We start from the raw sequence: 141898 nt of genomic DNA on the forward strand, positions 1-141898 counted from the left end.
ATAAAAAAAAATAAATAATAAAAAATAAAAAAACCCTCACTGCTGGTACATTTGTCTCGGAAGGCAGGGGCGATGTGACTATTTTCTTTATTTCAGATGTGATGAGTGCTGACTTGCTCTTCCTGGAAGACGGGCGGTGGATAAGGATGGATGGGCTTACAGATGGATGAACGTAGGAAGACAAATCCACCAAATGCAGTTCAAAAACAAATGTTGCGTCCTTCTCTGTTACGTTACCTTCACAATACACAATACGTCCGATTCATACTGAGAAATACAGTAAGTCTGTGCCGAGCAAATCAAGTCCTTTTCTTCAACTTGATAGAAATGCTGGATTCAGTCCTTCACATTGAAATAACGGTGCATGACTGTGTCAGTAAAAGTTAACCTAGAACGACAGAGCGATATGCTTGAAGCTCCGTATTACGCTTCCTCTGCATTGTCTAAAATATACAATCATCACTCCGTAGAAAGAGGTGGGATCTGTTACAGCCCTGCACTTCTGTCAGTCAGCCCACATTGAACTGTCGATTCGACATAGAGGTCATTTCAGCCACACATAGTGGTCAATAAGTGACAGAGACGAGGAAGCAGAGCCGCCTCCAGACAACTCCAGTCCCTTTCCCCCTGTCCCCTGCAGGACGAGTCTGACAGCGACATCTAGTGGAAGCAAAAAGCACGAAACAAATCATATCTACTGCTGAACACTTCCAATGGCACACGATACAGCTCCTCAAAGGGAGGTCGTAATATACTGTAAAATAATACCGTAATACCCGACTGCACTCAGGAAAAGAGCTTTGACTAGCGTGAGCGTGTGCATGTGTCTTATCAACATGGCACAATCAGACACTCTAGCCAGCCAAAGAGACGACACAATGACCCACGCTGACAAACCACCCCAGTTATCTCCATAGTTCTACTTGGTTTGAGTATCAGCCCACAAACAACACTGTTGACTAATAAAACAAATACAATTTTGTTTTGTTTACATCTAAAACAAGGTCATCCAACTGTTTTTATGTGTTCTCCAGAGAGAAAATCACACCTGTCCCTCCAAGTAAGAAGATAGCATGATAACTGTACTGGGGCCACCATTAAAGACCACACAAACACACACACACACACACACGCACACGCACACGCACGCGCACACACACACACATCTTCCCCCCGTACCTGTGACCGCTGGATGAAGTTACAGCGCTCTCCTAACTCCAAAGTGTCCCACTCTAATTGAAGGGAATCTCATTCTCACCTAGCATTTTGATGAGTGTCTCCCGTGGCATATAGTGCAGTCATAGCAGCGGAGGGGTTTAATGATAGTCAATGGAGGAAGGTGCCGTCTCCTCTTTCAGCCGCTATCAGCCTCCTATTTTGCCGCATGATGAATTAGGGGTATCTTGTGTGAAACGCTGCTTAGGTTAGGTCTTACGTTACAGCACGGGGACAAATGGTGGAGTCAATAGCTTTGATTTCAAGGGACGGGAGGCGTTGCTCCGAGCCTGAAGTGGTGCGGTGATTAAGTCATTTAGCCATCAAACTGGACACCTCCAGTCAAACAAGTCCCTGACGACTCCTGGATGTTTGTCACCTGCTTTTTGTTCAATGGCGTTGAGTATATTATGACTTGACAGTAGGTCTGAGCCTTATTATCCTTATTATTTATTGTCGTTTTCACCTTTTCTTTGTTCGTTTTGATTGGTAATTTGGTGGGTGCTGCTTAATCATTACACAAGTAATAGTAATATATATATGATAATATTGTATATATACTATATACCAGTATATACATGTTGCCAAACTATGACCACCCCCCAAAAAAGTGGTATCTACTTTTTCTGCCTATAATAAACAGTTTTAACATTTAACTTGAGCTGTTAAGAAGTGTCAAATATCATAACAAAAACTTTAATTAGTTGAGTAAATACACACACACACACACACACACACACACACACAGATATATATATATAATATAAATATATGTGATGACTTATATATGTTTTTGTCCACAAAATGTATTTAGATTAATATTCTAAAACTCAATCTAAAGATACAAATTTAGTTTCTTCTTCACCAAAAACACATTATATTTAGTGATTTTATATATATATATTTATATATATATATATACCGATCAGCCACAACATTCAAACTACCACCAAAATTGTCTAAGCCCCCCCATGGACTCCACAAGTCCTCTGAAGGTGTCCTGTGGTATCTGGCACCAAGATGTTAGCAGCAGATCTTTTAAGGCCTGTAAGTTGTGAGGTGGGGCCTCCATGGATCGGGCTTCTTATTCCAGCACATCCCACAGATGCTCCATCGGATCAGACCCTAAGCCCGGCCATCAACATGATGTAGAATCAAGCATGAGTCATCAGACCAGGCCACCTTCTTTCATTGCTCCATGGACCAGTTCTGACGCTCACTCATCACAGGCGCTTTTGGCGGTGGACAGGGGTCAGCATGGGCACTCTGACCGGTCTGTGGCTACGCAGCCCCATACGCATCAAGCTGTGATGCACTGTGTGTTCTGACACCTTTCTACCATAGCAGCATTAACTCGTTCAGCAATTTGTGCTACAGTAGCGGGATCGGTGTGGGATCGGAGCAGACGTGCTACACTTCACTCCCCACGCGTGCCGGTTCACCGGTTGTCCTTCCTTGGACCACTCTTGGTCGGTACTAACCACTGCATACCGGGGACACCCCATAAGACTTGTCGTTTTGGAGATGCTTGTCAAAGTCGCTCAGGAAGGAAGACTCGCCCATTTTTCCTGCTTCCAACACATCAACTTCAAGAACTGGAACAAGATAAGCAATGTTATTCACTTCACCTGTCAGTGGTTTTAATGTTGTGGCTGTGGCTGTATATAGTATTATATTAGGTAGTATATATTATAAATAAAATATATATAGCATATAAAATAATAATTTTGCTGTGGGCCCCCCTTCAAGAGGGGGTGGTTTTTGAACCCGTGCTATATATTTCTTATAGTATATACTTATACCTTTTTCCTACTGTTAAGTGATAATCAGCCTATACCCCATTATTGTTCTGAAGCTATTTACAAATGACTTCCGATTCCTCTTAAAAACACTAATGTTCAGGGTGAGGGGGGCCGTTGGCTATGTAGTTTGGGGACCTTGTCTCCACTTGTTCCGCTCCTATTAAAAAAGCTCTCAGCAGCAGTCATGCATTGCAGCCTGCGTGGCGCCGCTGCCTCTCTGCCACAACATTGGGTGTAGTGTTACTGTTTGTTGTGGCCGGGGCTCACTAACACCACGTTTCACAAATAAAACAGCAGCAGCGGTAAACCTGTTCAACATCACCTTGGAGCCAAAGATCACTGAACCCCGAGGACCCAGAACTGGTGAAGAGATGAAGATATCCAGAAGCCACAGCCTGCCAAGCTAAACCCCAACAGTAAACTGGAACGAATCACAGGCTCGAGATAATCATTTTTGACTTTGCAACTCCAAGACTGCCTTTTTTATATATTACAGAAATAGCCAGATCTTAGTTTGTAAAGAAGTTAGAAAATGTTCCTGTGTCGGCTGACCATGCAATGAGCTGGCTTTGAGTCTGGAGGCCAAACTGGGTGTTGGCCAATGGTTTGGAGAGCTTTTGGAGAGGGCTGGAACGAAGCCGGACAGGTTGAGGAACTGAGAGCCACTTGATCTTCTGATGGTGTCAGTCAAGCAGTGGAGGGGGAACTCTGGAGTCATCGCCTTCAAAACGTCATCGTCGCACTCAAATAGGATCGGCCTGTTTATCGCGGGACGAAAAAGGGGAATGAATTTCAGCGCGTGTACATCGACACCATTTTCGGTCGAGGATATTCTGAGGTTGGAACAGCACCATGCATTGGAGAACCAGGCCTTGACGGCCGACCGAACCGCTTCGATGGATCAGCAGCAATGTGAGCTTCAACATCCAGACTTGTACGGACATCAGCGAAAGCCGCGCGTCCTGGGGACTCGAGGCAAACACCCCGTCAACCTTCAGGAAAACCTCTTACCGTCAGGACAGAAAGCAGAGCAGGGTGAGTTTACTTAACCCCACTTGGGGCAGACGGTGGGCCTATGTGTTAATTAGGGTATAATGTGCCGCAGTTGGAGAAATACTGTGCTTATCGTCAAATAAATGTTGGAAGAAGCATTCAGACCTTTACACAAGATTACTTTAAGCAGTAAGCGTGTATAAGTACTTTCTCTGAAATGTTTTACAAATATGATATAACAGAGCCTACACCATCAGACCACAGAATGCGCTTGGTTCCTTTAGATTGGCTTGCTTTTGATATCTACATATTCTTATGAAATAAAAAACTAAAGTAGTGCGATTGTAAAAATGCAGAGAGCAAAAAGCATTTATATAAAGTTCAAAGTACAGATAGTCGCTTAAAGTGAAAAGTTTACAAAAGAGAATATACTTAAGTAGGTACGGATACAGAATTGAAAAACGTACTGTAAAAGTCCAGTCCGGTAACAAAGTACTTTGTTCCACCACTGCCAACTGAAAAAATCAACATGGGTTGGGTAATGACTATGAATGAATGATTAATAAAATAAGTTATGACAAAAATGGCAAAAGGGCTCTGTTGATTTTGGCCCTAGATATTAAAAGTAGGCCTTGGGTTTTGTTTGTCTGGTTTTTTTTCTCCCCCATTTTTAGAAAGCGAAGGTTCGCCTCCCCGCAAGGGACTGCACGACACCCCGGCGGATCCGACCAAGCCCGGGCCGCGGAGGAAGCCGCGCGTCCTCTTCTCCCAGACGCAGGTGGTGGAGCTGGAGCGGCGCTTCAAGCAGCAGTGCTACCTCTCGGCCCCGGACCGTGACCACCTGGCCCACATGCTCAGACTCACCCCCACCCAGGTCAAAATCTGGTTCCAGAACAGGAGGTACAAGTGCAAGCGGCAGCGGCAGGACAAGTCGTTGGAGCTGGTGGGGTTTCCACCTCCTCCACCTCTTCCTCCGCCCAGGAGAGTGTCGGTCCCTGTGCTGGTGAGGGACGGAAAGCTGTGCAGCCCGGCAGCTCCCTACAATGTGACCTTGGGACACTATAATTATAATTATAATAACACAGTATTTGGATTTGGATACAGCTATCACAACGTGTCAGAGAGCATGGCCTCTATGCCAACCGCTTACATTCCCAACAACCAGTTGGGCGACGTGGTAGATATAGATAGGCCTCATGCAGAGGACACATTTAGGCATGGACACTTTCCATCCTCTTTAGCTGCTGTAAGAGGCTGGTAGAAAAAAAAAAAGACAACATTCCTGCATTTGTTTTTTACTTGTTTTCCAATTTATTTTTTATAGAAACCCCTAAATGTATCACATGTAATAAAAATGAGGGTTCATTTTTCACCTCAAAGTTGTTATGTTGTATTATTATTTCATAATAATTACAATAACCCTAGACGAAAATGGGCCTCTGTGAAAAATGGGGGTAATTGATAATTACACTGATTCATTTTATTTCAGCTAAATTCTATTTACTAAATTTAAGGTACTTAATTTATAATTTCACCTAAACTTTATTTACTAAATTAAACGTACTTCATTTGTTTTTTTGTTTTATTTGTTTTTTATGCCCCATTTCTTTACAGTTCATCCATAGCCTATACATTGGGTGTATTTTAATGAGGTCCACATTTTAATTTCATATGATTAGTTGATTTTACACAAAGCTAAATAAATACACCTTGTGAGCCAGAGAAACCAAAACTCTGATGCAAATTTTAAAAATTCGAAATGAATAATAAGATTTGACATCGGAAACCTTTTGTTTTCCGAAACCCAGAGCCTACTCTATGAAAGCTTCCCATCAAATGCTAATGGCCCAGGTGACATCTGACCCGACAGTGTGATCTGAAAGCCTTATCAGACTCAGCTCATTATCTCCCAATCGACAAGCGGCTGAACAATGCCACTTGGATAAGCCCGAGGAGCCCGTCCCGTCCCGTCCCGGGGCTCTGCTGGGTAAACAGATTCTCAGACACTGTGGCTCTTCTCTCCTCAGCCATCAATCAAAACCAGGAATCACACTCCTCTCACTGATCACTAATAGACTGATAACTTCTCTGGCACTCGAGGGCTGTCGAGGAAACGGATAGACCTGGCAAGGTGAAAACTACTTATCATTCAAACACGCTTTAATGGTGTAGACTTTCACTTGAATATTACTAAGTATTGCCTGTCTCAATATATACCTCACTGAATTCATAATTTGCATAAAAATAAATCTTAATCCAGTGCTCCAAGTGGGCCGGTACTCACCGGTATGCAGTACCGGCACTTCTACGTTTTACTCTTTGGCGTACCGGGACTTTTTCTTGAGCACCGTCACTTTCTCACAAGCTGCCGGTGCTCTGTTCTGCCCTCTGAGGTGGACAAATCAAGTGGACATATTGTAAAATATGTCATTTTATTGAGTCGGAGCGCACTTTGTTTTTAATTATCAGAAGATTATTATTATTAGATAATATGCGTGTTGTGTGTGTGTGTGTGTGTGTGTGTGTGTGTGTGTGTGTGTGTGTGTGTGTGTGTGTGTGTGTGTGTGTGTGTGTGTGTGTGTGTGCGTGCGTGTGTGTGTGTGTGTGTGTGTGTTGGCCAAATGCATGTTAATGCAATCAGGAACTGCCTGCTTGACTGATCCTATCTTAATTAATTGACATCATTTGCAAGTATAGGTAGCATAACAATTAGATAAAAAAAAAAAAAAACAATAACCCAAAGCAGGTAAAATGGTCTAAGTGGGCATTTGTTTTTATATTCATCGCCATCCGTTTTTAATTCCTATATGTGTTCAAATATATCTTGATCAAAGGCTGTGAACGGGAAATGAGTTCAACCTTTAGTCCCAAGATATCTTTCAGAGCGTCCTGAGAAGGGTTTCACTGATAGCCTTATGTCGACTGGAGAAGGAAGCGCAGAAATAAAATAAATGAAAAGCAGATCTAATCTACAACCGTGTAATGTCACAGAATGTCGACCTGGTAGTGTGCTGGTTGTGACTGCTTAGACAGGAAGTCATAATGGGGAATATTCATAACCTCACAAGCTTCTTTTTTTTTTTTTTTTTACTTTAGTGTTGTTTTTTTTTGCTCTGTACTACCCTCTAGTGGAAAAAGTCTTTGTATTTCACCTTCAACCATTGAAATTACCTTTTTTCCCCAAAAAAATTAATCATTCATTAACATGCATTGCAGTTTGTTGCAGTTTGTTTGCATTATTACCTAAGGTAATAATATCAAATACTAATATCATATTAATACAAGATGAGTAAGTAAAGTTAGAAAGGATTGCTATAATGTGGATTCAACCAATATTTCTTTATTCGGTGTAACAGGCGTGACAGGCGTGACATGTCTTTTTTCCCCCTCACATTTTCTAAACAAAATTCACCAGAGAAAATAAATTCTCAGCGACTTGAATCAGTAGCCATATCAAATACCTGCGCTACTTTTGGACTACTTTTATAAAATTGTAGCTTACAGCTTGGCGTGAGCGGTAACAAGCTATTGTTATAAGGAATGAGCAAGGGGGCTTGTGCAGTTGTACAAAGTTACCCACAGAAAACAAATGTCCGTCAAATGGGAGAAAGAATAACAGTCCAGAAAAGGAGCAGAAGATTGATAGTTCAGCGCACAACACCTCCACGCGCCGCAAAGCAAAACAGCAGCACGTGTCGCGCAGTGCGGTCGACAAATGTCTTCAGGTTAAAGGGTCGGAGCCTCTTTAAAAAAAACACCTAAGGTGAAAAAGTTAAGAAATCAACACCGCTCAAAACATGCACGCCGTCGTGAATGCCTGTTTCGGGGTTAGGGATGCAGAGAGCCACAGTGACTGCCAGAGAATAAAAAGCAGAGGAGGAATAGTTGTAACAGTTAAGATAGAGATCGGATCCTCCTTTAATGCGGTCTAGACGTGATAATGGTGCCACTCATCACACGACTGATCCCTCTCTCCGCACGCTCCGCCGTCGCTGTCATCAATAAAGGAAATGCATTGTTTTGCACCGCAACGGAGAAGTGAGCACCTGGTGCGCTGTGTGTGAGAGCTAAATAAAGCCATCTAGAAGGAGTAAAAGGGATTATTTTTTCATTATTGCTCTCAGACACCCCAAAATGAACTGGACCACAATATCCATTTCCAGCGAAAATCCTTTTTTTTTTTTTTGTCGTTGTTATTTTCAAAAGCAAAAAACGTTTACAAATTCGATTTCCAGACGGAACGCGTCGTACGGAACCCCCGAGCAGACCCGACCATTCAAGGTGAAACGTATCACCCTCCAACATCTTAATACCATGTTGACAAGACAGCGGCTCATGCTTAGGAAGGACTAAGAGCCTTAACGTGCTTACAATGAGATGATGTTTATGGTGTGTCTGTGGTACCAGACATCTCTGAACCTTAATTGCTCCCGACCCCCAACCCCACTCTGTTAAGCTTTAATTGAAAGTACAGCACCCAACACGTTTGGGGAAGGACGAACTACGGCGACCGCCGGGGACGAGGTAAGACGCCGGTGTTGTTTCTCACAGCAGGGTGGCTGCGGGGAATCTGACGGAGTCAACGAGGGCGAAAAAGGGGCGGCAGACGGATCATGTTTGTCACTCCCGGCTCCATGTTTTTCCAAACAGGGTGGTGAATTCTCTCAGGGCTTCCAGCCATCGCTAAACTTCCCTTGACCGGTGGGGGGGGGGGGGGGGGAGGCATGGAAAATCACAAACAAACAACTACTGGACAGTCAACGTGTCAGTTTGGGAACGCACTGAGTGAATGTGTGGAATTCAACCCGACCCCCTGAAGGAGCAGGCATCCGGGACAATGCCTCGGGGGAACCGCGGGCCGTGAATTCGTGGCCACAATCAACACAATCTAATTTACAGTGGGTACAAAAAATGTTTTGACGATTTGATCCATGACAAAGGTAAAAAAAAAAAAAATTAAGATAAATATTGGCATTACTAATGTCCTTTGTGGCTTAGGCTACATTGAACACAGTTTCCTTACATCGTGGGGTCTCAAACTCTCTAAACTTCATGGGGTCACTGGCCCGGGCATTGGACATCGAGGAAAAAACTAACTGTACGCCCTGTATTGGAGTTGCCCCTAGAGGTAAAGGCATGACCGGCCCACGGTGGCTTTAGTTTAATACCAATATGACTGTCCTGCCCCGCCTCTTTGCCTGTCAGAGTAGGCCCTCCCCTGTGCTGGGTGGATAAATATTAGCTTGAGGCACTCTTGGAGGAGACACTTGGAGCAGACTTGGAAGCAAAAGCAGTGAGACACCAGCAGACACGGTTCCTGGTTTCGATCTGTTATATCTGGAATACCGGACAGAGATGTCGGAGAGAGTCAGGCCACTGACCTCGTTCCTCATCGAAGACATTCTTTCGGGCAAAGAAGGCTTAGACAGAAAAGGTTGTGCGCAGAAAACGGAGAGATGCTCGCAGTGGGACGGACGCGAGCTGTCCCAGCGGCTGGACTCGGAGCAGGGGTCTTCGTTTGCAGCGCGGAAAGGTAAGGGCGCCGTCTTCCGGGTTCTCTATTACAGTGACTCTCAGAACTTTTCATATCAAGAACCCTCGATCTGATATGCATCAGAGCCCGTGTCATCAGATTTCGTCTCTGGGATCCCAATCTGAAAATGTTATTGTTAGACATGAATTAGTCCAAACTTGCTTTCCTGTCTGTTATAGGGTTGAGGAGATAACAGTGAAACCGTGATCAAAACAGTCATAATTTGCACATCCTCTCACGTTGCTTACAGCTGGTCAATTAAATAAAGGTGGAGTTCACCATTGTTTTGTTGGGGACCCCCCCGGAACATCCTGAAGGACCTCTGGGGGGGTCCTCGGACCCCATGTTGAGAACCATTGCTCTGGCCTCAACAAAGGACTGTGCTGTCAGCCGATCCTCATCGCTGGGCATCGGCGACGCCATTTCAATGCAATATCTGGACGATCTAATCTAACCGCTTTTCTCTTCCAGAATCTCCGGGCCGCAACGAACCCACAGAGTCGGCCTCCGACGGGAAACAGAAGCGATCGCGGGCGGCGTTCACGCACCTGCAAGTGCTGGAGCTGGAGAAGAAGTTCAACCAGCAGAAGTACCTGTCGGCTCCGGAGCGGGCGCACCTGGCCGGCGCCCTCAGGCTGACCGAGACGCAGGTGAAGATCTGGTTTCAGAACAGGAGGTACAAGACGAAGAGGAAGCAGCAGAGCGCCGAGCTCTTCCATAAGGACGTCGACTACAAGTCGGACGGGCTGGGCCTGGGGGAGGACCTCCTGCGAGCGTCGCTGCTCGGCGCGCTCTGCCGGTCGTACCACTGCAGGCCTCAGCTCTGCGACCGCACGTACGCCTGGAGGCCAGCGCTATGGTGAACGGATTTTTTTATGTGGACCTCTTTACCGGTAGACACTTGAAGGCTTATAGTCTTTTCTGTAAAAGACGATTTAGAAATGAGACCATCACATCAGCTCATTGTCTATCCTGTAAAACACTTAAATTATTATATTAAGCTACGCTCAATTGGCTTGAAATGGTACTGCAGGGGAGATCCAGAAGTTCTAGAAATATTGAATTAAAAGTTGGTTTTGCGGTATACATTTTTTCCAGTTTGAAGAGGAAATCTGTAGTCTTCTTATCTAATCTATCAGATGTTGAATTGGACAACAAAATGTTTATTTTATTATTTTTTTAAATATTTGTATATTTTGCAGCTCTTACTTGTCAAATGCAATGTTGTTACTTTACTTCAAACTAAACGCAAAACGTTGTTAAGAAACCATGGAAATCAAACACAAAAGGTACATTTTTCAAATAAAATATTTAACATGCAAAAGATTTTGTTCAAAAACATAAATGCGTAATAACTGTTGTTTTGATCCAAGAGCACTACTTTTTTTGTCTGTTATACTACAAGTATCAAATCAAATGTGTTAAACAGAACACCCCACCCCTTTGTTTTTGGCATGGTAGATAAGTTAAATTGTACTAATATGCTGGTGGGTTTCATGGACATGAAAGTTGGAATCTGAAGATGAGAGCCGCCCAAGCCTCTGCAATGTCCTAATCCACTCATTTTAAAAGTTCATTCACTTATTCTATGTACAGTCACACTGGCAAACACCAATTACTTCTCACGCTGTCAAAGCTTTGAAATGACAATCTATTGATTGTGAAATTCAGTCTTCAGAGGTTCTGGAGAATAGAAGGGGATTAATAACAAGTGAGTTCATCTTCGCCAAACATTTTATCAGACATCTTCAAGAATGAGATACAGAGATGCCACAATTATCTGGGCATCAAACTCCCACTTGAGTGGAAAGCATCACTGTCATGTGACGATAAACAGGCGTCCTGAATGTGAGGGCGCATTCTTAATGGTAACCCTTTAAGAAATACAAAATAAGATCAATTGGTGCTAATTATTTGGGGATATACAGTAAATGTAAATGCCAGGGGGCCATCCAAGGGGCCAAATTATAACCGGGAGACAATTCACGATTACAATTCAAGATCCATTTATAGATGTTAAATATACTGTCAGTGCACAGAGTTGTTGAGTTGTGCCCAATAGTGTCCATTGATCATGGTGATTCATCGTCAATACCTTAGTAAGTTAAAAACCTCCTTGAGAATAGTCTGTCACACAACACGATGGGAAGATGTGTGTATTCACTGAAGAGTGTTACCCCCATCCACTCCAACCACATGATGTAGCGCCATCGAGATTACATCAACTCTAAACTGCTCTCGAACATTTGCAACAGTTATTGGACCTGATGCACAAAGGTCCTCTAGAGCCTCGTGATGATACAAACAAACAAACAAACAGAGCTTAATTTCCACAGAGCACAATTGTCCGTGATCTGGTTCGGGGGTTTTTTCCCCCGTACTCATCACGGCATGACGTAGGAGATATGACATCACTTTATGACATCACATCTGTTTCACTCCAGCTCAATGTGGTTTGATTACACTGATGTCATGTAGATCTCTTCGGAGATGAGTATACATGACAGTGTTTCTTTTTTAAAATCTCCCCTGATCTTCAGGATTGGAATACTAGGGTAACTGACAGTTATGTTTAGGAGGTTGATAATGAATGGCTGGCCAATATGAATAGAACACCAATGACATTGAGGGTTTGATCCTTTTTCCTCCCAGATATAAAACCATAAAACCAGGCTGTGCAGATTTGGCGCCGAACTTATTTAGGAGCGGCGCGCTCACAGCGACATTGCCGAGGTGTGAGCACCGGGACGAAGGAGCGCAGATAAAGGAGGGGACACATGACGGCTCCCACGCCGCGACCCTGTCCTAGTCTGTGACCTTGAGGAAATGAGTCACCAGCAACCCGTCATCTCATATATGGACAACTGTACAGTATAGAATGAGGGAAGAACAAGCAATGTTTCTATCTCCCAAAGAGCAAACCTGTTTCACAACTTGCCGGGGCAGTTCCGAATTTCTTATATGCGTCAGATTCTCGTATTTACCAACTTTGCATATTTTACTGGAGGAAGAATAAATATATGTTTTTTTACATTTAATAAGTTGAAACTGTACTGTAAACTGCACTGTCCATTCCAACAGCAAGAGGACAACAAATGACTACAAATAGCTACCTATGAAACCAAGTAACTCAAATGTGAATGACTTGTCCGGAAAAACACAGCAAAACAAAAAAATTATTAATATACAAGAATTAATTTTCTAAAAAAAAAACGCCAAACCCGAAGTGACCTGCTCGGAACAACGGCAGCGGCTAAATCAGTCGATCTGGGGCTTTTAAGAGTAAACAGATAATTAGACATGAGGAGCGCGGATAGCATCTGTTTTGACGGCGTCAGTATCTGTCGCCGCACAGAAACAGAAACATGGCCATCAGATAAAGACGCCAACCTGAGGTTAGAGCTATTGTTATCCTCCTTAGCATTGTAATACCTGCATTTCCACAATCTGAAAGGGACACGGTACATTGAATGACAAAACGAACGCCGATCACAAAATCACCCCAGCTCCTCCCGTCTGCTCCGCTCTCCTTCCTTCTTCTGGCTGAAGGGCGTCTCTCTCTCTCTCTCTCTCTCTCTCTCACTGAGAAGAACTGGCTTTTCCGAGGTGTAGCTTATGAAGGCTGTTCCGAGGAATTTCCTTGATGTCTGTCTGTCTGTCTGTCTGTCTGTCTGTCTGTCTGTCTGTCTGTCTGTCGGTGTGGTCGCGGGGCCTCATCATTACGCCGCGATTCAAGGTGCCCACCGACGCTTTTGGCAAAAAAAACAGATCCCCTGCGCAGATTGGGGACGTTAAAGCGAACTCCTCCACAAAGGCCGTCTTTGTCGACGCTCCAATGTGCCGTGACATGCTAACAAATTTGCCGCAGCCGATAAGACGGTTACAAAAAAAAACAAAACACACACACACACACACAAAGGCCCGGATCTCATGCCCATACCCATAAACTTCTCAGGTAGTGTAACTGGATCCCACATGTAGCCGGGAAAAGAGAGCAGTTCCTTTCTTACGCTAAGACGATAGAGCTACGGCATCAAAATTATCTGATGGTTGGGTTTGATTGCACTGTATGAGCAAGAGAAGAGAGAGAGAGAGAGAGAGAGAGAGAGAGAGAGAGAGAGAGACTGGTCTCCTGGTCTCCTGTGTAAAGTTGAGGTACAGTTTACTGCAGATGGAGCGATTAGAGGACGACAAGGATGCAGGACACGGGCAGAAAGGGGCTGATTATTGTCCTCTTCAGATAAACAACCTGGTGGCGGACCACGCCGCAGGACCAAACAGTCAGGGGGGGAAAAACAACGCAGCGTACGTGTCCTGAGTCACGTTGGCCGTCGTAGAATAAATCTGTGGCGCCTGAATTTCAAGCGAAGGGCAGAAAACCTTGACATCGATGATAGGACTAAAAACAACATTGTTTATAAGCCTAGTGTATGGTGCCCAGTGGGTTTTGATGTAAATAAAGATTTCTGGATATAATCGGAATTCATTCTTATAGTTTTGATCTTCGTAGAGATTTAGCCATGTCCACAAACATCTTAGGGACCTATCTCATCCATTTCATCAAAAGAAACTAAGAGGTGGACAAAATAGGCAAGATGGACGGTATTGAAGGTGACCTTTAACTCTGCAGCCTAATATTGATGTCAAGAAGTTTCCGAGCCTTTGTCTTCAGTTTCAGGGTTCTTCAACCCAACACCTTCTACTCACAGCTCTACAGTAGACTAGTAGCAGTAGACTCTGTAGACTTAGACTTTGTAGAAAAAGAAAACGCTGATACAGAAGCAGAATATCCCCTTTCCCTTTCTGTCATCGATAAAAAACAATATGCTGCCCAAAAGGAGGTGATCATACACTGCTTTTAAAACAAAACATTTATTATTTTTACACTTTAAAGCAGCACTATGGAACTTTTGGGATGTGGGATTTGGCGTCCCCGCAGTTTCTGAGTGCAATTGCAGGTTTACGCCACTGTAGTAAAACTCAGCCCGGTGTCCGAAAATAATCAATTTTACCAGAGAAATTTGATCCTTACCGGTCACGTTTCAATAACAGTCCAGGGTAACAGCGTTACAAACGCAGATATAATGTACACCTAGGTAACAGAGCGCCTTGCAGCTGGCCACTTCCTGGGGCCACGCGGAGAGAGGGTGCGGGGAGGGACAGGGCCCCCTGCTACCGGCGTAGGTACCAGATGTGCTCGGCCTGCCAGATCGGCTCGCACGCGCGAGTCAGAGGGTGAAACAAAAGTGAGGGGAGGTGGAGCGGCTACGTTTGGTGCGGGCATTATTATCAGAAATTTAGACCGGCAAGTTTATGATTTATCCGAGGTTTTTGTTTTTCAAGGAAGTGGTGTAGTGCTGTAAAGCCTAGCGCACTTTCCCCGTGGTTTTCGTACCCAAACACAGGAGTTACATGGTGAAGGAACAGGTGTTTGGGGGGGGTGAAGTCACTGTACCATGAAAACGATTTTGAAGCTGTTATTTTAAGGTTGCTTTAAGGCTTCATCCACAGAGCCTAAATGAGGATTTTCGTAGTTGTACAGTCGGTTTTGTTTGTCATGTTAATAATGTGTCGAGTATATTTCAGTTATTGAAGGGCAATATTATTGGCTAACTGCCATTACGCTAAGTGACTGATTATTTCTGATTGTTGCCTGGCTCCAGACTAGAACCTTGACTCTACAGGTTTGGTAAACTGAGTACAAAACAGTGAAGTGCCCTACCTTCAAACTTCCTCCTGGTTGTTAAAACGAGCAGGAAGCCAGCAGCAGGGCATGGCTGCCACCTATCGGAAGACCTTAGTATCATTTAAGTAGGTTCAGGCTTGAATTCACAGGGGAGATTCATTCGAAGGAAAGCCTCCACCCATGTTTAGTATTTACTTAAAATTCTCCCCTTGGTTTGTTTTCACACGCCCTTGGGAGATAACATCGACGGGGAACTGCAGCGCCCTCTGCTGGCAAGGGACGCGCATGTACAAACCTACACAACCACACACATTGTACATACCATGTACCATCTGAATCTGTAACCTCTGCTTCTGTTAGAGCATTCAACCGACTAAAACGTACAGTCTCGTAGCCTTAGTTCAAACTAAATTCAAGTGGAAAGAACGTCAGATTTGTCGGTCACAGATTGCACTGTCAATGTTATGGTTCCGCATGTGGTGTACAATATATAGTGCTTACATTGCAATGTTGAGTATTACCTTCCAATTTAATAATCATTTAAGCAGACTAAACATTATTCTGCAATATGCATTTTAGCTTGCTGTGAGAATGCCCAACGGCCTATTTAGTCCTAAATATAAACATGGAAAATAACTTCAGGTGAGCCACACATTCAAAGCACCACAACGAAACAGGACGTTGGAAAACAACTGTTGTAAAAGGGCAGAAAACACGGTGTTGATCACTTGCAATTTATTTCAGCTCCAGTGTTACATTCTGTAGCAGCATTGCCACATTTGTCTTTATTCCAAACATTCTTGCACTGTAGATGGCACTCTAGTCATGTATCCTTCCGCTCGTCGTTGGTCAATTGGTTGTGCGTATACAGCATAAAATATTTACACAATACTGCATCAGACATCCATTCTTCATCCTCCTTTAAAAATTTGAACACCCATTGCACTACTGGGCACACTTGTAACGCCATGTAAATGGACACAATCAAAATCAAATTGATAGGCAAAAACGTTTGTAATTAAATGTGTCATAAATTATGTATTCAATAAGCTTCCAAAAATAACTTGAGAGAAGAGGGTAGGGGAGTGCCAAACAGCAATGTGTTCCCATACAAGTTATTTTGTGATTAGCTTTGGTCTATTTTAAACCTGAAAAAACAGCTTCCGGTCCAGCCATGTCAAAATCCATGCTGCATGGTAACTAAAAGTAATTATAAATAATTATATTCTATAACCACTACTTTACAGTCTTTCCTTTTTGGGGAGAAGGGGCAAGTACTGACATTAATTATTTTGTCAATGAGACGGAAAACATTAAGTATTGAGAACTAAATAATGGAGTAACATTTAAGAGCGATATCAGCTGCTAAATGTGGATGGAATAAGCAGAGCTGAAAAGATAAAACACCAGAGAATACCTCTAACGACAGGTATTACGTGCATTTTTGGGATTTTCACAATCTAGATGAGTATATATTTGATGGGTTACATGATGTGACCATTAGGATTTGACCGTCTGCGGACGTCATCAGTCAAGCAAAAGAAAGAGTTTAATTGAAGCCAAACAAACAAGTCTCGCAGCATGGAAGATAAAATATTGGGAGGAATGCCTCGACCGCCCGAGTGGAAAATTCGGAGCTGGAGAGGGCCCCGGAAGTGTGCAACTGAAAATGGAAAAACAAAACTTCCAACGAGCCGATTTGGTCTGACTGTTCGGGTGTCGATTGCACCATAACCATGGTTGCCGCGAAATTAGGTAACATGTCAGTCTGCATTTCTGGAACACACTTGCTTCTGTGTTTAAGGTAGAGTTCTATAACTTATGCCAAAGCGTATGCTGCTCACAAGTTAAATAGTTTGCGCAAAGCGAGGCAGCGACACCGAGAAAAATTGCAATTAACAAGAAAAGATGAGGGCGTCGTTCAGGACGACCTCCTTTAAGGTTGGATCCACCTCCGGGACCTGCATAATGAAGTGCTTTCAAATGTATACCAACAAGCTGCCTTCCCTCTGCAAACATACTAGAAATTCTTATATTACACTATTCAGGATTCTGTGTGCATGACTCAGGATATTGTAGTACTTCACTTCAACAAGGCAAATAATGGGACCGCTGCGGTCTACACACCTTCACCAAGAGAGACTGAGCAGTTCTCTCAGAAGGAACAAATAAAAATCAACTGCACTTGATGAAAGCCCATACCTCACAATTGATGAATAAGAAGACAACGACGACAATAATAATAATAATAATAATAATAATAATAATAATAATAATAGATTCTATTGAGACAACTGGGCAACAATGACATTTTTATCATAAATTGTGCGGAGCCATTGACGGATTTAATTTCAATAACATAACTGGAAGTTCGCTTGATAAGAGGGGTCGGGATAAGAGTATGGATAAAATGATGTGCTCCGTCCATCTCTCTGAAGAAACCAGAAAGGAAAGAGGAACACAGTTGAAGTAGCCATTACCATTTAAAAAGGCACTTTGAAAGTCAGAGTTGTTCCGTTTACTGTGCAGCAAAACTAAGGAATGTGTCCAAGGAAATCTTTACAAATACACACAGGAATAATACAAGCAAAGAACTGCGTGTTTCTTCCGCATTGATAAAAATGTAAGCCTCAGAATGCTATTAAAATAAATAAAAAGTTCCCATATCAGAACTATAAACACATCTGTGAAGACAAACAATCAACGGCAATAAGTAGGAATGAGTTTGTGGAGTGATGCATAGAGATAATTGGCTTGAGGAAAAAGAAAATGGGGAAAAAAAAACAAAAACAAACAAAAAAAACAAAAAACCAAAAAACCTGTCTTGCCGAGATGGCAACTCATTTACTTTTAACTTGTTTGTGTAACAGCACTCCTCTGAAGTGAAAACATGCCAAGGCAGGGGATGGAAAATAAGGACTGTCACCGTGTAGCGTATCTTCATCACAGTGATTTCCCTTGGAGGCAATAAACTGGATTTACCGAACGTGGATCAGGGAAGGTGTGTGCGGACTGTGTGCGGACTGTGTGCGCTAGGCCACCGATTGGATGTCGTCGGGTTTCCCCCCCATTTCTTTTTTTGCATTGTTTCAGATACAGGCGTACACCATCGATTAAAGTGGTCGGGCTCGGGCCTCTTGCTCCAGCTGCTGCTTGGTCAGAAAGTATTTGAAGAACTCGTACACCGACCAGGCGATGGCGGTGGAGGGCATCTGGTATATGATCCGAGCTTGGACCCCTTTGAAGAAGGCCGCCGGGCCGCCGAGCCGGTACACCGTCCTGAAGGCGTTGGCCATCCCCGATAAATGGCCGCTGATGTGCACGGAGCTGAGCGCTACGTTCTCTTGCGTGTTGAGCAGCGTCTTGCAGACGTCCAGCGGAGTGGTTATGGCGGCGGAAACGGCCCCAGCCGCCGCCCCCGACATGATGTGGCTGCCGGGGTGGTACAGTCTGTGTGGGTTGAGCTGCTCCTGCATCAGCTCGTAGGTGATGAAGTGGACCGCCTGGAAGGGGATGTTCATGGTGAGCTGCGTGCTGTAGCTGCGGTAGAACGCCCCGACGCCCTCGGCGCGCGTCACCGTCCGGACGCAATCCCAGAGGCCCTTGTACGGAGAGTTGTACATCTGCATCCTCTGCTTCACCACTGAGTGGAGAACCGGAGCGGAAAATGTTGTTGGAACATGTTTGGACAGAAATGCAATTTGTAGAAAAGTCATGGAAACGCCAGAGCCAACAGGTTTTCAATTGGGAATGCTCATGCAGGGTTTACCTTCAGCTGGGTTCATGATAGCATCGTGGAGAACAGTAGCCACACTTCCTGCCAGACCTGTTGGAATGCAGAGAAGAATCGGTAAGATGAAACCGGGGGGAAAACCTGACTGGTTAAAGGGTGCATATCAATGTGGCTACCCGAACACGTTTTAAGTTTTGTTTTTTGTTCTCTACCATTGGCTAAATGGCTGTTTCCTCCATTCTGAATGACTTCGCTGAGGGAGCGTTTGACCCGTTCGTAGCAGGCAAAGTAGAGCGCGTGGGCAGGACCTGCACCCATCATGGTGATGTTGAGGCCTCGCAAGGGTCTGAAGAGACCCTCGGTCTGGATGATCCGTTTCAGAGCCTCATACACTCCCCTGTACTGGGCTTTGGGGTCTGGCTGCAGGCTCTGCATCCTCGTCTGTGGGGGGGGGAATAAAATTAATTAATTAAATAAATAAAAGTTATTGTGGCTCATTACTCACAATGCGGCCTTGTTTGGTAAGGTCTGAGAGAAGATGGAACAAATAATTAGGCCACCGCTGCCATCACAAGGAGCTTTAAGTGTGTGTGTGGGGGAGGACAAGACACCTGGAGTGGGGCAAACAAATATTGTCTTCAGGCGCTGCAGTCAGATTTTTCTGTCAGTAAGTGCACTTGGAAGTAACGGGGTCTTCATCGTGTGAGTTATGTCTCTCGCAGGCCTTGTGAGGGAGGCCCGACACGGCCCTTTGTTACACCACCATGCCAAGTTATCCGGACGCCACAAAGCAATGTTTTTATTTGAAAAGAGACGCTGGGCTATCTATCTTCCTCAGCACATTTCCACAGATTTCCTTCCTTCTCTACAATAAAATATCAATTTAATTTCCGTCTGATACAGATGTTGGGAGCCCTGAAGAGACATAACTTGGTTGTTTATAATAAAGGACTATTAATTGTGAAACTGAATGGTACACAGCAAGTAAGGAAGTGTAGTACTTGCAGTTCTCCGTTTCAAGTAATTGGGTTTTATCGCAGTAAGCTGAACTCAATGTTGACAGTTGAGTACAGTTCAATTGTAAAATTCCCTCTTCGACCAAATCTTCCTGATTCAATGTGTACATGGAAGTGAAACCTGGGGGTGTTTTCTGATGTGTGTCAAGGACTTCCATGCCGAAAATAGCTTCAAATAAAGACTGAGCAACAGAATGTAGGAACAGTGCGGGGCCGCAAGTCTGGAAGACAAAATTCTGTTTTTCCATGTCGTCCGACATTTTTGTCATTTAGTCGTGGCCGGGAGGCTCTTTGACGGTTTGCTAATCAGGGGAGGTAAATGTGTACACACACCCTTTTCTGTGATAACGTCATCTACAGTGTGTACAGTGTTGATAACCTCCCATGTAACATTAACACAAGACAACTCCCCTTGCTTCTTTACGCCTTGCTTTGTTTGGAGAAAAAAAACGAGGTAGACATATATAGTGTAGTTTTAATGTACTTAATGAACTTCATCTACTGGCAAACAATGAACCGGAGTTGAAAAGTACTGGTTCTGGGTCTGATATTGCATATGAGGATTTCTCTCTTCCTAAACTTGGTACATAAACAGGTGAACTTAACACCAGCAGTCATTAATCATATTTACTGAAAAATATTGACGTAACAGATCACCACATGCTACTTGACTCGGTTGACAAAGAGCAAAGTTGAGATAATATAATTTTAACAAGACTTGTTGAACCCATTTAATTGTGACTAAATGAGTATGATATGATTATCGGGTCTCTCTAAAACAAAGAAAAAACAAAAAAAACAAAAAACAACACTATAATTAAATACACTGTATAACTGCTGTATATAGGAGTAGGTGTTGCTTGTGAACCCTCAGAGGGGAAACTGTGACAACAGTTTGTGGAATGCTGTAGTGAATAGAAAAATGGGTTAATTTGGCAAGTGATCATGTTTTTGGCAGAATGTGGCACATAAAGGTTATTGTTAGAACGCCAGTGTTTCGAAACATTACATTGTTGGAAAACAATGGCTGAGCAAAAGAGAGGGGCTTGAAGGGGCAAAGTTCACAGTCAGACAAATAGTTAGCCATTTCTCATACACCTCCTTTTTGGCAAGCCCAAAGATAAGCAGCAAGCATATTGGATAATGAACACAACATCAAACATTGACTAAATACTTTATGGCCAAGATGGACATGTGTTTAGAAATAAGTCAAACTAGTCAGCTTGTTATGGGGTAATGTGGCGCCTTGCCACAGGTTCCTGTATGGATGGAAACTTCCTTGTGCCACATCAGTAGTATCCTTAAGAGAGCCGGTAGATAATACATTTTTGACATGAATCATATTCCTCCTAGAACAGTTACACAAGTAAGGTGCGCTAGAAACAACATTTTAAAACCTGATCCCTCACATCTAGCCACAGATCATACGCAACATTTATGAAACTAGATGGGGGTTTGAAACATGCTCACAAAATTTTGTAAAAAGAAAGACAAAACCTGTAATATTAACTAGACAATTAACAAAACGAATCCAAAAAAAAGATTGCGTACTAACTTCAAATACGATCAAATACAGATACGCCGTTTAAAATTACTTCACACAGCTATAATTAGATGATGCAGTTTATTGGCACCGTTCATAAAATTCAGTTTCACAATGCTATTAGTGTCATAATACTCTTTCGTTTTTATGCAATTACGGGAAGTGTTTAAAAAAAACCCACTTAGTTACCAAGTTAGGATGTGAGTAATGCATATTAAAAAAAAAGCATTTCCTGAGTCTAGTTTATTCTGTTTTTTTCCACCCACACACCCAACTTAAATTTATCACCTTTGCCTACATCATGGGTGAACACAAGGATTGAAACTCACAATTAAGGGGCGTATACAAAATTGTCACCACAAACACAACATACTATCTATTCAGTTAAACATTTATCAACAAAAACAGTTCCTTGTTCAGTGAGCTATATCGAGATTGACTGTATTGACATAGAAAGGTTGATATTATGACCAAGTAAGTAGAGGCATTAATTAAACCCAGAACAGCACATGTTCAGAAAGTTCTGAAAATTGTATATATTTGACCTTCGGGGCAACATTGAACTATCTATCTATCTATCTATCTATATATATATATATATGATAACCAAAATCCCATATCACCATAGCCAGTTGTCAATTTAGGATTTTTTCCTGTAACAGTCAACCAGAGTGACACAAATACATCACCAGCAAGAAAAACCACACTATTTAACATCAGTATGGGTGCACTACAAATGGAGCCATTGCAGGACAGGAAACCTGCCCCGGGCTGTTGTTTATCTAAATGAGTCATTAAAAATTAGGGAGGACTTCTGGTGATCAATGAATGAGTTTGAAGAGCCATCAAATTGTTGTGAATGGAATTCTCAAAGGAATCATTTAATTCTGTCAAACTACATAGTTGGGTGGGTTGGCCTTTTTTTTTGCGTTGAACTTAAATTTAGTCCTTGGCAATTATTTCCAATCTGTGAGTTGAAGATTAGCCCCACTCCTTTAACGGAGTGACCCCCGACTCCAGAGCCGCTTGGAAAATCTGTTCGGTATAAGCGAGTCGTTCGGGATTCTGAGAGAGGACCTATCGTGCTCCTTTTTACACAAATTTATATAGGTGTCTGGAGGTCCCCAAAACCTGCTTTGAGTTTTTTGCTGAAATGATCACTCATATTATGCATTCTATCCATTCTAACACTGAATAGAATAGAATAGAATGCAACCCATCCTGTTCCGAAACGGGCTGTTCCTGTGTGTGAAGCTTTAACTGTAAAGGAGCTGCCACGCCCCTAGTTCTGTCAGTCAATGGGGTTTGACCTTCACGTCTGAGTTCCGTCGTACTTACTCCGTAGCTTTCACTCATTTCGCCGTCATCAGTTTCTCAACAAAATTGAGGAATAATATAACTGAGAAATGAGCAAGCCGGTGGCTGAATCTTCTAGATCGGCGAGGCGTCATTTTTAAAAGTTTGTTCCGACTTTCGTTCGGGGACACTGCGCCGGGAATTTCCTGTTTCATGTAAACGTCAGAAAATAAAACGAATACACCGACAGTGAAAATACACAGTTTTTGTTTGTTTGGAGAAATGCAGAGCGGGTCATGCGGCACAACCTACAGTCTACGTACTGCATACTTTTTTTTTTTAGAAAGAAAGAAAGAAAGAAACACACAGCAGAAGTTTCTTGTGAGCACATTCGCATCGTCTGCAGTTTTGTCACAGACAGCTGCTATTAATTCATCTTTGTTTTAAAAGATTTGTGCTGGTCTCCGCAGCCACCAGAGCACGACCCAGGCGCTCCAGCCGTGGGCGGAGATACTCAGATGGAGGGCGGTGCTAATTCTACCGAAGCCCTGGATGAGGTACGAGGAGATCCGGGCCGCGGAGCTGGACGGCATGTTTTCTGGGATGTTTTCTGCAATAACGCGGCAAGAAGAGCGACTGGGTGGTCTTGGGCCACAGTTTGTGCGTTCGCAATGTAGCCCCAGACGTATGTGCACAAGCACTGAAAAAGTGCCCCCCCCCCCCCCATAAGAGACCCCCTTTAAAAATCACTAAACGAGACGAACAAGATGAGACAGAAATAGGAGGAAAGGTTTTTGATTAACACGGGCACGATTTACCACACGGTAATAAGCGATTTAAGATATTACAAATATTTTATGAAAACTTTTTTTTTTTCCCACCCCCACTGACAGATGGGCGGGGGGGGGGGGGGGTGGGGTCGCTCTAGCGCCCCCTATTGGCCGGTCGCCACTGGCTATCAGAGTTAAATGAGTAGACGCAACTAAATCGATGTGAACATCCACAAACAAGCATGATGTTGTACAACCGCCTCTGGCTTCGTAGGTAGATGTGTTTGATTAAATGGCGTGAGAGTGAGTGCAGGCAGCAGCTGAGTAACCGGGCTAGCACCGAATTAGCAACGTCAATGTTAAAAAAAAAAAAAAAAGCCCGGGGAGCTCCAAAGTGAAACACGAGCTAACGTTAGCCACGCGGCGGTGTGGCGGCGGCGGCGGCGGCGGCGGCGCCGTGTCCGGGGCGAGGGTGTACCTTGACGGAGTCCACGGGGTACATGACGGTGTGCTCCAGCACGCCCGCCACGGCGCCCGCTGTCATGTGCGTCCGCGTGGAGACGTGGGGCGGCAGGCTCTCGTAGTCGCCGCCGCCGTCGCCGTTGCTCTCGAGCTCCGCGTCCATGTCCGACGCCGCTCAACTCCATGCGCGGCGAGGGAGACGGACTACCGCAGCTCCGCGCCGCATGGAGAACACCCAGGCGGCGTGCACAACCACAACAACCGTTTCTCCGTCACCGACCGGAGTTCCAGCGCTGGGCGTGACGTCGGCGGTGTAAGTCGGCGCTCGGCGGCCGCCCGGGCCCAATCGGAGTGCGGGGCGGCCGAAAAGGAGGCGGGACCCCGGCCCGAGTTGACCAATCAAAAGTTTGTCTGGTGAATCGTCGTCCGCTACGCTGACAGTTCATTGGAACCTCTGTGCGCTGGACTTCTGCAACTTATTTTGTGAAATATATTTCCTATTTCTGGCCGTGACTTGTTGCCACAGGGGTTTGTTGCTCATAAAATACTGGCAGTTTTCCATTTTGTAATTGAAAAACCGATTGAACGGGAGAATAATCTAACAGTCTATCTATTTCCCTTCTTTATAGTCATGTTCACCCTCATCATTTTAATAGACAGGGGCATGTATAGAGGTATTCTCATTTGTAGTTAAACTCATATTCTGGATTGTGTACGGTGCAAAGTACGTCCGTTTGCCTTTCCCTCAATAAAAATCGAATGCACCTATCGCTTTGTATCTCTCCCATTTCATATCGTTCTCCCTCCTTTTGCTGCTTCCATATCTCCTCTCAGTGATGTTGCATCTAATCATTCTTGAATGGGATGGGCCTCATGCAAACACAGCACGTGCATGCCCTGAGGAGATAAGCAGGTCTGGTCAGCTTATCCTGACCAGTTCTACTGCCCAAAACAAACCCACCCTACGAGCAACAATTCGTAACACGCCCTTAGATTGGTATTTCATTTATTTAGATACTTAAAAGGGAGGGGGTTGAAGGGGCAACGTTTCGGGGTCAGACAAATAGCTTGCAATTTCTTATAGGCGTCCTTCATTTTGACACTATAAATGTAGAAATGACTGATGAGCCTTGATGTGTCCCCAACAACCTGTGAAAGATTTCTAACATTTTTTGTTGTCTCTCCTGTGCCTACTGTTGTCTTATGTCAGTTTGAGCCTTGTTTTCTGAAAATAGTTTCCCATTTGGAACCCACAACCTGCTCCCTTGACATTGTTTCCTCACGCCTCCTTGAAGAGGCTTTTCACAGTTCGGGCCCCGGCAATTATCGATAGCTGTCTTGGTACAGGTTATGTTCCATCCTATTTTAAACACACTGTGGTTCAGCCTCTCATCAAAAGTCAAATCTTGGCTCCACCGTTCTCAAAAAATTAAGACCGATTTCTAAATGACCTTTCCTTTCAAAGGTTCTTGAAAAGGTTGTCTTTGGCCCTCTACAATCCTTCCTTGCCCTTGATTCTGGGGATTGTGTTATTTAATTTTCTCATTTCACCACTCAAATATGGGGTTGGCCTTCAGGGAACAGCCTTAAATTGATTCACGTCGCACTGTACCTTCACCTGCGGGGTCCCCTAGGGGCTTCTACTGGGTCCCATTCTGTTTTCCTTGTGCATGCGCCCCCTGGGTTCCCTTATCCGGAAAAACTGTAATCTCTTTCCATCTTTACGCAGACGATCTCCGGCTGTACCTCCCACTAAAACCAAAAAGATAATGCTCCCTGAAACCCTTGTTCGACTTCCTCGAATACATTAAATCCTGGATATTCCAGAAACTTTCCTTTCTCTTTGTCCATGAGCGAGAAAAAGAAGTTCATGCTCTCCTTTCATCCCGGATGGATGACTGTAACTCAATGTACACAGGAGCCCCGCTCTCCTGCCTGCAGCTTGTCCAGAATGCTAGACCCCTGACTGGCACTCCTAAGCAGGACCAAATCACCCTCATACCGGCCTTCATTGGCTCCCAGTCAGATTTAGAAGTGATTTAAAAATGTTATTATTTGTTTTTTAAAGCCCTGAATGGACTGGCACCACCTTACATCTCTGACCTCCCGTGCTCCCATTCCACTGCTAGGTCCCCATGATCCTCTGACCGGATGGTTGCAAAAGGGTGATCATGCTTTTTCTGCTGCTGCCCCAAAGCTATGGAATAGCCTGCCCTTCTTTTTTTTTCTGGAGGAATAGCCTCCCCTTCTTAAAAAAATACCTCTTCTCTCTGGCCGTTGAATCCTCTTAAAATCTTTCTGCGTATCATGCACGTCCTTTTCTCTTCTGTCCTCTGTGTTACTGTCTACCTGTTATAGTGTATGCTGTTTTAACTCATGCTGTACAGCACTTAAGTCACCTTTGGTTGTTTTTTAATGTGCCTTATACTTAAAATTGACTTGACTTGACTTTTTGTCAAGCCCAAAGATATGCAGCAATGATATTGGATCATGAACACAACATCAAACATTGATTTAAAACTTTTTGGCCAAAACAAGTCAAACTAGTGTGATTGTTATGGGGTAATGTGGGGCCTTGCCACAGGTTCCTGTATAGTGGTGTAAAGTGGATCTAAACCTGATAATAATCAGAAAATGTTGAAAATGTCAGTACACCTGGAGGGTTAAATAGGACAGCAGTGGAGCTTCTTCTGGTCTGTTGGTGTCAAGAAGGATCAAATAATTAAATTCAGTAAATTGGATATCAGTGTAATGAGCATATAGTGTTAGATTGTTGTATTATATTATATGCATTCTAATTATAAAATGAGCCACTTGGGAAACATGGATTGGGTTCAAATCCCCAGGTCCATAAGGTACAAACCTTAAGAGGTTTCAATAACTGCCCACGTGGTAATGGTAGAAAAGGACACCGTGTAGTGCACATAGGAATTCTCAGCAAGTGTGTTTTTAACTCGTTGCTGACATCAACCAAGTCTCAAATATGTCGTTTCGGGTCTTAGAAATAATTTTGGAGATTCTAGGGCTGGAGCAACATTTCACCTCCTGACCGCGGTCCCTGTTTCACACTAGCACATTGTGTGAACAGTGGTCATATGACACGCCCAACACAAAATGTTCCCCCTCTGTTTCAGCTTTTTAGTGAGACCAATCAAAGGTCTTGCCATCATGTAAATTAAGAGCGATTCGGGGCTGCTGCCATATTCCACCAAGTACAGTAGTTGATTTTGAGTGGGGTCTTCTTGGCCGGTCACACACTTGGTGTGGTTGAATGATTTTGCACATCTTTCTCGTTGCGACTCTTATTCTCAATAATTAATGTGTTTTTTGGAAGTGTCACTCTGTACGTATCTCTTGTTGCAGGCCAGAAGTTTAGATTTCACCCTAAGATTGAATTACCTTGTGTGCCCATGAACCTAACCAAAGACGAACAAATAAGTTCGTAGTTCAGTGCATTTTTATCCATAAATTCCCAGCATGACCATTGATAGGATCTGATCAATATTTGACATGACATGTGCATGACATGGCATTTTAAATATGGGATCCCGTATGATGATTATTTCCACGTCGATAAAAAAGCAGCCTGGTGCCCAGCCCACAATGGCTTCTATTTGACTGAAATATTGGCTTGATTTCAGCATTCCAGCGGTCTCATCCCCTTGTAGCGTCACCGTTTGTGGGTGTGTCAACAGAGCACTCACATGTATAGATGACTCAGCACAATTCGTCTGATTAAGAGCCCCTTAGTCAGACGCAACGTTATTACAGTGCATGAGCCCCCACAGCGGCATGAATACTGCAAATATACTCATGTAGTTGATATACTTCAATATATAACATTGGGATGTACTGTATGAATCATGTAACATTCGCTTTATGTGTTTAGCCTAGATTCTATATTGACCTTATTTCTAACTAATTTAATTTCATATGTTGATTATAACCAATGCCGATGTGTTCGTAATCTAGAGCATGTTTAAATACCATTATTGTTATATATGGGTGTAGATTTGAATATTTTTCTTTATTATTCAACAACTGTAAGAACAACTGTAAAGAATAGTATGTGGGAAAGAATCAATGGCCTTTCGGACATACTTTATAGTCACTTCAGTTGATGACCTCAAACATGTTTTGACTGTAATAGTTGCTTAGTAGAGTCAACAGAATGGATCGAAACAGTAGGTAGCGCTTTCTTTTTAGATAATCATGACAAAAAGCATGGAATATCAAAACAGATCTCCTTCTTGGGAAATCAACGGAGAGGGGTACCACAAACCCTTCATTATTAAATGCAATGAGCAAACACCTTTTTTATTGATTTAATCAGTGTAAACTTTTTTTTTTCTCCACAGCTATATGTGCTTCAATATATGATCCTCTTATGGCACTAAATCACCAGCTGCTGATTATCAAGCTCAGGGTAGATACCCCCAGAATATTGTTTTGGGTGGTGGTGAACCCACTCGTCGACTTAAACTACATGATCACAGATGTCGATACTCTTGACAGTGATAAGACCAGGAAAAATATTGCACTATTGTAGCATTTTAAGGCTACCTGTCCGGCAACAGAAGTATTAGGCAGAACGATATCAGGGGAAAACAAAATGTATTAAATAAAAAAAATCCTGCATATGATACCGTACATTCCTTCTACCGATAATAGTAATTATATTGTTTTTGTGTGACATGGCCCATTTAATTCAAATTGAACAAAAAAAAAAAAAAAAAAAGGAAAAAAAAAAATCGAAACCCTTTGTAATCATGCAGGTGATAAGGCAAGTGTGCCTAATCAAACAAAAGTATGGCATGTGTCAAATATTTAATTTGATAGGTTACCAGGCCCTCGTGGTGCCAGGAGTCTTGAATATAATAGAGCAGTGAAATCGATCCAGTCACAGCGCATGTCAGACAAGACTGTACCGTTTGCTTGGGTAGGTGAATCACATTTGTGGCAGGAAAAAAAAAAAAAAAAAAAGAAAAAGGCATCCATTTAAATATCAAAACACAATAAATTAACAAATATATATCATCAGACTAAACCAAGCCTTAAAAAGAACCCATCAGAGGAAAAGTTGTCGAGAAGTTTGTCCGGTACCATTCCTCTAATCAGTGGATCGGATGAAGTCACTGAGCAGCGAGCAGCCTGGCATACTGAGTGGGGGCAGGCGTGTGTTTGGACAGACAGACAGACAGACAGACAGACATGCGTTCGTGGAGTTCAGAGGGTGATGGGGATTGTGGGCGAGCTGAGGCCCTCCTCCAGCCACGGGACGGAGGACGGCGTGCAGCGCTGGGTTGCGCGCCGCGAGATGCGGCGGAGGCGCAGCAGGTATAGCAGGATGGACAGCACCACCACCAGGAAGCAGGCGAGGAACAGATAGTGGTTGTTGACGAAGGAAAAGCTGTGTCGCCAGTGGGAGTGCACGGCCTTCAGGGTCTCCTGTTGTATGTCCCTGGATGGAGGCAAAACCAGAGCGGAGCGTTAGGCCAGGTTTCTGGTCTGGGACAGAGCGGAGAGAGCTGAGTGACGGGGACTCCATCTCACCTCAGAGGCAGAAAGCGCGTCCTGTAGAGAATGGCCCCCAGGGTCCACTGGACCTCCTTGTCATAGACCAGAAGGGCAGTCTTCAGACTTTTATAATCCGCAGGGAAAGAGAAGCCTGAGTGCAAGACCTCGTAGATCCACGCGGATTTGAAACACTGGTACCTGCAAACACGTGTGCACGATGATTTTCAGTGGCTTGGTGGTTAATTGTTTATGAAATAGTTAGCCTAGATCTGCAAAAGGGTTAACGCTTGAAATGCATTTTTGAGGCCATGATATAACAACATTTGTGTCATAGTTTGCGTTAGAGTTCTCTTCACTTGCACTGAAAGCAGCTGCCAGATAACATAAGTGTTTAGGTTCCGCTTTTGAAGTCGGACTCCTGCCCCCTTTTTTTTTTAGCTACTTGCGCCACTTACTTCAGTCTGTGAAGATCAGCATGCGATGCATATAAACCAGAGTCAAAACGGTCCTTCAGCGTTTTCCACTGGGTGGCACAGTAACTCTGTGGAAGTTGAAAACAACAGCTTTTCTACACTTATTACGACATATTACGTGTGGGCAACTCTAAAATGTTAAATCCAATGTGCTGCTTCTAAACACAAACAATCAGTGACTCAATTTGAGAAACACTAAAACCTGTCAAAATGATGCTTATATAGATTAAACTGAGCTCACAACATGTGAAGAATCAACAGATATAGGTCTATATTCTGAGAGCATCTTCCTCCTGTAACATGGATTACAGTTGCTACACGGTCTAGCTGAGTGACGGTTGAAGGAGGTCTGCTATTTCCATGTATACAGTACTTCTATCCAATTTTAATTTAATCTCACAGTTTACGGCAGATTGCTTTGACCATTCACAAAGGGCTATGTTTTTTGCCTTGTGGTGAAATTCCACTTTAATAGCGAGCGTCGACCTTCATTTGGGGTTTAGAATAATTCGGGTAAAAAGGGCAACTTGATAAGATGTCCAACATGTCTGAACAAGGTCTGCGGTGGTGACATCTTTTTATGAAGAATATGTAATAAACACATTACGTAAAATTGCATTCATGTGTCATGGTCTAAAATTTCAATTTGCAACGACAACATTATGGAATAGGTTGTTGCAAAAAAAATGTTTCCAGTAGCAGTCTTCCAAAATTACGAAACGTGGCCGTTGTTCCATAAGGCGTCATCACAACCCATGTCATGGCTTGTGCAACGGGTTTACCTTGGCCGCCTGGGCATATTTGGAGGAGTTATAGTCTCCACCCATGCGGAGCACATCCTCGGTGCAGTAGTAGAACTCGGAGAAGCCGTAGAACTGGCTGTTGTCGTAGTCGATGGCCGGCTGGTAGACGCCGTTGAGGGAGGTGTGGGTGTCATCGGTGCGGTTGAGGAACGGCTGCAGCAGCTGCCTGCACTGATCGAAGTCTCCGGTGCCGCCCAGGTGGAGCCGCTGTGCCGGCGGACCCACCTCGTCCCGCAGGTCGGGGGGCAGGCACGGGTCCAGCAGAGGGGCGTCGGCCGTCTCCCCGAGTCGCTGGCCGAGGAGCCTGGGAGGAACAGGGGCACACTCAGCCGGACCGTCGCAAACAAATCGACGGGTGAAAGTGTGCGGCTCTCGCAGCTCCTTTCTCACTTGTTTCGCGTGGCGGTGTTTCGGACGAGGCCGTCCTCGTATCTCCGGCGCGCCGCGTTTCCCCCGAAGCCGAGGAAGGTGGACACGTACACGCGGTAGACGTGCTCCGTGCGGTGCGCGTCGCACCCCAGGTTGAACTCCGCCAGCAGGTTCTTGGCCACCTCCTCCTGCGTGACAAGGTGCAGATCAGCGAGGGAACAGCGAGTGCTACCAAGTATATCCATGCAAAGACACCGCCTCGGGGCAGTCAATCATTTGCAGATAGCGCTCTATAACTTTATTTAATTTGACATTTACTTTTAAACCCATTGGAGTGTGCAGCATAAATGAAAACATGGAAACTATGCTGTTTAGAATTACCAGTACATGATCAATGGACTGGCTTTCAATAGTATACTTTCACACAATCCAGTAAATGCTGCGTTCGCTCGCATTGTATCTGGTCAACTATAAGTAACACACTTTATATCTTCAATTCCTATCATGGATCAGGGCAGCAGGCTTACAGGAGGCCTTCAATAGTGTTGGATGGAGACTTCAACTCCACAGGACAAGACAAAAGATGCAAATAGGTTTAACCGGGAAATGACATTTAGGGGGGTGGGGAGGGGGGAGGGGGGGGGGGGGGAGAAGAACAAAGGGTGAGTGGCAAAAATCAAAGACGGCAAAAAAAAGAAACTGAATTGGTTGTGGATAATAACCTGTTGTGGAGAAGCAAAGCTTACAGTTTTGGGCACTTCGTACGCAATCTGCGTGGACACGCCACCCATGTCCAGGACGCCGGCTGTTCTTTTTCTCACCAGCGCCTCCTGCTGGTCACCACCGGGGAACTGTACCTCCACTACTGCCTCCCCGTCTGGGGAAATGAGGGCGCAGCAAGCCTGAACTCTCCACACACCACTAGTATACATTTGTGTCTAATTTTATGCCTTTTGAGAATTGAGTCGTGAATATTCAACTTAAGAAGACCTACAAATTCAAATAGGAATAAAAATAAAATATGTACTGACCATTGTGCACATGGTTAAATCTTCCAAGGACAAAGTTTATTCCAATCCATGCGTACACACCTGAAATGATTAACCATAAAATGTTATTTCCTTTACAAGTTTTGTTTTTTTCCTGACAACTAATGCAAAAACGCAGCGTAAAAAGTAAATATGTCAAGAATAAAATTACTATATTTATCTACAGATTTTAGCGTGAACCTTGTTTACCTTCCTGCTTGCCAGAAATTACTTCCACGTGAGAATCAGAGAAGAGGAAGTTGAAATTAACAGGAATGTCCGTCCGCAAATCCTCAAGAAGTGCTTCTTGTTGACTGGAATTAACGGAAAAACAATATTTTTATTATTTATGTAACCCAAGCCTAAATTACAGTTGTAAGAAATACTGTAATAAATTTAGCAAACATGACTCAACTATGACCTTTGAGTCTGACCATTTCCTTCAATTTGGATCACAGAATCATGACCGATTAAAAATAAATAAATAAATATAAAACAAGCAAAACACACTATTTTCTCTAAAATTAATTGACAAAATGATTTGGTCTCCACAACTAATTTTCACTGTTAACAATGCAGAAACTCAACATACCCTTTTAAATCATAAAATAAATATTAATGAATCAATACTGTTTTAGGAATCATTTAGGAATTCTTTATAGAATAAGCGAAGATCCAGTATTTTTTAAGCTTTTTTTGTTCTGCTAAAAAAAAAAAAACAAACAGGGAAAAAGGGAAAAAGGGGAAATGAATATGTGGACACCAGAAGATATTTGAAAATGTCAACAATTCTCTGGAATAAATTGTGCATTATTTGAAAAATAAAAAAATAAAATTCAAGGGTGCCAATATTTTCAGTTTCAACTGTATCCAAGTGATGACCGTGTGTGAAGCGGCGTGGTTTACTGTACCTATCAGGCAGGATCCTCATTCCAGCTGTGCACAGAATGTACAGGGGTGTTTCTTGGTGCTTGTTTTTTGGGATGTGTTGGGCTGCGAAGCTCAGCAGTGGATAAATGTAATCACTGGCTTTCTCAGGTGTCACGGCCAATTCAGAGATTCCTACAAGGGACAAGGCAAAGGGATGAAATCTCAACCGCATGTCATACAACAACAAGCATAATGAAATAATGTCATTAGCAGAAGGGTTGAATTGCCTTTTTCTTTTTTTTTTTAAACCATTCTTGCGCTGGTGCATAGTCATATTTTATTGTGTACAGTAAAGTTGTATTGTATAGTGCTATATATTTCCATTTTCTTTTATATATTTTTATTCCACTGCTTTATTATTATTGCCTATTTTTTGATGTAATTCAATTGTTGCTGCCAATGCAATTTCCGGGGATGAATAAAGTATCTCTCTCTCTATCTACACATTACTGGGATTCGGAAACCATATTTAATCCATTGTAACAGTCGTTTATGACCTTTATAAATAATATTTGCATAATATCCCAGTGAAGCAGGAGAAACAACATGCATTTCTGGCAAAACATAAATGTATTTTATGACAAGAATTTGAAAGAAAAAGTATGGTCATGCAAAAACAATCACAAAGAAAAATAGTAAAAAATTAATAAAATAAAAAAAAGAGTCAGTGTAGTGGTTATGTATGGTACCATGGGATGAGGAGAGTTAACATAATAACAATTGTTAAGAATCCAAACCTAGCCTGTGAATATTACCTGGTTTGATCTTCATAACCACTGGCTTGCGGTGCTGATCTCTCATTTGCCTAATGTCCAGCAGTTCGTGAGGGTTACCGTTGTGGTGGGGCCAACAGTAAACAAACACCCTGGAGCCGCTGCTGCCGCAGTCCACCACAAGGCCATAGTTCAGGTTGGGATTGCTTGTGTCTGTCGCCTCCACATCCGTCACTCTCGCCAGGTGTCTTCAAACAACAACAAAACAGAGAAACGATTAGATTGTTCCGAACAAAACTCCACGGCCATGCTGAGTTGCCAGCGATTTACCTGTGGAAGTGGTTCTCCTTTTCGATCCAGCCGGCGTGGCCCTTCCCGGTAACGAACAGCAGGTAGAGCAGCCCCGCCACGCCCAGCACCAGGCCGATAAGCAGCAGCTGTCTGAGGGAAGGCAGCAAGAGCCGAGGGAGGACCTGCGACGACACACTGAAGTGCCAGGACGCCGGGAAAAGGCACGAAATGCTGATCCTGCCAAAAGAACGAGGGGTCAAGTTTTTAAGAACGGCAGCGCTGAACATGTTAAGGTTACGTGGGACGGTGTGCGGCCCGAACCCACCTTCCCATGATGCGGATTGGCCGCTCAGTCAGTATGTAGAAACGTGTGACCCCCCGGCTGACCGCGATAGGCGAGATGACTGTGTCCGGAGCGCCGTGTCCTTTCCTCCATCGCAACCCATAGTTCTAACCTGAAGACATAGACAACATCCAGGAAATCTTGCAGGGTTTCATAAGAGGCGTAGTAGGGGGGTAGGTATTAGGTAAACAAGGCCCGAGTTGATTTAGAGTTTCCAAACGAGTGGACTGGACTCGTACAAATTGGAAGTGAATTGAAAGTGAAAGGTAAAATTTAAAGTAAAGGGAAAATTTAAAGTGAAAGGTACAATTGAAAGTAAAGGGAAAGTGAACGGTAAAAATAGTGTTGTGATGCATACACAGTGTATCTGACAACTCAACGGGGGGGGGCACTTGGCATGTGTTACCAGCATTCTGTCAGCGACTAATAGTCAGCAACCAATGCGACGGCTGTGCGTGTTCATGAAACGAGGCCTCCGCTTTAAGTGTTAAAACCTCAAGCCCTGTCTCCCAGAACAGCGAGCTTACCTGGGTGGCTAGATGCTAGCCGCTGCCTCAGCGCTGCCATCTTTCCGTCGCAGGTCTCCAGAGAATGGGTCTCCACTGGATGACGTGGCGGTGGCGGCCGGGCGGGGTGCGTTCGATTTGGTCTCCAGGAGAGAGTCGACCACGTGGTTAACTTTGGACGTCGTGTAGTATCGTAATATTGATGTTTTACTTTATTATGCATCGTGTATGTGTGTGTGTGTGTGTGTGTGTGTGTATATATATATATATATATACACACACACACACATATATACACACTATCTGGTTCTCACGAGAAACTTTTGAACACCGAATTTTGAACGTATCAGGCTTTGTCTGTTGACATACTTTACTGTTATATAAACAAGAGCTAGAAGCGCAGTTCCACGGCTGGTGCGTTCAAGTGACCTGGGAAATAGGAAACGTCGCTTGCAGAGCGACTCCTACTGTTTTGGACTGATCAGAACTTGGCTGTACTAGGAACCATATAAATGTTTTAGATTTCACAGTAATATTGTATATTTTCACGTCCATTAAAAAAAAAAAAACCCGTTGGGGAAAAAAAAATGTACGCAGTGTTACTTTGTTTCACTATCCAGCCATTCGAGGTAAACACAAATTATAAACTTGGAATGACAACACAGCAAATTGAGTTGTTCAACAACGCACCACTGATTAAAATACATTTTATTTTGTGAAACATTTGGTTAAACACGCGTACACACGTGTCAGAAGGCCCACTGCACATTGAAAAAAAGGCATTCGTGTAATAATGGCTATAAAAATCGTTGGCATGTTGGTTATTTTTATATCTATATTTGGGAAGGCCACTGAAAACACATTTCAAAGGATTACTTATGACAGACATTTACCAACAGCGATAAACACAGTTTAGAAGACAGTTATTCAAATTATTCCGTCAAAATATTACCAAATGAAAAGCTTTCACTTTCGTGGCATCCCAGAAAAAAAAAAAAAAAAAAAAAAAGTTGATCTTTGACGCCCAAACCCCACCCCGCATCTCATCATTTAGGGATAAGAGTTTTGAAAACCAATGTCCAGAACAAACACACAAAAAACACAACAGCAAAAAACATGTTGATCCTCGAGACCCAAACCCACCCCAGCTCATCATTTGGGGATAAGTGTTTTGATAACGAATCTCAAAAGTGTGCTCACTATAAAAACAAATTCAAAAATATTTCCTCCAGGATGCCACCAAAGTAGCATCCGGGTTTCGTTTTCACTAACAGGAGAGAAAGTGCCATGCTGTTTGAACTTTAATTCAGGTACTCGACCGCCAATCACCTTCCCAACTGTTTATTCACTCTTTACTGTAAAATATTGTTATAATCAGCTTTTATTTTTAAGAAATAAAATGTTTGCTTAACAGTTGATTAAAAGCTATTTCCACTCTAAGGCCCAATGTATCGTGAATTTTTCTATTGGTGCCGTCACTGGGCAGGCTCGAACTTCTTAGTTGGGGGTGTTGTTTTCCTCTGTTCACCGTCTAAAGAGAGATGGAGAGGATTGTATGTTACTTCAGAGCTCTTGTGAAAATATCAGTGCACCATGAGGAGAGAGATTACGGTAGGATGGCCACCACACCCAAGTCTTCGAGGGTGAGGCGATTCAGCTCTTCCTCCAGTTGCTCATCAGTAACGTTGAGGAGGCCCTGCGGCACTGAGGGCAAATGGTTACCTGGCTCCGTGGCAGGGGACAGGGGGGTTGATGGAACTTCAGGTAAGGGACCTGAGATGTCAACCACACTATCTTCCGCCAACAAAGATTTAAGTTCCTCCTCTAATTCATCCATGTCTTCATCTGCAAAACATAATTGGAGGGTAAACTTCATTATCTCCGCAACATAAAATCTACAGAATGCATTTAAAGATACAATACACTATGTGGCTTACCTGCGCCGGACAAGCCAGCTAGGGTTTGATTTGCCTCATCCTGAATATCACAAAGCTAGTGAAAGAAAAGTAAACACACAAAAAATATATAATTGTGACTTAAAAAAAAAAAGGTAAATAGAAAGACTTAAATCAATTTCATTACTGAAAATATAGTGTTACCTCTTGGATTTGATCCACGAGTTTCTCTGCACATTCGACTGTCACATCTTTCAGAGACAGTCTCAGGGCTGCTATACCAGACTGATACGCTTGCAGGACCTAGAAGCATTCAATCACAGAGTCATCTGGACACCAGCGACATAAAGCTGAATCCAACAGTGAGCTGGAACATTGTTACTGATTTTTCCCTCTTACCATCTTATCAGTCTGGGACTGGGCAACTTTGTCCAAGATACTTCTAATGGTCTCAAGCTGGGCAAACAAGTTGTCCGCTCTCTTTTCAACCCTCCTGCGGCTCTTTAAACACCTCAGGGCCTGTGTAATAGGCACTGTTCATGAGCCCTGACAGGCTAGGGAGATTATCACATGAGTGTGTTTACAACTGAGTATAGTCAATGACACGAAACCTGAGATTTCCTCCCTTCCCGAAGCTGCGCCCTTGCTTCCTCTCTGCATCTAATTGTTGGCAGAACATAGCATTAGATGAGAGTACAACCAAGTGACCACCTGGTAAAAATGTCTAAATTCAAGTCATTCAACTGTTAACAGCACAACATTGATTTATTGATTGATTGATTAAATATATAATCTAGACATAGCACTACGGAACGATCCTGTCCTGAAAAAAAATTCACTTTAGGGTTGACATATTTAAACCCCCCCTAGCAAAGAGTTCCTGATATGGCACGACAAAGCACTGTTGAAGTTCATATTTTAAACGATGTACTTGTCTGCCTCGAGAAGCAGCGCCTCCATCCGTTTGTCCAGCAGTTTCTCACTGTGCTGAAGCTGGTAGATGCCAATGTCCACGTCACTGATTGGAGAGACAGGCTGGGAAAACTTAACAATCTGTCAAGAGGGGAAGATTAGACAATACACGATTCGTCAGTGGCGATACTACCGCAACAAATGTTCTCTTCTCAGCAGGCCTGCCCTGACACAAGATGAAGGACTAACAAACTTTACAACGGCTCGCCAGTTACACCTCACCTTCTCGCCCTCATGCAATGTGACGGTCACTCTCTTCTCCCTCTGCAGCTGCAGGAGGGCCATGCAGAGGGTGCTCTCATCGGCACAAAAGTCCGAGGAGAGGTCATAGAGCTCTTGGAAGGACAGGAGAGAACGCCTGCTGAACGCACTGCTTCGGTACGCATTGAGCAGTTCTGCTGCCTTTTTCTGCAAGAGAGACAAGATATTATGTGGAATCGGTCCGGTGCAGTGCGTCCAATACTGCAGACACTCTACCCATCAATGTGAAAATGACACACCCCCACTTATGACTACAACCCCAAGATACATCATATCCTCAGCCTGGGATCAGCTGCGCTCTCCCCCACTCCACTACGATGGAAACGATTTCAATCGGCATACCTTCACGAGCTCGAGAACCACGAAGGACTCCTCCAAAGGCACCTCGCTGCTTCCCAAAAGAGCGGAGAAGGTCCATTTCAGGGGCTTCACCAGCAACAGGCCCACGCCCCAGGAGAGCCAGCCCGAGTCCACGTTGGCAGCAAACTCTGACTCCCGTTGGATCTTCCCACATCTGGGAAAAAAAACCAGACAAGACACAATGAGGAGGGTCCACTTAGCTTGCCACCCCCCCCATCCAACACAGAACTATAAACAGCTGACCTGGCCATGTTGTGGACCACGACAGCCAGACCCAGCGGCAGCATCCCCTTCCTCCGGAACGCGTTGTTCAGCCCCTGCAAAGTGAAACACACGGCGTTCCGCGCCTCGCAGTTCTGTATAATAAGAGAAGACCAGAAGGCCATCTTGCTGTCCCAGTCCGCCGTGTTGACGTCTCGGTTCTCCTTGAACTGCGAGAACATGAAGTTCATCCGATTCGTGTCGTCCCACTCGGGCGGCAGAGCCCTCTTCTCCGCGTCAGACATTTGTTTTGATCAACACTTGAACGGTTCCCTAAAAGGTTTGTTGCGCTAGTCCGCGGACCGATGTGGAGCTGACACCCGCCAGGGGGTCCCAGAACCTCATCGACAAGCACAGACGCCAAAACCGGTTCTTTAAAGGTGACGAAGGCAAACCCCCCCCCCCCCCCGGGTGTCGACGCTTCGCAGCGCTGGCTAAACAACCGACACTAGCATGAAGCAAGGGGGAGCGTTAGCCTGGTGTGGCTAAGCGATCGACAGCTTCCTCCGCCAGTTAAATGGTGGTGCGCGAAGCCGCTCCGTGCGTGCACTGCGCCCCGCTGCAGCTCCCGAGCGCCTTTCTGTCCCACTCTAAACGGGGAACGGGGACGTCGTGCTGCGTGTTTGGAACTCGGAAATTCCGCCTCCGGGTCCCATTCCGGGTTCCGTTGCCTCCGTTCTGGGGGGGGGGGTAAAAAAACATGGGACGCCCCGCGGTAAATTTGTGTTTCTTTGGGAAACGTGCGAATTACACAGGCTTACCTAGACGTTGCCAGAATTTCGTAGAAACTAGACGTGTTTTACAAATAAAACGCCACCGAAAAGGGGACTTCGCTCGCCGTTAACGCTGTGTGCAGCCATGCGACTGTGACGTCCGATCCCTTATCTCTGAGAGCTCGGATCCTCGAGATAAGTTCCCAAAATCCCGATTTGGAATTTCGGCTCGGCCCTGCTCTGCTGCCGGTAGGGGTTCGGATTATTCGGAATTCTGACGGCAAAGGAGTGCATCGTAAACCCTATTGTGCAGTGTGGGAGTGATATGCAAACACCCTATTGTTATTCTACGTATTATAATAATAATTATTATTATTATGCCATTTTTCTCACCAGTCGTTTTTGGTTGTTTTTTTTTTTTACACAATTTAGCACGTTCAGAGAGATTGCTCTCAGTCGTCGAAAATCTAAAATTCGGGACCAATCGGACCGTGCGTTTTGCGCCGCCAACAGGGCAACGCTGCAATTCTCACCTGGCCACATCTCACACTCCGTTCATCCCACCGTTGCAAACCACCATGCGTCTCCTCGTGGTTACATTACATTACATTACATTGCATTTAGCAGACGCTTTTATCCAAAGCGACTTACAATTGTTCAATCACCGACGGACGCAGCCATCAGGAGCAATGAGGGGTTAAGTGTCTTGCTCAAGGACACTACAGCATGCTAGCAGGAGGAGCCTGGGATCCAACCAGCAACCTTTAGATCACTAGAAGACCAGCTCTACCTCCTGAGCTACCATCCCCATCCCCAATAGCGTGGTCTTGGTCTTGGTTGCGGTCAATTCCTTGTGCTCCCATTTTTTAAATTATAATTTTTTTAAACATCATCCACAGAGTTTTGAAATCCTTCTCAATATGGCAGCCACAGGTGCCAACGTATTTTGGACATCGCTGCGTAAACAGGAAGAAGGCACATCTGCTCAACACCTGGTCCAATTTTCCCAAAACTTGATTCCCGAGTCCAGTTTTCTCTACCGAATCTACTGCCACTTGTTGCATCCGGTTGACCTACAGGGAGCGCTATACCAGAAAATTCATGAAAATGGTTTCTACTCCTTGACAAGTTTGCCCGATTTTAACGCAACCATCCTTGGGCGGGCTTACATTTCTACATGGAAAGCCCAAGGAGTCAAGATGAACCAGAAATTTTTTTTACATTTCTGCCCACGGGGGCTGCTACCCTCGTTATGTGAAAAATGCAACACTGAATTGGCCAAATCTCCCATGCGGTGTGACCTACAGTCATGTGTGTGGTGTCTGATGATGCAGCTCATCATGGCAAATAGATTTGCTAGAGAAATTATTGACCTCCGGCTTGACCATTTCCGCCATTTATGAATTGTCTGAAAAACATACTTTTGAGACTTCCTCCTAGGCCATCGGTCCAATGTTCATGAAACTTGATCTGTTGTGGGTTGGTTTTTTTTTTAAATCATTTATTGTTCAACGTTATTAAAAGAGTTCCCTAATTCCAAACAATATGGCAGCCACCGACCTCAACGTTTTTGCAAAAACGCCGCATTAACAGGAAGTAGGAAGCTTGTAAACGCTGGGTCCAATGTGAACCAGACATGCTTTTTTAGACTACGCACTATTTATCATGAGATACATTCAGTTTGGGTCACGCGGGTTAATCCATGTGACGGCCGGAGGTCATAGAGTGTGCAAAAATTGATGCACCAATAGTGTTCTCATAGTGTTCTCATAGAACCCATGGTCACACTCTCAAACATGAGCATCATTTGCACGTTTTGCTCTCTGGTCCAATTTCTTCAGCGATGCATCACTGCTGCCTTGCTGCTGCCCCGCTGCCGCCTCGCTGCTGCCCCGCTGCTGCCTCGCTGCTGCCTCGCTGCTGCCTCGCTGCTGCCCCGCTGGAGGTCTGGTTTCAGGGTCGAGCTATATCACAGCTATATTTATTTATTATTATTATTATTATTATTATTATTATGATATCTATTCATTTATCTATCTTTCCATTTTCTAGTTTTGCTTTTCTCATCACCGTTAAGAAAAAATATATTTTGCAAATCCATGTACAAAAACCTTGGTGCTGAACAAAATATTTAGAGGATTTCTGATTTATTCGTTTCTCTGTATTGCATTGTCGAATATAAAGAGATGCTCATTTGAATGGAACAATTTCAATTTGTTACATATGATCGGGACATCATTGACGACCAGACAGATTTCAATGCAAAGTTGAAGTGATTTGATCCAATGTTTCTACTTACATTTGTTCTGCAGTTTGAGAGGATCTTGAGCACGGTTCAAGGGACATGCTTGTTGCTCTATTTGTTACCGATCCATGTTTACGAGATGCGACATGAGATGAGACAGAGGATATGGAAAATAAGAAAATAAGGATGCACGTCAATTAAAATGTAAGTAAAATAGCGTGAATCTTCACAGACGTACGTTGCTCATATTCAAATAACAACACAGTTGGAAAAAAAAAAATTACAAGAAGAACAAAGATCAGTATTGCTTCTTCGATATCAAGTTTAGTCTACCTTTGGAATATCGGTCCTAAAGCTGCATGCAGATTGCTACACTGGCAACCTATGTCATACCTATCCCGCAGTGTTTAAATCATTGGCCATACAATAATCCATTCAATGTGAATAGTTAAGTCAACACACATGCACACCATTTATACTTATATATACAATAGCCTACACGGCATAGGCGTTTCAAAAACAATTACATGAGCGTGTTTGGCAAAATATGTTGTTGCATGATGTTGCACAATGACCTAACATTTCAGGCATGTAACCGACACTAGTCTCTTCAATCATTAGTTGTCAAATGTTATGGAGCATTGCATAAGGAATATATACTGAAAAAAACCCACGTTGATCATTTCATTAATCGTCTCACTTCAAATATTGAGCGGGACAACAGGTTTTAGTCAGATGGCTTTAGGCAAGGTGCAGTCTCTTCTTGATATGGCACATGGTTATAAATGCTCTTAGTGACGCCTTTGCAAGGCGTTTGTTGTTAGATGTCTACTTGGCGCTGAGATCGACCACCAGGTGCTGGTAGGCCAGCGTGTTGCCTTTGAAGCTGGCGGCCAGAAGAATGTCCTTGTTGTCCACTGAGACCAAGCTGAAGGCGCGAGGGGCTCTCATGTTGAGCTCCTGGAAGGGCTGGAAGCGCTGTGTGAGGTCATCCCACAGGTAGACCCTGGAGAAGGAGAAGTCGCTGCCCAGCAGGAGGTACTGGCGGAGACCCACCGTGAAGGGGTACACCGCCATCGACCCGCGCGACGGGAGGGTCTGGATCTCCACGAAGCGCTGGCCTTCCCAGCGAAGGATCTTGGAGTCGCCGATGAAGCGAGTGAGGCAGAGGTACAGAGCCTTCCGTATTGTGAAGTGCTTGACCATTTGCACGTCGGCCAATTCCGTGATTTGGGAATAGAAGGTGAACTGCTTTTGGCTTCGGTTCCACTGGTAAACCATCGGCGGCTGAGAGGCGCTGGAGAGGATCAGGTGCTGCCGACCGCCAGCGTCTAGAAACTCCACGTGTGTGTCCCTGTGCCACTGGTGGAGGGACTGGTGGGAGTAGAAGCCGTTGCTGTTCCAGCGATAGATGCTGGTGGAGCCGGCCTTGGAGCTGTCTGCCACGACAAAGTACCACTCCTCATCCAGCTGGAAGGTCTCCACGAAGTTAGGCTTTCTAACCCGAGTGGTGTCGATATCCTGGATCTTCACAAAGCGCTGTGGGTCTTCTTCCCACCTATAACAAAATGTCAAGCACACCTTTAGCACGTATTACAAATAAATTATGACCAATATAAATAAGAATACACGTTTAAAAAAAGTTTTACTTGTAGATATGAGAGCCTCCAAAAAGTTGGGCCACGACCATGTAAAGTGTGTTGTTGATCACCACAGGCTTGCAGTACACGGCAGAACGGGCTAAGTAGAACACAGCATATTCAGCCTTAACAATAAAAATGTATATGGTATGTATGGCACTTTATGCTCAGTTATCAACTCACAGGTTATGTTGTGGAACCTCCTGAACATCATCTCCACATGATCCCACACATACAGGGTGCAGAAGCCGGAATCCGGCTGGGCAAAGGCCACAAACTGGTCGCTGTTGAACTCATAGGACTCCACAGACACAGAGTGGAAAGGGAAGGTTTCGTAAACGGCAAAATCTGAGGCAGAGGGACAGAGGATCACCAGACATTTGTGAGGATTTAACCCAACGTGACATTTCCCTCGACGTCACTTTTTCCTATTCAATGAAGGGCAAACCTGCGCTGATGCAATTAAAGTCCCGTGGGGTGAGATCGTGGATCCTGCGCCCTTGGAACTCAAAGGGGCTGGCGCAGTAGATGGCCGGCACGGTGGTGTTGGTCTTCTCCATCCAGTCCACCAGCCACTTGATTTTGCAATCGCAGCGGAAGGAGTTACCGCGCAGGTCTCTGAGTCACAGGTACACAAAGGGAGCTTGTTCGATCCAATAGTACTCACGCTAAAAACACAGTCATAAAATCCCTTTCTTTGCCGACAATGTGATTTGTCAGCATGTATGAGCCAGTGTATGAGCCAAATTATTTTTATAAAATATAGCGTCTATTGCAGATGACATTAGATTACAGTGATGGTCCCACCAAATGCTTGCGACACCACAACCCCAGTTCTGCACCGGCAGGTCAGCAGCAAAAATATCAATGCGGGAACACTCACAAATCTGTAAGGATGTCAAGGTGCTTGAAGAGATCTCTTGGCAGAAGCTGTAAGTTGTTATTGGACAGAGACCTGAGGGTTTCACCAAGAAAGAGCTGTGGTCAACGTTAGAAATGTATACACAAAATAAACACATGATACATAACATGTCAGCGTTAATGAATGCAAAACGACACAAATATCCTCTTACAAATACCAACCGACAACTGCTCAGTTTTATTAGAAGGGAGCGTACTCACAGATGAGTCAAGGATTTGAGTCCTCTGAAGGTATGTTTGGACAGAGCCTGGATGTCGTTATTCTCCACGAAGCTGAAGGAGAGAGTCGGCTTTCAGAGAATGGATCGGTCACACTTGACACACGGATGACGCGACCACTGCATAGGTTCCAAAAAGTAATCCCTTGGCCAACCAGATTTTTCTTTGTTTACCTGATAGTTTGAAGTGGTTTTTTTTTCGGTTATTACAGATGATCAATCATTTTGTTTCGCACTCATGGGTGAATTAATAAGGTTTGATGTTTTCTTAATGTTTCCTAACCGTTCTAATGTCGAGTTGGGAAACATCAGACTCAGCTAAGTGAAATGTCAGCGCCAGTGATGAAACATGACGAAAGTATTATAACAAATACATATTGCATACAGCATTGCATATTCGAGTGTTATTCCTCAGTCAGCATCATTTGATCCCACTGTGCCTTTACAAAACATAGCATGTGCTCTGTATGAAGATTCTCTGGAGGAGGCTACCGGTGAAAATATTCCTTTATTAGCATTCACACCGGGTAGCTGGTGCCAGCTGGTAATGCAGAGGCTGCTGCCAGAGCCGAATAAATCACTATATACTGTTGAGCCTGAGCGGCCTTTGGGACAAGCTGCAACCCAGAGCCACCAGCAAACTGGTAGTTTCTAAAGCCCATCGGCTCGCAGAACGCCATATTTCGCTCTGTTGATTTACTCTAAAAAACAACGCTTTGATGGGATGGTTGTGTTCACTTTTACTCGAAGGCGATTCTTTCCATGCTATGGATGCGAGCAGGTCTGCAGCTCTGGAAAGCCCGTGTGAAATGGCGTGGGGGTGGTGGGGATTTAGATTAGATTCCGTTTGAGTGGAGTCATTGTCGGTACGAGACGCTTACAGGTACTGGAGGTGAGAGAGACCGGCGAAGGCGTCGTCTGCAACCAGAGAGAACGTGTTGGAGTTCAGCAGACTGTGGTAAAAAAGGAAGACACGGACATCGAATCAAAATCGACCTGCGGTATATATTCAATCACTGCTAAAGAGAAACATTCACAGTAACACACAGCACACATTCTCTTGACTTCGCCTGTGGACACACGCAGACGTCGGCACGTGCTGGGCTACGTGCGCACACACTCGATGGCATCGGAGCAGACAAACGGCCTTTTGTCTGACTGAGCAGAATTGAAGGGAGTCAGTCATTGGCACGGACACTGATACAGTACAGAGCCACTTTACTCATTACTGCTATGTCACCACTGTTTTCAATAGCCATTCATTTTCTAGTGGCCGCAGTCCTTTCACTGCAAGTGGAAAAACGCGTCTGCATTTTTTATGTTTTTTTATAATCACGTACGTACGTAACAAGTGACACAAGTGATAAACTGTTCCATTAGAGGGTGAAGTGACGGACCAAATCAAACGCCGATTCCCAGTGTCTGTTTGAAACATGGAGGGATAGGTAGGTGAGACGGGGGGAGGCCATTTTGCCAGTTGCGAATACTCACAGGAACTGCAGTAAGTGTAAATGGGAGAAAGCTCCTTCTGGGATGGTGGTGAAGGCCGCGTTGACCATCGTCCTGTTTGGAAACATAGAAGAGTAGTCTTATTGATATCTGGAGGCAAGTGGTCCCGGCTCTGGATCTGCTTTGACGGACATGGGGATTAAGAAACGTATTAACCGTCCTCAGTTTGGATGGTTTTAATATAAGGCAGGGTCCAACTAGGACGCAGAGCTTCCTTATTCACTTGTTCACGTCTTCTCCACAGTGAAATGAGGCCACCCACACCTGGCTGTGGCCTCGCACTCCCACGACCGCTCACCCATCTGCCAGAGTTATAATCAATAGGGTCAATATTAAGCGTTTAAGGTTAAGTGTTTCCATCTCATCATGGGTGCTCCGAGCCACTCTCCTTAATAAATCTCTCCAAGGACATAAGGGTCCTCGCTGGAAAGATATGACATCTATTGTTAGTATCCCTCCTCCTTCTGGGAGGCTCCACGCAAATTCACCACTGTGCTCCCCTGCACGGTATCTGCTGCCAGGCTCCTGGCCACTGGGGGTATCTGACTCCTGTCCAGCGATGAAGACACGTGAGAAAAAAAAAAAAAAAGTGCTAATTTTGTCATCTGTGAAAGAGGAAAAGTGCTACGTGTCAATCCTTTACCCATCGCAATATGAATCATGGATGACTCTCCTAGCATCTTCTGCACTGTTATTACATTACACTGACCTGTACAGTGTATGCCCCCCTGCTTGATGGACACGGTCAAGTATATTAAAATAGCTATCAATGCAAACTGCTTCATTTTAAGTTTTGACAGACGGGGGGTGTTTACTCACAGAGAGATGATCCCGGGGGGGAAGCTCTTGGGGATGGCCTTGGTGTCCACGCAGAAGGCACTGTCTTTGGTGCAGGAGCAGGTCGCAGGGCAGCGTGGGATCTTGGGGGCTCTCCTGGCTTCCAGCGTCCCCGGCAGGCAGGAGAACACACACAGGCCGAGCAGACAGATCAGCCTCAGCCGTCCCAGAGCCCCTCTCCAGCCCACATCCAGCATCTTTTCTCCTCAGGTGATGTGTTGAAAGATGGTGAGAAGGTGCGTGGTACGGTGTTCTGGAAGTTTTCTGCTGGTAACAGTCAACCTGCCCGCAGCCCGAGCAGCAGTAGCAGCAGCAGCAGCAGCAGCAGGTTGGATGAAGCCGAGCGAGTGTTGAGGGAGAGACAGAGCATCAGAGAGAGAGGGAGGGAGGGGGGGGGGGGGGGGGGGGGGGAGAGAGAGAAAGAGAGAGAGTGAGAGAGAGAGAGAGAGAGAGAGAAGGGGGGGGGGGTAGCCTCTCTCTGCAGCTTCTCTGAGTCTGTGCCTGCTCTCTCTCTCCCTCTCTCCCCCTCTCTCTCCCTCCCTCCCTCTCTCTCTGATGCTGTGTGTGTGTGTGTGTGTGTGTGTGTGTGTGTGTGTGTGTGTGTGTGTGTGTGTGTGTGTGTGTGTGTGTGCTTGTGTGTGAGACTGCAGGGATGCAAAGCTGCTTTCTCTGCACCAGGAACTGTATGCAGTGCCGCTGACACTGAATTATTTACCGTTGCACACACGGTAACCTTAAAAACGACTGCAAGCACACAGGGATGGGAGTGAATCTCTCGATGGCCGCAAGTTTAAAGTCTTGGTTATACACCGGCCATGAACCCTTTTTTTTCCCAAGGGTAACACCTTGCCAACCAACAGGGGAACCAAGATCAGAGTGAGACAAGAGGGATATTATTTTGTGTGTGTGTGTGTGTGTGTGTGTGTGTGTGTGTGTGTGTGTGTGTGTGTGTGTGTGTGTGTGTGTGTGCACATAAAAGTGCACTTTCTCAGTCCAGACTGAACCATGCAACAGATGTTGATGTGAAGGGTTTTTGAAAAGCCCACACCCACAGACGCTGTAGAAGTGCATGCATGGACATGATCCGTTGATGAAGTCAACGCAGTTGTATGCGTTCATTTAGATCTCATTTACTGCAATAAAAAAAAAAAAAAAATGTAAAAAACTATGTTAATAAGGTAGCAGCGCCTAAATTAATCAACAATTAGGTGTAGTTTGACCTAGTAGGCACCAATATGTAACAAAAGGAGGAGCCTTGTCATGGGTTATCTTTGGCAGTCACTACTGCAGAGGCTGTGCGAAGCTAGTCGGAATAGGCCATTTTTGTTGAACTTGTGTCTCCTGCATAGTGAACAGCAAGCGCAGACACTCAGCTGCTCATGCAAACCAAAAAGGGAAACTTGGCGGAGGAACAGTTTCCTAGACCAAGCACATAATGAGCTCTATCCAGAAGCAGCGGTGTCCAACTGGAGAGGAACTTGGAAAAATGGATCAACTCAGTTCATCCCCGATACCAGCTCCTGACACAAGAGGACGCTGCTGAGCCTCACATGAAGTCCGCGGTGAGCAGAGGACTTGGCAGGGGACGCTCTAATGGCAGCTGACTGGGACAGAGCCTCAGTGCCAGGCACAACAAGCTCTCTGACAGAAACACTGTTCTCTCTTCTCCAGCAGAATATGTGTAACGGACACACAGACAGCGGAAGAGCCCTCGAAACGCTGCTGCTGTGAGGAAGACAACGAGAGCCTTGAAATGTACAAACAGGATGCAACAAGTTTTCATTTAATTTTCCACTTGAGTCATTTATTTCCTGACTTTCCCCAGGGTATTGATAAATCTATCCATCTATCTATCTATCTATCTATCTATCTATCTATCTATCTATCCATCTATCTATCTATCTATCTATCTATCTATCTATCTATCCATCTATCTATCTATCCATCTATCCATCTATCTATCTATCTATCTATCTATCTATCTATCTATCTATCTATCTATCTATCTATCTATCTATCTATCTATCTATCTATCTATCTATCTATCTATCTATCTATCTATCCATCCATCCATCCACCCACCTACCCATCCACCTCCCCATCTGTCTGTCTATCTATCTGTCTGTCTGTCTGTCTGTCTGTCTGTCTGTCTGTCTGTCTGTCTGTCTGCCTGGCCGCCTGTCTGCTTGCCTGTCCGTCTATCCATCTGTCTGTCGGTCTATCTATCCTATACTATCTCTCTCTATCTATCCATCTTATGGAAATTTGCGAAGAAAATGGAAAAAACAAAACAACAATTAAGAACTGAATGAAAACAAACAGAGCTTTTGGGTGTGTTTGGTCTGGGGCTCCCCTTTCCCAGAACATACACCTTATATAGCAGAACTGATAAATATATCATTTGAATCTCAGATCCAAACAGCACCACAACATCCCTTCCATTTTGCTGCAGTGTTGTTAAATGTGTGTGTGTGTGTGTGTGTGTGTGTGTGTCTGTGCGCGCGCATGTTTCATCTTACTTTTTTTTTTTTTTTTTCACGGTGACCTTCAATGGAATCATGTTACTTAAGCCTTGTAAATGGCAGCTTGCTTTGCTTTGGTTAATACTTGAGTTTACTCCTCGCCGAGCACCACCCAAATCCTAGCCTCCTGTGGGACCGGAGGCCCGTACTGCGAAGCAGGATTTTGGGGCGAGCGAGGTAAGTTCAGGTTTAACCCTGGGTTTTCAGTGCCACGACGGCGACCCCCCGCCAGTCTACCTCGCTTCATTTTGTTGTTCTTTTTCTTCTTCGCCGCAAGCAATTTCAAGGCCATTTGTATACCGATATCATCCCAAAACAGAGGCCTATTAAAGCGCTCAAGCCTTGTACTTGTTGACCTTATAGGATTTGCAAGTAAGTCCACTTACCGGTTTGAATTATGTTTTTATATTTCTTCTTTATTTGTTCCCAGGACCGTTACACACTGCCGGGGTTGCAGCTGAAAGAATGAGTTCAAGTTCAAGTTCAAGAGATTATTTGTCACATACATATACATACGTTCATACATATATGCAGTGAAATGTCATGACACCCGGTGATTACTCACAATAAGCTCTATAAATACTGGCTGGAATGATCTTAGACGCCATAAGAATACATCGAAGCAACACATCCATTGAATGCTATACGCAATTGTAATTATAGTGCGATCTAGTCGTGCCTCAGTGATGGGGCAGTGATATTGATAAGAAAGCTTTTTGCAAGCTTTCCTTCCAGCCTTTGGCAGCAGCCAACACCGGGGCCTTATACGTGAACGCGCTCAACACTAGATTTGGAAAACCCGGCTTGGCTAAACAAGTCGATCACCACCGGCGTGACACCGCTCGGTGCGGTTGTTAGGCTTGGTGGAGCCAGCTAACCGAAGGATATCCTGGGTGTGTCGAACGGGCCTCGTAGCTTAGGACCCTGGTACAAGGAAGATATTTCCAAAATATCCATCATACCCTTTTTTGGATGGGGAGGGGAAAAAAAGTCTCCTTCCTGCCAAACGTTATTCTTAAAATGGGGGGAAAAAATAATCAAGGGTCTTTTAATCAAGAATGTGAAATTAAAGCCTAATTTATTTATTAATTTATTTGTTTGCGTCTTTGTTTACAAATCATAAGCACATAACTAGGCAAACATGGATACTACTCACTGATATACAAATAGTATACAAATGGAGCATCAGTTGTACAATGGTATATACAATAATCAGCCGCAACATTCAAACCACTGACAAGTGAAGTGAATCACATAGCTCATCTTGTTCCAATGGCACCTGTAAAGGGCTGGGATGTATTTGGAAGCCAGTGAGCAGTCAGTTCTTGAAGTTGATGTGTTGTAAGCATGAAAAATGGTCAAGCGTAAGGATCTGAGCGACTTTGACAAGGCCAAATTTGTGCTGGCTAGACGACTGGGTCAGAGCATCTCCAAAACGGCAGGTCTTGTGGTGTGCTCCCGGTATGCAGTGGTTAATACCTACCAAAAGTGGTCCAAGGAAGGACAACCAGTGAACCGGCGACAGGGTCATGGGCCCCCAAGGCTTATTGATGCGTGTGGAGAGTGAAGTCCAGCCCGTCTGGTTCGATCCCACAGAAGAGCTACTGTAGCACAAATTGCTGAACGAGTTAATGCTGCTATGATAGAAAGGTGTCAGAACACACAGTGCATCACAGCTTGATGCGTATGGGGCTGTGTAGCCGCCGACCGGTCAGAGTGTCCATGCTGATCCTTGTCCACCGTCAAAAAGCGCCTACGATGAGCATGTGAGCCTCAGAACAGGACCATGGAGCAATGGAAGAAGGTCATCCTGGCCAGATGAATCACATTTTCTTCATGTGGATGGCCGGGGTTAGGGTCTGATCAAGCATCTGTGGAATGTGCTGGAACGACAAGCCCGATCCACGGAGGCCCCACCTCACAACTTACAGGACTTAAAGGATCTGATCTGCTACTAACGTCTTGGTGCCAGATACCACAGGACACCTTCAGAGGTCTTGTGGAGTCCATGCCTCCACGGGTCAGAGCTGTTTTGGCAGCATGAGGGGGGGCTACACAGTATTAGTAGTTATTAGTGATGGTTTAAATGTTGTGGCTGATCAGTGTAAATAGTACAATAGTATAGTAGTAATAGTATGTAAATAGTATAGCAGTATACAAACAATATATCAGTGTGTAATGAGCATCAAGATGACTATAGAGACCAACAGAGTGAAGTCTGTGCTCATTCCAGCATTAACATCTGCACCAATAACATGAGATTATTTTCAGATTCCAGGTAATAAAGGGCAAAAAAAAGGAAAGAAATCCACCACCACGTCAGCTAAACCTTACGAGGTAGCGAACGGCCTCTAAATGTTGAGTTGGCAAAAATTAGTCATCACACAAGAAAGAGCCTTATTTTCTTGGTACCAGAGCCCCCCCCCCCCCCGAGTCTGGCACATTTGCGTCTCTAAATCAGAGCCATTCACCTAACCCTTTGGACCGGGCCCACTGGCTTCCTCGCTTCCGCTTTGCCAGGGACCGACAGTGTTTGGTTAAATTTCGTGCCTACGTCACAACATCCAGCGGGTTGGCCGAGGCTTTAAACCAACATCCCATCCTGACCGAGGGCCAAGCGGCCAATCAAAAGATCTCTGTGTCCCCGCTTCCAACATCTGGGTGAGATTGTTTGTTTTCTTCGCGGCCGGGCATTACTTCTTCCACTATAATAACAGTGGAAAGTAATGCTACACTCAAAAGCATAGCACGGAAGTTCTTCTCCGACGAATTGCAAATGGTGCTTTTGTGTGGTAATTTGGATGTTCACACTCGGGGACGGAGACGCCAAGCCTCAGCATCCTCATCGACGCCTCCGGTGTGAGTCAGGGGGGAAATAATGCGTTCCACCCCCCCCAAAAAAAAAGACACATGGGCTGAGAAATTCAATAAGGCTAGTGTTGGTGGTTGAGCCCAAATCTGTCAGCTTCGACCAGTCCGCCCCCCAATGCTGCGTCGCCGGCATCGCTGTAACACCGCGCCATTATGTCGCAGCAGACGAGAGAGGTGAGTTCTCCTGACAGCAGCATGTTGCTGGTGAAAGCTGAAGGACCGAGGTGATGAGGATAACTTTGTTGTTTTGTGTTATTATTATCATTATTATTATTATTATTATTATTATTATTATTATTGTTGTCATTGTCATTGTTTTCATTGTGTATTTCAGGATACAACCAAACTCAAATGAATCTTCCTTTTTCAGGCCATTCCCTCTCACACGCTGGAATAGCACGTCAGGCAATCTCATCCCGAGCTCAATTCAATTAAAGAGAGTACGAAGACATACGGCTCGGGGGCAAGTGATATGATTAGATCCCCCACGCGCACAACAACCCCACTTTGATTCATACCCCCCCTCCCTCCATCCCCCTCCCTCCATCCCTTCTTATCTTATCTCCCCTCTTCACACCCGCAGCACATGGACCAGGAGTGAGAACCAAATCGGAGGCGATAACTACGTTTTTGGGGAACGCTCCCTCGGGGAGGGCGCAACACATCCTCTGGCGAGGGACGATGAAACGTCACCTACGGCAATCTGCCCCGCACAACACAACAGCTTTAGTTGAAAACAGATTAGGGAACAGCGAAGCAGGGGTTGATCCGTTTAGAATACACGGCCTTTACGTCGTTGTGATGGTCTTAGTTTTCAGCGGGGACAATGCAGAGGAGCTACTGTATACACCCCCTCCACCTCCACCTCCTCCCCTCCCCAAGGCAAAGTGCCATTAAAAAGACAGGTGATCCGTCCCCTGGGACTGGGATGTGTTGAAGGAATGCATGTACAGGTATCCTCCTGTCTGCAGCGGTGATGGGGTTGGAGGTGGAGGTGGAGGTGGAGGAGGTGGCGGTGGGCGGGGGCTCCCGGCGCACCAGTTGATCCTGTTTGATAAAGCTCTTGACAGGCTGGGATTATGTGTCTCCAGCCCGGAGGAGGAGGAGGAGGAGGAAGAGGAGGAGGAGGTGTCCGCCACCGTCTCCGCTCCTCCACTGAGGAAAGCCGATCTGGTGGGAAAGGGGCGTGGCGGGGGCCCCGAGGCGTCACTTTTTTGTGTGGACGCCAAGAGACACCTAGCCGAGCAGACGCACTCGCAGACAGACAGACAGACCGACCGACAGACAGACTTAAACACACACACACACACACACACACACACACACCTGTGTTTCTATACAGAAAACACACCATTCCCCATCTCATTTACCCGACCACACCCTTTCCTCTGGATTGTCGTAAATTCCACCTCTATCAGATTTACAGCAATGAAAGGAGTTAACTATAGATAGATAGATAGATAGATAGATAGATAGATAGATAGATAGATAGATAGATAGATAGATAGATAGATAGATAGATAGATAGATAGATAGATAGATAGATAGATGGATAGATAGATAGATAGATAGATAGATAGATAGATAGATAGATAGATAGATAGATAGATAGATACCAAAGCCACATTCCTCCGTGCACAACAGAAAACCAAAATCTTAAGTTATGATGCGCCGGGCGGGAGGGTGAGAAGTGGAGAGGGAGGAGGAAGAGGGCAGGAAGCGAAGGACAATAGCGAGAGGTGCGGTGAGTGGCGGGCCGTGCCCCGGGCCTCGCCCCCGTCTGTCAGCTCTGTCCCGGGGTGCACGAGGGGCTCCCCGGGCCCCGTCAGCGAGTGAGCGGCGGGGGGAGACGGAGGAGAGGGAGGAGACGTGAAGAGGAGAGGAGACCACGACAGCTACTGCACCAGGCAAGCTGAGACTTCACCTCCAAAATATTTACATCGTTAACAAGCATGACATATTTTTTGCTCCGTGGCAAGAATGTGATTTGAGGACTGAACTACGCCCAGAAAAACATGGCGACCACACTTGTATACAAAACACATGCTCATTGGCTTAACCCCTGTCGAGCGAGGGCGGGGAGCGCGGCTATTACAGTTTGCGAACAAATTTTTTTTTCCTCATCTCAACCCTTGCGGCAATCAACAGTGTTTTCGTCTGGAGGCACCTCGGTGGTAAGTATAGGCTTTGGGTTCTCTACCTCTCTCTCTCACACACACACACACATGCACACACGCACACGCACGCACACACACGCAGAATTCCCTCACTCATTGACCTCATCCAGGACACCCAAAATGGTCTTCTGTACTTTGCAGATGGACGCCGGCCAGATTGATATTCATTAAGGCCGATATCGTTCCGCTGTTTTTTGCGACCTCCACCCCCCCCTTCACCAATCCTTCCTGGAGCCTTGACAGCCCCCCCCCCCCCCCCCCCCCCCATACATATTCCGTTTATTTGCGAGGTGACGGAGGTACACAAAAACAGTCTGATGTCACCACTCCTCCATTTTCTCCGCGGCGAGTTGAAGGGCAGGTCGTCCGTCAGTCCTGACGGGCCGCAGAGCGAGGGGTCGTCGCTTATCTAGAAAAAACAGAAAGGATGAGGACAAACCTCGACAAATCAAATGAGCCTCCAGGTAAAGATAAAAAATAAAAAAATAAAAAGGGCAAGGGGGCAAAAAAATAAATCATCCATTTATTTAATTCTAGGCAGTCCACAATATGAATCGACCAAGAAGACGTGCCCCTGAAGTCTTTCAAATTCTGTGAAATATGAAGGTTACATGAAGTGAAGATCATTTTGATCAAGTTGACATTGAAATTGTAGTATATTATGAAACTATAACTCTGCGTGTGACTATGAACAACCACGGCTGTGTTAGTTACAGCAAAGGAGCCGCTGCCCCTCAGGTGACGATTAACATAGCTGACATTCGTTTAAAATATTTGCCCCTTAAAACAGCCAAACTCAGAGGGGTCAACCGCCGAAGCGGGGCTGTGAAACACTAATAACCTTTGTGAGATATTAAAAATGGTCCATTTTTCGAGCAACAGTCGAACGTGCGAACAAATTTGCATGAACCTTAAAAATGTTGCTTTTTTGCAATTATGGACACAAGGGTGAAAAACCTTTTTTTTTTTCCATGTCCAACCTGCAGATATTTGCAAAAGTCATCTTGAAGCGACTTTTCGGATACCATGACAGGAGTGGCAGAGGGATAACGAATGAAGATAATGGATCTTCAGTTTGTGAAATAGTCCACATAGAATGGTCGTAATGCGACAGAACATAAATAACTCATCTGATTAAAAGTTGGCAAGCTGAGCACTTTCACAAGTGTGAAAACAGCTTTAACCAAAAACAATGTCAGTTATTTAAGGTGGCGCCTTTCACTATGACCACGAATGTGATGGATTCTTTAGTGTTGTTTAAATGCCATGGAATTAGAAGCTGGCATGGAGGCTTAATTTAAGGCCATAGATCCATCTGGGACATTTAGCCAACCAGAGTTCAGCGAGGCTGCTTCCGTCGCCGACGGTACATCACGCTGATTAGGGACGGGCGATGCCAGGAACGCGGCAATTAAAGAGTTACAGGCGTTCCCAAATCAAATCTGCTTTGCAAAAAGTCTAAACTGTGGAGAAGAGAGCCCTCTACTTTGCTCTGGCCATTCCGGTGATTAGAAATCTCACGACCACACTTTCACATTCTCCACCCGTACCTGCGTACAAGCTACGTGTTTTGAAAGCTCATCGACTACATCTCCATCAAAACAAATACACGGCGTAGGTTTTTTGGGGGGGATTTTTTGTTGCTCGTCAACATAATTATACTAAGTTTGCGCCCCGGGTGTCAAAGTGTTATCTTATCTCGTCTGCACCTATTAGTGAAAGCAGTGTTGCCATACTGGACAATAACTGATGAACTTTGCTCCACCCAATTCTTCCTGCACCATCTGGCCGTAGTGATAACACCCTCCATCTAATTGCACCTGGGATTCATGCCTTGCATCATTACCTGGTTATAAAGTAAGGCTTCTTTAGCGCCCCTCTGTTCATACATAGAGCCCTTCATCGTCACCTCAAACACAGCACACACACGGAAGCCTTTATTACGACACGTTTCCAGGGATTGATGAAATTTCTCCCCAAAAAAGGTCTCCCTTCTCGTAACCTGGAAGCGTCGATCCACAGATGGCACAGAGATGGCCTTGTACCCTCGAAGGCCATCGGAAGAACTGCCGAGGGGGCGTACCATTACACACTGTCACATTTCTTATATGTTCCACACATACATCCTCTTGGATACGTGTAGAGAACATTTGTTAAATACACAAACAGAGCATTCTACTCCATTTAGAACAAAACTGTCTCTCTTAACGGGAGCAAGGAGGCTGCAGATACTAAAGGCTAACTGTGTTGACCCGGGTTGTAAAAAAGCTGTCTTTAAGGGAAAAGGGGTTGAGAGGCTGTATTGTTGTGCGGCAGCTTTTAGCCTGTTGCATGGAGACAGCAGTCCAGGTGATGCATCAACCAATGGCAGGAAGCCAGAAGCAGACACAGGCAGGCATCAAGGTTGGTGGGGCTGATGGATGGAAGTGCAGTGCCGGCACTAGCCGAGCCACTCACTCTGCCATAAATTACATGTTTACAGCAAGCTGTGGCTCTCTGCACAAGCGGACGTTTCATCTGAAGTCAGCGGCACATTATCATATTTAATCGTCCCCGGCAACCTGTGTTAAATTGCTTGGAGATTGAAGTGGCCATCGCTCCAATCTCTGTAAACATGATTTACTTCACAAGCAGGAAAATCATGATATTTATAGACCCGTTTATAAAGTTCAGTTGAACCGCTGAAAGCATTACGGCTTTGTTTTGTTTTTATTTCAATAGCATTTTATTTAATGTAATCCTTTTTTACGATGACATACGTGTTCTGCAATCCTTCATCAGAAGTTGTAAGGCAGCAATTGGAACTCCTGTTAAAGCATTTACAGTACAAGATTAGTTCATCACATGGAAGGCATGCACAGTGGAAGTGCACGGTGTTGACTGAAACAAACAAAAACAAAAAATAACGACACTCCGGTACTTTTTAACCTGCAGGTCGGACATCCAGGCATATTTACAGTTGTGACCATCCATAAACGAACAATCTTGAATTGGACAAAATAAATGAATTATAGCATTTCCTGCTAACCCTGCTGGCTTTCTATTTCTGACTTATATAAAGACACACACACACACACACACACACACACACACACACACACACACACACACACACACACACACACACACACACACACACACACACACACACACACACACACACACACAGGTACAGTATGGATTTTTACAAAGGACCATTAATAACTTTTATAGGACATGAACCCCGACCGCGGAGCTACATCGTCGAGCAGATTGTGTCTTGAAAACTGCATGTCCCTGGAAAAAAAACAAAAGCTGATGTATTTTTCCACTGATGAATATGCAGCAGACTTAGAGGGGAACAAAAGCTGTAAAGAATCGGGATAAAGCTAAAACTGGCCAAGACTTCCGCAATACAACCGAATGATAATCTCATGATAATACCATCTGCCCTACAGACTATACTTTATTTTTAAAAAATGGATCAAACAAATGCATCCTTGTACAAAAAGGAAAAAATAAATCAATTATGATAATAAAAATAAGAGTACAGTGTAAATATATATTCATATTTATAATTTTCTACCTGTATTTACAAGAAGATAGTTTGTTGATGCAATGGACCCCTGTGCTAACATGTAAAAGGTATGCATGTCCCCTGCTAATATATTCTCTGGATTTGGTCTGAAAAGCAGATTGCCTTTCTTCACTAGTGATAGAGAGACAATGGGGGGGAAAAAAAAAAAGAAACAAAAACCAAAAAACAAAAAAATCGGGCAACGCGCTACTGACATAATCAGTCAGTCCTTTTGATTCTTTTGACCCGTGGAATGCCCAAAGTAGTGGGAAAGAGGAAAGAGTGGTAGTCCGAGTGAATTCTTCCAGCACTGAGATAAACTAGCACTCCAGGTAGAGCAAAGTGCCTCATAACCAACGTAGCCACCTTACTACTGGTACACCAGGAAGCGGCCTCCACACTTAAGTCCTTGTGACAAGTTCTGGAAATTTCCTCCAAGCACCTCCCCTCGCACACAGAAGCACCAGTGTTCTAGCTTCATCTCTGGGAATGTAGGAAGTCTGGCACACCCCCCGCCCTCGCATGAGGCAGGGAGTGGAGGACAGGAGAAGGAGTGTAAGAGTCAAGGTTTGACTCGAGTAGAGGTGAGGTATCAGCGTTTCTTAATTGCTGCCCCGTTGGGGTGCGGAGGAAACTTTGGCAGGCAGGGCTCCTCGGCGCCGGCATCGTGGGAGAAGACCGAGTCCTCACCAGAGGAGCAGGTTGAGCTGCGGGTATCAGGGTAACTGGGGGAGTACTGGTCCAGAGGCACAGACAGCTCCAAATACTCCTAGATGGGGGGGGACGGGGTCATTAGACATTGGTTGCAATATCCCTGTCTAAATTCCTCTTCAGGAGAAGCCGAAAAAGCGCTGTCTCTATATGGTCTGATGGTGGAAGCCGTCAGATGACTCACCTGGTTGGATGTCATGGCCAGGCAGCGGTCCAGGTCCTCCACCAGCTGTTTGAACGTGGGCCTCTGAGACGGCACCGCATGCCAGCAGTCCCTCATCATCATGTACCTTCATGGAGAGCAACAGGGCAGACGCCAGGGTCATCTAACATTTTGAAATGTGTGAAACCGCCAGCCCAAAATAAAACGATGTAAAAGATGCCAGAACTTTCCGAAAATGAATGGTCAACATTTAGCGCACTTGAAGTGTCAACTACAAAACTAGAGTTAATGACGACAATTTTGTTTCAGATTTTTTTTTTTTTTTTTTTTTTTAAACAATTATTTGTTGGAATACACCTCTCTAGTAGTTCTCCATTGTGATTACCAAACTCACATCATGTCTTCTCCGTTACCTCCATCTTTCTAAATGAGCTTGGAATAATATAAAGAGTTAACAGATGGTGGCGATTATCGCCCCTGAAGATGTGCGGAAACCTACGTGCGTTCGCGCATGCATGCATGTGTGCGTGTGATATATCGAGGTCAATATTTGTATGACTTGAGTGCTGCGTCATCCTCACAGCTCGTGCGTGCAGGTGGAAGGCTTGTCCATGCGGTGTCCCTCCTTTAGCAGCTTGAACAGCTCCTCAACGGGAACCCCAGGGTACGGGGAGCCCCCGAGGGTGAAGATTTCCCATAGTAATACTCCAAAGGACCAGCTGCAGACGCACAAACACAGACAAAAAGATGTTGGATTAAATTGGACATCCCCTGATTGATGACACGGGGAATTGTGATTTTGAAGTAGCAAATATACAGGGTTATTATATGTACAACGAGTTGGAATATTTTATTTATATATATATATATATATATATATATATAAAACTCCTGCGGGTAATGTGGTCAATTGCTCATCCAGATTGGAAAGGAAAAAGCATGGTCAACACACAATACTTACACATCACTTTGGTGTGTGTATATCCGGTCGAAGAGAGCCTCAGGGGCCATCCACTTGACTGGTAAACGACCCTGTGTTGAAAAAAGCAAACAAATGTGTGTTAGGCCGTGTACAGAGCAGGCCTAGTTAAATGCACACTCGTACGAACGGCAGTGAGCGACTGAAGAGGGTTCCTCACGTTGGTGGTCTTCTTGTAGTAATCGATGTGGTGGATGTCTCTCGCCAGGCCAAAGTCTGCGATCTTCATGACGTTGTCCTCGGTAACCAAGACGTTGCGAGCGGCCAGATCTCTGTGGATGCACTGCAAAACAACACCGAGCGACTTAAACTACTATGCGTGGTGTATTATCTTATCTTGTTTTGAAATTCTCCGGCGATATCTCTGGTTTTACTCCTTTTTTATCCCTGTTTTTAGTTTCTGGAAAATTGCAGCAATTCCTGTCCCAGCGTTTTAGTTTGGTTGTTGATTTGACCTTGTCCCTGAAAAGTACTTTGTAACCTTAGTTTTCAAAAGTGATTTCTGAAGAAAGTTTATTAGGGCTCCACCGAACAAATTTGACCCGCATTATTCTGGTTAACTGACATGTCACACATGTCGTTTAGAAATTGAACGAGATGAGATTTACAGTAAGACGCTTTATGATGTCCTCGTATTATTTACTTTAAATGTACAAATTCTGATTGAGAATATCCAGTTGGACTGTGTCCACCGTGCGGTGTGGACATAGTCATTCTGTACTTGTTCGACATTACCAAACTATCGATTTTCGTGTACATTTATAGAGCTTCTTACTGGGCGGATGTCAGTAGATCTGTTGGATTGATATTTGAAATCCTTGGTCTACAATACTTTTCCGGATTAATCAAAAAAAAAAGAATAGAAAATAATCCTGAAAATGTCCCTTAATCCCTTAAAAAAAACGAATGTGGCGTTGGAAAAACAGCAGCCGTGCAACGCTAATAACCCACAGAAATATCACGTTGCGTATTTCATGGAAACTGAATTTACTGAAAGTATAATCCAACTAAAAACATAAACTCTAGATATACTTCAATGCAGCAAGGTAAGTTATAACAATTACAACATATAGTTTACAAAAAAATAAATACTTTATTATAAAAGTAATTTATAAACATTGTCCTATAACTACACTTAAACTATAATGAAAACCTAGAAAGTGTTTGTGATCTTGACTAATTATTCCATACTATTTCCTACTGTAAATTAATGTAAAAGTTACCTAAATGCTATCTGCATTACAACATTTTACAATTTTACATTTCTAACATAAAATCTACAATAAAGTAGTAATTACAAATAACATGCATTTATTGTTATGAAAAGTAATATTCTTCTTATTCTTACAGATGCCGAAAAATCAAAGACAATAAAGAAGCCATTGTCCAAAAATCCAGTCATCAAGGTCAGTCACGATATAAAAAAAAAAAAAAAAAAGAAATGAGTCGAGCAAGCAGGAGACGAGACTGGTGGGAGCCCAGGCTGCGTTCAAGTAAACTCGGAAACTCGTGCTGCGTTTCAGAGAACCGCAGGGAAACCATAAAACGCACCCAACCCAAATAAACTGGGCCCTGTGTATTGCTGCCTGCAGCTATAATTCCTATTATTATTATTATATAAGATATATAATAATAATACTGAATTACCTTCTTAGAGGCCAGATACTCCATCCCACGAGCCACCTGGTAGGCACAGGAGACCAGGTCTTTGATGGACATGTTCTCAACAGGCACCTGATCAGGGTTGTAGCAGTACTCCATGCCTGGTGGGCGCCGGGCACGCAAATACTCCCGGAGGTTGCCCTTGGATGCGAATTCCACAATCACATAGAGAGGACCTGGAAACAAGGAAACTAGGTGTCTAGGATGTAAGACCTAAGCAGTAGGACCTAAGAGGCAGTGTGTTGAGAAAGTTCAATTGCGAGTTAGGCTGAAAAGCTATAGGGCAAAGACCCCATAGCAATAAAAGAAAATGAATGCATGGATATAAACTGCCAATCCATAAGATCGTCGGTGTGGATTACTCTCTTAGTCCCAGAATTACATTTGAAACCACATCCGGGATAACCCTCGTCTAGACGTTGAAATTAAAGAAGACATTTTGCTTTCTTCTGATGGATTGTTTCTTTTTTGGTCACTTGAGGTGGTGGGGATATTTTTCATCCGAGAGTGCTGTTCTTTTTTTGTCAATGTTCATCCATATCGACAGCTTACTGACCATAAGGAGCCACTCTGCTTTGTGGCTGCCTTTCAGTTGTTCCATGTGCACGATGTTTGAATTCTTGGCAGGCACGGCGGACCCCACCAAACAACAATGGAAACCGCAAACAGAGGAGCAGACGAATAACGCAAATACATTTAATGGCAGCAATATATATATATATATATATATATATATTCTTTTTTTTAACAAAAGAATGTTACGTATTACCGTATGAGGAAAAAAAAAAAGCCTTTCACTGATAAAAAAACCAAAACCCTCAATTTGTAGATAGTTAATCAGTCTGCTGACTGCTCACTCTAGGTAAGACAAATTTCAATGTCAAAACAGTTGTGGCTTTAGATAACGCTACAAAAAAAGAACATGGTGGTTTATTTAACGTGGAAGTCGAGCGAACAGTAGGGCAACATGCACGGCGGGGTCATTAGAGGTCAGCCTCCGCTCACAGCAGAGGTCGGAGAACAGCGCCAGGCCTTGTCAGGGATGATTTGAGAGATATGGCAAACCCTGGCAGCAGCTGTGGTTCCTTCCCAGCAGAGCTCGGAAGCTGGTTGTCAGAACCGCTTATTCACGCTGCTCTAAACATGTGTTAGCGTAAGTGCCAGGGCAATGCTTCTTTTTTTTCACCCCCAGTTAATGTGTGGACAAAAAGTTCGGAGACTCTCTCTCTCATAATGGATGTGTGTGTGCGTGCGTGCGTGCATGCATGTCCATCTGTCAAGAGCATGTGAGTGGGGTGCCGGGAGGCTCGGAGTAAAGACTGATTGAAAAATGGACCCCCTGCTTGTTGGGCTCCTACCATCTTGTGTGCAGGCTCCCAGCAGATTGATGATGTTCTTGTGCTTCCCGATGATCTTCATCATCTCCATCTCAGAAATCAGGTCCGATAGGTCTTTCTCCGTGGCATCGGCTGAAGAGCAAGCAACATGAAAGAAACATTAAGGGAACTGGTCAATGAACTGGGAAAATGGGCCCTGAAATTAAACACCTTCACAAAGCACATCTATGCGATAGCTCCCTCAGTGATGGCGGTCTCAGATTGGCTGAACGCTAGCGGGAAGGGAGCACTCTCCCGGGAAAGGCACTTAAGAAGTAGCAGGCCAATAACTGCTACTTTCCCTCCATCCCTTCTCTGTGGAGTTTTATGAACACCGCCGTATATCTAATGTCAAGGGTTCTCATAAAAGATTTTTTTACACTGTCTCTCATTTGCACACTGGCATGGAGCCAGGGACCAATGTCCACTTTAATATCACATCTCTGGATTGAGAGAATTTATTCTCCCTGGGGAAAGGCGTTAAGGCTTCTGCGTGCTTGCAGAATGTGTTTAAAAGGATTCCGCTTTTACTACATTTTGTTTTGAAAAAGAAAATCCATCCATTCACACTGACAGCTCACTTACATTTCAGCATCTTGACGGCAACTTTGGTCACACGGTTTGGCTTCTCTTTATACAGACCAAGTGCCTCTCCCATTACAACTTGACCAAAGCAGCCTTCACCGAGCGGCTTTCCGAGGATCAGTCTGTGCAGGGTGGAGGGGAAATAGTCAATGTCAAACAGAGTGAAGGGAATTACAACAGTAGCTGCTGCACCAGTTAATAACACTCCCATTAAAACTTTTTTTTAACAACCAAGATCTCCCGCTCCTGCCACCTCTGTCGCAATAAATGTGTTGAGCGCACACCTGTCCCGGGGAAGCTCCCAGCGAGGGTCCTGTGGCAGCTCATACTCAGACACACCAGACAGCATGGGGGAACCACTGGAGGAGAGGCGGGAGGGGCGAACCAGCATCACCCCAGAGTGGATGGAGGAGCTGGAGTCCACAGACACCTGCAGGAAAGGAGCATGACATTACTTCCTGATAGTGGAAACAGAAAGGGTGACAGGGGCTAGTAAAAGGAAAAGGGATAGAAAACCAATTGAATTTTAAAGCAATACTTTTTTTATTATCATATTTCTAAAGTTGTTAAGCTCCGAGGATATAAGGGTAACTGTTGAATGTCTATACCTACCTGACAGACTGGATCTCAAGGATTCACAAAGAATCGGGAATCGCGACGAATGATGGCTTATTAAAACCATCGCCAAAAAAAATGAACACCATTTTGTACAGGCAAGTAAAATCTAATCAAATTAATGGAACAACACATGCTTTCTAAATATAATTTGAAAATAACTAGGGAATATGAAATGGAGTAAAGTTTCCAAACCCCCTATCTACTTTCTGTTACCTGTCTGCGCAGGGGAATGCTCTTGGCCAGCTTGTGGACAGCCAGCTGGCTGTTGAAGTCACTCTTCTTGGAGGACGTGCGCATCTTGAAGATGACCGCAGTGGCCACCATGACGGCAATGATGAAGAAGCCAACACAGTAGATGACCACCTCCAGGTAGGTGTGGCTGGTGGGATGGTACTGTGGAGCTGCTGCAGGAGGTAGGGGTGGGGTGATAAAAGGGTGGATGGAGTAGGGAGGGGTGAGCTACCGCGAATAAAAATCACACTGCTGAAAATTGTCTATTTCACAAGCACAACAAACAAGCCCATGCACTGAGGTCTCAACACGCACACGCACGCACACACACACACACACACACACAGTGTCTCAAGAGAAAACCAGAGCCTTTGACACCGACACACACGGTACATGAGGCCTAAGCACAAACTGCTATTGTTGCTCTATAATCACTTCTTTGAAGCATAGGGTTTCATTTAGCATTCTTTGCCAGTGTGAGAAGTGGCGCTAGTCCCTTGAATCAGAGCGTCCATGTTCTCTCCAGATGCAGGCTGGAACACGCCTCGCAGTTAGTAGCGTTTTGAGTCAGTGTTACATGTTAATGGCTATGTCGTTTGTGTGTCCTGCTGATAATCACTCTAAACCACTGACATTTCAATGCTAGGTGAAAATTATGAATTTGAATAAGTTTGGTGAAACATGCCGAATGCAAACTAAAAACATTGGTAGTGAGTCATCAAAAGCTTAGGTTTTCTGTGTAGAAATTTGACCACACACACAAGAACAAACACACAAAATAATGGTATTTTCTTTTTTTTTTTTTTTTGATAGACATTGTTCATCAAAGCCACTCCATCCAACATTCTCATTCAGTTCATAAATCTGACTGCAGACCTGAATAGCACAAATAACAGCTTATTTGTCCTAAACTCTGTTAGTGTGTGTGTATTGTCTGTTGGTGCTGGTAATGTTTACAATGGTACCACAAAATGTAGCTTAAAAACATCTATGTGGTTTAAACGTTGTGTGTCACCATCCAATTCAGATCATGTTTTTTTCCTCCCCTTAAGTGAAAACACCAACATTAACTTTAATCATCATCAGGGTGTAACAGATCACAAGATAGGAAATTCTTGAGTGTGCAGCTGAGTTTTTAGAATCATGGCTGGGCGAATTTCACTCAACCCATAATTGAACTACAAATTTCATGCATATCAGAATAAGACAGCGATTTTGCTGTTACATCAAAGTTTCGCCATGGCAGTGAATCCTGTTGAGAACAAAGCCTAATTCTCACTCAGAATGGAATGCAGTCTGGTGTTAAGCGCTGCCTGTAGCTGTGATCCACAATTAATAAAACTTTTCAGCTTGATTGACCTTTAAAAGTCCCATTGGAGAAAAAGTGGGACATACAAAGATACTGCTACAGTTTTGTATGACTATAAAATAAAAATAATAATAAATTAGTAACAGAAGTGGCTCACAAGTAAAGAACTGATCACTGCAATGTTTTAGTTATTATATGCTGAAATGCTCAAAACAAAGGGAGGTACAGAATAAGATTTTTTTTGTTTTGATGTGAACTGTTACACCCCTGAGCAACATCAGCAACACAAGTGATCTGCACTTGTATGAAGGAGCTGACTGACAAGCAGCTCGATAATTGGACAAATGCCCATTCCACAATATGGAATGAGGCACTTACACCACAGTGGGCCAATTATCGAAGCCGGGCGCTGCACTCACAGCAGGAAATGACATCAGAGATCCATGTCATTTGCAGCGCTTGTCAAAGACCGTCAGTGTTAAAACCCAATCAAACATAAACACCAATTAAAGAACAGAGTGGGAGACAGTTCAGAATGAAACCCCATCAGAGCTCAACAGCCCAAACAGCCCAGCCAAAAAAAAAAAAATGTCAACCTCCACCTGAGACAATCACGTATACGATCAATGTATATCTTCTGATTGAAACAGGTTTATTTGGAGGGACCTTTTTTTTTTTTTTTGGTAGACTCTAAAGCGAGTCCCTCATGGGCTGTTTGGTATTGTGTGTTTTAATTTAGTAAAAGAGCAGAACATGGCCCGTACTTTCCCATCCAGTAAACTGAATGGAGCAGAAGCCATGTTGAGCAGAGGGTTTAGTAATGGTAACATGCCCTGGCTTCCTGACACATATCACAGCAGAGCTGGGGTCAAACAAGACCCTGTTCTGATCGATGTGAGCACAGGAGAGCCAGGCTGGAGGAGAGGAAGGAAGGAGGGAGGGAGGGAAAGAAACCAGGAGAGCGACAGAACCACTGATACCTTCAAAAACGGTCAACCATGCAGAGTGGTGAGAGAACCCGATAGAATTGCCCGCCAAGCAGGTATACTCCCCAGCGTCATCATAAGACACATTTCTCAGTTGGAGGACTTCCATTTCCTTGTCCGTGGTGTTAAGGCCAGCGGTCTAGAACATAACGAGAGGAAGACAGACCCGACAAGAGGCCCAAAAAGAGGAAGAGAAAAGGGAGCCATGAGTTAAAAGATTCTGAAAAGGGGAAAAGGCTTTGTAGAAGTACGAAGGGAATGGGCGACGAAGGAGTCGTCCCGACTCCTCGCTCCAAGACAGGCTGCCCACAAGTATCACCCAGAGCCCCCTGCAAAGGAACTCGGCCGGGAAGAACGCCCCAGCTGTCGGTTAGTGGTGGAGCTGGTTAGGCAGAGGCTCTGTGGGCCCCTCATTTTCCATCACCAAACATTGAAATACCTCAGCCTCATCTCTACATGCAAGAGATGGGCAACATGGAAAACTCCACAGCAGAACAGTGCTAAAATCTACAACAGTAAGTCTCACACACACACACACAAACAGAGGGGGGGGGGGGTCAGAGAAAGATCATGAAGCCCTCATGGAAAATAACAAAGGCAGTAGAGAGAGAGAGAGAGAGAGAGAGGTGAGCAGAGGACTTTGAAGGGCAAGGGAGTGAAAGTAATGGAAGAGGATGGCAGGAGAGAGGCCCTTATTAGGAGGGCATGGCACAGGCATGGGGCAGGAATGAGAAAGGAGTCCAACATAAACCAGGGCCCAAACACTTTCAACTGTTCTGCTGGGAATTTTCCATAGCGTCATTTACAGTCAGGAGCACCGAGACAGAATGAGGGAGGGAGGGAGGGAGGGAGGAGAGAAACAGCCGGGGGTGAGTGGGTAGGCTGTCTCTAGCGTACAGCCCTATCTCTCCAGGTGTTCCTAGCAGCGAGGCGTCTGTGTGGTCCTACGTGCGCTGCTGTACAGCGGTGAGTCGGTTACCTGTGGGGTCATATCTGGTGACAGTCAGCCAGGCCGACTGATTGGCCTCCCCTATATAATTGGACACTTTACAGATATACTCCCCGCTCTCCTCCTCTGTCACATTGTAGAGGGTCAGCACCTGAGTGTCCGAGCTATTGACCCCAGAGTGCTGCAAGTAAAAACAGGTCACGTGTAACAAAACAATAATGAAATATAAGACAGCAGCAACAAAAGCAACAAATCCTCTCATGATGAACAATTTAGTTGTGATCGGGATATATATTGCTGGGATATATATCTGCATTCGAGTTGGCCAATATATTGCTATATGAGACTAGTTATTGTCTGGAACTTTGGTTAATTATTTCATGATATTGTTAAATATTGTCTTAGGCTGCATTGAAGTAATGTCATTTTCCAAACTTCATACTGTTCAAGCTGTCTCCATCCACTTGGTCGAAATATCCACACTTCCAATATTCTTTCCTAAAATATTTCTTGTGTGTAAATATCTTATGAAAGCACCAAAAGTCATTGCCAAAATATCATGACATTATCGATATTACAGTATTCGTCAAAGAGCTCCATCGCCCAGCCTATTTTGCAGGAATTAAAATTTTCCTTTTACATTTATTAACATTAAATTACATTAACCTAAATTAAGAAAACATCAAGGTTTCTTCTATAATAGAGAATCACCCTGGGCCTCATCACATTTATCTGTATGGCAATATAAAGTACATTAGGTCAAATAATGTAATAAGGAATTTAGGTTGACATGACCCTAACCCATGAAACTCTATTTCAGACTTAATTTTACTTCATTTTAATATAATTTAGTTAGCACCCACGTTGAAATACACCCAAAGAGGGTTTATTCATTGTAATGTAACTGTTTTGGCTTTTCAAACATTGGTACGTTGGTTCCTACCTTAAGGATGCGGACGTACGGCAGACCGTCGGGGCCCGCGTGGCTCCCATTGACCTCGATGTGTTTCAGCCACTGGATGTGAGGCTGGGGGTCGCTGAACACCTTGCACTCAAACTCCACGTCGCTTCCCACCACAGCCGTGCGATTGGCTGGCAGGCCGGCCTGCAGGATGGGCCTGTGCGGGGAGCGCTCTGAAAACAGGCGAACAAAACAGACGCTTTAAACACATTTTAAATAACATGAAAAGACGAGTGGCATGTGCCTTATCGAAAACAATAAAAAGTTGCTTTTAAAACACTAACTATTAAAAATGTGCTTTTCATTAAGGTCTCTCACTGTGGCAATGGAAGGCAGTGATTACAGACAAGGTCACAAGTTAAAATCAGATGGCTACGATTTCACAAGATGCAGACGGCAATTCCTGAGCCAGAAAATTACATTGACTGCATCCCCTGCTGTACTCTGCCTGTGTGATTACTGACATTAACCAAAATAGATGGATAGTTGAGTTAAGAGTCCTACGTCGAGCCAGCATAAAATTAAAATGTTCTTGGGGTCCCATTTAGTCAGCCGATAATCCTCCAGTGTAAACTAATGACCATAGCATCTGGCAAAGGAACAAATGTCTCAACGGTTTTGACCCAGACATCACTGTGGGACTGGGCTCAGCCTCCAGAGGAAACATTCCCCTCGCTGAAACGATCTGGCTGCCAGGGACAGCGGTGGGTTCCTGCCAAGCCCAGGGGACAACAGTGACTGAGGAAATAGGCCTGTGATTTATACAAGTGTTGGTGTGAGGAGAGGGATGCACGGGTCAGGTCCTACAGGGAATAATCATTTTAATTCTTCATGTAGCTCTGTCCTTCAGGCTACAAGTGAACAAGTTTAATTTTAGACGTGACTTCCTTAACAAACACTCGCTCCCTCAACCCAAACCATGCGATCGGGAAGCTTGATCCGGGCTGGCAGTTCAAAAGGCACAAAAACAAGGAACAAGAAAGAACACTCACCGACTACGTCAAGCTGGTAGGTGTGATTGATGCTGCCATATTGGTTTTCTACAACACAGGTGTAGTTCCCCTTGTCAGAGGGCACTACAGACTCCATGATGATCGTCCACACATGGTCTCGCACCTGAGCATGGGAGGAAAGAGAATGAATAGTATTAAAATAGCAGGACATTTATCCGTAGTGCTAGCTGGTGGATTGTTGTTTCCTTTTTTTAACTTAGAAAGAAACAATCAATAGTACTATTTACTTACACAAAAAAGGTAAAGTTTTATTTTTCTTTTATAAGTTCCCAAAAGAAAATGACCCAGTAGATTCTGAGTAAGAGCCCTGTCGAGAGTAATTTAAATAAATTTAAATTACTGAGAGCACAATTGGCACTATTTTCTAGGTAGTGAAATGGACCATCAGCAGTAAGCCAAAACAAACCAAAAAACAAAAATACAATGCAAACCAGCCAAAAAAAAAATAAAAACACCTTCCAGTTGCTCCTTTTCATATATCATAGCCTCAATGAGTTAAGCTCCTCACCAACGAGTAACAAAAGGGAAAAGGCGGAAGTGCATGTTTCATACATCTCTGCCCGAACCTGTCTTATTAGCCTCACTTGATGTCTCCAGTAGAGCTCGCCTCCCGGTTTTTCCAAGACAAGTTATAATTTGTTCTTCCATAAATCTGCCAAGACCGGCAGTGTGTGATTAAACCAACAAAACCTCTAAGGCCATGCCAACATCAAACATCCATACATGCAGGCGCAGCCATACAGTTTCCCTCATTTAGCTAAAATATGATGTGGAGGGAAAAGCGTGTTGGGGAGGAAGGGGGTCCAGCTGTCTGCGGCCAGATGTGTTGCGCTCGGCTTCATACATGTGTTGTGCATTACCTCCCTCCGTCCTGCCGTGGCTCCACACAGCCCTATAGGAACAATGGAGGCCTGGCCATAAAGGAACCAGTGTGTGTGTGTGTGTGTGTGTGTGTGTGTGTGTGTGTGTGTGTGTGTGTGTGTATGTGTGTGTGTGTGTGAGAGAGATTTGGGGGGCGGGCGGCCGCTGATACGGGCCTTTGCACCTTCACTGAAAAAAATAAGAAAAATTAAAAAGGGGCCAGATGTCGAAATACAGCTACATGAATGGGAGTTGTTGGGGGTGGGGCTTGGGGGGGAAGCCGAGAGGAAACTCCTAAATGCTTCCCAGCTGAGGGGGGTGGGACTGCGGGGGGATGTCTAAGCAGGAGGTAGGCTGCACGTACACCTTGATGAGAAGAGCAGATGCAGGTGAGGGAGGCTGGTCTGATGCACGGGTGGTGGTGGTGGGGGTGTGTGTGTGTGTGTGTGTTGGGGGGGGGGGGGGGGGGGGGGGGGGGGGGGGGGGTCATCTCCGTCCATGTGTTATCCCTGGGTTTCCTGGTGCCGCCGAGAATTGGACCCCTTCATCGATGGGAGTCCACCTAAGTAAAAACGACACCCCTGGTTCGCCAGTGATGCATCGCTTGAAATATTTGGAGACACGGTAATTAATAGAATTTCTACCCTGACCAACACCCAAATTCAATGGGAAGACGCAATCGGTCGAAAAGCTTTCGAAGTGTGTGTTCATGGCAACATTGGAGAGTGAGGGAGTGAAGTTAGGACAAAGTAATAACTTTCAACTTTACTGAGTTCAACAATGAAAGAAAGTAAATTTCCTGCTCGGCTCCCTCCCTCCCTTTTTTGCAGTGTGAATCAGTTTCCACGCGATTCATTGTAAACCTTATTTGCCGAAACCTAGAGACTAATCCCAAGCACTTTGAAAGCTTGAAAGTCAACCTTCATGGCAGGGCAACACACTGATACACAGAATGAGGACAGCCAGCCCTCCGACGGGTGGCTAGGATTGCCCACCTGGAGGTGTTGTTATTGTGGCACAGAGATGCCTTTGTGGAATAGGATTTCACCTCGCATTGTTTGCTGGCTCAGGTGTGAAACTTGCCTCTGCTTCCCGCTCACATAGAGACTTCCTTCTTCAAGGAGGCGGGCAAGTGATCTGATGTCATGATGAGATCACCAACACATCTGCACTCATGGTCAATGAGTTGTGTTTCAATAAGTCCATAGATTACCTGCAGCGCCCAAAGAGCTCGGAGCTGTGTTTTCAATAATGATTACATTTTCTTTTACCTTGAACCCTCCGATGCGTTGGTCCCTCTTGAACTCTTTGCCGTTCTTGAACCATTTCAGTGTGGGCAATGGGTTGCCACTCGCCTGACAGCGGAACTTGACAGTCTTGCTGGCAGGAACAGCATGAAGCTTTTTCTCCATCTTTTCTGGGTGAGCCCAATGGGGTGCCATTGCTAAGGAGCAGAAAGTGTATTAGATAACACAGCACAATAGAAATCCACAAATAAAAAATACGTGCGATTGCTTATATTACAAAAGAAACAAAATGCTTAAATCCTTATATTTTCGCATATTTTAGCTATAGCCTTAGTAAATCAGGTAACAAGAAAATAACGCCTGTCACATAAAAATATAATTGGTCATATTTGAGGTAATTATAGGTAATGTAAGGAAGCTTTAGGTGTCTGGCCAATTCCAGTGGATGCATAAAGTGTGTGGTTGTGAAATCCAATAGTGTCCTTCTCTCTAAAACTAGTGCTAGTTATTGAAGTTATGGAAGCTAGGTCTAGCTAAAGTACCTAAGCTAAGCTACTTAAGCTAAAGGACAAATTATACTTTCTGCGTAGCCAGCGAGGGTCTGTGTGATGTAAATTGCATCAGCTGTGCATGTCCGCAGACCTCCCAGATTTTGTGACCGTGCGGACTGTACATACTTACAAGCACGCCAACTGCACATACGCTAGCGATGGTCTTTGGCAAGTTTGTTAAACAGTATACAAACAACAGAACAGAATAAAAATACAATAAAAAAGTATATATTTAGCCAGAAAATAAGATGACAATCGTCAACATAAGGTTGGCAAGCAACTCACTTTGTTTGGTGGTCAGTATTTTACAATAGGTTCCATGGAACTCAGAAACCGGTTCATTCCAAGCAGGTATTCCCCGGTAAATTTGTGTTTTTTCCCCCCACCCATTCTGATTTCTAGTACGCATTTGTGGTAGGCGTCTGCAGACACCTAAATGTAGTATGTACAGAACTGTGTGTGCGTCTGCATCTGTGTAATTTTGAGCCTATAATCAAGCCTTAAGGTAGCCAAATATGGTTGAAAAATCAAGCAACTTTCAAGAAAATGTCAAGAGGTTAAATACACAAAAACAAAGCAAAAAAACAAAAAACAAAAAATGAATTTCTTTGAACTAAAACTACAACTTTGATCAGAAGGACCATACGTTTCCTTTAATTTCAAAATCCCTTTAATTTTCAAGGCTTTTATCGCAAGCTCCACAGTGATTATATCATGTTCTCTACTCCCATAAAGGATGGAAGGAGCCTAGGCACCAAGGTCGCAGTCGGCATGCCTGCCACGCTTGGCGGCTGCTGGTTTCCTTGTGGGCAGAGCAGGCAGCGGTAGCCAGCTGACCATGCCTGAGGGACTTAATTGCCCTGTCGACTCATACGCTAATCAGCAGACATCTAAGGTTAACCATAGTTGACTCGGGTATATTCCTTATGCAAGTGTAGTCACAAAGAGAGTGCGAGCGCTCTGATTCAGCCGAGCGAGGTCACTCAGCCAAATATGAGCCAGTAACATGCAACAGTCAGAAGGCTGTGGCGTATTTAACCATTTGTGGAACTAACATTCATCTTGTGTAAACTAGATGGAATGTCCAGCACACCATGAGCAGAGCACGGGCCCGAGACTTAAAACACTTACGCAGAAGCTTTTGGCTGCCCAACAGTTTTGCTTCCTCAGACGAAGACTCGTCCTCCTCATCTTCATCCTCAGATGAAGCCAAGGTATCAACTAGTTAGGAAGAGGTAGAGAGGGTACAATTACAGTGACGGTTTTGTACAACTCAACTTCAACCTTAAAAAAGGCAACAAACATTAAGTCAGAAATCTACTATGTAGTTTCCCAAAAAACAGTTTTTGTTTGTTTAAGGAAACTGGGACAAAGCCCTTTAGAGACTTCTGATAATTACTGTAAGAGAAAATATTTGGTAGAGACTTTCGAGAAAGAGACCCCCTCCACAAACTCACCTGTCACATTATAGATGGCGCTGTGGTTGCCAAAGGTGGTGCACGTGTACAGGCCCGAGTCTGCCACCTCCACCGTCTCAATCTCCAGCTTGCCTTTGCGGATCCGTGTATGTTCACTGCCCACGAGTGCGACATGGTCCTTGGTCCAGTTGACGGCCTGAAGGGGGTCTGGAGCTGTGCAGCCAAGTTCGAGGCGGTCTCCCGGGTAAAGAGTGAACAGCACTGCTTGGCTTTCTAAAGCGCCTAAGCGAGGGAAGGATTGAAGCTGTTCAGTGTGACTTCTTAGCAGAACAAGAAAGGAAAAAAAAAAAAAAAAAAGAAAAAACTCAAACACAGATGAGATGGTGCTACGCAACTATGGGCAGCTACTCTACCTTATAACAATAAAACCGTGGAATTTCTAAGTACACACACATTGACATACACATGAGGCCTTTAATATTGTCTGCAATCTTATTATTACTACTACTACTACTACTACTAATAATAATAATAATAATAGATCCTCTCAGCTACTTTTTAATCACAACAGTGTTGAAAAGACTGCAGAGAACAATCAATTTTTAGTCGCCCCATAAGTAAAACTGTGCACAATAACAGCTTGTTTATTTAATCTGAGAACTTGTTTGTGTTTACTGTGCTGAAAATCGAGCAACAGCCCATCTCAGCACAGCGCCTGCCCAGCCTCTTCCCCAAATTAAATTGCATCCCAAATTAGTCAAGGACCAATCGTCAGGCTGGCAGCGAGCGACTTGTGAGAGGAAGGTGAAATTCAATTAGAGGAATGGAGCGCGGGGGGGTGGGGGATTGAGGCTCACAGAGCCAGACACCTGAGCCCCCCCCCATTCTCAATGACTACATGGTACACAAGAGGGGTGGGGGGGGTAACCCAATTATTTAGGAACATTGTCCATCACAATGGTGTTGTTTGTCCCGTCGCAGAGGTACAGACTGTCAGAGGCAGAGCTGTTTGGGATTCTTGTTGTGATAGCACAAGCAATAAACTTTCAAACCAAAAATGCGTAGAAGGACTAGGGCTGAATGATTTGGGAACATAATCAAATTGCAATTTTTTAAGACCAATATTGCGATTGCGATTTATTGTGCGATTCCTTATTTACTGTATTATTCAGTAAACACACATAATAAATCATTCTATAGTATGACCAACACAAAAATGGATACAGTCAACATATAAACTGCTCTTTCTTGTGGGTCAGGTCTACGTGTTATGATGAAATTCGATTAATTGATGCATAAATGTATATGAAAAACATATCTTCGTTTAACCATTGAATTGTAAAAAGAAAAATCTTCAATCACAGTAGAATATTGACTCATTTTTTGTTTGATTTAACTTCAAGCCTTGTGTGCATAAATCTACAAACAGCGTTGCTCCGTGTGCTCAGGGACAGCTTTATGCTCACCAAATTAAAAAAAGGTAAAAAACAAAAACAAATAGACACATTATTCTGGAAGAGGCTCCGTCCAGACTATACAGGTCTTCCAAGCTCTGCCAGCAGCACACGCCGCACACAGCGCACCGTGGCCCGGGCCAGAGCACCGGGGGGCAGCACTGAGGGTTAAAACGATTGCTATAGGCGGGGTGGGAGGAGGCATGGATAAAGTGTCCCCATTATGCACGGTTTCGTTCCATACGCACTTTTTCCGTTCCATTAGAAGACGTAACATAAAAACAGTGTGACAGGTGTGCAAAATGTGCCCCGATCGTTCGCTCTTTGCGTCCGGGATCGATTAATCGTTCAGCCTTAAGAAGGACTATTATCTCTAAATAACCACAAATTAATAGCCCCATCGGGTAAAGGTATAGGACAACTCTAAAACGACAAATCTACCTTCTGCTTCTCCTTTACAAACGCAGGTTGCATCTTTTACCTAGAGAAATAGAAAACATCCTGCGAAAACTATAAAAATGCCTCCGCCGTGGTTTGCAAAACCTGAAGATGAGGAAGTCAGAACAAAGAAGGCGTTGTACTTGGAACTGTACTCGGGCTGCACGATATTGGAAAAAGCTGACACTGGTATATATCTTTTTCTGCAATATATATATTCGATAAGAAAAAATATAGGCATTTTCACCAGGTGGTTTGAATAGGTCAATTTGGAAAGAATTACTCATTCTATAATTATTGGGGTGATTTTGTAGGAGAGCGCATCTGCATAGAAAATTAAAATAATAATAACTTTATTCTTGGCCCATTTAGGCCATAATCAATTAACTGTATATATATATATATATATATATATATGTATTTTTTAAGTTATCTTGACGTGGGAGCGATGAAAACAAACATGGGGGAATGTGGCGCTTCGGGACATTACTCATTGGATGGATTATTCCAACATTTGCCCGTCTGCTACCACATTGTGACAACATAAGGTGAACGAGTCTGAGCGTGACTGAAACATGCAAAAGTTAGGAACCAATAAGTAGAATCAAAATGCACGTGTCTTGTCGAATCCATGGTTCTTGGAAAATTGGAAAAGAACCCTTAAATCTGAGTAAATTATGTTATATCAGACATAGTTCTCCTGTAGATAAATCATGGAAAATAAGAACCGTGCAAGTTTTCCTTTTGTATCAAGCAGTAAAAAAGTTGTAGCATGATGTGTTTGAGTTAATTAACCTTACATGACACCTCACATCGCGATGACGATGCTGAAGTGATATCAGCCCTAAACTGTACAGTACAACTTATGGGCCCCTGTGCATTTGAAAACTACAGCTTCTTCCTCCACACAGGTAGCACACCCATATAGCATAACCTCAGGACAACATCAGCAAACCTTATCATAGTAAACCCTCCCTCCATCATAACAAAGGCCTTCAAACAATAAAAACCAGGGGGGGTTTGAGCGAGAGCATGTGCACAGCAGAGAGCGAGAGAGGGCCTGCAGCGGCAGGTTCTAGTGCCAGTTGCTATGGTGACCCTAGTTGGGTCTAGTAAAGGTATTTCCTGGATCACATATGTCTGTCAGGCCCTTAATCCCAGCAGGAAAAGGGGCCAGGGGGCCGGGATCAACTTTCTCCTCAAAAACAACCAAAAGGAAAAAGGAGAAGAGACATGTGATGGGCGAGAGCTATCCAAACCTGGATGCAGACCTTAACGCCAAGCCTGCGTGTGTGTGTTTGTGTGTGTGTTTGGCCCCCACCCTTTAGATGTTAACGCTGCTGATAAGGCTGTGACAACATTCCAGCTGTTAATCTAGCTGCAGACATCATAAAAAGTCACTGAACACCATAAAAATGACATGCTGCTACATTGTACAAAAATGCTAGAATTAGTTTTTCTTCTGGAACAGTCTACTTCATTTGGAATGATACTTGAGCATTACATGAGCACATTAGATTTCCAACATCAGTAATTTGCATATTTCCCAAGTGACTAGATGTGCATCTTGTTTCATGAAAGCATTGAGTTTGTAAATATGGTAATGTGTTTTTTTCTGAGCAATTGGGGCCATAGAGAACAGCTTCAAGTCAATGTTAAAAGTAGTGGCAAAAAGTAGCTGAACACCCTACATAGATGGTCATTTGTGGAGCGAACATTGCGCTAAGTTACATTTAAAGGGGACCCATTATAAAAAAACTCACTTCTGCAGTGCTTGTGCACATACTGTATGTTTGGGTCTCTCATGGGCCTACTAACACACCAACTGTGAAATAAGACAAGTGAGTTTTTTGTGAGCTGTCAGTTCAGAAAACATGTCCTGCAACGAGCAAAGCTTTGCAGCCCTTAACTATGTCATTAAGCGCTTCAGTAGAATTAGAACCCCCCCCCCTGTATCTGAGTACCTCCACCCGTGGAGCACCCCCAGACCTGCTAGCATTGAAGCTAAGAGCTAAGCATAGGAACCTCTCTGTTGCTTGCTGCGGAGACCAGCACAAATCTTTTAAAAGAAGGAATTAATAACAACTGTCCTTGACAAAACTACAGATGAGGAAAATGTAAGTATTTCACACACACACACACACACACACACACACACACACACACACACACACACACTCAACCCCCCCCCCCCCGACGTCTCTGTAACAGAATGAAATTAAAAAATAAATAAATAAATAAATAAATAAAAATAAAAAGCCCCAAGCCCCGCCGTATCCCACGGTGCTCCAAGCTGTTCCGGACACAGCAGTGAAAGTTGGAACAAACTTTTAACTAGGCCTTGTAGATCTATAATGAGTGAAGATTCAGCAACTGGGTTGCTTATTTCATGCTTATCTATTCACAAACAGATTTTAGTGTACTGATAAGGTGAAATTGGCTCATAGAACCTGGAAATTGTGCTTAAACTCCATTGGCTCACATAACTAGGGGCCTGACCGCTCATTTACATATAAAGCGGCACATACTGAAACAGCCCGTTTTGGAACAGGATGGTACAGAGGCTTGTCAGAATAGCTCAAATGCATTGCTGGTATTTTCAGCAAAAAAACTTCATAGGCATGTTTTGGGGACCACAGATATCTATATTAACTTCTTGAAAAGGAGCAAAATAGGTCCCCTTAAATTTCTTCTTTCTAGTGTTTCCTCTTAGTTATCAGGATGTTTTGTCTGATTAATCCTCCTGACTCCATGATTGGATTAAAATGGATGAAGGACCATATTTTAGTGAGTAACCCAGCTGGAATAGTCTCATTTCATGTGTTCTTCCAACCATTTCGGAAAACTGATTGACATCCCTTAAAATCATCCTAATTACACTAAAGGATTTGGTTGAAGATGTGAGCATGAACCGCAGGATTTGGACAAGAAAAAAAAATTCTGTGAGTTCAAGACTTAGTAAAATGAGTGGCCTAAGAGAAGAAAAAAACCCAGTAGAGTTGGCGCCAGTCTATAAAACCTTCTCTAGGTCTGAGATAGGAAGCAATATGCCAAGTGAATGACTGTTGGGATTTCCTGCTCTCGCCACAGCATAGAGTGCAGCAAAATCAGAGGCACTAATTGTGTACAGCAAAAAGAAAACACTCTGGCTGGCCTCCCCCACTGGTTTGACCAAACCAGGGTTGGGTGGAGGGAGGTTAGTTACAATAGGCACAACTCTTAGGAAGCAAAAGAACAGCACAATGCCTATTTGCAATCCCAAAAGTTCAATGGGTAAGTGTCCTTTCCGAGGGAGCTCTGGTAAATGACCTTTTCACTACCAAATCAGCTATTGACATTCAGCATGCTGTAACCCTGGGTGCTACAAGGGCTAGCCTGCAGACCACAATTAGCCTTAAATTATTCCTATATCATTCAAATGTGACATACACCACCTTAAGGTCTACATAGAGTATTAGCTGAACAAAAGAGAAGGAAGACAGACGCCTACAGCACAGATGTCTCATACTTTCATCCCCACTCCGAAATTCAGCAGAGCTGTACTCCTGAGCCTCAGGGCGATGGCAACTCAAGATCTTACAGGCCCTCAATGGCAGGGTCAGTGTCTTTTTGTCCGCTTTGACAGCAGATCTTACAGGCCAAAAGAAAATCCACTGGGAGCTCCATATTTGTGTATGTCCTGACAGTTGAATGGCTTCTACCCCGTGGATGTTTGAATCTCACACGGGATGTTTCACTAGTAAGACAAATCCCAACAATGATATGATTTTAACGCAAACACGTTTCACTGAATCTCTAGATCTGATTAGCCCCATCAAGGGGAAATCAACAGAGGTGAAGGGAAGGGTTTTTTTTGTTTTTTTTTTTAATATATAAGAAATGGTAGTCTTTACGGGGTTGGGGAAATTTAAACTGAATTGATGGAGTAAATATTATTTTCTTATGTCAACAACACACACAAAAAGAGGGAAAACAAATAATAGGACACCCGTTAAAGACGTGCCCAACACATTTCCATATAACCATTTTGTTTCCTCGCCTGAGACAAAAAGAATGCAACCAAATGCTTCTTGTGTGATTGTTTGTCGACAGCTGAAGCCATCCGTCACACCACAGGGGAGTGCCGGGGGGTGCATTCCCAGTCAGAGTCGTTGGGGGAGCGGGGGGAGGCAGAGGGGCGCATAGATAGTACCTGGCCATTTGGTGATTGAGCACTGGGTGGAGGGCAAATGCATTACACCCCCACCCCAGAGGCAATTTAGTACCTAAGCTCATCTGAGACAGAAGAAAAAGCTAACATTCTCCTCTGAAACACAATCTTTTGGGATAGGGACGGGCTCAAAGTAGCATCTTCTTTCCCATTTTCCCCCTTTCAAGGGAAAAAAGAAAAAAAAAAAAGCTAATTTATAGTTTCCCTAGCAGTTAACTCCTTTCTCAGTGACAACAAATACCTTTTCATTACAAAGGAGGAGAGGAGCAGGGGCTGCTAGGTAGTGGAGCTGCCCTTGGGCTACAGATGGGAGTCATTTACTCCTCCCTGTCCCACTGTTGGCTTAAACACAGCCGTGCCAAGTTTATTTTATGGCTTACTGCCCAAGAGAGACCCTCTTACATAATTACTCTAATTATAATGCTAGGGTTTATCATATTCTTCTGCTGGGCTCCACTTCCGACTGCTGAGTGTAAACATTCAAACCCATCTACCCACAAGTCTAGGTAGCTATTACACCGCTGGACTGTATCCAAGAGACACATTTTTAAGGATTCGATTTCAATGTCTTCTTCCCCCCTCTTCAGAACTCAAACTTGTGCAACCATGGGGTCAGGCTGACTTATAACCCTATACCATTGTTCTGTTCACTTTCGGGAAAAAAAAGATTCTTTGTATTACCGGTGTGAATGAAGGAAGTGTATTAGAATCAATAGATGAATTATGTCTGGTTAAAAGTCCACAAACCCAATAGTTATAACCAGAGTTATAATATATCTGCTGCAGAAATAACATACTGAATATTTCAAAGACACCAATGTTGATTCAACGTTCTAAAACAATCAAGCTTTTTTTTTTTTTTTAAATTAACAGCATTCACAAGGAAATACATTTCAAAGTATTTCAATCAATCTATGAAAGCAAAGAAAACATTGGTAAATACATGGAAGCACAAAAAATGTATTTATAAATAAAGTTAGCAAAGCCATCTTACCTTCATCAGCATTAGCAGGCCGGGACTGGACTGGCAAAATATGGGCAAGCAAAGCCAGGTACAGTAGGATACTAGGCCCCACCAGCATCATGTCGTGGGAGCTACAACTGTTGGCTTCTTTGCGATTGGAACTCCATTCAGACTTTTGGGGCATCCGCCGTGGGGAATTAGCAGTGCAATGCTGAAAGGAGGAAAACAAAGAATGAAAAAAAAAAAAAAAAAAATGGAAGCAGTTTACAACCACTATGTGAAGATTAACTCACAATCTGAATGTGTTTGATCAGAACCCCACACTTGGTAGCACTCCTTTGACAAAGCCAAACCCATCAGCACACAATCTACTAAAATTGCTAGATTTAAAATCTTGACAACAAAAATCAAATTTTCTTATTTTACTTGCACTGGGAAATTTTTTAAATAAAAATAAGTTTTGCATGTTAAAAGGGGTCCAAAGTAAATACTGGAAAACTGGCCTTCTTGCACGAAAAGTCTTTGATAAGGAAATGTGGGGCATTAGGCTAGCTTTGATAATGCACAATGCAACTTGTCTACTTACTCAATGCCCATTTTACTAAAATGAAACATTTCTTTTTTAGAAAACCACATTTATCTTGTAGAATTAGCAACTGGAACTAAAAAACATTGTTGCTATTTAGACCATTGTTGGTCAGGGAGCCATACTGTTGCTGATAGCCCGTGGTTGGTGGTAGCCCATGGTTGGGCTGAGGACAGATACATTATCATGTGCAGTGCACGACCCTCATAGGCACATCTGCTCGCATCATCACCTCTGCAGCATCTGGCCATAGAGATTAACACTTGGCCCTAACCCCCATAATCCCCCTTGAGGAATTTGTTAAGGAGTAAAAAAACTAAGGCCTGTTATGCGACACCCCTGTGGAGAAGCCGCCAAGCTATCATTTCCACACTCACAGATCTATTGCTTGACAGTTGGTTTTGGTCCCAACCCCGACATGACCCTCCAACCACCATTTGCGCCCATGCTTATCAAGCTAGGAGAAACAAATGCTGTCCTCTTAACAAGTCAAGCGAGAAAAAAACAACTTTGGCCTCATCAATGACACACACACACACACACACACACACACACACACACACACACACACACCATGAAGAAGCTGTCCAGCAAACATCTACATTGTCAAAGGTTGGGTAAAGAAACTCAAATCTCATACTCTCACAGCATACAGTTTGAGAAAGCTTTGTTGTTTTTTTTGAGGCAATTGTTTCTGAAAGTGTCCATCGCTCAAACGTCTATTGTGTTCCCCTCAAACCCAATCCAATTTCACTTTCCAAGAATGGCGCAGTGTTCCGGCAGCTGAGTGGGCTCAGGCAGTGTCCAAAGGGGATAAAGAAGCTTGGTCACCCCGGCTCTGTGAGCAGTGAGTCAGTGTTTGGTACGGATCCAAGAAATCTACTTCTGCTGCCAGACACAAGGAAGTCCAAACAGCCAGCAGCGGACCATGTTCCCTGGGCTTTTATAAATATGAGACCAATAAGACAACAGTACATGCATATAGTATTTTTGTCTAATAGGGGAAGGGCATAAAAGTAAGTTGCTAAATATCAGAAGGCTCAGGTATGTTTCAGTCATAGCAAGCTGTGAATCCCATGTAAATGCCATTCCCATACGTTCCTTGGCCCTGCCATTAAGTCGAATTGATCCTATTTAGTGGAAGCAGGAGAAATGCCCACCCATATATAACAGTGGATCAGAGAATTGCTAATCCAAGCTCCTTTCTCCAAAACCAGAGGTAGCTGAGCAGGAGGAAAGTTGTGCGGATGAAAATTGAGCTTGAAAAAAAAAAAAAGTTAAATCAGAGACACTCACCACACCTTCTTAGTCATTCCTGAAAGTGACATGGTGTCAGTTTAGATTGAAATGACTTGAAAGAGTATTTCAAAGTGTGCTTATTTTGGGACATTTACAAATAATAATCAAAAAATGGGGTATGCTTAAATAAGATTATTTGCTTAAATATACTTGGGTGATACTGAAGAAAAAAGCAAGAAAATAGCCTACCCTGTCTATATTTTTTATTCACAGAGTAAGTGAGGCTTTGTTTTGCTTTTCCAGCAGCCACACTGACTGAGGACAGATTCTGTTTAACACCGATGGTGTGGGCAAATTGTCCCTGAGGGGTGGGGGTTACACACATTCCCATTACACACCTGGAAGCCCCCCTGCAGTAGTTTGGTTGTCTAACGACTCATAGCCACGGCAAAGCTCAGCTTGTACTCGAGGACAAGTTAGTGCTTAGCTAGAATGAATTGCAGATCATCTTAGAAAGTATATGAAAGTATATGGCTACATTTTCATCGCGAGAAAATAATGAAAGATATGCCATATATTGTTGGCAATATTTTTTCCCTTTTTAGCTCACCTCACACTAATATTTATATTACATCTCCATTGTGAGAACCTATCTTGATTTTATACTTTTAATATACAAAAGCTGGAGTATTGTTCTCAGGGGGAAAATTATGTTAGGTTATCGATATTTTGCTGCTATTGCATACAGAGCAGCAGAAAAAATGACTTCCAAAATCATTTCAAAAATTGCAAAAAAAAATAAAAAATAATAAAAACATTTGCCTGAACACTCAGTTAAACAGAGGGTTTGACAATAGTGATGGATGACTACATATAAGACGCGTGTAACTTCCACCACCATACAAAGACAAAAGCTATAGGCCTCGGCCTAAGCTGAAGCGTGGCTGCCCAGCACCATAATTACAGTTCACTGCCGCCCATGCATAAAATTCCTTAGCTCCCTGATTCTGCAGCTCGGCCCAGTCAACCCTATGGACAGGGACGGGACTGTCTGCTGTTGCAGTTCAGGGGAAGTTACTGCATCTGTCCATTCTGAAAGCTACACCATTTTCGGAAAAATAAAGAATTTCATACTTGTCTCACGGATTAATCAATTCTCCACTGGTGCACTACGGAATCTAATGTATCCTGGAATTTTCTACCAATGTAAAAAAAAAAAAAAAAACCCAACAAAAGAAAAGCAATGCCAGTTGACAGGCTGACATTAAGTATTGAATTTAGTTGACAGTTTATCCAAAGTCCCCTTCGGTGCTCAGAGTTATTATCATTCTTGGCAGGTGGTCCCACTGGGAATTGAATCACTGACTGGAAGCGTGAACACCATGCCCTTCTGGTTATTATGGCGACATTAAAAGATCTCTGAAGTTAAACTGGGTTCATAGCATAAATATGGTACAATATATAAGGGGTGAAATCGGACGCTAGAACCCCCCCTCCCCTCCCTATAATTGTTACTGGTATCAAAGTATTTCACTGGTTGGAAAAAAAAAAAAAAAACACACACAGCCCTAACCTAGCCTCCTAGGCAAACGTCCACACACACAGACAGCTTCCACGGAAAGCTTGACTTAGTCGTAGTAGATATGATTACACAGACCAGGTAACTTCATGCCAGTCAGCCAGCCCAGTAAATTAAAGGGCAGCCGTATTGTTCTCATCTACCGCTCTTCAGTTCAACACCGAAGAGTGCTGAACTGATACCTGTTGGGGTTTCCCCCCCCCCCTCAACACCGTTCATTTTCTCTCCCATTTTAAACGGTAACACCTAGAGCCCCGCGACCCCAAACTCCGTGATAGACGTAATGTGGTAGGCCTGCGCCGTGTTTGTCCTTAGTTAAATGCCGCAAAGGGAAACGCTGAACTCCGCCAATCTGAGTTTAAGTTTTTCATTATGTCATCGTAATCCAGAAAACAGACTTTTCTTCCGCCTGGTGACTCATTGGCGGTAGAAAGCACAAATATAAATTTGTAAATGTGGTTGATGGTGGATAAGATGACAGTGGCCTGGAAGAATTTTTAACAAACCACATACTCTTAAGCCAATACAAAATACAACTCCTGACCTATACAATGTGCTATAGACACTAAACTAGTCAAGTGCTTTAATTTAGAAGTTGATGACACTGGACAAAGTAGACAATTTCATGTTAATTTCCATTGAATATATATAGATTGGATTGAAACGGGCCTTAAACCAGAGCGGGGACTTCATTCTAGACATGAGTGTGTTTCCAATGCTTCATTTTAAGGGGGGGGGGGGGGGGGGGCCCGATTAATAATACCCATTTGCACAAGTTGGTTTCAAAATGGTGGTTAAAGCTCCCCTCTGGAAAGAGGCTGGAGACAAAAGTCTCAAAATCCTCAATTTAAACATCTTTTACGTAGAGGCGGATCATAGCGAAGAAAAACAACGGGCACCCAACATGTTCACACACACGCACACACACACATCCAACAAAGAAAAAAAAAACCCCAAAACAATTCAACTGGAACCACATCAGAGCGACACACATATCTGCACTCACCTTTTTGACTCCCGGGCCGAGGTTCAGGCGGTGGAAGCGTCCAGCGGGCGCATACGTCCAGATCGCCCTCGCGTCCCCGGTGTTACTTCGGCGAACCCACCCCGAATCCCGACGCGCTCGCCGGTGTGCTGCGCATGTTCGACCAACTTTACGCCGAGGCGGAGAGCGTCAAAAGAATGCGCGGTGCCCCCTCGCTCCGCGAAAGCGCCGAACGCTCGGCGGAGCGTAAAAACGACGAGGGAGGGAAAAAAAAAGAAAGAAAAACAACAAAAAGACAAACGAGAAATAAAGTTAAACCTCGCTGAAGCCAAGTGTGGTTTCGCGTACACGACTTAAAGAACAAACTTGTTTTTTTTCGGGGAGGCTCGGCGTCCCGAGGCTTTCACGACGTGGAAAACTAACCCCCCCCCCCAAAAAAAAACAAAAAAAAACACGGTTCGTGCCCGCCAGTCGGGCTCTGCGGGAGTTTCGCGGTCGCGGTTCCCCTCCGGTGGGGGGGGGAAGTCCCGAAGTGAACCAACTTTGCGCTCTCGCACGGCGCGGGAAGCGACGCGAAGATCACCGCGGCTGCGGCTGCGGCTCCAAAATCCAGAGGGTTCCGGGCGTCAATGCTGTACGGACCGGTGCATTCCTCCCCCTCCAATCTCAGAATGTGCGCATCCTTCTCCGGCTGGAAGAGACCTGGCTCCCCCTGCCACCCAACACCTCCACCCAGCAGGCTCGCCGCCGCGGTGCGTTATGGGGATTGAAGTTCCACGCCCATAGGCTTCGATTTTTTTCAATTTGTATTTATTTCTTTTTTTTTAAATCAAGATACAGTGTTTATTTTCCAGGGTTTTTTTTTTTTATGGATAAGAACCCCCTTCGGATGTATTTCGAACTTCTTTTCTGGTAAATGATAGGCTTTTTAGATTTTCTTTTTCTTTTTCCCCACCAAGAAAGATATTTTACTGACGTGAATAAAATGAATGATGGTCAGACATCACTTAGGTCAATGGAGTGTGTGAACTGGGTATAAATTGAGACTGGCCCACTGCATAAATCTTCATTTACATTTAGTCATTTAGCAGACGCTTTTATCCAAAGCGACTTACAAGGGAGAATAACGTTCAAGCTACATTGCGACAGAGACTTTATACACACTTTGAGAAATACACAACAAACACAATAAAACAGAGAATAGGAGAAGCTGGTTGTTTAATTGAATGTTTAGTATTTGTTCTTACTTTACAGTGAGTTTTTCGATTTTTGGAAACTGATAAAATTGTTCATTTTCTTCTTTAAGGTTTCACAATGTTGTTTCACCCTTTCACCCTTATCTGGTAGCAGGTTAAAAGTCTGGCCCCCACCAGAATATAGTTGACATGCCATGATTTAGGTGTTACATTTGAGCTCTCATTGCTAAAATCATTCACAATAAATTAAAAAATAAATAAATAAAAAAACATAGAAAAATGAGCCTCGGGTATTGTCTTGTGTTTATTAAAAAAGCCCATACCCCTAATCCAAGTTATTTTATGTGTATTGTGTACTGTATGCCTTATGACTCTTCCTCAAATAAACTAGATTTTACATATATTCAAGTTCAAGTTCAAGAGATTATTTGTCACATATACATACGGCCGTTCTTTCATGTCCATTTGCAAATTACACATAGCAAAAAAAACTACTGAAGCCGGGAAATGTAAATTGGATTAAAAACATTGCTTTGAAGCCTTGATTTGGATAAGCTCTTTGAAATGAAGCATTTGAATGCCTTACATTTGCAAATGTTAGGTGAAGTAGTCAAAATGTATAAATGACTTTAGGCTGTTATCCAACCCAATTATGTGTAATTTAGACCAGCATGAAGTTAGTAAATATAAACAGTAATATAACCTTATTTTTCGTCAAGCTTCCATGGGCTTACAGATAAGATGAATGAATGCCAATTACTCTAAAGGTAACGTAGGAAATAATGGTTTTAATCAGCTTCCTGTCCAGTGCAGCTATAGAATGCTTTTATTGTGGCCACATAAGGATCATATGCATTGGCAGCATTTCAAAGACCCTCAGAATTTCAAATGCATCTGGCAACTCAGCACAAGCATAAAAGCTCCCTCTGCCTGATCAAACACACATCGCATATATATCTGAAGACCTCATATGGTCTTTGATTTCAAGTCCCCATTTACAAATGATTGATAACTGATGCTGCAGAGACACACGAAGCCCAGCTCAGTATTTAGATGAAAGAAGGGGCTGAGGGATTAATGTTCCAACGTGTTTTACCTTTGCATTAACATGGCTGTGTTAGTATGTATATAGTGTGGATGTAAAGTCACCACTGGTCATAACATGTATGCAAGTTTCTGCTGAATAGTGACAAAGTAAATAGATTTCCTTTGGATTGCAGAACGCTGGAAAATGCATCTACAATTTTAGCTGGCTGATTTCATTTTCTCTAACGTCTCACTAACAATCTATTGTCATAGTTTTGGAATCCAGACCAAAGCTCTTGGGATTTGCTGCAGTCAAGTTGTCTCTACCATGATGTCATACTTCACTACGCCATGACCAAAACAGCCAACTTTGATTATAAATAACGTTAAAATGAGGACTTCACGTCTTGTGGGAGGTTGGTTTAGGTAACACTTCATGCATCAATACTAAATGAACCAAAATGACGATTTACAAGACATTAGCAGTTTTGGAATTTTGAATTTAGATGATCTTAGATTATCTTTCTTTTTTGTATTATGTGTTTACGGAATTCTTATATCCTGAGGTTATTTGCAGTGCTCAATATAATTCATTAATAATTATATACTGTTAATAAAGTGTTGGAATCAAAAAAACTCAACAAAGCTCTTAAACCAAAGATAAGTCATATGAAATTTATTTTTATGTCAGTCTGCATTTTGTCAGCGCGTTGCGTGTTTAAATGATGGATTCTCTCTTCCTGCAATGAATTGTTTTTAATTCCTGTAAATCTGCCTGAGCCACATTGTTAAATACACTTTGAACTGGAGTGGATGTGAAAGTTAAAAGAGAGCTGTTGCAATAAAGCAGATGAATGAAGGGCGAATGTATGGTCTGTATAAATTCCAGGGTGAAACCGAACCATATTTACTAGGGCAACTTACAGTGAGAGTTGAATGTACATGTGCGCAATTTGACCACATCTTACCATTTCACAGAACCAAAACTTGGCTCGGGTACACGCCTTAGATCTTTGATGTACCGGCACAGCAAACAGCGCACATTTTATAGACACTTTTGGTGTCATCACTTGTTTGGTTCAGATTTATAAGGCGATTCCTTGAACTGCGATTCACACCACTGACGACATAATACAATTAGTAAAATGCATAAACAACGTGGCAAAATTCGTAGCATATGCCGATGGCGACAGAAAATGCATTGCTGCATCTGCATCAGTCTTCCAGTGGGGAGGACATGGATTTCTTTACCCTACTGGTGTCTCGTGAAAGTGAAAAAGTGAGGCCTTGGGTGAAAGGGTGAAAAATAACCCCAAGGCCAGAATGTTCAATCAGGAGCTTTTTTTATATATATATATATATATATATATATATATATATATATATATATATATATATATATATATATATATATACACACACAAATAAGAATATCAATGAATCATTAACCTTTGACTGTGATATTGATGTGCCTGGGTCACTAAGAAAACATTAGCTCACATACAGTGAGGGTCATTGTTGAAGACAAAACTAGGGTTATAAAATGAAGATTCGGAACAATGAATCAATGCAATTTGCTCAATTTTATGAATTATTTAACAGCTTGATAGTTTTGAGGAATAGGACAAAAGAAGGGTTATAACTGCACTCTCAGCAGTGTTCATTTACAAGACATAATTTACTTTATTCATCTACATTATTTCCGATAAGCCGGCCTGGCACTGCCTGTCGGTTGAATCTGTAAGAGACAAAAGCTCAGCCTCGACACACAGGCTGTTTTTAAGACAAGGCGGGCCATTTCTGATCTTTCTTCTCTTCCTTTCAGTGTAAGGAAATGTGCCGGACACTATCAAAGCTGAGAAGACCTTATGCAAAAGCAAACTGAAGGGAAGCGAGCCCGCACATCAGCATGGGAACAAACAGCAGGTCATGCAACACTCAGACTAAACAATATCTGTCGCCGCGACGCTTTGCATGGCCGTTTCCCTAGCAGCTTCTTCACATCCAAAAGTGGTGTTTTATTGTCCTTCCTCCCCTTGTTTGCATTCCATTGTCACCCGGATCAAGTACAAATATCCTTCTTTACGCGGAGAAAACCTCAGTCAGTCCCTCTCCTACATTGACTGAACCCAGCCCTCATCCATCCATCAGCGGTGCCCCGATCCCGCGTAGGGCCCCCCAGCTCCAAACGCTACCCCTGCCCCGCTCTTTGACATCACGCTGTTGTGGCTTTCCGGGTCTTTATGCTGGCTGTTGTCTGAGGCAGATTGAAGACCCTTTGTGTGCGTCAGGCCCTGTACTGAGTGGCCCGGGAGGGACCTGCTGGGCTCCGAGTGGAGAGACAGGAATGCGCATATGAATAGGCCAGTGTGTGCTGGGCACCTGCTGACAGAGGGACGGTATGCTCCTGTGAGCCTTAGTTCATCAGCGTAATCATCTTGTTCAATTACACGTGCAAGCGTGGTGTTGCGTTCCCTTGTCATTTACACTGAATAAGAGCGCTGTCTCCCCCTTTGTGACTACGCTTCTGTTTAATGCGTTGATACAATTATTGATGAATGCGGCAGCGGTGATGAACTGACAGCTCCATTGTTTTAGCTGTGAATAATTATTCATTGTAGATGACACTATTTGGTGTGGTTGGCATTCGGACTCGGCTTGCGAAACAACAACATCCACCCAGCTTCCTGCCTACTTGCAACATACACCTATTGTATTTGCACCCCTTCTGTTAACATTTTTTATTCATTTTTAATAATGCGTCTTTCACCACCATCCACACTTTCATGACTATACACATATTTCCTTTCATTTTGTGTCTGTTTCAGTTGGCATATGACAGTTAGGATTTCCAGACTACCGGCTAGTACAATAAAAAGTGGGTGACACCCACATGAATAACTACGACAGCCAATAATGCTGGCTGACTCACTATGTGAATCAGTATGATCCTGCCCTTGCTGCTGAGACTTAAAATGAGACTCAAGTTTTGGCTTAGGGTTGTTTTGTAATTTCAGAGAATAGGGGTTTTTTTTGTGACTCAGCCGCCTCTTTATCAGATTTCCAGATGCATCTTTAAAACACAACAGTTTTATAACCTATAAACATAGTAAACAAGTCAAATGGGTGATTAAGGTCAGTGGAGTTGCTCAAATCTTGTGGATTTGGCCAGCGATTCAAGCTTAGCTGATTTACTGCTATACTTTTGCATGATGGGAACTTGATGTATAATACCGACAGATTGGTTAGTTCTCCCCGTGACTCATATGGCAGCGCTTATGTATGGTTTGTCTGACTGTGCTTTTGAAGAGATTGCATCTCCATAATCAATACGAAAGCACCCCAATCCGTCTATCCCAGAGTCTACTGAATGTTAACTTAACCATTCATTGAAAAATGAATGTTCCCCAGAACAAATACTCTCTGCACCGAATGCTTATCTGTTGGAATTAAAGAAAAAAAGAACAGATGGGTTCTGTACATAGCATGAAGTAGGAGAATCAGGTCTTTCAATATGTGATGCAGCAGAACATTGTAACTAGAGCATCTCTTGCCAAATAAATGTCCCACGTTCAAAAACTTCAACTTGCTTACACTGCAATGGAGTTAAAGAGATACCTCCACACCCTCGCACAAAAATGATTAATTCCAGGAATGTAGGGACTGGCTTAAGAATACAATATATCCCATAAATCCTGACAATGTGCTCAGTATGCAAGCCTGAGAGTCTTCTGGGTGAGGATCTTCTGGTCATCTGTATTTGGAATAGGAGTCAAACGAAATACAGGAGATGCCGTTTCTCTTGGTGATATATGCTGGCCAGGTCTTTGAAGACAATTCATCATAAGGTTTCTTATTTGTTCTTGGCTCAATGACAAGATAAGCCTGACATTTTTGACAGTAACGGTGCTGATTGCGAGGAAAGAGAGCAAAGAGAGGTGCTGCAGTCCGCCCAGAGCCATGGCTCTTGTCGCCTGCTGACCTGGAAAGTGTAACCGTAAGATCTCAAACATCACGTCAATCATAAGACAACATGCTGCTTTGAAGTGGGAGTGGACCCCAATTGGATTACGTAGGTTCTGAGAGGAGCAGCTCCTGTAGATTTGATTATGGTGACCCCCCCCCCCCCCCCCCCCAAACCCCCACACAAACACACACACCCCTTATAGACACAATCAGAGTGTGATTCAACCCTCTATCCCTCCCCCAAATGGAGATGAGATCATTTGGGGGGTGGCGCTCCAATGAACTTTAATGGCTTTCCCGTCTCCCAGTCCTATACCTGATCATATGCTGTGTGTCCTGGTGTTGCTCCACCAAAGCAACTGGGAGACCGAGGGAACCAGTCTTTAGCTTGCACTGGTCTTCCACAGGTGCATCGGGTCAACGGCTGCTTAATCGTTTAACCTGTTTATGACCTGTTTAACTACGTAAACATCATATCTCAACAGTACAACTGAAATCAAGGGAGCAAACGCGCAGCACAATGGTACACCGTTATGATAAAACCGAATGGATGAATGGATCAGATTGCACCTTATCCCTTTGGGAGAAATTGAAATGTTGCGACAAGCAGGAGATAGGCATCGAGATACAATTCAACAGTGAAGCGAAAATCACAGCGGTGCAAAGGAAAAATTAGGATATGTAACTAAATAGACAACAAGCCCCTGTGGGCTGATGGCTTGTGTGTCAGGTGTACTTGGTGCCAAAAACAGCCTTCAGACCTGAGCTGACACTGACAAGCTGAGGCTTGGGGTCATCCAGGCAACGACAGCGCATCACATGGAAAAAAAAGATATCAACTCAAAAAATAAAAAGCTGAACTGTATATAATAGTAATATATACGTGTATATATTTTTATATTATATTTATATAATCTTAATACACTGTTTATGGATAGAAGACAGGACATCTTCATGCACAAGAATTGTTAGAAAAACATCCGAGAACATGACCACACCAAACGCTCTGTTTAACATACCGATCTGGTGCTAACTTTGAATCTGCAACACTGGCGTGGCACTCAGACCACCTTCTATTTTTGAGGGAAATAACATCCAGTCCTGGTTTAACTTGGGCTCATTATGGTGGAAGTGGGTTCCAGGGCCAGGAAGTTTCATTGCTTTCCAAATAAATCTCACTAAACAGAGCTGTAATCCAAATTCCTCGTCTCGAGAAGTCTTTGCCCGACTCCCCACAATACAAGGTTTGAAAATCAAAATGTCGACTCTCGGGGGAAGAAAAGCGAGGGTTTGCCTAGAGATCATCCACGGTAACATTGGTATCAACAAAGCACGGAGTAGGTTTTGTTTTGAAGGCGGAAGAAAAGAAGTAAAGGGTGGTCTCGTTTTCTTCTTTTTTCTTTTTTTTTAAACAAAGCAGCTCATTTTCACGAGATGGTTTTGCAGCGTTTTTCATACAAAGGGGGCAAACAGCTCTTAAATTTAAACCAGCCTATGAAAACATATCAAAAAAAAGAATGAGGCCTTTGAACATTCCACTTCGACTTCACCCAGTGACACATAGGGTTTTCATTATCACGCTCACTACTAGCAAATCTAAGACATCAACTTTGATTATCTCACACAGAATTTGGCAGACTGCAGTGACTATTCTAGTCAGCTCGCTGGACCAAAACCGTCAACTAATAAGGGAATAATAATGATAATGCTGGTGGGCCATTTCAATTTTCAAAATGAACGTCAATAACTTCCAAACCAAAGTCCTCACACTGACCAAAGCAAAAAGGCCATAAACGTCACGTACATGGGGCATTCAAGTCAGGTGATTTACCCAACAGCTCCTTAGCTGTGTGGAGGGAGGTACTTGTCAATGAGTTTAAACAGCTTTAGTGTAAACACTTGGCCTGGTTTTCTAAACTGACATCCACTCACCGCCCCCCACACCCACCGACCCCACCCCCACCAACCCCACCCCATCTCCTTGTGCAGTGTGGCTCAGCTGCAATGAGCTCCAGATGTGGCCTGGCACCCCTCCAGTCACGGCACTGGATGTGGTTTGAAGGTTGCAATGGAAACACCACCCACCACTGGACCCAATGAAAGTCTCTGAGACGGCAGCGTGCGGTTGCCGTCGCGAGGCCATATTTACTCTGACTCCGTAGGGACGCAGCAGCAGAGACAAAATAAAAACACTGTCTGTGTGCGTGTGTGTGTGTATAATTCTGTGTGATTTGAACGAGACAGATCTGAATGTGAGACCGGGATAAAACTGTTCAACGTCAACCTAATTCATTTATATAAAATATGAATAAACGTGTTTTAACGTCAACGTTACTCACACAGATGAGTGTCTAGAAATAGCTTTAAAAAACGTTTCTGAGCAACAGTTTCCACAAAGGACCGCGTGCTTATAAATGTTGGCAGCCTGGATTAAGGTTTTATGTTTTTTGGGTTTTTTTTTTTTTTTTTGACGGGGGTTTTCCTTCCAAAAACTTTAAGACTACAATCAACCCTCACTCTTGGCAGTTAGAAAAAAAACAAAAAAAACGTTTGCGGTTTTTGTTGCCAAACCAGGTACAAAGACACTTTTGTCATTGCTAATTGGCTAATGGCGAGGACAAGCTGAAGTGGTCCAATGCATGACGGTTTCTAAGACTTGAGAGAATGAAAAGCAATTCAAAGCACACACACAAAAAAAAGAAGCCTGAACAATTTATTTCTTAATCCACAGCTATTAGCAAATGCTTTCTTTTAGCAAACATTCGGTAGCTTGTTACCGACCACTGGGATTCCCCAGTTGGGGAGTTTGATCTAATATGCAGTCTGGCCACAAAGGTCACCTCATACCTTATTACTTTATCATCAGCTGGTTGCACTATTTTAACAACTGCTCAGTACGTCACCGGAGGAGCGTGGTGAAGGAGGTCAGCCCTAGAAAGCTGAGAGCCGCAGGGCCGAGGTGCAGTTGTGGAGCGCCCTGTGAAGAAGGCAAAGTAACCGTTGAAGCGATGCTCCTTCTGCTGGTTGAACCGAAGTACTGCGCCCGGGGGAACAGGAACGCGCGACGGGTGGTGTACAGAATTCATCAAAAGGGCAAGACGCATACCAGACAGTGTATTTTGGGCTGTAACATTTATTTTCCTCGTTTGTATATAAATGGTGGTCATAGTCAAGCCGATCTAGTTTTGAGCAAACACGATTGCGCATTGGGCCGTGGAGCCGCCTCGGAGCAGACGACCAAATAACAGGAACCCAGGAGATCACCATCTTAATGCGGCAGTTTATAGTGCAAAACAGTTAGTAAGGCATTCAGCATTCTGTAAGATACTATTGAGTTCCATTTCTTCAGGCCAATGGATGCATATTAACAGTGAAATTGCTGATACATAAACTTAATCAGAAGCCCGTGGACTTGCTTTAGATCACTTTCGTGTCTGGGCAAATACAGAATAGCAGTACTGTCTGCGTATATGGGAGTGATTTCTCCAGTTAATGACTTTGGTCAAAAGAGCATCACAGGAATCTTCGCCTTTTGACCTCAATTAAAGTGGCAATGAATAGGCAGTCAACTTCCTGAACCAATGCCTCTACCTCCGCATTCTTCAAGAATGGGACTTTTAAAGTAGCTCAAAGCAACATATTAACTTAAAACCAAATAGAAGGGTTTGTTTTTCAATGTTTAGGCTCTTGGATTTAGACAGTGGTGGGATGGTTGAACTTGTCTTGATTCTTTTTTGTTCATTCTTTCAGTAAATGCATCTGTTCATGGACCACTATTGAGCTTTCAAGCTGAGGGTGAGTAAGATAAGATCAGATAAAATAAGAGAAGACTATTCATCCCCAGGGGGAAATGACGGATTACTTTCCAATTGAGAAAATTTGAGTTAAATTCTAACACCACACCATCTGATTAAAAGTACAAGCAAGAAAACATTAACATGTGGAGTCTAGTACCACCTAGTTTATTTTTTTTTCCCAGATCTCTGTGGTTGAGGTGTTTGGCACACTGTTAGTGTAATAAACTAAGCAAAAATCTGAAAATGGGGTGAGGCTATCATGGTAGAAACAAAATACTAATGTTGTACCCGCTCTTCTGTTTCATGGTTCATGAGAGTATATTTTGACATAAAAAAGGTAACCCATAGTATATACAAGTTGTATGAATAGTTGGCACGTTGGCACAAGTATTTTTTGGAACAGCGTTTTCTGCTTGCACATTGGGATTCAGGATCCTGACGAAGATCCATGTCAGACAGGAACATCTTGTCTTGAGTAAATGGTGAAAGGCAGACTAGCGTACACAGGTTTCCTTTCCATCGGAATAAATGCAGACGTGGCACACTGCAGATTCCATGTATCCCGTGTCATAGTGGAGGTCTCAAAAGGTCCTGTAGGCGACTGTCCGCTGCCAGCTGGTGAGGTAGCTGTAGCTTCTTGTTCGTGTTGCTCCGGAGGGTGGGGCAGTGCTGGAGAAGCAGCTCACAGACTTCTTCATGACCTTGTTCTGCAGCCTGCTCATCCGTTTCATAGGGAGGGGGGGGGGGGGGGGGGTGGCAGATGGAATGAATACCTAAGTTGTTATGCTCTACCAAAACAAATTAAACTTTGTTGGACACATTACGGCAGTAAGGTCTCTGCCCTGGTTGTGATTTTGAAATACCGCTGCTCATTTACAAATCTTTTAATGGCTTGGGGCCAAAACACATCGTTGAGGATGTATTTCTGGGATTGGTCTAATAACTGTATCTTCAGTTAAGACTCAACACAGTAGCAGCATTTGATTCCAATGCTACACCCAGATTATCTGAAATGGGTGCATCTGAGTAGGCCTCTTTTAAACTGCACTTTAACCTGTTATCTGTGTGATTTTATTACATTTTTATCTGTTTTTAGCTTTTTATTTATATGCTTTTATTGATCTTTTCTTTGATATATGTATTTTATGCCTGACGCAAAGTACACTTGCACAAGTGTATGAAATGTCATATACAAATAAATGTGTCTTGCCTACTGGCTGTCTTATATTATTGTAGCACAGTGGGACGTACCTTGTGTAAAGGGGAGGCACCGTCACCGTCACAGAGCAGTGGATCTGCCCGGTAGTGGAGGAGGAGCCTGACTACATCCAAATGACCACAGTATGCTGAACGGTGGAGTGGAGTGGCACCGCCCGGCGTCTGGGGAGATGGACAAGCACCGCTTCGAAGAAGGAAATCGCAAACATTGAGATGACCACTGCGACTGGCATAATGCTAAGAGGGAAATTACACAGAAATGTAGTATTCAGCACAAAGTAAAAAAAAAACCAAAACAGACATTTTTAAAAACAGTCTTTTCAGCACCCTCACCAAAGCGGTGTACTTGGATGCGTCTCTAAGGTTTGGGTCTATGCCCTTCTTTACCAAGGATTCAACCCTCTCAAATTCCCCATCCATTGCAGCAGACCAGATACCTGCATAAAGAAAACACAGTTCAGAATTGCAACTGAATATGTGTATCGTTTCCACAAACAAATAAAGCAGTGTTATAATTTCCCATTGCCAGGGAAGAGGTTCAGTCAATTGGATTTGAACTTATCATATAACTAATAAGAACTCATCCGCAGTAAGCTCAGTGGGTTTCACTCCTGAACACACAGGGTGCATGGAGACGGGAAGCTGGCAGCTGCTTGTCGAGCTTTCTTGACCGCTCACCTCTTTCAAAATCCATTTCATCTAATGTCTGGCAAACACTGGGCGAGCTGGACTGATGGGAGCAGCACGAACAACGCTCCTGACCAGACGCCATCATCTCAACGCGATAAGAGCAAAAAAAAGAAACAACTCTAAACCGACCGAAACAAACTCAACTGACTAAGCCAGATGGCTTTGTTTTGTTTTGCTTCCGGATTGTCTTCTTTTACGACTACTTAACCGGAGGCGGAAACTCCTCGCGCTTACCGCCACCAACTGGACTCGAGACTGAATAAACCATGAAAAAGAAGCGAATGAACAAAATGGACCGTTGTTTTTAAACTGAAATAAAAAAGAATAATATATAATAGGCTGGATAATTATATATTATAAATGGGCGGATAGAATAGAGAAATATGAGGACGTGAGAGTTCAACGGATTGGACGGTCACGTAAACCAACGAACACAAAAATCCACAGTGGCACGCGAAACTGGACACATGGACTTAAGAGTAAAATAACGAGATATATAATAATAAATTATAGAATAATAAACACTACATGCAAAAAAAACAAAAAAACATGTTCAAGAAAATACGAAGCGTGCGGACTACAAATTAAAACACCCGGCGGCGGTGCGTCCCGGCTCGTGAAACGAGCGCACCCTCCGTCGCAGTCGGTTCAGATTTTGTGACGTCAGGCCAGCGCTCCTGTCCTACTCGGCTGAGCAGCCTGCTCCAGGTGGCGGGGCTTTGAGGAGCAACTTCACCGTTTCGGTGCGATCGGGAGGAGCGACACACACACATACCGTAAAGAATGAGGAGAGTTACGTTATTTGTTAACGGGTCGTCCAGAAATGGCAAGGTGCGTCACTCGCTCAGTCGCGAATGGTGTCTTTGTCGGTTCCGCAGAATGACAGGCCTTTCAGTCCGCGACACGCACGCACGCACGCACGCACACACACACACGCACACACGCACTACAACTTTTCCAATATATTATCAAGGTGATGTTATAACCTTGACAACGTAGCGTAGACTTTAGGCATTGTAACAATTTAGTAATCACATTTTAATAAGAACAAGGCATTCATTGCTGTCCATGCGTTTTGTTGTTTACGCATGTATTGATCCCGTACCGATATATACGATATCCGATCTACATTTATATTCATACCCACGGCCAATACTAGCAACCATACTGCCACTTTGCGCCGCAATTAATTTGGTTAGGCATAGAAGACATTTTGTATATTCCGTATATTTATGTATGTTTTGTGTTCCTTTTGCTTTGGACTGCTAAGCTCACGCTCATGCGCCCGTGGTAAGGGTCGGTACCCTTAACACGACAGATAACTTGTATATGAAAACGTGCTTGGCAAAATAAACCGATTCTGATTCTCCTTACGAGACCTAAAGCAATTACAGGAGAAATGACGCTATATTCTTTGTATTGCTTTTCCTTTCAGGTAGTAGCAGTTTACGGGACCTTGGCCGACCTGTTATCTGTAGCAAGCAATAAGCTGGGAATCCAAGCTTCCAGTTTGTACAACGGCAAAGGGGGCCACGTCGATGATATTGCCCTGATCAGGTGAGCTATTCGTCAAATGATTACTGGCCACTGGCAAAACATAAGACGGTCACTTAGTGAGAACCTGTCTCTATTTGATTATAATGTGTTGTCTGTTCATCTCTTTCAACAGAGATGATGATGTACTTTATGTCTCAGAGGGAGATCCATTTATCGGTGAGCATTCCAAATGGCCTCTTCCTGGTCCCAGCCAAGATTGATAACCTCAGATTATTAATTGTCTTCATGTCCCAATTGCAGACCCACAGAATGAAGTCAAGATTCCGCCCGAGCCGCCGGGAACACACACCGATTGGTTGACCCTTAATATTGGCGGCCGTCTCTTCACCACCACCCGGTGAGGATTTGGAGATCTCTGGTGTCTCTGTGTCAGCTCCGATTGCATAGTCTTTGTTTGTTTTTGGTCAACCTGGACTTCTTCCTTTCGGTTCACAGGAGCACGCTGGTCAGTAAGGAGCCAGAGAGTATGCTGGCCCACATGTTTCGGGAGAAAGGTGAATTGATAATTCAGGGGTCATCATCTCGTCACTAGTCTTTATTTTAAAGTATTATGGTGACCCAACCTAGAAAACACATTGTTGTGTAAAAAAACCCCCTTATCTTTGACCCAGATGTGTGGGGAAACAAGCAAGACGAGCACGGGGCTTACCTTATTGACCGCAGCCCGGAATACTTCGAGCCTATCCTCAATTACTTACGACACGGTCAGCTCATTATCAATGAAGGAATCAATATACGAGGTGAGGCCGGCCTTAAACAAACCATCGAAACATACAAATTTTGAATTGATCTCATGATTTTATCGCGTTGACCCAGATGTGTTATGTTGCTGAGAATGGTCTGTACCGTTGCAGGTGTGCTGGAGGAGGCTCGTTTTTTTGGAATTGAGCAGCTCGCCGAGCAGTTGGAAGTAGCAATTAAGGTAACCTGAAGTGTAAAATGTAGATAAGTTTTGCATGTATTTTAAACAGTGTGTGGTCTACAGCCTTCCCCGGGAGATGTCGCTGGTGTCGATTTGACGTGAGCTACCAGGTGATACCTCGCTCGAAATGGCCGCTCACATCACTTTGACCACCAGTGAGTCTAGCGAAGAATGCTGTAGATCATAGACTGTAAAGGTGCTTCATTTTCTTTGTATGTATTAGAGAGCTGTATACACACACACACACACACACACACACACACACACACACACACACATACACACAATGTGTATACAGTATATGTATGTGTGATATGTACATGTGTAAATCATCTCGTTCCAATGGCATCTGTCCAGGGGTGGGATATATTAGGCAGCAAGTGAACAGTCAGTTCTTGAAGTTGATGTGTTGGAAGCAGGAAACAAGGGCAAGGGTAAAGATCAGAACGACTTTCACAAGGGCTTAATTGTGATGGCTGGACAACTGGGTCAGAGCATCTCCAAAACGGCAGGTCTTGTGGGGTGTTCCCAGTATGCATTGGTTAATTCCTACCAAAACTGGTCCATGGAAGGACAACCGGTGAACAGGCGACAGGGTCATGGGAGCCCATGGGCTCATTGATGCACGTGGGGAGCAAAGTCTAGTCCGTCTTGTCTGATCCCACAGAAGAGCTACTGTAGCACAAATTGCTGAAAAGTTCATGCTGCCATGATAGAAAGATGTCATAACACACAGTGCATCACAGCTTGATGCGTATGGGGCTGCATAGCCGCAGACCGGTCGAAGTGCCAATGCTGACCCTGTCCACTGCCGAAGGTGCCTACGATGGGCATGTGAGCAATGGAAGAAGGTGGCCTGGTCTGATGAATCATGTTTTCTTTTACATCATGTGGATGGCCCAGTGTCTGTGCATTGTTAATTGGGGAATAGATGGCACCAGGATGCACAATGGGAAGAAGGCAATCCAGCGGAGGCAGTGTGATGCTCGGGGCAATGTTCGGCTGGGAAGCCTTGGGTCCTGGCATTCATGTGGATGTAACTTTGACACGTACAACCAACCTAAACATTGTTGCAGACCAAGTACACCCCTTCATGGCAACGATATTCCCTGATGGCAGTGGCCTCCTCACTAATAACCACTAATATTGCTCTGACCCCTCGAGGCATGGACTCCACAAGACCTCTGAAGGTGTCCTGTGGTATCTGGCACCAAAACGTAAGCAGCAGATCCTTTAAGTCCTGTAAGGTGTGAAGTGGGACCCCTATGCATCAGGCTTGTTGTTCCAGCACATCCCACAGATGGTCGATCGAATCGGACCCTAACCCCGGCCATCCACACAATGTAAAATAAAACATGATGCATCAGGCCACCTTCTTCCATTGCTCCAAGGTCCAGTTCTGATGCTTACGTGCCCATTGTAGGTGCTTTTGGCGGTGGACAAGGGTCAGCATGGGCACCCGCCGCCCCATACACAGCAAGCTGCGATGCACTGTGTGTTCTGACACCTTTCTAGCATAGCCAGCATTGACTTTTTCAGCAATTTGTGCTCCAGTAGCTCTTCTGTGGGTTTGGACCAGACCGACTAGGCTCTGCCCCCCACGCACATCAGTGAGCCTTGGGCTCCCATGACCCTTCCTTGGACCACTTTTGGTAGGTACTAACCACTGCATACTAGGAACACCCCACAAGACTTGCCATTTTGGAGATGCTCTGACCCAGTCGTCCAGCCATCACAATTTGGCCATGGTCAAATTGCTCGGATCCTATCACTTGCCCAGTTTTCATACTTTCAACAATATATATATATATATATATATATATATATATATATATATATATATATATATATACACACCTCCTACTATTCCTTTTTTTTTACCAGAACTCGCAGCCTCCCGAGGACCACTCTCCCATTTCCCGCAAGGAGTTTGTCCGCTTCCTGCTGGCGACGCCCACCAAGTCAGAGCTCCGTTGTCAGGTACGCCGCACCAAGATCGCCTCTACACATTTTAATGCTGAAGGACCACACCGTTCATCTCGCCTCAATCATCTCACATACCCCGCTGTCGCCGTTTCAGGGCCTTAATTTCAGCGGGGCCGATCTCTCCCGGCTTGACCTGCGCTATATCAACTTCAAGATGGCGAACCTGAGCCGCTGCAATCTTACGCACGCCAACCTATGCTGCTCCAACCTGGAGCGAGCCGACCTTTCCGGGGCCAGTTTGGATGTAAGCTCTCCTACTGTTTTCTTATCCACACTCGTTTGTTTACTCTTCTGAACAAAGATAAATGAACCAATTTTTTTTTTTTATTATTTAAGGAGATAGGAATATTTACCACAGTTCTGATGTTTACAGGTCATATCACCCATCTCTCCAGTCAATACAGAATGGAGATATTGCATTTCAGTGTATATTGTGTTCAAGATTAAAAACAAAACAATCTTCCATATTGAATTTTTTCGTACTGGTCTGCCTCGGGGTGTTTTTATTATCAGCAAAACACAATGTTTTGTGCGTTGAAGGGAGCCAACCTGCAAGGGGTGAAGATGCTCTGCTCCAACGCCGAGGGAGCCTCCCTCCGAGGGTGTAATTTCGAGGATCCGTCAGGCCTCAAGGCGAACCTCGAGGGTAAATCCGTCAATTTATTTTACACCTCATGCGGAAAGCTCCTCTCGGAATGTGCTCAGAACACGCTCGTTATTTAATCTTAGGTGCCAATCTGAAAGGGGTGGACATGGAGGGGAGTCAGATGACGGGCATCAACCTGCGCGTGGCCACGCTGAAGAATGCCAAGCTGAAGAACTGCAACCTGCGGGGAGCTACTTTAGCAGGAACTGACCTGGAGGTAAGGTTACATCGAAGGGATTACGCTCTTAAATCCCCCGTTCACCAGTGAGGTCGACTCAGCCTGGAGAGACGCTGCCGGAAACCAAAAATAAGGAACAGTCTAGATCTGACGCAGTTTGATTGAAACTATATCTGCCCGGATAGTTGTCGATAACCTCACTGAAGGTTAGACAGAAACCAGTACTGGTACTGGACACAGTCCATTCATTATTGTGTTTGTTTTTTTAATTCCATTGTATTTGTATGAAAGTGTTTACCCACCAAGAGGATGTAACCGATGGTGGGCATAACAAAAAAATCCTCCAAAAATAACAAGTTATTTTTTAATGCTGACTTTGCTTTGTTACATGTTAATACCCAGTTACATTATACACTTTGCTTGTATGTCTCTTCATTTTACAACTTTGATAAACGGACAGAATTGTGAAGCTAAATAAAATAAAATTATCAGCAAAAGTGTTGTCATCAGCAGCCTAACCTCAAACTATTTAAAATAAAGCGAAATTTAAAAAGGGTGGGTGTGCAAAAGGATGATATTGAAGGATGATTTTTTTATAATGTCCACGGTAAAATATGACTTATGGCAATAAAAAAAAGTGCCCATTAAGGTTCTTCTCATACGGGCATAGTTTATTAGTTTTTTTAATAGAGCCTTTATTTGGTTATAAACTAACGCGTTATCCTTTGTCCGACAACAAATGTAAGCAAAGAGTATTTACAAGAGGCGGCGACATCTCAGGTGAGGGTTTAGAATTCTTGTAAATAAACACTACAGAAGCTTAATGCGAGCCATTTAGACACGTTCTGGTTTCATTTGTGTATTGAAAGGAATGAGATTTTTTTTTAAATGCCTTTTCCTCAATGCTTTGACTTTGGTGTCGCCCCGTCCCGCCAGAACTGCGACCTGTCCGGCTGTGACCTGCAGGAAGCCAATCTGAGAGGCTCCAACGTGAAGGGAGCCATATTCGAAGAGATGCTGACTCCTCTGCACATGTCACAAAGTGTCAGATAACTGCAGCAAACGCTCACCAGTCCCAGACAGGTCTTCCTCCCCTCCATCTTCCCTCCCTCGTCCCCTCCATCCTCCCTTTCTCCTCCCCTCCATCCTCCCACACTACCAGGCTTCCTCTATCTGTACTGAGTGCAGGTGGTCTTTATATGCATGCCCCGGGGCATTCCAAACTTTATTACCTTAGCTTTAAGTGTCTTGCACTAGCGTCTACCCAGGGGGTGTCTACACGTCAGAAAATAATATTTAAATGTTCTACTGCGTCTGTGCTCGAGGCCAAAGAACGAGATACGTCCAGCGGCAAACCAATCGATTTTTTTCATCTATGTACGTGATACGCTACCGTGAATCAAAAGAGAAGCCCAGCTCCTCTCCGTGTGCGGTGAAGTTGAGCACCAATAACTTTGCGATGTGACCGCAGCGCAGGCAAATAATTGCCAATACATTTAATAATAAGAGCGTAATGTGTTGCCGAACCCCGGCCAACGGCGCGCGACAGAACTGTGCCTCGAAACTAATCTCGGGCACAGATTTGGTGTGCAATACTGGTACAGGTGGGGCTTCGCTGTTCTTTTCTTTTTCGTTTATTTTGGGTTTTTTTTAAAGCCGTAGCCCACTTCTGTGTTTGACAGTCTCTAAAGCTACCTCTGACCCTCCTCTGACTTATCTGTAATTGCATGCGTCTCACTGTGGTTTCGTTCTCTCTTAAGTTATTATTCCCGATGTCCGAGCTGGAGAAAATACCAGATTTTTCTGCTTTTTAAAACATTTTGTCTGAAGGAAATGACATGTATCACATGAAAGATGTTCTTATTTTGTTGTTTTGTCTCGGTTGTTGTTCGACCCAATTGGGAGATGTGTATTTTTTTTTTTTTTTTGCTGTGAATGATACTCAATGTTAAGCTGCATATCATGTACCGTTTTGACTCCCGCTTTGCACAAATATTTCGGGGTTTTTTTTTCTGTCATTTTTCCGTTATCACCAAAGATGTACGGTGCTTGTAATCCATTGTGAGTCAAATCCAGTTCTTCCAAACAAAGACAAAAAAGGAAACATCCCAAAGTCAGAGTAGTGAAATGCAACAAGTGTGTGTATGTGTATATATATGTGTGTGTGTGTGTGTGTGTGTGTGTGTGTGTGTGTGTGTGTGTGTGTGTGTGTGTGTGTGTGTGTGTGTGTGTGTGTGTGTGTGTGTGTGTGTGTGTGTGTGTGTGTGTGTGTGTGTGTGTGTGTGGGAAAGCCGATCTCATTTGGGTTCCTGTCGCGAGGGCGTGTGTGCCCCGTGCGTTTGGAGCTACGCCATCCCCGTCTATACGCGTGTTTTTCGGTAAAGATTTCAGATGCAATATTATCCACTGGGTTTGACGGCAGGTAAACCCCCCGCCAGTTGGGGATGATTGATGAAGGCAATCACGCCCGTGGATTTAACCTTGAGTGTGAAAATCAGTGTTGGAGCTTGTGTTTATTTATTTTGATAGATCGTGAAAGACGGGGTGTGGCGGCGGCAGCCTCCCTGTCTGTAATTATTGCACTTGACTTAGGAAATCTGTTTCCAGGAATGACTGTTAAAGAAATAAATTGTCGATGAAGACGATCATCTTTCGCAATGTTGTTTCCCTCCCCCCCATTATTACCAGACACAAATAACCAAGCTTTTAATTATTGAACGTGAGCAAAACAAGTGACTGTTTTTCGCCGGCGAGGAGAAGCCTAAAACGCAAACTTGAGTATAATCTGTCTTTGAAAAGCTCAGTGGGTTGCCACTAGATACACTTTGAGAGGCGATAAACAGCACTTTGTGACCCCATGCAGAGAAGCCCTGGGCTGAGATGGAGGCGTGTACAGTATATAAAAAGCCTCTAAAAACCAAGCGCAGCCACATTCACACAGCAGCTCGGATGAGAGCAGATCTGAGAAGCCACGAAAGTAAGAATGTGTACGATTTTTATGATGAGCGTGGTCCTATTTGGCTCACTGACGCGCACACCGCTTTGGTTTTCAGAAGGGACAGGAACTGCTTTGTCGTGTGTCTGCTGCTTTTGGGGACTTTTGCGGCGCAGGTCTGTGGTCAGCACTGGTCCTACGGCCTGAGCCCCCGGGGGAAAGAGGCAGCTGGAGCTGGAGCCACTCTCCCAACCTCTGGACGATGTAAGAAGCCACTGGTCCTCCTCTTTATTTGATCCCTCACCCTCTACTAATACACACTTTTACCATATGAAGTTTATTCCAGCAGATAGTAAAGCAAGCCGGGAAAATAGAGACGCCCGGTCGTGTTCTGGGCTGCACCAAAGGCTCGCCTACGCCAAACATTACAAGATGAGGGTGCTACTGGTAATTATTATTATTATTATGGTAATTCTGTGTTAAGTTCACTGTGTGCTCAAATGTGATGGTTTTTCATTGTCATTCTTAAATTGTGCAGTTGCTCATTATTAACATTATTATGTATAATCATTTGGTACAATTGAAATTGTCTTATTTGAATTGTTAAATTCTCTTTTAGGGCAGCGTCATCGCCAGAGAAAAGGAACACAACGTATTAGGAAACGGTTGCTAAGTCCCCCAAAATAAAGTATTAATGAAGCACACGGATCATTCTAAGGATTTTTTGACACTCAAGCTGTGATTATTTTCCTCGATTTCTCCAACATCCTCTAACCACCTCATCATGTCACATACAACAGTTTATTATTATTATTATTTTTTTTTTTGGTACAATTGTACCCATTCAATTTTTTTGAATGGGTACAATGATTCTAACAAGAGACTTTTTCAGAAGATATTCTATGTTATATATATTATATATTTTAGGCTGCCGATACACACAACCAGCCTTACCCAGTATATTTCACCTGTCCATCGTTCAGGGCTTCCTAACTGAAACACCAGAGGGCGCTAGATAAGTTCGTTGAGTTTTCCAGTTTGAAAAATGTTAGATTAGGGAGTTCATTTCAAAGATGTTTTTATTTATTTATTTATTTATTTTTGTTAAACTGCCTCAACAACTAACTGGATCACATTTATATGAATATGAACTGATATGCACTTAACAGTATTTGTTATTCGAAGGGCCGCAGCATGTTTGCCCGCCCCTGGCTGTACAAACATTTTCAGATTGCAAAAGTGATTCTTTATGGCTGGATCAGCGATATTTAATTATTCAATTAAGTGGAACATGCGTATGTTTGCCGATTCAAACAAATCGAAGAAACGCAGCGAAATGAATTCATCACGGAAATGTGACAGTGAACTAACAATCTCCTGTTGACCGCTGAGCGCTCCCAACGTGTCCTTATCTCGAATGGAAAGTGTATTACGAAATATTTCAATCTGTCATTTGACTGGGCGGGTGCTTGGCAAACACCGGACGGATAATCACGTCCCCGTTGCCCCTCGTCTCGTCGAGACCACAGCCCCGTCCATTGAACATGCCCCGCGGGCCATATGGATGAGGTATTGTCCTTTATTGAAAACCGATTTGATAAGGATTAAATATGTGACACTCGACTGCACCGCAGGACATAAAATATTTGCACAAGTTAAACGCGGGCGTGAGCAATAAGTCTGATCCGCGGTGGCCTTTTGCCTTTTGATATCAAACCGAAGGGCCATAAAAACACGATAATTTACGATTGTCCTCCAAAGTGGGAACATCAAAGTGCCTCCATCTGCATCATTAAGGTGTATATTAAAGCCGAGGACGGTGTATCAGCCTGTCGGAGACGGGGACCCTGCTGGGCCCGACCACCAGCAGAAGCTGACGGGCCCACCAGGCCGCCTCTAATTGGTCTCGGCGAGACCGCTCTCCGAGCAGATGGATGAATAAAATATAAAAAAAAAAAAGTTGGGAAGAGAAGTCCCTCAGCCGCATTTAGACAGAAAGAACCGCAGCACGCTGGGACAGTCGAGGCAGCAAGTTGGGTTAAAGGCTGTCCAAGCAGGGGCTCTGTGAATTTACTTGGGGTCGGAATAAATATCTGATCCACGAGCTACATTTAGTTGTGTTTTTCTTCATATACTGTAAGTCCTATAATCAAGAGCGTTAGATCTTCTGTAATATGCTATAATTGATCTGATCGGTCTTCTCTGGCCCTTTAGATGAGATAAGATAACCCAAGTATCCATTTATGGATGTTTTTCTTGCATACTTTCACTTTTTCCATTTGCAATATACCCATTCCAAGCTGGGGCTAGAGTGCTTATTAAACACAGTCATGATAAAGGCTTGATGTACAAAGTATGCTTTTCTTTTGAGCCGGTGCAATTGGTTACGAATAACATCCCTGAACTTTCTTCTGGCGCTGCTCGTGGAACCGGGGCCGAGATCCCCGATTACCCAAACATACTCACGGACATGAAGAGTGTGTCGGCCGCGCTGCAGTCCTTCGGCTGGGACGCCGGCGCTCCGCCAGAGGGTTTGATAACGTGCCTTTAATCGCTGGTGCTCCTCATTCTCAAGGAAACCCATTGAAACCCCCCGAGGAAGCTGTAACCAGGCAACTAGGGGAGCGGGAAGCGGACAACCACTAACTGTGATCAGAGCAGATGGGAGGTCAGACACAGAGGCCATATCCCAAGTTGAACTGTAGGAGATTGAATCTGTCCGTCCGTCTGTCTGTCTTGTCTGTCTCTATTACTCTCCATGAAATTCATATAATGTCGCACCTTTAATTTGTACGTGTCAGGTCCCAGATTGCAATTTTTCTGTGGAGAGTGAATGTACGCATGCAAATGAAAGTGCAAGCTAAGTGCAAGCTAAGACAAATACGATCCTGAGGGAGCACCGGCTGACACCAATCAGGGGTTCTGCTATTCCCGGCTGCCATGTCTGCTCGTGTTACGCAAGGCAGAAAATGTGTGTGTCTGAATGTGTGTGTGTGTGTGTGTGCGTGCGCACGCATTTGAGTGCATGTGCAGTGGTAATCCTCCAGACGATGTATAGTAAAAATAAGATCACATTTCACAGCAATATGTACAGTATAGGTGATGGTGAAGATTCCGTTATAAAAGCACAAGCACAGGCAACACATAGGATTTCATTTTGGAATACCAAACACATTTTATGTTCTCTGTGAGGCCAAAACGGTTTAATGGAACCTGTGGGAGCTGACTATTTCGGTACCAGGCGTCTGATTTCAAGCACAATCACACGGGCAATTTGATCGAATCAAAGCAGGAACTCAGAAAAAGCAACGCCATATGTCTATGTGTCTGTCCGCAAGGTGAGTCACCTCCATGTTTCAATCCATTCTCATACATGTACGGGTGTGTAATGCCAGGATTAGAATTCCACAGGCGGTGGACCAACTGTCTCTGACCTTTTTTTATCTGTCCTCTGCCCCCTTTAGGAAAATTAAACAATATTGTTTTCTCTTCTCAAATCGCCAGCGATGCACAAATGCCAGCCCAATACGAAGTTTTTTTACGCCTGGCTTGAGGTCTCTACTGACCTGTTGAAATGGAAACATGATTTCAAACATGATACTATGTCGATGGGTAGGAGATATTATTATTAGAATCAATAGAATATCTCACACAAACAAATCTCTCTCCCAGCTGACAACCAAGATGCCTGTCATTGACATCGGCCAGGCTGCCTTTGGACAAAATATTGGCAGGTTTGCACAGGATATTAGTCACGAGGTGTTTGTTGAGATTAATAAAAAAATCTTAATAAAAAACTGTTTTTTTTTTCTCTGTTTCCTTTGGTGTTAAATGCCCAATCTACTGATCTCCACTCTGTTTTCTTTATACATGACATTTGTTTTCACATTGGATTTAACTGGCGGTGCAGACGTGTTCTCAGGTGATTCCCGGGAACGGACCAAGAACCATTGCACTGCACTAGACCTCTAGCCTTGCCAGAAATGGAATGACAGATTTTGAAATATTGTGTATATGAAAGGCGGCACACAACAGTGTTCCCATACTTGTATTACACCCGTAATATATTGAGGTCACTAATATATATATATATACCTCAGAGTCAGCTCATGTTTGGATGCGCTTTGATACGTGTACCTCTGATGAATGGGCACCAGGCATGAGGGGAACGTCACCTCTTGCTGGATGGATGAATTGACAGACCAACTGAAAGTGATGTGAGTATAAATAGTTCATGATGGGGTTGGTGGGAGGTGAATTTTGGTTGAATGACAATCATAATCCTAAAGTGTATCATCATATTATTCCAATTAGTAATTGCGATAATGCTGAAGCCTTAAGGCCGCTTCTCACCAAATGCATAATTGCATCCGAACAGTCGGATCCTCCCCCTAGTGGCTGTCGGCTGAATCACAATCACAACAGTACAACAGCGAGTAGTTTGATCTGCTGAACATTTACCATTTGACATGAATGAGAATTTACCCCCCCACACCCGCATAATGACATCCAAGGTTGTCGTTAGCATCATTATTTTATATTTGTGACTTATTTGCTTAGTTTTAAGCCCAGTTCCAACTACTATCTGAACTTGTCGCACAAGTTGAAAAATTTGAATGCACCCCAGAGGCAGAAATACCGCACCACAGGGCGTCACGTCTTTTTGCGTGCGGAGTCGGCCTCGTTAGTTGTATTCGGTGTGAAGCAAGCTATAGAATATTGCAGCCAAAGAAGAAGAACCTTCCTGGGTTTGCACCATTATCATCGAATGAAGCAATCATCTTTGAGATGTATGGACTGAGAAAAGAACTTGTACCAGAAAGTATCAAGAATGTGTCAATAATATCGACATGTTGTGGCAGCCACTCCAGGGTTAAATACTTTGTTTAATTTGATTCAAAACTGCAAGTTACTTACAATACATTTTAAAGACAACAATATATACCGGTAATGCTACATACATATAGTATTGCAATCGTGTGTTATGCATACACAAATAAGCAGTAGATTATACAGGGGAAGAGCCCTGAACTGACAACGATCTTTACTGCCTGTTGCATTTTGTTTTATGGCACTTGATATATGATTGTTTCATGGCACATTTTATTACAAATACATCCTGGCACACTGCAATATATCGGAGCGCACACCTTGCTGAACAGCGTGGAGAGAAGGTTTACAATCACATCCCGAGTCAAGGTTCTCAAAAACATCTCATGGGAGTATTTTTAAGAAACTTTAATAACATCACGAGGACTTTGAGGATGTATAAACATATTAAATGCCCAGAAGCAGCATTCAATGCTCTAATGCACTCGCCATCAGATTTGCAATTAGGTTCTGTCTACGGATAATCATTAACACATTATGGTTCACAATCCCTTAACAAATGCTTATGTTTTCACTGGTGCGATTAACATACAATAGTGAATTCTAGAGTTAACATAAGTTACATTTGCAGTGACTCCTTCATCTCAATACCATTTGTGTGGTACAGTAACATTACTAATAATAAACTGGTTAGGCCTAGGTCCTATGCTTTTGGTAAAAAACAAAACAAAACAAAAAAAAAACAGAGCACGTAACAAATGATGTATTAAATAGCATCCGATGTTGTGTTTACATTTATATGAGTCCATATCTTTTGAATTGAACTTCAGAGACCATACATTAGAAGTGCTTTTATGAATTGTCTTAATTTATCCTACAACACTGGCACTAAACAACCTTTGTACTGTCATTCAGCTACGTATCTACTTCCTCTTACAAGTCAAACCGTATTGAAAAGAGGGCATGGCGTCGTGCCAGTTAAGTGTTTTTAGTCTTCCGTCGGCTAAATCATTCCAGGTGTGTTACTTTGTGAAAGTCATCCTGTCGTTAGCGCGTGACGTCACACAATGGATGGCCAACGCTATGATGGCTTTCTCGCTGAAAGGCCATAATTTAGGAATTCACACTAATAGATCCTTTGCTCAATATTGACCCTTTGGTGACCTCTGTGCTCACCACGGAGAGCGGGAAGCTCTCGTACCTCTCCACTGTCCCCCAGCAGTGACAGCGCAGAAGAGTGGCCTTGAGCTGCTTCTGGAAGTTGTTGTTCAGGAAGCCGTATATGATGGGATTGACACACGTGGAGGCCATGGCTGTGAGGTGGCAGACGGAGAAGATGGCGTCGTGCTGGCAGGAGGGGATGACCTCGTGGTTCCAGTCGAACACGGTGTTGAAGACGTTGAGCGGGAGCCAGCAGAGGGCAAACACGGCCACGATGGAGCCCAACATGGCGTTGATCCTCTTTGAACCCTTGGTCTTGTTGTCTCTGGAGTCCCTCGCCCGGTCCACCATATCCCTCCTCCTCTGCAGGCGCAGGAAGATGCGCAGGTAGCAGACCAAGATGAGGACCAGCGGGAAGAAGTACTGAAAGACCAGCAGCGAGGTGGTGTAGGCCAGCCGGTTGCCATCAGACGGCCAGCGCTCCATGCAGACCAAGTGGTCGCTGAAGGGGAAAGGGACAGTCATGTTGTGGAAAGGCAGGTTAGTGAGGACGCTGAAGGAGAGGAAGGGCAGAGACATCAAGCAGGCCACCACCCAGGTGACACCCACCGCCAGGTAGGACTGGCTCACCATGGGCTTCCACCCCGTCGGGTGGATGATGAGCTGGTAGCGCTCCAATGCAATAAGGACCAGGGAGAAGATGGAGACGGTCACCGAAACACACTGCACAAAGGGGGTGATCTTACAGAGCGCTTCTCCCAAGATCCAGTGGTCCATCAAGGTGTAGATGATAGTGACGGGCAGACACACGATGCACATGAGGATGTCGGAGCAGGAGAGGTTGGCGATGAAGATGTTGGTGACGTTGCGCATCTCCTTCTGCCGCACAATGACGAACACAAGGGAGGCATTGCCAATGACCCCCACAGCGATCAATGCGCTGTAGGCGACGATGAGGAAGGTGGTGCCACTCACCGAGGGTTGGCACATCTCTGACGTGAAGTCCCATGTTAACTCCTCACTGTGGTTGATTTTGCGGTGGAACTCCATGATCCCTTTGCTGGGTATTATTTCATAGGCTGCGATCTCGATGTCCTGCACTTATTATTTCTTATGAACGTTGGCGTTCATCACAGGTTTTCATCATCTCTAATTGGGGCAGTTGTTATTGAAGTCTTCCATTTTTCTGCCTGAAAGAATGAAGTACAAGGGAATTCAGAAAATGTTGCTGTCATGCAAATGGATGCACATTTTTATGACATGTCTTTATGCATTAAACATTACCATTGAGGATTCATGAAACCTGCAGGAGGCATTTAATTGTCCCTTACATCAGGTCCAAATAATAGCAATAAAAAAAACAATTTTCCTCATTGCTTCCAAGAAGTGAATATACCACATCTTGATAACTCAGCAACTGTGTACCTCGATAAATTTCTAATTCATGCAGCACTTGTCCTGTATTCCGATATTATCGGTTTAATCTTGAGATATTTTCAGTGGCACTACAGCAGCTGTGCAAACACTGTCAGTGGAATCTGGCAAAAGAGGGAATAATGAAGATAATAATTAATCTTAGCAGGCATATACAGTATCATGAGGTCCTGAGAGCAAAAAAAAAAACATTCAAAATGTTTTGAATATGAGCTGAAGCAACAAATGATTCTGTGATGGCACATCATTAAGAAAACAGCACAGATCAAGACTTTGTGGAATCATTATAATAGCATGATGAAATAAATTTCCTCTCAGCATTGATGACTACTCATTTCAGATACAATCGCTCCTCTGGGTTTGTCCTCTCTCCTTATTAAATTTATTCATTTTCTTTCCTTCCTTCAACAAAAGATAGATTTAGGATATGGATTCTGGGGAAGATGTGGTCATAGAACCAAAAAAATGAGTGCGCTGGAAAGCGGAAACACTATTTATTTAAACTTAGCCTCTGGAAATCAGCAAAGTGTGTGTAGGTATGAAGACTGTGTGTTGTGTGTGTACGTGCTTGTGTGTATGCCATGCACCTGTGTATACAGGTATATATTCACATTAGTGTGTGTAGCAATAAAACCAGCACTTATCAAGCAGGATACTCTGCCCAGGGCTTAACAAACCAGAAATTAGATTTGTGTTCAGGGGATTGTGCTCCCAAAATGTAATTTGGGTTTGATTTATAACTTATGAATGCATAATTCTTAGTGGAAATGGTTGACATCAATTGCTTGGCAAAACACATTTAATGATTTGTTTATTCAAATATGAAGTGATTAAAAATTTCCTTTGGCCCGATATTGCGGTATTATAATCCTCTTTGGAGCATTTTTTCTAGATGTTAACCTATGGTATGTTATGTGACCTAAATGTAACATACCCACCAAGTCCACTTGATGCTGATAATTTGTCTTGTAGTTTGGGAGGTTGATGGAAAATATCTCCGAATGCAGCAGAATAATTGATCTATCAGATCTAGCTCATCTGATAAAATTGTCATGATATGTCCGAAAGATTTGCCCAAAAGCTCAAAAATCAAATAAGGACAAAACCATGAGAGGCTAATCTGCATTTTTTTAAACTTGGTAATATGTAACATATATGTACTTAATACTATGTAATATGTCCAAAATATGTCACAGGAAAGGCAATTTAGAGTCAGAATGGAAAACAAAGAATAAAATAAAATGGAAAAAATATATCAACAGAACCTCTTGGTGGGTATTCCATGTGAGGTATACATATGTAAAAAAAACAACAATAAATAACAAAAAAAAAAAAATCCACGATTTCGGGCTGTTATATATTAAAATAAATAATGATAAAAATGATGATGCTGATGATGGTGATGATGACGACGATGATAATAATAATAATAATGATGATGATGATGATGATGACGAAGACGACGACGACGATAATAATAATAATAATAATAATAATAATAATAATAATAATAATAATAATAATAATAATAATAATAACAACAACTATACATTTCCCACCCTTTAGGATAATTATATATATTCAAAGAAATAAGAAGAATTTCAACATACCTGAAAACCGGATTCAAAGTGTGAAAGTGCCCGATGCCTGGATCGGCGCGGTTGTCCGACACCCCAGCCCGGCGTGCACGCTGCTTCTGCAAGAGGTGAGGTTCCGCCGCCCGGACAGGTTGAGCGTGCGAGCCGCGCTCCCTACTCCGGCGTCTACTCAGACTGAGACTCGGACTCCGACTGGATCCACTCCGCTGTCCTCCGTGGAAAAAAAGGAAAAATCCATCACCTCTATTGCCACAGTGATAACAACACCTGTTTAATATCCTCTTCATAAAATAAGACACAGTTCATCTACAATGTGATCTCTATCTGGAGCATGCGGCGAAATAGGATAAATAATAATAAGGAACAGCAGGTGTCACAATACAAATTGTTTTCTCCTCCAGATAAAATGCATTTTTGTTGTCATGCACTTACCGACACATGCTCTTTCCCTAAACTTGGAACAATGGCTTGGTGTGTGTGAGTTTTTGAGCGAGCAGAGGGAGGAGGTGTCCACCCAGAGTCACCGAATCCACACATCTCTTAAAGCGACCTTATACCTGGAATATAAAAACCCAGGATGTGACTGGAAACGTGTTACATAATCCCATGAAGGCTGAGAGGCGCGAGTGCACGTGAATGCCCGAGTTGTCTTGGAAAAGCTTTGCAACGTTAGGTTGACTGAGGTGTGCAATTGTGCAAGTGCACAATTTTGGCATTTGAGATATAGTATTGTTTTATACTGTATATATAATATTATATAAATGGATAAATGGATCTGCCGCTGCAGTTCTACAAACTTGTATGGAGTAAAGTTTATGCTGTGAGTGCAAGATGAATGCAATTGTGTACACAATATAATTAGAAATAATTAAGGGAGTTTCAAGAAAGGGTTTCAATTGCAAATGGAAATGGAAAGGCATTGGGTTTTCACATTTGGACTAGTCCATTAGTTCCTGTATCAAGTGAAGAAGACGTCCAATATCCACACAAATGGTTTTTGAAAGGATGGCAATGAGTATCTCTCACTTAATGTGGTTTCACGTTAAAGTGGTAATCCGTATCCGTATCCGTAGTTATTGTTTGTTGAAAAATCTCATATTCAATACTTCTTTTTTTAGCTGACACTTTTTTATAAAAGAAGCCATTCATTGTATTTGTTATCTATGTACTCCTCTGTAAGCTGTTCCCATTGTCGGTGGCAGGGTCCGCCTTTCCCGACAAGAATAAAGAGATTAGGCACGGAGGAGGCGGCGCAGCCGTGTGAATTTGATAAGCCAGCGTAAGTAGCGTAGCTACAACAGCACCACACCGTTTTTACACATTTTTTTACACCATTTTTAGCACGTTTTATAAAACGAGTATGCCGTATCCATGCCCACACCCGCACATCTGGTGCTGCCGGTGTGCTCTGGTGCTTCGGCAGCCGGGAACGGAGACGCTCCTCCGGTTCGGAGACCTGCTTGGGGCAGTGCTGGAGTGGCTCGGATCCCAGCGTGGCGCGTGGGGGGTTCTCCACGGCCCCCAGGGTGCGGTCCCCACACTCAAAACATTTCATAGTCTCGCAGGCGTGAAAAAGAGTATATCTTCTGAATTCGATTTTGGATTCTAAATCGGATACGAGATGATCAAATGATACCCCTGTCTATTTATGCGCCAATGTCCAGAACTTCAACACGCGTCGCATCGTGTCAGTTTAGGGTCCAAAATCAGCGTGTCTACCTGTGACTACTGCAGAGTTATTCGTCCTGGGACTGAATGCCGGGTGTAACCTTTCCCCCTGAAGACAAAAGCAGCACTTTTGCGAGTGTTGGCAGGTTTTTTGTGCAAAATATCTTATATTATAGCACAAAAACAAAATAGATGATCACAAGAAGGATACTTTCGAGAAAAAAAAGTGTTGCGGTTTTGAATGGAATTCTGGGATTCGATGTGATGTGGTGTAATCCACCCAACACAAACACTTGTGAGACTACCACTTTAAGTTACCGTGGATCAACATAAAGTCACTCAACAAAGTAAACTACATATATGTTGTTCGCAGTTCCGTCAAAAGCAGATCCAGTTCACGTTCAATTGATCCCGTCATCATTGTCCGCGGTGCAATGCCCTCTGGGACTGCAGGGACACATCCAAGGTCGTGGCACTGCATTTGTCATTTTATTTCTGAAGCTATTTCTAACAGGACGACAGAAGGTTTATTTATGTGCTGGAAAATGTCTCACTCGCATATTCAAAACGAAACAGCGTCACGTGTAGAGGCACACCGCCACGTCCCACCGACGCTCACACGTTACAAACTATTTTAAATCAGGGTTTTTTTGCACCTTTCCAGCTCAGAGATGGTGGTGCGTCGCTCCGCTTCACGCTGTCCCCCGCACGCTTCTGTTGAGCTTCACGGCGAGTCTTCTTCAGTCTGAAAGGAAAGAGAAGCGAAACCACCTGAAGTGGCAACAACGCCGGCCCGCAGCCGTTCCACTCGCTGATGGTCCGATGTAGTTGAGCCGCGCACAGATTTGGGCCGGCGCCGGTGACGACGTGGTACAACCGCAGGGGCCTCAGAGCGTCCATTTAAGTCCCTCCGCGCACTCTCCATCACCTTGACGAATGGCGACCTCTCACTGTACTTACTCATTTGGCTGGTGAGGAAGGATGGCGAGGGAGGACGGTGACGGGAGGGAAGGAGCACATAACGTCTAAAATGTTTTGTTTTTTTGTGTGTCTGTCGGAGTTGTGCGATCGCGCCGTTCATAAGTTAAAAAGTCACTTTCGGACGGCTATATTCGACACACCAAATTTGGCCATGGAAAATTCGGAAAAACTGCAAAAGGGAAGAAAGGAAAAAGACCTTTCATGGAAGGCAGGAAGCGGGTACCATGTCGGTCTGAAAAAGCCGAAAACACATGCACACACACACCCTAAAGAAGACGGATTCAGCCAGTGGAACAGATGGCTTTTTTCTTTTGCATAGGCGATAAAGAGAAAACGAGAATGGATAACGCGTTCATAACATTTTCGGAAACACTATCTCACATTGTCACTTAAACCCTGTGAGAGGTCCTTGTACGGCTCCTTTTTATTTGGTCTAAGTCGTATCAGTTGTCCGTCCACCGTCCGATTATCTGCACAGACAGCGCGTACTCTACCTCCCTGCGAGACGAGATGACCGTATTTGGGATTTTTAGCGAGACTTCTCTTACATAAGCCCCTCGCCGTACATGTAGCTCTAAATGAAAATGGTAAATTGTTGTATGTGTCGCTGGCAGTCTGAATCAATAAAAGACCCAGCCCAATAAACACTAAATCGTTCCCTCGCCATGGCCCAAGATATCCCTACTTGAGGGAGAGGCTTCTCTTCCATATTGCAGAGTGTCGTCTGCTTTTGTGTGATTTATACGTCTTGACAATAACTCCCGTTTTGAAATACCTCTCGTGTCCCCTGGCGCCCGGTGGAGCTCCGGAGCGCTTGTTTGATTTACTTGTCGACTAAAATAATACCAGCCATCAAAACACGTAGAAGAGAAAGCGCTATTGCTCATCATAACTGTGTGAAAATGTAGTGGTCAAAACAGCGCAACCTCTCGCTATTAATGGTCTCGGCAGACGCCCCCCCAGAATGCAAAAGCGGAATTTCCGTTATTGTACGACCATGTTGGAAATGTACACAACATCCGCTGAAAGTCGGCTCGGTTTTGTCTTGAGGTCGATCCTGATTCCATCCCAACGTCCTTCTGGATGCTCATTTCACCCGGGCGCGAGCACCGGCTCCGACGTGAGCTAGCGAGTTAAGGTGATCCTTGACACCGCCGCTGCATCACGGCCCCTTAAATCCCCCGAGGCTACGAATAACCCCCACCGAGAACAAGGGCCCCGCCGCCTCTGGTACCCGGGCATGACAAACAGCCCGCTCAGTCACACAGATCACATCTGACACCGACCTCACCCTGATGCTCCTTCCGCTTAAATCGGGCTATTTGGAATGCAGGAGAGAGAGAGAGAGAGAGAGCGAGAGAGAGAGAGAGAGAGAGAGGGGAACTGATTTGTGAGGACGACATAGAGAGGATAAATTGTGAGCCGTGCAATCAAGCAGGCAAATTTGATTAACCTGAAAATAAAGGCTGCGCCCAAAAGTTGTCAGTCGGGACAATTCATTTTTGTTCTGTCTCTCCCTGGAGTGCCGCGGCGAAGCCTGGTGACGTCTCGGCATCCCCCTGGCTCCCTTGGTTATATTAGTGTCTAAATGACTAACAAATAGATAACTTCTACGTAGTGGCTCCGCACACGAAATAGATGATCTCAGCCGTAGTGCTTCTGGACAGAGCCGGTGTAAATGTTAGACACAGAAGGAGCGGGAGTATGTATTTATGTTCTGATGTCTGGGGCGCATCGATTTAAAAGCCAAAAAACAGGACGGGAAGGAAGTGAGTCCCGGGGAGAGCCAAAGGGGTGCATCGAATTTTAATTCGGTTTTCGATCCCCGCGAACATGAGACACGTTGACCGTCCTCCGGCCGAGCCACATAGAAGCCCCGCGTGCATCTGAGGCGGCGTTCAAGGCGCTCGAGCAGGCGGGCGCAGGTCGAGTCGCCCGCCGTCTGATTCCGAGCGAAGGGCGGCGGCTCGGCTTCTATTTCCGTCTCGCCCATTTTCCTCGGCGCTCCGTGGTGTCACAGCGCTGTCACGCTGAAGAGGGTGGGAGGTCGCACCTGAAAATAGGCGTCAATAAGCCAGAGGCGGGGGACGGGGGGACTAACTGTATTCAAAGCTGCAATAACCTGATAGAAGAATGAGGACAAGTTGATATTGATTTCCTAAAGCCACCTTTAATTTGCCGCCAGACTCTTCTGACACACGCTGGCTATGAGGTGCCTGGCAACACATACATCATGGACAAATTAAAAGCTTTTTCGGCAAGGTGCCCTAAGGACGTGTATTTTTTACTCGTGGGACCCAGCACATTTGAAAACATCTGACATGGTCGGTGGTGACCAGAGACACGTTTAAATGTATTTATTTATTTATTTATTTATTGTTATTGCAGAACTGTGAAAAATGTATAAAATACGGAATCGACAGAGAAACCCGGGCGAGTCGTGACGAGCAGGTGTGACCGAAGGCGTTTGCGAGAAGCGTAAGTGCGGTCGGCAGGGAGACCGGGGCGTAGGATATAAAACCCAAGACCTTGCGAACCCAAGAGCATTCCGATTGATTCTCTCATTTTATTATTCATAGCCTTGTAAAGCAATCACGCAGAATTCCCTCAAACGAAAAAAAAATAGAAATTTTATGCTGACCGTTAATTTTTTTTAACGCTGCTTTTCTCTTCAGCGGGAGGTCATAGAGCCCTTTTTATGGCCTTTAAATAAAACACTGATGCATGGTTACGAGAATGCTCTCCGTTTTTCAGCCACGTTCGAAACAAAAGCCCCGATGTGAGCGCGTTAACGTGTTAACCCTGTGTTCAAACTTCAATACCTTGGGTGATTGCAAACTTCCTGTTTGCGTTTCTTTTTCCACCCGTCACAGCCCTCGCGCCGCGCCGTGCTCTACGTGTACTCGGAAGGCTAAATGTTTGTCCTGTTAAACTCAATGACATTGATCTCGGCTCCTGCCGGCTCCTACCCTGCCCCGACTCCCCTGCGAGGAGGGGAAATGTCCTGGCCTTTTGCAGAGATGACTCAAGTGTACACCTTTGACCCCAGACAAAGACACGGCCAAGTAAAACTAAAAAGAAAAGGAAGCACCTTATTACTGGCAGGCTGCCATTAGGACTGTACATTTGAGGCGGTTATGAACGTACAATTTCCCATTTTAATCAGATTTCCTCATCCTTCTGATTCTCTGAAACTCCAACACAAACCAATTACAGTCCGTGATCTATATTTCAACCGAATAAATGTGCCCGCGTGCAAAAGCGTGGTTGTGATTCATGGCCGGAGCTGATGTACCCGGTTGATCCGTCAAAGATTCCAGACCGATCCGGCGGCGAAAATCTGCACGACATCCCCCATAATTTATCATTTGAAGAGCGAAGAATTATGCATCCACCCAGAGTCCTGCCATCTTACGGGCCAGGGCTAGTTTCCGTTACGGCGTGCAGTCCTGTGGGTTGTCATGTTATAGGATCTTTGGCGCAGGGGGGGAATTGATTGTGCACTTTGCAGTCGCCAAGCGGTGACAGCAGAACCATACCTGCCAGGGTCAAACCTCCGCCATTCATCCAGTTTACAAATCACACATGCGTTGAGATTGTAAAATATACCGGAGACGCTCCATTACCCTTCTTCCCGCGCCTCTCGCTACCCCGGTATCGGTTTGAATTAAAAACGTTCCCATCAAATCCGCATGCTGTGTGTGCAATGCATTTTAGTAAATAAACAGAAATGGAACCGCTGTTTTTCAGACTCGACTTTGGACGCCGATAATGCGCGAGCGCCGGCAGTAGAGCAGAGCCCTTGTCCTATCACAGCAAGCCAATCAACTCTCCAGTACCACATCGGAGTTGGCAGGTAGATTGGCATGGAAACCATCTTGGTGGGGACGTGGGCAGAATGAACGGCACCTCTGGAGCTCGGCAGTCCCAAACTAATCAGCTGTATTGTCCTCTGCTCCGCTAGTTCCTTCTCATATCAGATGCAGGCTCCAGAAGTCATGCTGCTGCCACGCCGGCTTTTTCCTGGAAGTCGGCGGCGCCGACATATTTCTGATGAAGTCCCTCTCAAGTGCAGGCTTATCCCCGCGCTCATTGTGTGGTTTTACCGCTCGTGATCTTGGTATTGAGCCTCGCATGTTAACTTCTACAAGACAATCAATAGCGTCACAGCAGCTTGTTTGTCATTTCTTCCTTCGGCTGTTTTACTGCATTTTTTTTTTTTGCCTGCGACGAGAGCGCGGGCCGAGCGCGATACTGATGTTCGGCAATGCTCAGCTCCAGGTAGCGGCGGTATCTTGGCCCTGCAGCCTTGAGGGAGGTCCAGCACGAAACAAACAACTTATCTTCACACACTTACATTGACTGGTCCTGACAAGGCCTGTGATGTTGCAACGGGTTATTCGAGCATCAGGTTATTCGTACGTCAGAGCTTTGACTGACGTACAAAGTATTGAAATTAGATGAAATTCCTTGATTTACAGCAAATGTTTTTTTCCTCTTTTTTATTGACAAAGGATGCTGAAATTTGAGAAAAAAAAAGAAACACGTTAGGGTGATGGGTGTATTGACTATAGGAAGGGGGATAATCCAATATTGTTTTGAAGCAATAAGCAATATTTTTTTCCATCTGAAAAAGGACCATTGCTGGCAATTTGAAGGGACAAAATCCACACATTGATCATTTTTTTGAATACGTCAGACCGCAATGACAAAATAGATTTTGTTTTGAAACATTAAAATCAGCAACTTTTAACTCGGACAACGAGATAATGAATCAGTGGAGTTATTTTTTCTTAGTTTTATTTATTTCGCTTTGAAATGTTTAAGGCTCTGTAATAATACTATAATCATATTATAGTAATAATATGATAACGCAAACATATGTTCCATTGGCCAGTGCAACTTTGTATTTGCGGATAATTTCCCTATTTCCAGACTGATGAATATGTGTTATATCCAAAACTTAAACGTGTGTCTGGGGAATAAATTAAATAATGGGTTATTTCTAAGCGGGTTTGACTTGTAAAAACTCTCTCTGTTGTGGCAGGATTTGATATATGTAAAGGGAATCCATGTCAGAAGATGAATGACCGAGGAACCAAAGCAAACCGTAAAAAAAAAAAAAAAAGTAACGCTGTGATGTGCTGCCTAAAGAAACCCGGGTTATGGCTCAACAAGTCAAAATCTGTGAACCGTTTTATTAGATACAAGACCAAATGTCAGAGGATAAAGCATAAACCACGTATACACTGCGTACAGATGTTAATGTTAATTAATTCTGTCTGGATTATATCAATTTGTAGATAGATATCAATAGATATCAAACGATATCAATAGATATCAATAGATGGATAGATAGACATATAGATAGATAGATAGATAGATAGATAGATAGATAGATAGATAGATAGATAGATAGATAGATAGATAGATAGATAGATAGATAGACAGACAGACAGACAGACAGACAGATAGACCGATAGACAGATAGATAGATAGATAGACAGATAGACAGATAGACAGATAGACAGACAGACAGACAGACAGACAGATAGATAGATAGATAGATAGATAGATAGATAGACAGATAGACAGATAGACAGATAGACAGATAGGCAGATAGACAGACAGATAGACAGATAGATAGATTTTTTTAGGGACGCTGTATGTGATAAAATAAAAATATCAATAATGGTCCAGCGCTTCCTCCCAGTAGATACACGGAGATCAGAGTCAACCCACAGTGCAAATTGCGTTGACCTTTATATAGAGGTTAAATACCGAAATAAAACAGCACCCTCTTGTGTCCAATGGAGAGGATTGCAGAAAGAAAGCGGTTTTGCTCATGCAACGCAACACCCAAAAATGATCACACACACGCGCACGCACACACACACACACACGCACACACACACACACACACACACACACACACACACACACACACACACACACACACACAATTCTATTATAGAGACGCCTTATTATCACAATGGTCAAACTTAAAGTCCACCCCAGCAGACGCATTACGGAAGTGGGCGGGGCATAGGAAAACAGATTGTCACGTGACCCCGCAGTCGGACAGCAGAAAGTAAACAGCGTTGTTTTGATTTGCAGCTCCTCGGGCTCTGCGCCCTGGCCTGGGCTGATCCGGAGGGATCTGCCAGACACACTGCCACAACAGCCTGTGTAAGTCGTGCACTCACCGTTGGGCGATGTGTTAAATGTATTTCGTCGAGATCTGAGATGTTTGCGTGTTTTCACTTTCTTTTTAGCCACTTCCTACTTTGGGCTAGTTGAGTTAGCTCACCCTCTAGGATAAGCAACGCTGACCTTCGCAGCTAAATATAAGGCAATGTATAATCCATTTGGTGTTTGATTTAGTTACAGCCACATCATATTGATGACCATCAAGATGGCGAGATTCAGTCAGACACAGAAACCTTAAAGCCACGACCCAGAAGGATTCACCATGGCCGGTCCCATGCTGGGACCTGCTGGCTCGTTGGACCGCCATAATGGCCGGACCTACCGGAGCTCTGGCCACTTCGGGAGCCTGATGAGCCGCCTGGACTCCCTGAGGCACGGTGGCATCCTGTTCGACGTGGTGCTGCTAGTGGACGGCCGTCCTCTCCGGGCTCATCGCATCCTCCTGGCAGCCTCCTGCGACTACTTCAGGTGAAGGCTCTCTTCTCACCTGACCCTCCTCGCTTTTGAACCCACGGCGGGGGCTTCGTTGACCTTCCTTTTCATTCAGTGCAACAGCGTTTCTGTTTCTTGTTGTAGGGGGATGTTTGCCGGAGGGCTTCGGGAGACCCAGCAGACAGAAATACCTGTGCACGGTGTGACCCACACGGCCATGACCAAACTGCTTGACTTCATCTACACGTCAGAGATCGAGTTAGATATTGACCACGTGCAGGAGGTCCTGGCTGCTGCCACTCTGTTGCAGGTAGGTCGCTCTCCCCCCTTCTTACACTTGCTTCAGGCAGGCTGCGCTCACATCACAGATAGACCGAACCCTTGCTTGTCCTTCACAGGTTGACGACGTTATCAGCTTCTGCTGTGACTTCCTCTTCTCCTGGATGGATGACAAAAACATTTTGGAGGTGCACAGGCTGGCTGACATGTTTGGGCTGCAGCAGCTGGAGGCCAATGTTCACTCCTACATCCTCAGAAACATCCAGACTCTGTCCAGGACCGACGTCTACCGCCAGCTCCCTCCGGACAGAGTCTTCCGTGTGCTGTGCAGCGACGAGCTCGAGGTGAACAGCGAGAACGAGGTGTACGAAGCCGCCCTCCACTACCACTACAGCCCTGAGCAGGTGGAGACGGACCAGGTGTGCTTGCAGGTAATACTCCCGACTCATGCTCCATTCACTTGGAAAGCAGGTGTCTGCTCATACCTCTCAGGGTAAAGGAGAGTCAATTTAGAAGAGATGTAATTGCGTCTGCTCGTAATAGAGCCCATTTGTATTTTGCCGTGAACAGACTCAGTCATTTTAGGGGAGCTGAGGTTTTGAAGGTATCTTTTTCCAGAGATATGCTTTTTCCTGTAATGCTGCAATTTTCAACTCCATTTAGACTCATCAAAGAACCAAAAAGCTGAATGCAGTACAAAAATACAAAGTGAAAGGGTGATGTCTGCTCTGTTATCATGGCACCAAGTCTAAAAATGACTGATTCGTTTTTTATCTCTCTCTCTCTCTCTCTCTCTCTCTCTCTCTCTCAGGATAACCTGAAGATGCTGAAAGCTGTGCGTTTCTGCCTGATGGAGAAGCATGTGCTGCAAAGGCTCTACGGGAGGCTGAACCAGTGCCCACTGAAGGAGTCCGTGGCTGCGGCGCTGCGCTACCATGAGCAGGAGATCTGGCAACCCGTCCTGCAGGGCCCGCTCACCCAGCCCCGTTCCAAGTGCCACTGCATCCTGGGCTTCGGAGGCATGTTCACCTCCGGCTCACACTCGGACAACGAGGATTCGTTCCAGGTGTTCCAGGTGTTCCACCCCAAATGGGGTGAGTGGAGGACCCTCAGTGCGGCCCAGTCACCCCACATGTCCAACCAGGGCATCGCCGTGCTCAATAACTTCATCTATCTGATCGGAGGTGACAAAAATGACAGCGGCTTTCGTGCAGAGACCCGCTGCTGGAGGTGAGATCCCACAACGTCAGTTGCCTTTCAGCTCAGTTTGAATAAAGCACCCCAAACCAAAATTTGGTGTGATCCCATTGTGTCACATTTACTGTTACATTAAGTCATTTAGCCTTTATCCAAAGTGACATCCACTGGCTGCATTTGTAAGTAGTAGTTGAAGTGACTGTACATGACAGTCATTGTCAGCAAAGCCTTAAATAACTTATAAGATATTGCCTTCCCCGGACACAATAGTAACCTGTGGGGGTCAAGACAGGTTTATTCATATAGGCCTTAAATAGGTCTTATATAACCAGCACAGTCTCAAATGGCTTCATAAGCTTCACATTTCACATGGGAGTCAACGGCATCCCCTGGTCCCTGATGGAAAAACGCTTTTGGGGAAGAACAGACCTTGGCCAGACTGCATTTTATGAGCATGATATGACATTATTAATAGTGTAAGATACTAACTCATATGCTACGTATTAGGACATATACTATACAATATGCATGTTATTGTTGAACAAATGCTATGCCCTAATAAATTAATTATGGCTGATTTTTTTCTTAATATAATAAACATTCAGTGGAGTATATTACATTTCTCATACAAAATGGTGTTTTGCAGCAATGAAAAGGTCTGAGGATAGAATTTTCTCTGACTCTGAACCAACACGATTGACATTTTATTGCAAAAAGGTGATCCTACCAGACCGCTTTGAACCTTAGAACGGTGTGCCCCTCACAGATATGACCCTCGACACAACAGCTGGTGCAGAATCAAGTCCCTGCAGCAGCAGCACGCCGACCACTGTGTGTGCGTGGTGGGCGGCCACATCTACGCCATCGGCGGGCGCGACTACAGCAACGAACTGGACTCGGTGGAGTGCTACGACCCGCACACCAACACCTGGGAGTACGTGGCTGCTCTCAAGAGAGAGGTGAGACTTTGGAAATGTGGACAGGCGTGGGGCAGGGTCGCCGGCCATACACAGCGAACTGTGAAGTCGATTGGATGAACTGTTGTTGAGATAATCAAAGGACAGACAGACAGTTTTCTAGAATAGATATATATATAAGTATACCATACATTTTTTAAATTCATAATTATTATTAATTAATTAAAATTAATTCATAATCCCATATTAAAAGATGCAATTGAGGTTCATCACATTGACCTCTATGGCATTGATACCTGACCAAAAGTAGAGTTTTATTTTTTTTTTGTTTTGGTTTTTTATATTAAATGATATATTTAGAATTTGATATTGGGAGAGATTTTAGGTAATATCTTCTTCTCAAGATAAGTTAAGATCAGATATGTTCAGACTACAAGATTGTATGTCCCAAAATTTATTATATAATCAGATAATTGCCCAGCCCTACCCCAGTGGAAAAACTAGCCTTATTTTTGGTAAAGGAAAGCAGTACTCCAAAGATTCACATGGGGGCCCTATAATCCCACTGAGGGGATGCGCTCCACCTCATCAGGTGCCATGCTCCTCTCTGCTAAACCTCTCACCCACGATTTCCCTGACCTAGTCTAGCCTCTCCCCTATAGGTGTACGCCCACGCCGGAGCGGTGGTGGACGGGAAGGTCTTCATCACGTGCGGTCGTCGAGGGTCGGTGTACCTGAAGGAAACCTACTGCTTTGACCCTGCCGCCAACCAGTGGGCGGCATGCGCAGAGGGCCCCGTGGCGCGGGCGTGGCACGGCATGGCCTCCGTGCACGGACGCGTCTACGTCATTGGCGGTAGCCACGGCGAGCAAGGGCATCGACACGACGTCCTTAAGGTATTCCTTACTGTACCTGCTGAGGATATTGATTCTGAGGAGCGTATGGTAAACACTGAGGTGATGCAGAGGTGGGGAGTTCCAGGCCCAGGGAGTTAAAGTGCCACCATTTTTCTTTTTTCCAGGTGGCGTGTTTGGACCCAGAGACTGACTCCTGGTCCCTGGTGAGCCCCCTCCCGGCTGGACACGGAGAGCCCGGCGTGGCGGTGCTGGACGATCGCATCTACATCCTGGGAGGGCGCTCGCACGACAAAGACAGCCGGATGAGGTACGTCCACATGTACGACGCCAAGGCGGACGACTGGCAGACGGCGGCGCCCTTCAGAGGCCGCATCTCGGGCCTGGCTGCCTGCGTGGTGCCCCTGCCCCCCTCTGTGGTCAGCCAGGCCAAGAGCTGGGAGCTGTACAACAAGGCCTCGTGGGAAGAGATGAACATGGAAAACTCGGAGTACTCCAGTGAGGACTGAAGACTGAAAGTGACGAGCACTTTGCTCTGTAGAATGTACAGGTGAACCTGACTTCGGGACCGTCCTCGGTTTTCTTGTTACACCGATCGTGGCCGACGTTGTTACCCGTTTGCATGTAGTCCTCTTTGACTTTTTTCAGGTTTGCCGTTTGAAAACATGGGTGGCGCGGTCAGCCAGCGCACAGCCATAGAATCCCATCAGCAAAAAAAACCATCCAAGGGTGGTCTGGGAAGTAGGTAACTATAGCGATTGTGTAAACGCATACGAGGTCCCGACCACTTATGACGGCTGCGTTCGTTGTCTGAGCACGTGTTTATTCATAGAAATGATATTTGAAAAAATACGAGGACACAACTCAACTCAATCAAAAATTGTTTAAACGTCTGGAGAAGAAAATCCTCAGATCTGTCAACTCTTGTCAAAATTTGCTTGAGTTCTGACTGCTAGGAAATGTTTGTTACATCAATTTCATTCATTCATTCTTTTCTTTTTCTTGAGAGTCGTATGCGCTCATTCCCACGGCTGCGTTGTAAAACAAATGGGCCAAATTGCCCTTCAGCCAAAAACTTTGTCTTTACCTGTGTCATCCTTAGGAATGGACTCGACATGTAAAGAGAACCAATGTCCTCTCTTAAAATTTAGAAAGAGCTCTTTGTGCACTGCTTGGATGGAGAATGCAGGCATAGCAGGCTTTTAAGTGCAAAACTGGAAAATGGCAAATTACTCAATAGTCGTTAATGTCAGTCTAGAACAAAGCTACAAATGGGAATTTCCCATTAAACAGGTGGCTGTATGCTATATGCTATATGCTGTATATGATACGGGAAATCAAATTCTGCACACAAAGTATTCATTTGAAACATGTTAATGTCAAGTGTGAATCCATCTGGATGTCGGGTCCCAACGGGGTCTTGAGTTTCTGTAAACCAGCGTGTCAAACAGGACACTCCTTTTGAAACTGGTGAACGTTGCGCTTTCGCAGACTTTTAATGGGTCTTTGCCACACTCACGTGAATTCTCTGACCTGGCAAACTACTGATGCTACAGAGAGACTTGAGTTGTCTTTTGAAATAGAGCAGTACTCAATGTCCGCAATGCAATATGGTGATAATATGAAGACTATTAATGGTACTGAATGTTCTGCTCAAATTGCAACGTTCAGTAACACATGAACAATCTTGTTTTACCGGATTTGTCGAACTCTGAGTTTAAAAGGTGAATCTTTTGCATTTTCTTTTCGCTTTTTTTTCTTTTTTTTTTTTTTTTTTCTTTTATATTGTTTATTTCCTATCTAAAATAAGCATGAGCCTGATGGATAGTAACCATACAGCATCATTCATGAAGCAGTTGCCAAATGATGAAACCCAAGGGCCCTGAGAACTCTCCAACTAACCAACACCTCAGAAGATTTCCTTCCCTCCTCGTTGAGCTGGTAATGGCTTTATGATTCTATTTTGTCAGGTTTCTCAAATGATAGACGTCAAAAAGTCCTTCCTTCAAGGTGTATTATCCTGCTCTTCCTCGGGGGGGCGTTTGAAGCGAGCAGCAGTAGGGACTGATTTAATGTTCCGTGTCGAATAGCCGCTGTGGGTCTCTCTGGATCTACAACTACTCGTGGGGGTGGTGCTAGACAGCAAAGAGCTGTGATTGGTCCGCTATTTCCCGCTGTGTGTTTCCGCTTGATTTCCCCCAACAGTGAAAAAACAAAATGGAACCCATCGAGGAGCGGCTGGCTGAGGCGGTCCGGGAATATGTCGATTGATACGACACGTCATCTTCCCATTAACTAACTAACTGCAAAGACCAACAAATGACGCTAAATTTGTGGTGTGAAATAGCCGCGAGCATTGGATGTGACACCCCGGAATGTATCCGTTTTTATTGCGTCCGAGCGAAAATGGACTTGACACTGCCATCTAGCGTTTCGGCGCTCTATGTGCAAAATCACTGACGCGGAACCATAAATACAAGCACCGGCGTAGACACCCACGGCGTACCTATTAGACGCAGAACTATAAATCAGCCTGAAGGTGGTGTTTTAGCCATGAGAGCAGCTGTGGTCAGGCTTCCAGTGCTCCCAACCTGGGAGTCATTGGGCACCCACTGGCTTGACGGAGCAACCATTAGAATCCAGTTCTTTTGTCACTCTTCACCCCACCTGTTTAAATGGAATAGGATCCAGGCGGTTCAGCAGCGCTTGGAGACCTGCAAGAAGCATCAGGTACTGCGGTGCCTTTCTTCAAATCCGTTGTGTCATACAGCTCTATATTATCAGCTGAGGTCAGAGCGACAGAGAGGCATGTTTCGGCCATTGAAGTGGGAGAACAAACACCCTGGGGGTTATCATCCCGTGTCTAGACAGAAACACCCGTCGAATCCTGTGCTTTGTCACTCTGGCTTCATTCTCGCTAGCTCTGAATGAAGATGTGTGAGCAGCACCAGGCGCTGAGTTTGCCTCGAGTGAAGCCCATTTCCATGAACTCAGCCACAACCAGAGAACCGAAACTTTCTCAAGGAGCTGAGTCTTGAGAGCTTCCTCCAGATCCTTCTGGTGGGCCTCTGATCTGCCGGAGACGGCCGACCCTCATCGCACACAGGCGCCTCTGGAGACCGAGCTCAACCAACCCCCTGTGTTGGACTGTGGTGCCTGGAGGTGAACAAGTTGGGTCATCACAAGCGTATTGGATGTTGGGTGTTGCCTGGAACACGGCCCAGAGAGGTGACAGGAGGTGGCGAAAGGAAGCGGGATGTCTTTGCTTGAACCTCCAGCTTGAGGTGACCGAACTAGCACTGTAGTGCCTCATGTGGCCTGGCCTCTTCCTCCATCCGGACCCCGGGGGCTCGCTGCTGCCCCGGGCGAGCACGGAGGATGTCGGTCACGTCCGCAGCAGTTGGCTCCCTGGCCTCCACTCCTTCAGCACCCATAACACCTTCAGTTGCTCCATCCGTAGCTCCATTGTCGATCGTCAGTGATTGGAAACCTGACATCCGTAGGTGGACACGCAAATGTTTGCCCCTTTTCCGGACGTTTGCGCGAAAATAGACAGGATTATCCGCGTATCATTCGATCATTTCATGTCCCATTTAGAATCCAAAATCAGAAGTTATATTGGAGAAGATTCCCTTTATTCATAACACGGCACACACACCACAAAACCTGCACTTTTGCGGGGACAGCGACCAACACAAACACACACACACACACATGCTTCAAATGGTCGCCAGTGAAAGGTACTCTCTGCTTTTAACTCATCCTGGCTTGTCCTTCCTCCGGGGGGCAGCCAGGAGCGGTGGGCAGCGTACAGCGACCTGCCCCGGGGACCAATTACAAGTGTCCGTCGCTGGTCAGATGACGATGTTCTGCATGTTTTTGATGGGGGTCCTTACTGATGTTTCATGGAGGAAACCCCAGGTGAACCCCAATGTGAGTAGACTTTTTCTTTTTTTTTTTTTTTTTTTTTTTTTTCTCCCCCCCCGCATGCTGGACCATGTTTTGAGTGTTGGGCGCGCATGGAGAGGAGAACCCCCATGCTCCTCACCGGGCTCCGAGCCCCACTCCAGCACACCACCAAGCCGGCCTCCGAACCAGAGTAGCGTCACCAATCCTTGTCGCCAAAGGACCAGGGAGCTGGCGGTGCGGGCACAGATACTCCGTGCCGCTCTCTACTGTTTTGTTTTTTTTCGAATCACACTGGCAACATGACACGCCCCTGTTACGGTGTGTTCGCGACGTCGAATGTGACACACCAGGAAAAAAAAAGAAAGTCGTGCTTGTCGACTGGCAATGGGAAAGGAGTCAATCGCCTAATTTTAGCAGGTTTACCCGCGTTTGGAAAATCCTGCATGTACAAACACATTTTGGTGACAGATTGTGGGGTTGTATCCAGTATGTAGGTAACCTGGCCAGGTTTACTTAGAAGTCCAAGTGAAATTAAGACACATTTTATGTAAAAAGAAAAAAAAAAAAAGATTGTAGTCTGTGTGTGACTACACACACACACACATTTCACTATACGAGTGAGACCATATACAGAGCATAGCTGAGACCATATACAGAGCATAGCTGAGACCATATACAGAGCGGGCACACACACATATATATCTATATATAAAATAATAAATGTAAAATTGTTCTTTTTGTAATGCCGATTTAGAACAAAATGACTACTTACTAACACAGCTGCGACCATATAGTGTGTGTGTGTGTGTGTGTGTGTGTGTGTGTGTGTGTGTGTGTGTGTTAAAAATTCTGTTGTGTGAGTACATACACATACACACACATATCTATATATATATATATATATATATATATAGATATATAAATAAAATAAATGTAAAGTTGTTCTTTTTGTAATGCAGATTTAGAACAAAATGACTACTTACACAGCTGAGACCATATACAGAGCATATATATACAATATGTGTGTGTGTGTATGTATGTATGTGTGTGTGTGTGTGTGTGTGTGTGTGTGTGTGTGTGTGTGTGTGTATTTTTATATATATAGATATATATATACAAAAAGAACAACTTTACATTTATTTTATATTTCTGAAATGACAGTGACACCTATATTGCTGTTTTCCAATAGGATTTTTGATGTATATTTATTTCTCAAATATGATCAAATTGTTATATTATTTGTTATTATGTCTCTGAAGAGTGAAAAGTACAGAAAAGGGTGGATAAATTTAAAAGATTACAAATAATGGAAACTGAATAAATTTATGTTTATTAATGTTTAATAAAATCAAGGTTTCACCCCTCCAATTCTAGACGACTTGGCCTAAATGGAATCAAATCTAATTGGGGGGTTTGTACTCCGTAATCGTTAAGTTGTTTATCATTTTCTAACCCGGATATTTCAACATCGTGCCTTGTCCTCTTGGCTACACTCAACTATTTTGTTTTTTGTTTTATTTTAATTGACAAATGGTGAATGTCAGTTTTGTGCCTCTGTTGTCATATTTTATTTCTAGTTATTAATCAACCAAAGTCTAAATGTAGTTATGTTAAAAATGTAAGGTATATGCACTATTGGGTTTTTAACGTCTTCCTGAACGAATTTGCCATAGCTGTAAGTTCCTGGTGAAAATTATTTCGGCCTTTTCTGAGAGAAAAAATAAATGTCAAAACCAGTATGATTTTGATTATTACTATCCACTGCTTTGTCGCTTTGAAGAAACTGTTCAGCGTTGCAATCCAAAGAAATATGCTAAATTTTCTACAAATAATCCTTGATTTTATTTTAACTATTTTATGAAGCCTTTACCACTATGCAGACTTTATTGTTGTATCAAGGAAAGATGAAGTAAATTCTGAACAGAATAAAAAAATAATCATGAAGTGTAAGTCAAATAAGAGATAAGATTAAGTCTTGTTTTCCTCAGCAATTCACTGTCATCCTTTGGATTTAAATAAAATTGCATTCTTCATGTTAATCATAAATTGCATTCTTTTGGCATGTGTGTGCGTGGGGTTTTACTTTTGAATGTTTCTGACGGTTTCAGGTTGTTTTTTTGCTGTCGTCGGTATAGTCTCACTATAACCCAATCCCATTTGAAAAGTCTTCCGGGTCGCTCGCTCTGTTTGAGCGCAAATGAAAGTGAGTTTATCCGGCCGGAGCTGCGGCTGCCTTTCATCCTGCCTCGGTCTCTCCCAGTTCCTCTCCATTTGGCCCTTCAGTTCACTGACTTTATGAAGTCTCACTGCTGCTTTCCCCTCTTGGGCTGTTTCACTTACATCTGTCACCCCTCCACCGCCCCCCACACTTCACACTGCCGCGTCAGACCCCACGGTGCTGTCTGCACAGTTCTGCTGACACCTGAGCTGAACTGGACATCCAGGCTGGAAAAAAAAATGTGTGGGGGGGGGGTGCGCGGTTCTGTCGATGCATTTATGGAGAGCGAGCTGTCCGTTCTGCAGCCATTGCCGCCGAGGGAATAACTGAGACATAATGCCACGCACCACTTAGCCTGCTCGCGGGCTTGGTGCACGTCAATCCGTTGCTCTTAGCTGATCCATTATTAGAGCAATTAAAAGACCTAAAAGGCTCTGTTGTGTTGGGCTGAGCGGTTTACGAGGGGTGCAGTTTTGGAGATGAGCGTCAAGGGAGGCGCACACTTATTTTTCGCCGTTTCACCTGCAGTGTATGTGCTGGAACAAGCCAGTTTGTGAGTGCACAACTTAAATTAAATGACGATGAACGAGCAAGATGCAAAAGTCCTGGGCCCTGGGCCCTATACTTGCCACACATCCTTGAACTACCAGTGGTCCCGACAAAGCTCGAAAAACCCTTCCAAAGGCAGTCGCTGAAGCCAGAACAACAGTCTCCAGCTTTAATCTCACCAAGTCCTGTCATTGCCAATACAGCTACTCATTTCTCATTTTCTGCCGTGGCCATTGGAGCACAGATTATTAATTGGTAATAACCAAGTGAATGATCACCCTACCGTGTTGGTGGATTTTGAGCGCCCCACATCAGCCGGGGGGGGGGGGATCTGGTGCCCAAGAGGAAGGGCCTGAAATGGGTGCTTAGTGGTTCAAGGAGCCTCCGAGCTAATGAAATGGGCTGAATAAAAGCCCCACATCACACTTTACATCCCTAACCCCACCGGCCTTTACAGCGGTCATTAACGGCTCATATCCACCCCGGGCGCGGGGGGGCGGGGTGGTGAGCACGGCCCGGTGCTTTTCAGCTGCAGAGTGGGAGCCGACGTCCCCGCCTTCTTTCATGCGGTTTAATGGTCATTGAGATGGAAAACGTAGGCCGTGCACGCACTTTATGGTTCTGGTGGGTAAACCTCAGCAGGTGAGGCCTTTCACTCTGCCCAGTGAGCTTCAGTCACCATTATACAGGGTCTGTAATGCATGCTGAGCCTCTGAATACTAGAGTGTGCTCCTCATTAGATCAACAAAGAGGAAATACAAACAAACACAGCGGCAGTCATTGCTGTGTATTGTTTTCAGGACCGGCCTAAGATATTTAAATAAGCACCGTATAATAAGCTTGCATCTTTAGAGGCTCATACCTGGAACCCCCCCACCCCACCCCACCCCACCATATATCGGCTGTCTCACTTCTGTAACCTGCTGTAGCTTAGGGCCACTTGCAGTCATTTTCTGATTTTGTGTAAACATATTTGAGAAGGGAATATCAAAACTCACGGAAACTTTTAAGCTTTTATTTTCACATCACAATTCCAAGACAAAAACTTAATTGCACACTGTTTTTATATTTTACTTTCTTTTCTACAAAAATAATATTTAAACTTAAGCCGAAGCCTAAATTCAAATACAAATAAATAGACTCATTCAACAATTACACAACAATTCACCATGGCACAATTTAGTTTGCAGTCAGCGCTGATAAGACTGAATCCTGCAGGACAGAGGTCTGTGCAGGCAACCCGGGTCTAAGTAGGAGTCACTGGTCTCTCTTCACCTTCGGCTTTTCCAGTTCTTGTTTTGTTATTTGTACACACGGGCACCCTGGCGCTCGGCACTTTTCTAGGCATGCATCGTCACAGCTGTGAAGCTTTGGTGTCGGACATTCTGATAAAACGGCACGGCAGCGTCTGGGAAGTTCCCTCCGGCTCAGTCGCGTCTCTCCCTGGCAAAGACCGTGGCCGCTCACCAGCAGGAGTATGAGAAGAGCGGGTACTGGCTCCACTCAGCCACGTTGCTGTGGTGATAGCCGTGGTGCACGGCCTGCGCGGTGTAGTCGGCGGTCAGGTGGTGAGGCGGGGGGTACTGCGCGGGGCCGGGGCCGCTCCACTGGCCCAGGGGCTGCTCGGTGCCGTAGGGGTTGTAGATGTGGTGGCCGATGACCCCCGCTGGCTTGCCGGCCTGGGCCACGGTCATGTTGAGCACCCCGGGGTAGTCCTGGGGGGCCGTTGCCAGGGGCGGCTGGGGGGCGCAGGGAGACACACCCATGTCGTGGCCGCGGGACTTTGAGGCGTCGTGGTCCGGCACGGTGGCCACGTCGGGGACCCTCGACTCGAAGCTGCTGCGTCCCGATCCGCCGTTGCTGCTGCAGATGCTGGACGATGGGGACGGAGACTTCCCGTATTCGTGGAACCTGGAGAAAAGCGCAACGGCAACAGGAGGGGTTTGTTATTGCCGTTTTTCAGAGGGCAGCGGTCACAACACAAGTCCCCCCGTGTCAGACAGGATGCGTATCGTTCCAGCTCTACTGACCTGTACGGTTGATATGAAGCCGGAGCAGGAACCAGCTGCTCGGCGTTGTATAGGTCTCTGGCCTCAGCCCCGACTGGAGAATCCGTCCTGGCGCCGTGCTCCCTCTCCGAAGTCCAGGGGGAGTAGCGCTCCTCCTTGACCACTTCGGCTTCTTTCCTCTTGGGGAGCTCCATTTCCTCACCCTCGTAGCCATCGTACGACGACCGGCAGAAGTCTATGGGGAAAAGGCAAGGGGTCATTAGTGCGACCGAAACATGATGGAGATCGGAGATCATGGAGGGAATGAGGGTGGAGTAAGTACCTGGAGGGCTTTCCTCCTCGGAATCTCTGCTCACAGCTGCCGCCTGCTTGGGTCTCTTCTCTGGACAGACCGGGAGTTTGTTTGAACGCCTGCAGAGAAAGATTGAGTGTCAACACAAGTGGGTCTACATGACGGATGTAATAACAATAATAATAATAATAATAATAATAATAATAATATAGGATAAAAGATGTGAGATAAAATAACATGAAAGGTATAATAGTTACCTTTTGGTACTGGTCCCCTCATCCCGGAAACCTTTTGCGAATGGATTGTGGTCGATCTTCAGCTTTGTCACCTGGGAAAAGGGTGCGGCAGAATAACAATCACAATTCCATTACTCCCCAGTAGAAAACTACAGACATTGTTTGAAAGAAAAGGGAATTGTGATTTTCTCCCACCGGTTAAAAAAAAAAAAAAAAGAAAAACGAGCCTGACCTTGGCGTTCTGGTAGGCGGTGACTGCGGTGAAGGAGGTCTCTGGGAAGGTGAAGGTCTGGAAGACGCTCCAGCGAACGCTGAACAGGTCGTCCGCCTGGATGATGTGGAAGCGTGGATGGTAGTGATGCATGGAATGCAGAATGATCTGGAGAGAGAAAATAATGGGTTTTATTCATCGTATTTGTTGCCTTGGTACTTTGTATGACACTTCTGTTCCATTATTAATGTACATTCAGGATATATAAATCCTGTATGTATAAACACAAACATCAGATAAACATATGGTGAATTATGCGGTTTCTAAAGTTTTTATTTTTAGTCACCCACTAAACTTTCAAACTATATTGCTGAGCAAAAAGTGCCCCCCTCGACATACATGTCCGTGTTGGTCCAGGGTGTTGTTGGTGAGCTTGAGCTTGAGGAAGGAGACGGACTGCTTCATCCAGTGGCACCCCGGGGCTGGAGAGTCTGGGTGGAGGTAGGTCCTGCAGGGTGGCTGGGGCTCCGCTTTTCCCGCCACCTCCCATTTCTCTTTATTCCACTGGAAGGAGACAAAAAGATAGCCGGCGTGCCATTAGCCCTCGTCTGTCGCGCAAGGGTGATTTACAGGAGTACCGTCTTCCCTTCCCACCGTGCTAAGAGAGTGGCGTGATGCTTCGGCCGGCGACCACCCGCTGGGGCGCCGCCCGAGTACAGTGGGGCCCCAGCAGGGGATAGAAAAACAGGAAGAGATAACAGCCTTTGATGTGCGATGTCAGGGGAGGGAAGGAGGGAGGGGTGGAGGGGTGGGTGGGTGGGTGTGTGTGTGTGTGTGTGTGTGTGTGTGTGGTGTGGGTGGGGGTGTAAACAGGGGTAGGGGATGCATCGTGTCTGGGGATATCTGGCACCAAGGCCATGGTCATTTGATAGAAGTGAGAACACAAACCAAGTCTGCGGTTTGGACTCGACACAGTGCCACGGGCCGGATTGATTTTGATAAATAGAAGGATAAATGGTTCTAATTCTCACCTTATACCTGAAGCCATCCTCAGGGACCATGTCCACCAACAATATGTACTTGGCGCAGGGAATCAGGCCCGAGAGGTTGATCTTGCAGTGTGGAAACATTCGCCTGAAAAATACAGACCCCCAAAAAAATAAATAAATAAATAAAAGCCCCAATATCAACCTAAATGACCATCATTCACAAGTTACTTGGAAAAGTCTCAAGAGCGTTTGTGCGTTTTGCCTGCGCTGGAGAAACATCTCATCTTCCACCTCCGTTCGACTGACCTGCCCGGCTTGGTGATGATCATCTCCGTTCCTATTTCGTGAAATGACTTCCAGAGGTCGGGATCCTCCAGCGTCATCCTGATGCTGCCCTGCAGGTAGGCATCGGGGCCGCCCGCCATGGAGGACGGAGGGGCAGCGCTGAAGTTGGGCTTCAAGTCTAGCAGCACAGGACACGAGTAGGAGACAAATTTGATCGAACGATCGATTGTAAAAAAGAAGCGGGTAGACTTCCACAAAAGATCAAGACATTAAAAGTTCTGCAGAAGGTCCCACTGGGGATTACGTACCTCTGATGGACTGCATTCTTCAGATTCGGAAAGATCTTACTAATGAAAAAAGGAGGCTGGAAAATGTTAGAACCAAGAGAGGGGACTTCATGCACGGACAGCCTCCCACCGAGCCCAACTCTCAGAGATATCCGAAGGTCTGCTCTCCCTATCCAGTCATCTGCTCTTCTGTGGGGGAGTAAAATCCAGCAGCTCGTGGAGGGAGTGGGGAAAGCGGCCAGTCGCTCTTGTGGCACCGGCTGTTGTTGGGGATATCTGCAGACCTGCGATCTGGGGATGTCCCTGACTTTTAAGGGGAGCCCGGGAGTGGGTGGGGTCAAGAGGGCCATTCCCAGGCTTTGAAGTGTCACAAAGATGAGCCAATGTCCCGCTGTGATTGGAGGCTGCGGGAAATCAAAGAGACTTAACAGAGCCTTGATACCCTCCCCACAGGAAGGGGGACGGAGGAAATGCATCTTTATTAACTGCTAAAAGAGTTTTAAACAAATATGGACATCGCTTTCGGCGGCACCAAAAACCCAGTGGAAATATCATTCACAGACACCACCACACACAAAAACACCCATTTAGTGTGCTCATGCAATGTGGCAAAATATCCATTACAATAAATTTACCAAAAACAGATAAAAAAATATATACAGTTAGGTTACATTCACAAGTCAGATTATTAAATGTAATACACATGCTGCAAAGATTTATAATAAGACAAAAATTCCACAAAAATAAGTATTTTATAGATCCCCCCCCCCCATCCAAAATTATTATTCTTACATCTACCATTGTACAAATGTGGTTGGTCGTAATCTAAAATTGCATAAAATGAACAGTTCAAAATGTAATATAGAGCCCCCCCCCCCCCCCCTTTTTTATTTTTTTTTTTATTTTTTTAATATACACACTTCATGTCTTTGCTTTGGCCTGTTCTTCAGTCATAGAAATTGAGGTGTGTGTGTGCGTGTGTGTGTGTGTGTGTGTGTGTGTGGGGGGGGGGGGTGCGTGTGTGTGTGAAAACCAATTATGGTGTAATGATAACCCGCGTTCCAGGTGGGCTTCACCTGGGGGCACGTCCAGGCAGCGGGATGGCAGGGCGGCTGCCAGCAGGGGGCTGTGTATTGGGGTGTCTAGACAGACCCAGGCCCTGATAGATAATCTCATTAGGCTGGTTTCTCCCTCAAGGCTGTAGTTTCTGCATGGGGAGAAAGCCACTATATGGGATAGCAATTAACAGCCAGTTAGCACCACAAGCCCAAGTCAGCTTTGAATGGGCCAGGGGGGAAGCGGAATAAAGACTCCGACCGTCCTCCTACCGCCCCCCAATTTCGGGGCAGCTCTACTAGCGCTTATCATGGGCTGTCTCCGCTGGCATCATACCCCATTACCGCGTGCAGAACACAGGACACGCGGCCCAAAACAACTGAACCGCCACCCCCTCTTCCTCCACGGTCAGGACTGAAGTTACTGTGGAAATTTGAATTGAATTGCGTGAATTCCCCACAGCACTCCACGCAGCCTCACTGTGCCCGCCCCCCCCACTTCTAATTATATTTGCTATTGAAATCTCATGTCTGTGTATTGCATACAATACCTTCTGTAGTCCCATTTTTCTTTTTACATGCATCGACAATGGCAACTACTGTTTGCGCCTAAGCAATACTGTATGGAGAACTCAGTCACAAAAACTATGATGTTGACGTTGTGAAAAGCGCATTAGGGTTCTCGGTCAACAGTATTCCAATAACTATGAGAAGAAATGAGAAGAGGAGATGCTTTTGAAGCGGAGCAAAGTGGTTAAGTGTGAAGAAATAGATATCCGCTATCCCTCCGTGTGAAAACATTGATTCACTTGTTTTAAAAGGGTTCCTACGTTGGGTCGATGCCGAATGAGAGGATAATGGCATCAGGACAATAACGCAAGCTACCGCACGTAAGGATGCAGCGCTCCCTTTTCAATACCAGAAGTGTTTTGGTTTTGTTTTTTGCACAAAGGGTTTATAAACCCTGATGCAGCGCTGACCCCATAATCCTTGACCGTCTGGTAAACCTTTGGCCTTGAAGGAGTGTTTTTCTCCCTTTATCCTTCTTATGTGAAACCAATTGTTGGAGGAGTTATTAATCGCGGGTTTGGTGTTGCTCTCCTCACCTTCACTATTTCTAAAGGGCAAAGTCTTATTCCCAGGGACATCTTAGCTGCTCTTCCCTTACCAGCTGATGGGAGGGGGGGGGGGGGTCATCTAAAATACTAGAGCGAGCAAATGAGCCGATCTTGAATCGAGAAATGGAGACTGGTACAAAAAAAAAAAAAACCCCACAACAACCGTTTTTCATGAGAAAAACCCCTCTCCATATTGGGTTCCATGCTTCTGAACTCTAAATGCTAATGTGTCGTATCGGATAGATAGGTGTACGTTTCAACAGCAGCAGTGTCGAGCCCGTTACACACCGGGCCTGGAGGTGACGGCTTCTACGTGGCGGCTGCAGGCGCACGGACAGCTCACTTCAACGCATTTGGACTTGGGACGACACACTGGGAAGACATGCAGCAGCCTGGAAAAGACCGACAGCGACATGTACAAACGTCGTCACCAGCTTGAGCCATAGGGCCAAGAACTACAATACCTCGGAAGAATAACAGATACATGCATATTACTGATCGGGTGTTAGCACGGTTCAAGATCTCCCGCGTGAGGACCGTCAAGGTTCTGAGAGAGGACAGATCAGAGAAGTTCCAAGTTCAGTGAATATCTGCATTCAGCCTCTTGGTTTTTTTTTGTTTGTTTGTTTTAATACAAATATGCTCTAAGGTTGCCTCTGCTCAACAACCTCCATGGGCCCTGATGTTCTGCCTCCCAGGTGTCCGTCTCTGGCCATTTGCTTTAACTGCACAGATCCTCTCGTGCTCACTAGTTAACAGCTGCCAATACACAGCCCGGTCCCAAGGATCAGACGGCTCTCTAGCAGCCCAATAAAGAGCCCCCGGAGTGGGCTGACGAGAAATCTCACACCTTTCGCTCACATTAGCCATGCAGCATGCCCTTTTGATGCGTAATTGGCCACTTTGAGGGGTCTGCGGCGGAGCAGCCACAGGCTGAAAAAAAAACAACAACCCGATGTCACACATCGCAAGGAGAATCGGCTTTACCTGACCACAGGTCGATCGGGTCTCGGTTCCCAGTTTTTTGTTTTGGGTTTTTCTCGCGACTGGGAAGGATTTCATAAGCCTGGGCCTAAAGTTCTAAGAGGGGTTTCTTAAGGTGTGAAATAAAATAAATAAATAAAATAAAACATGACATTTTTAAAAAGAAAGACATTTTAGAGCTAGAGGTCTGTTAATGTTTTTTTTTTGTTTTTTTTTAAGATCTACTTAGCCAAGTGGACATATAAAAGCTTATTATTTATTTTTTTAATAAAGGGAGGTGTTAAACGTGTTTACATTTCCTCTCCAAATTCCCTTCCCCAAACTAGGAAGGACTGAGGATTGAGCGAGCACACATTTGGCCGCCCACATAAGAAAACAAACCCTCACATCGAGCCTGGCAAAGGGGGCAAATGACGATTTCACAGCACTTCATAAGAAACTCCTGGAAGTTGCTAATGAAGACTAATGACTTCCCTCGTGTCGGAGACTTCACACCAGAGTGGACAAGCCCTTTGCCCACACCACCATGGGCAACAGGGTGGTCTGTCAGCTCCACAAATTAGCGGGGAGAAGTCAAAACAGAACTGCTACAATGGAGACTAAATAAATAAAGAAATTGGATCCATCCCCAGGATTTACATTTGATATTAAAATGAACGACAATAATGAGAACTAAGTACAGTGCAGTGATTAAACAACTGATATTGCAGCCATTATATAATATTCTGGGGTAATATTTTTTAGTTAAACACAAGGTTAATCTATCAGAGTACAAAAATAGATTTAAATATCTCTTTATTTCTAATCAACAGGACTTGATATCGAAAAAAAATAAAATATTGAGCCCGTTTGCTGTTGTATGTGTATATGGCCGCAGTGATAAAAACTACATTCATGACGGTGACATTGAAACCAGCTCATTCCTGTAAAACGGAAGCTTTTGTTTTTTCCCCCTCTCGACACAAGGGGGGTTGGGGGCACCAAAAGTGGCCCAAGACTGCACTTGGCACATTGGATGTGGGT

General features: G+C 44.4%; 11 protein-coding genes across 15 annotated transcripts; 3 read left to right on the plus strand and 8 right to left on the minus strand.

The window, feature by feature from the left end:
* Window positions 1–9365: 9365 nt before the first annotated feature.
* nkx3-1 (NK3 homeobox 1) lies at window positions 9366–10406 on the plus strand (the record flags this gene model as incomplete). The annotated part of the gene is made up of 2 exons (XM_080004273.1): window positions 9366–9543; window positions 10015–10406. The coding sequence occupies 2 exons, from the start codon at window positions 9366–9368 to the stop codon at window positions 10404–10406; spliced, it is 570 nt and encodes a 189-aa protein (XP_079860399.1).
* Window positions 10407–17731: 7325 nt separating this feature from the next.
* slc25a37 (solute carrier family 25 member 37) lies at window positions 17732–24171 on the minus strand. Its single transcript, XM_080003621.1, has 4 exons — window positions 24066–24171; window positions 19175–19403; window positions 18999–19055; window positions 17732–18872 (listed from the first exon to the last, which is right to left on the minus strand). Exons 1-4 carry the CDS (start codon window positions 24129–24131, stop codon window positions 18343–18345), a joined length of 882 nt encoding a protein of 293 aa, XP_079859747.1. The 5' UTR covers window positions 24132–24171; the 3' UTR covers window positions 17732–18342.
* Window positions 24172–28310: 4139 nt separating this feature from the next.
* entpd4 (ectonucleoside triphosphate diphosphohydrolase 4) lies at window positions 28311–35095 on the minus strand. Of its 2 annotated transcripts, none has more exons than XM_080003421.1 (13): window positions 35044–35095; window positions 34499–34628; window positions 34213–34410; window positions 33925–34130; window positions 33151–33301; window positions 32450–32553; window positions 32243–32302; window positions 31958–32088; window positions 31233–31399; window positions 30822–31146; window positions 30022–30107; window positions 29603–29764; window positions 28311–29510 (listed from the first exon to the last, which is right to left on the minus strand). In XM_080003421.1, exons 2-13 carry the CDS (start codon window positions 34504–34506, stop codon window positions 29276–29278), a joined length of 1833 nt encoding a protein of 610 aa, XP_079859547.1. In that variant the 5' UTR covers window positions 34507–34628; window positions 35044–35095; the 3' UTR covers window positions 28311–29275. The 2 variants fall into 2 exon arrangements, with proteins under 2 accessions (XP_079859547.1, XP_079859546.1); XM_080003420.1 differs by having other exon boundaries at window positions 31934–32088.
* Window positions 35096–35714: 619 nt separating this feature from the next.
* chmp7 (charged multivesicular body protein 7) lies at window positions 35715–39419 on the minus strand. Of its 2 annotated transcripts, none has more exons than XM_080004658.1 (10): window positions 38754–39419; window positions 38493–38664; window positions 38112–38297; window positions 37849–37970; window positions 37529–37577; window positions 37317–37436; window positions 37122–37220; window positions 36960–37014; window positions 36745–36867; window positions 35715–36553 (listed from the first exon to the last, which is right to left on the minus strand). In XM_080004658.1, exons 1-10 carry the CDS (start codon window positions 39014–39016, stop codon window positions 36498–36500), a joined length of 1245 nt encoding a protein of 414 aa, XP_079860784.1. In that variant the 5' UTR covers window positions 39017–39419; the 3' UTR covers window positions 35715–36497. The 2 variants fall into 2 exon arrangements, with proteins under 2 accessions (XP_079860784.1, XP_079860783.1); XM_080004657.1 differs by having other exon boundaries at window positions 36652–36867.
* Window positions 39420–41626: 2207 nt separating this feature from the next.
* On the minus strand, window positions 41627–47051 carry lgi3 (leucine-rich repeat LGI family, member 3; the record flags this gene model as incomplete). Its single annotated transcript, XM_080004274.1, has 9 exons — window positions 41627–43287; window positions 43379–43469; window positions 43553–43717; window positions 43818–43987; window positions 44253–44324; window positions 44492–44563; window positions 45390–45461; window positions 46000–46071; window positions 46837–47051. 9 exons carry the CDS (start codon window positions 47049–47051, stop codon window positions 42558–42560), a joined length of 1659 nt encoding a protein of 552 aa, XP_079860400.1. The 3' UTR covers window positions 41627–42557.
* A 10424-nt stretch (window positions 47052–57475) lies between these two features.
* Window positions 57476–85712, minus strand: fgfr1a (fibroblast growth factor receptor 1a). Of its 3 annotated transcripts, none has more exons than XM_080003922.1 (18): window positions 85077–85712; window positions 80697–80877; window positions 73640–73882; window positions 73314–73403; window positions 71656–71828; window positions 69503–69626; window positions 68493–68683; window positions 66595–66739; window positions 64288–64475; window positions 63741–63886; window positions 63457–63578; window positions 62854–62964; window positions 61481–61671; window positions 59994–60116; window positions 59816–59886; window positions 59436–59573; window positions 58876–58981; window positions 57476–58749 (listed from the first exon to the last, which is right to left on the minus strand). In XM_080003922.1, exons 2-18 carry the CDS (start codon window positions 80848–80850, stop codon window positions 58573–58575), a joined length of 2493 nt encoding a protein of 830 aa, XP_079860048.1. In that variant the 5' UTR covers window positions 80851–80877; window positions 85077–85712; the 3' UTR covers window positions 57476–58572. The 3 variants fall into 3 exon arrangements, with proteins under 3 accessions (XP_079860048.1, XP_079860047.1, XP_079860046.1); XM_080003921.1 differs by having other exon boundaries at window positions 64288–64478; XM_080003920.1 differs by lacking the exon at window positions 66595–66739 and adding an exon at window positions 67580–67730 and having other exon boundaries at window positions 64288–64478.
* Window positions 85713–94360: 8648 nt separating this feature from the next.
* ankrd39 (ankyrin repeat domain 39) lies at window positions 94361–97109 on the minus strand. Its single transcript, XM_080004106.1, has 4 exons — window positions 96937–97109; window positions 96592–96695; window positions 96292–96495; window positions 94361–95754 (listed from the first exon to the last, which is right to left on the minus strand). The coding sequence occupies exons 1-4, from the start codon at window positions 97031–97033 to the stop codon at window positions 95608–95610; spliced, it is 552 nt and encodes a 183-aa protein (XP_079860232.1). The 5' UTR covers window positions 97034–97109; the 3' UTR covers window positions 94361–95607.
* A 550-nt stretch (window positions 97110–97659) lies between these two features.
* Window positions 97660–104947, plus strand: kctd9a (potassium channel tetramerization domain containing 9a). The gene is made up of 12 exons (XM_080003356.1): window positions 97660–97779; window positions 98384–98505; window positions 98618–98661; window positions 98746–98842; window positions 98941–98999; window positions 99117–99245; window positions 99360–99427; window positions 101312–101407; window positions 101508–101657; window positions 101954–102059; window positions 102143–102276; window positions 103174–104947. Exons 1-12 carry the CDS (start codon window positions 97732–97734, stop codon window positions 103288–103290), a joined length of 1170 nt encoding a protein of 389 aa, XP_079859482.1. The 5' UTR covers window positions 97660–97731; the 3' UTR covers window positions 103291–104947.
* Window positions 104948–111115: 6168 nt separating this feature from the next.
* npy8br (neuropeptide Y receptor Y8b) lies at window positions 111116–112213 on the minus strand (the record flags this gene model as incomplete). The annotated part of the gene is made up of 1 exon (XM_080004275.1): window positions 111116–112213. The coding sequence occupies one exon, from the start codon at window positions 112211–112213 to the stop codon at window positions 111116–111118; it is 1098 nt and encodes a 365-aa protein (XP_079860401.1).
* A 10724-nt stretch (window positions 112214–122937) lies between these two features.
* klhl22 (kelch-like family member 22) lies at window positions 122938–128464 on the plus strand. The gene is made up of 8 exons (XM_080003366.1): window positions 122938–123033; window positions 123229–123522; window positions 123631–123796; window positions 123885–124196; window positions 124577–124995; window positions 125729–125921; window positions 126542–126775; window positions 126901–128464. Exons 2-8 carry the CDS (start codon window positions 123317–123319, stop codon window positions 127240–127242), a joined length of 1872 nt encoding a protein of 623 aa, XP_079859492.1. The 5' UTR covers window positions 122938–123033; window positions 123229–123316; the 3' UTR covers window positions 127243–128464.
* Window positions 128465–134872: 6408 nt separating this feature from the next.
* tbx16 (T-box transcription factor 16) lies at window positions 134873–137604 on the minus strand (the record flags this gene model as incomplete). The annotated part of the gene is made up of 8 exons (XM_080004386.1): window positions 137453–137604; window positions 137189–137291; window positions 136557–136721; window positions 136179–136325; window positions 135968–136038; window positions 135741–135829; window positions 135440–135653; window positions 134873–135320 (listed from the first exon to the last, which is right to left on the minus strand). The coding sequence occupies exons 1-8, from the start codon at window positions 137569–137571 to the stop codon at window positions 134873–134875; spliced, it is 1356 nt and encodes a 451-aa protein (XP_079860512.1). The 5' UTR covers window positions 137572–137604.
* Window positions 137605–141898: the final 4294 nt, after the last annotated feature.

Source organism: Zeus faber, assembly GCF_960531495.2.
Source record: "Zeus faber genome assembly, chromosome: 7".
Classification (NCBI taxonomy): domain Eukaryota; kingdom Metazoa; phylum Chordata; class Actinopteri; order Zeiformes; family Zeidae; genus Zeus; species Zeus faber.

Coding starts and splice junctions, on each gene's coding strand:
- slc25a37 (XM_080003621.1), bottom strand. CDS start 24,131: ATGACAGCGGGCGCCGTGGCGGGCGTGCTGGAGCACACCGTCATGTAC. Junction 19,056..19,174: donor AAACAGCCATTTAGCCAATG/GTAGAGAACAAA, acceptor GCATTCCAACAG/GTCTGGCAGGAAGTGTGGCT. Junction 18,873..18,998: donor TATCATGAACCCAGCTGAAG/GTAAACCCTGCA, acceptor TTCTCCACTCAG/TGGTGAAGCAGAGGATGCAG.
- entpd4 (XM_080003420.1), bottom strand. Junction 32,089..32,242: donor ATTTAACCATGTGCACAATG/GTCAGTACATAT, acceptor TCATTTCCCCAG/ACGGGGAGGCAGTAGTGGAG. Junction 29,511..29,602: donor ACGCGCTTTCTGCCTCTGAG/GTGAGATGGAGT, acceptor GCCTCCATCCAG/GGACATACAACAGGAGACCC.
- chmp7 (XM_080004657.1), bottom strand. CDS start 39,016: ATGTCTGACGCGGAGAAGAGGGCTCTGCCGCCCGAGTGGGACGACACG. Junction 37,971..38,111: donor CATTGCATGAGGGCGAGAAG/GTGAGGTGTAAC, acceptor CCCTCTTGACAG/ATTGTTAAGTTTTCCCAGCC. Junction 36,868..36,959: donor AGCTGGCTTGTCCGGCGCAG/GTAAGCCACATA, acceptor TATGTTTTGCAG/ATGAAGACATGGATGAATTA.
- fgfr1a (XM_080003920.1), bottom strand. CDS start 80,850: ATGCCCCAAAAGTCTGAATGGAGTTCCAATCGCAAAGAAGCCAACAGT. Junction 68,684..69,502: donor CTACCAGCTTGACGTAGTCG/GTGAGTGTTCTT, acceptor GCCTGTTTTCAG/AGCGCTCCCCGCACAGGCCC. Junction 58,750..58,875: donor TGGCCATGACATCCAACCAG/GTGAGTCATCTG, acceptor CCCCCCATCTAG/GAGTATTTGGAGCTGTCTGT.
- ankrd39 (XM_080004106.1), bottom strand. CDS start 97,033: ATGATGGCGTCTGGTCAGGAGCGTTGTTCGTGCTGCTCCCATCAGTCC. Junction 96,696..96,936: donor TGAAATGGATTTTGAAAGAG/GTGAGCGGTCAA, acceptor TTCTTTATGCAG/GTATCTGGTCTGCTGCAATG. Junction 96,496..96,591: donor CATCCAAGTACACCGCTTTG/GTGAGGGTGCTG, acceptor TTTCCCTCTTAG/CATTATGCCAGTCGCAGTGG.
- kctd9a (XM_080003356.1), top strand. CDS start 97,732: ATGAGGAGAGTTACGTTATTTGTTAACGGGTCGTCCAGAAATGGCAAG. Junction 97,780..98,383: donor GGTCGTCCAGAAATGGCAAG/GTGCGTCACTCG, acceptor TTTTCCTTTCAG/GTAGTAGCAGTTTACGGGAC. Junction 102,277..103,173: donor TAGCAGGAACTGACCTGGAG/GTAAGGTTACAT, acceptor CCGTCCCGCCAG/AACTGCGACCTGTCCGGCTG.
- klhl22 (XM_080003366.1), top strand. CDS start 123,317: ATGGCCGGTCCCATGCTGGGACCTGCTGGCTCGTTGGACCGCCATAAT. Junction 123,523..123,630: donor GCCTCCTGCGACTACTTCAG/GTGAAGGCTCTC, acceptor TTCTTGTTGTAG/GGGGATGTTTGCCGGAGGGC. Junction 123,797..123,884: donor CTGCTGCCACTCTGTTGCAG/GTAGGTCGCTCT, acceptor TGTCCTTCACAG/GTTGACGACGTTATCAGCTT.